The following is a 124,418-nucleotide window of genomic DNA, read 5'->3' on the forward strand; positions in this document are numbered from 1 at the left end:
CGGTGCCCGTCTCGGTGGCGGGACGGGGATCGGGATCGTCTGTGCATCGCATGGTCTCCCGAGGCCCCCAAGTGGATAGGGCTGGAAGCGGTGGATCGCAACTGGGTTTGCGATGCGGATTCTTGCGATGCTACCCAAGTCTGGTAAGGAGTGCGGGAGAACTCTTCCTGACTATGCCCAGGGCTTCGAGTATCGAGCGGGGGTCTGGTCCCATGTTGGCGCGGAGGCGTAATGGGTTCTAATGGCGGCATATCGGTAAGCGAGGTTTGCCGCGTGGGCATCGCCGCCCTCCCCCGTTCGTCCTCGTCGGTTGTCGAGGTCGAACGGTGTGGGGGAGGGGGAGGGGGCGGACCGCCCCTTTGGGTCGGTACCGGGAGGTCACCCTGTATGGCAGCGATGAGCCCGGGTCCGATGGTCTGCATGAGCTCAACGAATTGAGCTTCTAGCACGGACCGTAGCGAAGCCGATAGGGAGGGATCCGCACCGAAAGGGGGTCCTCCTGCACGGACATCGCGCTCCTTCGAGGTCGAGTGCTTCTGCTTAGCAGCTTTCGGCACTTTGATGACCATTGGTGGCACTGTGGAAGGAAGAGGTACCTGAACCGAGGAGACCGGGGCAGGCACCGACGTCGAGCTCGTGGATGGTGTCGGGGCGAGCGATGCCGGTTTCACCACACTCGATGCAGGGGTGGTCGATGCCGGTTTCGCCCGAACCGGGGAGGTATCAGATGAAGTGGAGGCTGTGGGATCCTTAGCTGCGTCCATCTTGAACATCGATTCCCACAATAGGCAACGCCGCTTGAAAGAGCGTGCCGTAAGGGTAGAGCAAGGCCCGCACGATTTCGGGATGTGGTCAGGGCCCAAACACTGCAAACAGCGCCAGTGAGGGTCCGTGAGTGAAATCGCGCGTTGGCACTTGCTGCACTTTTTAAACCCGGTGGTTGGCCGGGACATAGGCCGGAAAATCTCCGCCGCGAGGTCGAAGCCAGTGGGCCTGAGCCACGTGGCCGGCCCGTTCGACCCGCCGGAGGAAATAATCTTCTTTTTTTTTTTTTTTTTTACGAAAATAAAAGAACTGTTAACTGTAATTAAAAGAAAGGCGAAAACGCGGACAAGGAAGGCAAATTTAACTGAATTCAGCTAGCGCATGATGAAGTTGAACTTCTCAGCTCCGCGGAAAAGAAAGAACTGAGGAGACACGCCCGGATCTCCGGGTAGGAAGGCACCGGCGCATGCGCGGTGCGGGCATCTAGAAACTTTAAGTTTCTACAAGCAACACGTGCTTGTGAGACGTCCGTACCGGGGCTCTGTCTGATGACATCACCCACTAGTGAGAATACCTGCCTGCTTGTCCTGGGATAATATAATGGATGCCTTAGCATTTAGGTAATCTTTAGCATGCGCTAAATCGATTAGCCCGCCTTAATAAAAGGACCTCTTAGTTTAATAAGCGGATTATAAATATTTAAAATAAATAAAATAAAATATTACTACTACCGCTTATCATTTCTACAGTGCTGCCAGACATATGCAATGCTGTGCAATAAACATGTAAGAGACAATCCCTGCTCAATAGAGCTGATCATCTAATCAAAACAGACAAATGAGACAAATACGGGTTAGGGAGTTCCCCATAGACATTGGGGATAATAAAACAGACATTGGAAAGAGTTAAGAGCAGAAAACATATAGCCCCTTATTTTGTATGACACACAGTACATGTAAGTATTCCTGGGGATGGAGAATAAGCAAAGCGGAAGCAGGATCAGCATATATTTTATTTAAGTTCAATAGTCTTATTAATTTCTAAAGAAAAGAAACAGTACATTTAACCTCCAGCATACTCAATAACCGATAAGACACCCCCCCCCCACCACAACCCTAAATTTTCCAGCACATACCCACTAATACCAGGTTCCCATATCTCTTGATACATCCCATAAGATCTAGTCCTCTTAGCAGCCACCCTCTTGTATTTGGCTGGCATTGAGCAAACCAAGTTCTTCTAAATGTGGACATTAATTGACTTCCTGTCTTTCCAGGTCAGGAGGATAATTTTAATAGCTAAAGCATCAAAATGCCTAGTCATTTCTTTTTTCTCACATCATTCAGGCACTCAAACACTTGTGAGCAATATATAATAATCTTGTAATACAATCTCTCCTTAAGGGCCAGGAGGTCTGTTATTCTAGATCACACTTGTGCCCAGTACTCACTTATGAAAGAAGTATAACATGTGTGAATGTGCCTACTTCAGACTGACATGTCCAGCAAAGTTTTGATTGTCATGCATTTATCCTATGCACTCTGGCAGGAGTTCAAATCACCTTATGTATAATTGTTGAATAGCTGCTGATGACAGGACTCAGCTCAGCACACTCCATAAATTGTACCATTGCTGCTTAAAATCATTAGCATTAATATCCTAATTCCACTTATGCTCCAGGAGCTGCAGATCCTTTCTGCTTCTTCAAATGTCTCCAATGATAAAACCTAGAGGCAACATGACCCTGTCCCTGCAGTGTTTAAGCCAACATTTAAATGTCTGGCTATGAGATGGTCTACTCCTGGGTACAGGGGAACCTCTTAAGACAATGTCCTAGCTTTGCCATGAGATCATTAAAAGATAAGTGCTTCCCTAGGTTAAAATATCTTTAACTTAAATAATCTTATGCCTCACCCAGATAATTCATTGCATAGGATTAAATATAAGTTTACACATAACAATTATACCATACAAGAAAAATCCACTCACATATAATCTATTTTCTTATCTGTCTGATGCAAGATGGTTTACATAGCCCTCAAGGTAGGATTGATCTTAAAACAGCAAACAAAATGAAGTGTTGATGCCACTGTACAAGTCATTGGTGAGGTCCCATTTGGAGTATTGTGTTCAGTTTTGGAGTCTCTCTATCTCACTAAGGATGTGAAAAGATTTCAAGTGGTTCAGAGAAAAGCAACAAAAATGATATGAAGTTTGTACCAAAAGATGTATGAGAAGAGACTTGATGATCTGAAGGTGTATACCATAGAGCAGTATTCTTCAATGCAAAGCACGGGGACCAGTGGAAGCCCTTGGAGACTTCTGGGGTGGCCGTCATCATCCTGGCTTTTTTTTTCCTGCTATTCTCTGCCTCTCTAACCAAGTTCATGACAGAAAGGTGGTTGGGAGGAAGAGCTACATGCTTGAAGGACATGGCATTTCTCAATAGGTAAAGCAAATGCATTTGGAAATGTCTTCAGTTGGGCTGGTTGGGTGGATGTAATTGACACACATGGTCAGCAGTGTCATAATCTCACATGGGAAGATATGTGGCGGCCCTCCTTCAGCTTATTGAAGTTCGACAGGAGAGATGCCCATTCTCTCCTGCCGTGTCTTCAACACTAATAACCCCTCACACCCCACTCTCTTCTCACCAAGCGACACACACCCCAATCTCCCTCCCCCCTGGCAGCGGGAGAGATGCCCAATCTCTCCTGCTACCAACCAACACCCCCCCCCCCCAACATCCCCCTCCTGGCATCAGGAGAGATGCCCACGCTCTCCCACCGCCAACCAACACTCCCCCCACCCCTCGGTAGCGGGAGAGATGCCCATGTTCTCCTGCCGCAAAGCAACACCCCCCTCCCACGGCAGCAGAAGAGATGCCCAATCTCTCCCACCACCACACAACTCCCTCCCTCCCGTGCCTCCGACGACTCTCGCCTTCTCCCCCTTAACTTACTTAGATGGCTGGCTGGAGGGATGCCTATTCCCTCCAGCCAGCTGGCCTGCCTCTTCAAAATGGCGGGCCCTCCCCTCCCTGGTGCATCCTGGGATGCATCGAGGAGGGGCCTGAGGCTCTGATTGGCCCAGGTTGTTTAAAGTCCCTCCTATGGGTGGAGGGGAAGGCCCACCATTTTGAAGAGGCAGGCCAGATGGCTGGAGGGAGTAGATATCCATCCCGCCAACCATCTAAGTAAGGTAAGGGGGACAGGACTTTAAAGATATGACTTGAAATATCTGGGAAGAAATAACTGTAACTTCCACCTTGATAATGCAGCTGGCTTTAGAGTTAGATAGAGGTTGGCACAATAACTTGTTTTTCAAAAGTTTATGATATTTTTTTCTTGGATTGTAAGGTGAGCATGATCTGAAAATTTGTTGTGAAACAGAAGAAAAGGAAACCGATTTTGTGACCTAGATTCTTGCAGTTGTGGCTTCTTTTATTTTATTATTTTTCAAGAAGTTAGATATATTTTTTTTTAAATGAAACTTCACAGTTGTCCATTTTTATCTCCAATAAATTTATTCTATATTTTTTCTGAATGCTCTGTTGGATGTAGATTCTCATTCACCCTAAAGTTATATGATGACTATTTGACATAACATCCAGTCCTCCTTTTGCTTATATGCTGTGGCTTTGTTTTTCCTCCAGACAAACGCAGATTCCCCTCTCATTCCTCCCCACCCCCCACACACATTGTGTGGGCTGGCTCAAGCAGGTCTGTTTGTGTTTCTTGATTTATGTTTCGTTTGGGTTGTGGTTTTTTTTTTCTGTTTATTATATTTTGTATGAGGAATTTTATATAAATCTTATTGTATTTCCTTAAAGCAGTTATTTGGTTGTAATAAGTTGAAAAGTTAATGAAATATTATTGTCATTATTACCAACTACTGTCATTCTTGTAAGCACACAATGGCAAATTCAAATCTATCATTGACAACGGAGGGTAGTAAATTTATCTTTATACGTAGATAGATGCAAACAACGTAATGACAATCAACGATTCCCTCATTTCATTATGACATCGAGTACTATATATTTGGTAAGAGCAAAAGTAATTAATATATGATAAGGCTAATCCATGAAGACTAATTGAGCAGCATTGTTTTCCCATCCAGGTCATCTGTATCTTGTTACATGGTCTTGCATTACAGCACGTGGAATCAGGTTCCGGTGAGACAAAGGTCAAAGTGGCCCCATTTTTTTTTTTTTTTCAGAATATAGGATATTCAGACAGTCAACAACTAATTAGAAAAGTTATATTACAGATAGGCGACCTACAGAAGTACAGTAAGTCTATTAGAGTACAAACAGTTTGTCTCCACTGATTATTTGGTATCTTTTCACCACAAATCAGAGAATGAAAGAGCAAACTTTTGATTATTATTATTTTTTTTTTTTGAATTTGCACTTTGTAGGAATGACTAGTTCTTCTCAATTCCTTTTCACTGAATTCTGTTTTGCTTCCATATTAACCTAGCACTTTTGAAGTATCCTGTATCAGTTCTGCTAAACAGAGAGCCAATGATTTACTGCCAGATTCTTTCAGCTCCTGCAAGTCCCCTGATTTTCTTTCATGTCTAGTAGCAGAGGTCAATATTGGGAGGAAATGTATGCTTTCACTTTGTTTCACATTTGCTGCTGTCATTCCAGGTCTTCCCTAGTCCCTGCAGAGTGGCAGGATGCCTTGGCACTCATAGCCTTATATGCTAATTGATTTTAAGGAACCCATCCAGGTCTGCGCAGTTTATCAGATCACCCACTATGTTTGCTGTTCACTGTCAAAGGTAATTCAATTAGAACAGCAGAAGTGTGACTAACTATCCACTGTTAAATGTTTTTACCAGCTGCCTTTCAGCAGCCTCTCCATTCTCTTGAGTTTGTGAGATAATCTCCGAATAATGCATCGGAAGGTTTAACTCATGTCACGAATGTGAATGCTTGACTATTTTTGGCAGCCATGGAACAAGTACTAAAGTGAAAATAATAGCATACTATATACACATTTTTTTGGCTTTTGCAAAAGTCGGGAAAGCCGAAACAATTTCTGTCTAGGTAGAATTAAACTGATAGGTAAGGTATTCTAAACAGTATCTGCATATGTCTGGACACAATTTTCAAAAAGTAAGCTGAATTTTAAATGGTACCTCAAATACTATTTGAGGGGGAGAAGAGGAGCCTTCCCAGGAGCAAGAAGCCAGCGGTGAGGAAACCGAAAAAAAGACCGTAGCGACCGGAGTGAAAAAGAGTCTGATGAACCGCTATTACATAGTAACATAGTAGATGACAGCAGATAAAGACCTGAATGGTCCATCCAGTCTGCCTAACCTGATTCAATTTAAATTTTTTAATTTTTTCTTCTTAGCTATTTCTGGGCAAGAGTCCAAAGCTTTACCTGGTACTGTGCTTGGGTTCCAACTGCCGAAATCTCTGTTAAGACTTACTTCAGCCCATCTACACCCTCCCAGCTATTGAAGCCCTCCCCTGCCCATCCTCCACCAAACGGCCATACACAGACACAGACCACGCAAGTCTGCCCAGTACTGGCCTTAATTAGGCCTATTAGGAAAGCATTTTTTGTTTATCTTGTTATTTTTTTCTTGGCCGTTCACTCAACCCCTCACCCCTCCCCCCCCAAAGATCGAAATAAAAACGTACATACTTGTCTCCAGAACATCAGCACCTAGTATGGAAAAGCCTAGTAGAGCTGCACACAGATCTCTTAAATAGCCTGCTGGGGAGGGCTAGTGAACCATAGAGAGGAGGACTCAGGCCCATAAACTATTCTTGTGGGTAAAACATGTGTGACCCCCAAAACCCTACTGTACTGCCATATAGGTAGCACCTGCAGCAATAAGGGCTACTGGGGTTGTAGACAGGCGGGTATAGTGGGTTTTGGGATGTTTTGTGGGGCTCACCATAACCTATAAGGGAGTTCTGGTGAGATGTTTATTTGGCACCCTTTTTGTGAAGTTCACAGCAGTACCCTGTAAAGTACCCCACTGCTCTGTTGCTATGTCTAGGTGGCCAGTCCTTTACAATGCTGGCCCCCTCCCACGTCCAAATGGTCTTGTTCTGGGCGTTTGGGACTTGGATGAAATTTTGGTCAAGAATGTGGTATAAAGATAGATGTCCTGGCAGTCTGGACGTACAGCTAGACAATTCTCGCAAAAAAAAATTATTTTAGATGTATTTTTCGAGAATGGAGTTTCCCACTGCCGACTTTGGGTGTCTAGCACCTTATGTCTGATTATGCCCCTCCTCATGATTTGATGAGCTGAGAAGTATTCATGATGCATTGCAGTTCTGGTAGTTAAATATCGTTGTGGTATTTTATGTCATACAGCATTAGGGGTCTACATATTGTGACTTAATGCCCTAACATTGCTTGATGAGTCATTCCCCCCCCCCTAAATGTGTTTTGGCTGATATGTTGCAGAAGATATTTAAAAGGGATGAAGGGATGTCATGGATAAAAACCACTAAAGACAATGGTTTGGCCTATAGATGGAGAACTGGGTTTACCTTCTATTCTGCCTCGTGCCAATTTTACTAGGTAGATTCCTAGCATAAACCTTCTGCTGTGCCTTTCTGCGTTCTCTGACACAGCTGTCTCTTTCCTAAGATTGCTTACACATTGATGGAAGATTAAAATAACCTTTCAGCTGAAACTAAAATCAGGCAGAAAATGAATTTGGGGCCTGCATCTTATGGGCCATATCCTATAAAGAGATGAACGTACATTCTAGTGTGCAGATTCAAAAATGGGACATAGTCATGGGAGGGGCATGGGGGCATTCCACCAATTTGCATTCAATTTTATAGAATACGCCTGATCTGCACCTAAGTTAGGCATGGGGAATTACACCAGATTTCAGTTGGTGTAAATCCTCACACCTAAAATGCTGCCTCCGATCCCAGTGCTAAGCATATTCTGATTCTACTAACCTTGCAATCAGTTTATGTTCTCTGTGATTAGTATCTGCCTGCTTTGCATATTTCTTGGTGCCTTAGGTTTGTATTCCACTATTGCTAGTGTTAATTTACTCTTTAAGGCAGGGGTGTCCAACCTGCGGCCCAGTGAAGTATTTTGTGCGGCCCCGGTTGAGGGCAATGCAGTGTTTTCCTCTGCTGCCCCTAGGTGTTTACCGTCTTGCCGGCTCCCTCCTCTGTCTTGCTGCAGCGTTTGCACATTTTTTTCAGCCAATGTGGCCCAGGGAAGCCAAAAGGTTGGACACCCCTGCTTTAAGGTGTGGAGTTATTTTTGGATATTTTCTTCCCTCCATGGTTTAGAGAGGAAATTATTTCTACATCTCTGAGCCCCCAATTGCCAGTTACTCCAGGATAGAGAATGACACGGTGACCCATTCCCGCGGGTGACCACAGTAAAACTACAGGAACGGGTAAAATGTATATCTGTTCACAGCCAGCATGCGGACAAACCTTTTCACCGCTCCGTGGAGTGGTAAATAGCTTTGTTCCCACGGGAAACCCAACCCACCACAGCTCCCCGATATCCCACCATCGCAGCTCTGGCACCTCCAGCCCAGCCACCCCTCCCTCATATGTACGGTGCCTCCAGTCCACCTACCCCCCCCCCCCCACACACACACAGCCCTCCCTGGCTCATGGGTCCAGATGGCTTCCCTTCCTTCCTCCCTGCCGCTGGCACAAACCTTGCAGAGCGAGCCATCAAACACAGGCTTGCTCGACGATACTCGTAGCCTTCCCTCTACCAGGCTCTTCCGTATGATACAACTTCCTTTTTTCATAAAGAAAGGAAGTTGCATCATAAGTAGGAGCCAGGAAGAAGGAAGGTCATGAGCATGTTGAGCAAGCCTGTGTTTGATGGCTCTCTCTGCAAGATTTGTGCCAACGGCAGGTAGGGAGGGAAGTCATTTGTACCTGCCGGACCCACAAGCTAGTGCTGCCTGATTCATCTCACGGTCTCACTTTAAACACTAATTATGGCCTGAAGAGGATCGCTGGTACACTTTCCCTTTGCTGTGATCCCGCCCCTCCTCTGACCTAACGTCCTGCTTTGGTCTGGGGCAGACCGTGGCAGAGGGAAAGTGCACCGGCGATCCTCTGCAGGCCGTAATTAGTTTTTAAAGTGAGACCGGGAGAACATGGGGACTCCGGATGATGGTGGAGAGAAGGGGGGGGCATGCCTGCCTTTGGGGGGGCCCCCTGGTGTAGCTATTAGAAGTAAACTGAGGGAGGGGAGTCCAAAGGGAGGGGCATATACTGGACTGAGAGGGGAGGGGAAGAAATAATGGGTCTGAAAACAGGAGAGGGAGAGAGATGGTGGACAATGGTATGGAGGGAGGGAAGAGAAAGGGAGAGAAGTTGGATCCATGGTGTAGTGTGCAGTGAGGGAGAGAGGAGTTACACAAAAATCTTGGTTTATGTTTGAATATAAATATATGGTAGATGTGATAACAGGAATGAACACTCTCTGCCTCTGACATGCCTCCTAAACAAAATAAAATTTGAAAAATTATTTAGAGTGCAGATTTCCAAGTTACTGCCAGATGCTTGAGTGTGTCTTGCAACGCACACCGACAAATCCGCACATGACAATTGCGCCCCATGAAATGCACATGCCAATCTGAATCTGCCATAAGTGGATCTCTGGAAGGTCCTGATTTACTCAGACTCCTCAGGCCCTGTTCTAGAAAATCTATAGTTCCATCTGGAGGCTGCACCTTCAAAAATATATAAAAAGGATGGAGTTGGTCCAGAGGAAGACTACTAAAATGGTGTGTGGTCTTCGTGATAAGGTATATGGGAACAGACTTAAAGATCTCAATCTGTATACTTTAGAGGAAAGGTGGAAGAGGGGAGATATGATAGAGACAATTAAATACCTACGTAAAATAAACGTGCATGAGTTGAGTCTCTTTCATTTGAAAGGAAACTTTGCAATGGGAGGGCATAGGATGAAGTTAAGAGGTGATAGACTCCGGAATAATCTGAGGAAATACTTTTTTTACGGAAAGGGTGGTAGATGCGTGGAATAGTCTCCCAGAAGAGGTGGTGGAAACAGAGACTGTGTCTGAATTCAAGAGGGCATGGGATAGGCACGTGGGATCTCTCAGAGAGAGAAAGAGACAATGGTTACTGTGGATAGGCAGACCAGATGGGCCAGTTGGCTTTTATCTACCGTCATGTTTCTATCTATTAAACAAATAAAGTTGGTTGGCATTCAGCTTTATTAACTGCAGGGTGGAATGTTGTGGAATGCATTACCATTGGAGATAAAGAATGCTACCAGTTTACTTCAGTTCAGGAAATTAGTTAGAACTTTTCTTTTCCAGAAATGTTTTATGATTGAGTAGGAATTATTTAAGTGAATCTTTTTTTTTATTGTGACTGAATTATAAAGAATATTATTGTCTGTTATAGTTTATGAAATAATTTGGTTTTATGTCTTTTTGTAGTTTGTGACATTGTTTTAATTATGGATGTTGGATTGTTACTCGCCCAACATTTGTTGGATGCTTGCGAGTATACATTTTTAAATAGTCTCATTTTTTTAATGCGGTTTTAGCGCACGCACCTGATTAGCACGTGCTAGCTGAAAAACTATCGCCTGCTCAAGAGGAAGTGGTAGCAGCTAGTATGCGCATATTAGTACGCGCTATTCTGGGCGTTAAGGCCCTAACGCGCCTTCGTAAAAGGAGCCCTAAGTGTAGAGTAAGTTTACCAGACTGTTTCAGCTTCATGTCGTATCTGACAGAGAAAAAGGAAAGCTGACTATTCAGGCTTGCCCATGTTGAGAAAATAAAAGACAATTATTTTGGCAGTAATTTTATATATTAGATAAATGTAAATGATATAGGCCCCCTTTTACTAAGCCATGGGAACGAGTGCCACATGGCAAATGCTCCAACACCCATTCAACCCCTATGGGTATTGGAGCATTTAAAGCATTGGTCTATGCTATTGGGCTTAGTAAAAGAGGGGGATAGTTAAGAAAAAATCATAAGCAGTCTTTGAAAACTAGTGCAGCTATCTTGCAATAAATTGGCATAAAGTTTCTTATAACCCAAATAGACACTGAATCAAGAGTAATGCTTACAGACACTAAACAAAATGGTGACATGCAGGAAAAAGTAGTTTTGGCATAATAGCAAATAATAGCGAACAACGATTGGCATATCTGAAGCCCTAAAAGAAATAAAAGAAATGTTTTATGCATTGGTCAGTTTAGATAGACAGTTTATATGGAATTAGACTGATGTGAAGGAGGTGACTTAAACATTTACGGAAAAAGTAGTTTGGCATAAAGCACATGGGCTTGCATTTCTATATAGCAGAAATACCAGGTCTCCAGCTGTCTTTTGCAGAGATATTTTACATTAAACGCCACAACCATTAAACAGCTTAGAGGTGAATAGGCCTCTGTAGGTGGCTTTCGACATCTGACTTCTACCAGAGATCCTACTGTCCACCACTGAATTTGCCTCTTTTCTTCTGCTGTTAATAAATGACAGCACCTGCGGTAACAAGTCCCTAGAAATCTGGGAAACTATTATCACTCCCCTCTGGAAACTCCAGCCTTCAGCAGATGATAAAGAGATGAAGCCCAGGAGGGGGCTTTAAAACACATTATGAATGCCAAAAATGTGGAAGAAAAAGTTGAAGGTTTATCAGCTTCCAGGTCACATCATTTAGTCATGCTGTTCTGAAACAGACTGTAACTAATTTACAGCACTTTGGGTAAAAGACTGTTTTATTTTGGTTGGATTTATTTTGTTCCTGTTTACATATGGAATTCCAAATCTAAATCATAATGAGATAACATAGGGATCCTTTTACTAAGCCGCATTAGGGCTTTAACCCGCGGAATAGCGCAAGCTATATTGCCGCGCACGCTAGACCTTAACATCAGCATTGAGCTGGCGTTAGCTCTAGCTGCGTAGCGTGGGTTTAGCATGCGCTAAAAACACTAACGCAGCTTAGTAAAAGGAGCCCATAGTCGTCGAAGGTGAAGTTCTATATTGATTTTCCTGAACCACGTTGAAGATACCCATTAAAATGAAAAATGGTATATCCAAAAATAAATTGAGTTCCACAACCAATATCTAATCCACCCATTTCATGTTGAAACACATCCTATTTCAGTTTCAAACCTAAATAAAATTAAATATGTTCAGCAAAATTAATATAAATAAAATGATCAAATAATATCTAAATTAAACCTTAAGCTTATATACCGCATCTTCTCTATAAGGATAGAGCTCGACCCGGTTTACCAGAATTTAAGAAAGGAAAATATAATAAGAATTAGTGGTTATATAGAGAGCAGCGGAAATTACAGTGGAAATCAAGTATCAAAAACAAAAAGGAAACGGCAGAGATGATGTACTGAAGTCAGGAATTTTATTGAGTCATGAAATGTTGTTTTCCAAATAATGGTGCTTTTATACAAACACCGGGACCCAACACGGTCCGTGTTTCAAAGAAACACTGCTTCCTCAGGGGTCCTAGCTGCAAAACGCACTAGGTGTGAGTAGAACCAATTGGAAATAAAAACCATAAAACAAGTTGTTCTCCAAAGAGTGGCAAAAATAGCTCCCGTAGGAAACACCGGTCAGTGTGATATTGCATTTGTATGAAATTTGAACTACAGGTGGATATTTACACAAGAATGCAATTTTCATAAAAAGCAGACACACTGACTAAAACTTGGAAAAAATGGACTTAATCATTTATACCTGACTGAACATAAAGGGTGAGCTAAAGCTACAGGACCTTTTATTAAAAGTGCAGTAAAATCTGAGTTTAATACTTTTTAATGTGGGAATTTAGGCCAGATTGTACAACAGCCACCCAAAGTTAGACAGCGGTAGCCACCCTACAGTCACCCAACTTAATTGCCTTTAATCAACGTGATAATTGATTGTGTCATTTAAAAGCAATTAAACTGTCATAAAAAAAGATGTCACCTACACAAATGGCGCTGGAACCATGACTGCAGAGGCACCTACAGGCGCCTAAGAGTAAAACGCTAGGAATCAGTAGGTGCCTCTGTAGCTATAATTCTCGGCACAGACAGGCTTCAGACACGTAGGTCTTGAAAATCCTTGGCCGCGATTCTATAAACAATGCCATCAAGTCACTGACATGCGATTAGGGTTATCAAACGTCTGGATTTCCCTGGATATATCCTTCTTTTCAGAAACAAAAAATATACAGACTACTCTGTACTCGAGCTTTCTGATTCAGGGAGGGAAAAAAAATTCAATTTGATTCGATTTTGCCAATTGAATCACATTTGATATCCCATAGCTTTAAAATTAGCTAGAAAAATTCATCTCATCTTGTCCTCTGCCCCCTCATCAGCTGCGTGCTTTTCCCATCCTAGCAGGTTCATTTTACAGCCCCTTCACCCACCCCACCCCGGTGCTGTTAAGTGTAAACAAAACAAAAAAAGAGACTTCTCTCTCTGTTAGCGCACGTGAGCTAGGACCTATCTAACACCAGCCCTGGCAGGATATACATTTCAAATCTGACATATTGTAATCACAAAATAGAAAATACAATTATTTTCTACCTTTTATTCTCCAGTTATTTTATTATTCAAATCATGATGACCCAAGCTCTGGTTTCTGCTTTTCTTCTGTTAACTTGCTTGCCAGGAACTCCTGCCCATTTGAAATTTTCTTCTTTCTTTGTGCTCCCAATCCATCTCTGTGCCTTCCCTCCCTTCCACTCCTCCCCATGTGGCCAGCACCCCCTCTCTCTTCCCTTCCCTCCAGCCCCCCTTCCACCCCCTATGGTCAGTACCCCCTCTCTTCCCTTTCCTCCAGCCTCCCTCCACCCCACCATCCTCACCCCCCTCCATGTGGCCAGTCCCTCTCTCTTCCCTATAGACACAAATACCAACCCCACCACATGTAGCCAGCACTCTCCCACTCTATACTGTTTCCTCCAGCATCCCACCCCATGTGGCCAGCATCCTCTCTTTCCTTCACACTAGCTCCAGCCTCGGTCAGTCAAAACCTCACCCCCACGCCATGGGTCCAGCATCCTCCCTCCCTTCTGGGCCTTCCCTCCGGCTCCCCCCTCTGCCCTGCTCCCCAGGTCTATCAGCAGCAGCAGACCCTCCTCTGCATGGGACTGAGTCCGACAACAGCAATGGCAGTGCACCCTCTGCAAGTCCGACAGTGAAAGCAGCACATACTTTCAAGTTCACTTCTCAGCCCTCGCTGCCACTCTGCCTAGACCTGCTCTTGGGCTTTCTCTCTGCCCGAGTCCTTCCTTCTGTAACTTCCTGTTCCATAAGAAGTTACATTAGAAGGAAGGGCTCTAGTAAAGAGAAAGACTATGAGCAGATCTAAATGGGCAAGTCTGGTTTAGAACCCCCCCCCCCCAAATCGATTCAAATTGATTCAGACAAACTGAATCGGTGAATCGATCTGAATCATAAATAAGGCTGTAATGCGCTCTAGTGACAAACTTAGGGCTCCTTTTACGAAGGTGAGCTAGCGGTTTTAGCGCATGCACTGGATTAGTGCGCGCTAGCCAAATAACTACCGCCTGCTCAAGAGGAGGCGGTAGCGGCTAGCGCATGCTATTCTGCGCGTTAAGGCCTAACGCGCCTTCGTAAAAGGAGCCCTTAGTAGACACAGAATGAAAATGACAAAGCTTCCAAGTCTATTCTGATTTCACCGTCAGTGAGGATGTCAGAATATTGAAAATGAACATGCATGAAATACTGAAGACCCCAGTCAATACAAATTTATTTCAAAGCACATAAAATATGGATATCCTGAAAGCTGACTGGATTACTAAAAGGGGTTGAAGAAGTCCTGGATTATGTTGTACCATATTTTTATTTATTTAAAAATTTAAATACCGCCTATACTGTAAGCGGTTTCCATAAAATAAAACATCAATAACTTAAATTTACAAACTATTCACTCTTAATGAGAAAATAAACTTCACTCCCTCTCTACAAACAGCCTATTCACAGCATAAAAAGACCCTACAAGGAATCTATTCATAGCATAGATCAGTGTCTTGCATACTTTTCAGCCGGTGGCACGCTAAACCCAGTGCCCTGGCTGGAAGGCACCCGGAAATGCATGGGATGTCTGTCATCACGTCGACATCCATGCAGGCGCAGAGGCCCTCTAGCCGTGACCCTGAAATTGTCTTTTTGGTGGGGGATCCTGGAGGGAGGTGCAGAGAAAGGAGACACCAGCGAGGAGTTGTCAGCGCCAGCTGACTGCCTCCAGGATGTGCCTCTCACCACGAGTGGCACATTCTAGAAGCAGTCAGCTGGTACCTCTCTTCCTTACCGGCATCTCATTGGGACACACCTGGAATCTGCTGCAGTACACTAGTGTGCCGTGGCACAGTTTGCGATACACTGGCATAGATGATCAAAAACTGTTTACTTGTAGACTGCAATGACTAATACAAAAAATATTTATTTCACGAACACCAAACATTGATCTGTCTACAATTCCACTAGTAAATATTTAGCAGTATCTTCCAAACAGCAGTAAGAAACACTTAAATACATGCACTAAGACCCTAATTATATAAATGACGTCTAACCTAATTTTCTTAATTGGCGCATTAATTAAAAACACCATTCAAAAACAATTAAAACATTTATTAGCTGGTAGGCACTTAACACTATGAGGTAGGCATTTGCTCTGGGGCGCCTACCAGGAAGTAGGTGTGATTAGGGGTGGATTCTGGCCAGATTCAGTAGATTAAACTTTCATAATTTATATTCCGCATATCCTACAATTCTATGCAGATGACAAATTATTCAGGTACTCGAGCATTTTTCCCTAACTGTCCCGGTGGGCTCCCACTCTATCTAATGTACCTGGGGTAATGGGGATTAAGTGACTTACCCAGGGTCACAAGAAGTATTGCGGGATTCAAACCCACAACCTCAAGGTGCCAAGGCTGTAGCTCTAACCACTGCACTCAAGCCACAAAAACTGTGGCCTTAATGGGAGTGCACCTAAAGTTTCAATGCCTCTCCGTGCAATTCTATAAATGACGCTCAGCAGATTGACAATTGTGCTAAATGTTTCACTGGTCTTCAAAGTAATAAATTATTTTTCTTTTGAATTGTGTATAGGCTCTCTTCTTTACTTGAGGATTTGTAAGTGGCAATTTGGTATATTTTTTTATTACTTGTGACACTAATTGCAAATTAGAAATATAAAATAAAAGTCACAAATGACCAGCTGGAGAAAGGCTTTTCTTGGCCTGGCTGGCAGAGTCCTCAATGAACTTCTTGCATAAGAGCTGTATGACTAGATGTCAAAAGAAACGTGTAGTTGACAACTGACAGACCTGAAGAAAATATTTTGTCCAACTCTGTCTTGCCAAAGTATTGGAAAGCAGCAATACCTGTCATCCTCATACATTCCTACAAAAGCAAAACCTCTCTCCAATTACTTATGTATTGCTTTCAAGACGAGTGCTCTACACCAGTTATGTTTTTTAGAAGAAAATTCTGTAAATTTTTTTTTCTTCAGCTGAACAATTCCAATTAAATGGGTCAGGGCAACTGTTTTGCTCATCAAGATGCAGCCAAAAGCGATGGAGGATAAGACCCTCTGATGTTCTCTGCCAAAAAGCTAGAATTCTAAGTACAGCAATTAAGTACAGGTAATCGAAAATTGGTTTTAACCCTCTTAGCTTGGCACAACGTTAAAATTCGGACACTGCAAAATATGTTTAACTTGTTAACTACCTCAAAATAGCTGGGTTGAAATATCCTATTGTATATACCTTAGGCCAGGGGTGTCCAATGTCAGTCCTCGAGGGCCGCAATCCAGTCGGGTTTTCAGGATTTCCCCAATGAATATGCATGAGATCTATTAGCATACAATGAAAGCAGTGCATGCAAATAGATCTCATGAATATTCATTGGGGAAATCTTGAAAACCCAACTGGATTGCGGCCCTCGAGGACCGACATTGGACACCCCTGCCTTAGGCTATCAAACTTAGGTAAATGAAAAAGTATTTAAAACAGACTTTCAAAAAATGTTTCCTTAATACAAGCAACTTAAAAATGGCTGATTTGTGTGTAAAGTTACTGCAGAAGGGGGCATTTATTTGAACAAGCTCTGTTCTGTCATCACTGAGACTTTTAATAATTTTAAGTTTGCACAGCAAGTGAAAATATCGAAATATACAATGTTCCATATTAAGATAAATCCTACATATAAAGAAAAATTAGGGATAAAGAGTCAGGAATGAAAAACTAGTATATTTATTTCAAGCAGTACCAAGTAAGTTCTGAGTGCTCTTAGTTTTAAATACAATTTGAGGCAACTACTCCATATACTCACTCTTCAGGTAAGGTTCCTTTTCTAAGATTTAGCACAGAAATTCATCCCATAGCATTCAATTTTAGTATCAGAGATATTGAAACTTGCTTTGCTACAACAGTCATTTTATTCAGAGCAAAAAAACATTCATAGTCTGTGGCTGGCTTTGAATCATACCATACTAAAAAAATGTCTCAGAACTGTATTCTGTTTTCAATACAAGGATTATTTTCACTCTCTCTTTTAAAAATCAGTGGAACGCTCACAAGATCTTAGTCACAAGGAAAAACAAAATTGTAACTTGGAGCTCCCTTTACTAATTTTTTTTCTCTCACCAGTCTAAGAAGAGTGATAATTCCCAACTGAAAAAAAGAGGTTACCAATGTAGTTTACCTCTGTCCCCCCTCCTTTCCTAATGCATAGCGTGGATTTTCGCATCTGCAGCGGCGACAACTGTTCTGATGCTCATAGAATTCCTATGAGCGTCGGAGCAATTACCACCGCTGCCGGTGCTAAAACCCGCACTACGTGTGAGTAAAGGAGAGGGTGTATTTGTAATGAGAGAATTTGTAAGACAAATGCTGATGCAGAAAAGCCTTCATTGATTTGAGAAAAACTGCTTTAAAGAAACACAAGCTTGGAATAAAGTAAACTTTCTTATGTTTACAGAAGTTCAAATGGAGCCAAGTTATGGGTTAATATACTGTAGATGAAGGTTACAGAAAGACAGCAGTGTTGTACAGTGCTAGATGTGCTGTTTCTCGTTCAATATAGGGTAAGAAAATGGGTAACCGAGAGCGAGGCAAGCAAAGTCCCAAGGCTATAGTTTGTTTATGCTTTGTGCATCACAAAGATGAAAGTAGGATAATGCTGGAACGCAGCCTTACAAATGCCAGCAAAACCTGCTGAAATAATTCCCAGGATTTGCGCAGAGATGGATAAACATGATCTTCGTGAAATGAATTCTCAATATTAGCAAAGAAAATATCAAACCAGCAAATGTAATAGGGAAAAATAGCAGCATGTCTAAGAAGAAAAAGCTGTCCAGCATAAGGGCTTAGACTAAATTTGCTTTCCTCCATAGATATAAAATAGAAAAAGATTTTAGCAAATCATCTCATTGTGTTCTGTCTTCAAAATGTTCTCCTAACACTTACTGCAAGCAGTCTTTTGCTCCATTAACACACATAATTCTATGACTGCATGTCTTGTGCAGTCTGGATGGACCGTTCAGGTCTTTATCTGCCGTCATTTACTATGCTTTGTTTGGGCATGGAAATGCATCAAAAAGTGCCACTAACATGCATAAGCACTCTAAAAGCTATTTGGGAGGAGGGGCAACTATTCGGAGGGACGAAAGTCAGTCAGGTTTTCAGGATTTTCCCAATATGTATGAAATCTATCTGCATACAATGGAGGCAGTACTTGCAAATAGATCTCATGCATGGTTTGCAGCCCAGAAAGGACTGACGTTGTCCATCTCTGCATTACCGTATATGGGCACTCCCAAGTGGCACAGTGCACCATTGCAAAGGATGGGGGGGGGGGGAAAGAATATATATAAGCAGAGTATAGGGCTGGCAGGGCATGTATCCCACTTACATGCACAACCTATAGAATACTGAAGGTCCTGCATGCTGTTTCCACATTTAGACATGTCCACTTACATACCTGGGTTCCCATTAGTATCCTATACTTGTAATGAAATTCGCACATCCAAATGTCATTATAGAATAGGTTTTTTCTATTTTGCATCAAGGCACCTACATCCAAGCACCCCTTTATAAAATAGCCCTCTTATTTCATTAGTTATCTAGCATTAAGAGCAGTTTTAAGAAAGGTTTGGAAAATTTCTGGAGGAAAAGTCTAGAGTCTATCATTGAGAAAGACATGGGAGGAGCCACTGCTTGCCCTGGATCGGTAACATGGAATGTTGCTTCTCCTTGGGTTTTGGCCAAGTACTAGGAACCTGGATTGGCCACCATAAGAACGGGCTACTGGGCTTCATGAACCATTGGTCTGACCCAGTAAGGCTATTCTTATGGAATATAAGTATTATTATAATGCATTGTAAGATTCAGTTTATGACCCGAAAGCTGTTTCTGGATGAACCAGGAATCTTGATTTTGCCTCCTAGAAGCGTTTGGCAAACAAAAAGAAAGAATGATTACAATGGAGATTTCAATATTCCCATCATCTAATACGAAATGCTTCCTGCATTTCCTTTTTACCATTTTAGTTAAGTTCTGGGACATTATTATGAAGAATGTAGAATTAAAATATACATAAACAACTGGAGTTTAAGAGATTTGTTTTATTGTGTGCATTAAAGCACCACTTAGCTGATCCAATCATGGCAAGGTTACATGAAGTCATGTGAATATCCTCCAAACTATCCCCCTCTTCTACAAAGCTGCGCTAGCGTTTTTAGCGCCGGCTGCCACGGTAACAGCTCCGAAGCTCATAGAATTCCTATGAGCATCTGAGCTGTTGCTGCCTCGACCTGCATTAAAAACATTAGCGCAGCTTTGTAAAGGAGGGGGGTATATCAACATAGTTCCCCAAAATGTTAAACCTGTAGACTTAAATAAAAGAACCCTTCATGATTAAAACTGATATAATATTTAGACACCTAAAGACATCAATATAGTGTTTTCATTAAATTGAGATGCTCTGAACATTGACATCCTCTTTAGGCATGTCAAGTAGGTCCAATGAAAAGATTTCTGGAAAAATAAATTCCAAAATATCAACTTGAAACTTACTGTACAGAATTATAAGAAAACTCAGTGAATGACGATTCCTAAGAGCTCTTCCATATATTTAGAAAGTATAGCAAGCCAAAATGAAGACTCTTATATTACAAATATTAAGCACTGAGGCACAACAGGGTTTCTTGTTTTTAGCAAGTCCCATATATATATGTACAAGAAGACAGAACACATTGCTGAAACATATGCAGCAATCCGTTGTATTTATTTTCTTTGTTATACTTGATCCCGGAGGCGTGCAAGTCTCTGAGAGAGATCATCCTGCAGAAATAAGCATCACATTGTAAAAGCAGTTACAGAAAAAAGGAAAGGTATAGCAGCTTCTTTTAACTCGGTATGAAAACAACATAGCAAGAAAATCAGCAGAGAGCCAGCTGGAGCTGAGGAAGATTGGAGCCCCAAGCACTGTACAACAGTGACACCTAGTGGTCAGAATGTAGGCCTATAACTGCAAGATTCTAGAGAACCTGGGGGCACTGCCCCAGCAAAGGATTATTGCAGAGTATAAACCACCCCGCTCCCCCTCCATGGGAGTGAAGGATGAAGGTGCAAGATATCAGATTTTTTTCCAGCTGGAAGTTCAAAGTAGGAGGTATGAACTGCAGTGTCAAGAAAAAAAAAAAGAAAAAAAAGAATCCCAATATCTACCTGTTCTGTCGAAGCAACACTTGCACCAATAGAGCCAGTCTGACCTTGTGGCAATTCCATGTTCAAATCAAGACTAAAAAGACAAATGTATTTCATTATTAAAGCACTTTCAAACAGTAAACAATAAAATATTGCTAAAATCAAGCAATTTTAAAACAACATAATTACACAAGTTTTTGGGTTGTTTTTTTTTAACATTCATGCTATAAAGTATGCTATAAACCCCCTATCACCCCCCCCAACATGCTTTGAACAGAATATCTTCACATACCAAGGAGCCCATAATAAAAAAAACATAGACATCCAAAAAGCATCCTAAATCAGCACTTGGACGTCCTAATTGCCAGGATGTCTGAGTGTCGACAATCAAAATCGTTTTTCTGTATGTCTAGCAAGGTGTTTCAGCCTCTGTACGTTCAGAGCACGAGACAGGTGTGGTGGAGGCGTGTTAAGGGTGAGATCTGGGCAGTCTCAAGGGTGGGGTTAGACTTAGACATCTTGCAGCAATAATCAAACCTTTTGCAAGACATCCTGAACGGAACTTATACGTTCTGAACTAGACCTCTTTTAGAAGGGTCTAAGTGCCATAAAGGTGCCCAAACTGACCATCGCATGCATCAAGGAAAGACACCTCCACACTCCCCCAGTGCTCACTGAACCCATTCCAGCACACAAAAATGAGAACAAAAAGGTATACCTGTCTCTAAAACAGCAGCATCTGGTATGGGGAAGCCTAGTAGAGCTACACACAAGTGGCTTAAGTAGCTTGGTGGATGGGATAGTGAACCAGAGAGAGGAGGACCCAGGTCCATAAGCCACTCTAACCACTACATTTATGGTGGAAAATGTGAGGCCCCCCTAAAACCCTACTCTACTGCCATATAAATGCCACCTGCAGTCATAAGAGCTATTGGGGTTGTAGACAGATGAGTATAGTGGGTTTTCGGGATATTTTGGTGGGCTCACCATCTATATATATATATAAAATCGGATGTATGTATGTATGTATGTGCCGCGATCACGCAAAAACGGCTTGACCGATTTGAACGAAACTTGGTATGCAGATCCCTCACTACCCGGGATGATATGTTCTGGGGGTCTCGCGGCCCACCTGCACACGTGGGCGGAGCTACAAACAGATAATCGGATTTCACCCATTCATGTCAATGGAAAAAATGTAAAAACTGCCTCCGCAAAACCGGCTTGCCCGATTTGAACGAAACTTGGTATGCGGATCCCTCACTACCTGGGATGATATGTTCTGGGGGTCTCACGGCCCACCTGCACATGTGGGCGGAGCTACAAACATAAAATCAGATTTCACCCATTCATGTCAATGGAAAAAATGTAAAACAGCTGCCAACGCAAAAACGGCTTGCCCGATTTGAACGAAACTTGGTATGCGGATCCCTCACTACCCGGGATGATATGTTCTGGGGGTCTCGCGGCCCAACTGCACACGTGGGCGGAGCTACAAACATAACTTCAGATTTCACCCATTCAAGTCAATGGGAAAAATGTAAAAAGCTGTGGGACCGATTTGAACTAAACTTGGTATGCTGATCCCTCACTACCGGGAGTGATATGTTCTGGGGGTCTCGCGGCCCACCTGCACACATGGGCGGAGCTACAAACAGAAAATCAGATTTCACCCATTCATGTCAATGGAAAAAATGTAAAAAACTGCCATTCTCACAGCAATTCCAACTACCTGGGGTGATATGTTCTGGGGGTCTCGCGGCCCTCCTGCACACGTGGGCGGAGCTACAAACAGAAAATCGGATTTCACCCATTCATTTCAATGGAAAAAATGTAAAACGCTGTGGGACCGATTTGAACGAAAATTGGTATGCAGATCCCTCACTACCGGGGGTGCTATGTTCTGGGGGTCTTGCGGCCCACATGCACACGTGGGCGGAGCTACAAACAGAAAATCAGATTTCACCCATTCAAGTCAATGGAAAAAATGTAAAAAGCTGTGGGACCGATTTGAACGAAAATTGGTATGCTGATCCCTCACTACCGGGAGTGATATGTTCTGGGGGTCTCGCGGCCCACCTGCACACGTGGGCGGAGCTACAAACAGAAAATCAGATTTCACCCATTCAAGTCAATGGAAAAAATGTAAGAAGCTGTGGGACCGATTTGAATGAAATTTGGTATGCAGATCCCTCACTACCTGGGGTGATATGTTCTGGGGGTCTCGCGGCCCACCTGCACACGTGGGCGGAGCTACAAACAGAAAATCAGATTTCACCCATTCAGGTCAATGGAAAAAATGTAAGAAGCTGTGGGACCGATTTGAACGAAACTTGGTATGCAGATCCCTCACTACCTGGGGTGATATGTTCTGGGGGTCTCGCGGCCCACCTGCACACGTGGGAAGGGTGGGTTCACCCAAGAATGTATATGTTCTTGCTCCTGGAGGTGAAACTAAAAATGTTGTTTATAATCAATTTTTGTGTTAGTTGAATTGTATTCATTTTGTCAAATATTTCACATTATACTTTGAATATTTTACTTTTTATAAAGCTGTAACAAAATTATTTCATTCACCACTATAAAGTATTTTTATTTAAATCCATTTACAGTGTTATTGCTATAATTAAATACCCGTGCAACGCCGGGGCATCAGCTAGTAATCTATAAAGGGAGTTGTGGTGAGATGTTTATCTGGCACCCTTTTTGTGAAGTTCACAGCAGTGCCCTCTAAGGTGCCCCACTGCTGCGTTGCCATGTCTGGATGGCCAGTCCATTACAAGACTGGTCTTTCCCATGTCCAAATGGTCTTGTTCTGGGCATTTGGGACTTGAACAAATTTTTTTTCCCAAAAATGTGGTATAAAGATAGACTTTCTGATGGTCTTGGCATCCCAATGGCTTGGACGTCCAGATAGATAATTTTCAAAAAATAAAAAATGTTTTGCCCAGGACTTAAAATCTGCTTTGAAAGTGCAAAGAAGTGACAGCCTTTACAGTGTGACATTACAAGGTTAACTTATTCAAATCTATAGGGAAAACACTAAATATTTTTCCTAGGATTTTCCTGGGTTGTGTTAATAGTTGAAGATTTCTGCTAATATGCTCTTGATTTATGGACTTGTTGACAGTTTGCTTGAGTCTGGAGAGTTTCGTTTGCTCATTTGTTTGCTTTGGATTTAGTTGTGTGGAGGCAAGTTGGTAATCCTGAATTGCGGTGGTAATTTTAGGGTCCTGTTTGTATGATAAAACCAACAAGAGAAAGCAGCAGATTGGTAAACCAATCAAAAAAAGTAGGGCCAGATAAATGGTCTTCCAAAAAAAAGGGGATAGAGGGCTAAAACAACAATTTTTTAAAATACAAGATTAAGAGAGCTCTCAATGTGCACCAAAAAGCTCTGACTCAATATGGGGCTTTGTTTCGGCACTCAGAAACCTACATCAAGAGTCAATCTTATGGTACATGGATTCATAAAATTATTAAATTAGAGCACACAATCTTGGAAACACAAACAGGCAAAAACTTTTATGGCAACCAAAAATCCCTCTTGCCCCGCCGACTCCCCGACTCCATCGGGGCAAGAGGGAGCCCAAGCCCTCCTGGCCCAGCCGATCCTGCCCCCCCCCCGACTCATTCGGGCCAGGATGGAGCCCAAGCCCTCCTGGCCCAGCCAATCCTCTACCCCCACCCCCCACTACATTACAGGCAGGAGGGATCCCAGGCCCTCCTGCCCTTGACGAACCCCCCTCCCCCCAATGTCCGCCCCCCCCAGAACCCCCGATCGGCCCCCCTCCTAGCCGACCCGCAACCCCCCGGCCGACCCCACGACCCCCCCACCCCACCCCCCTTCCCCGAACCTTTAGGTAAGTTGGCCGGACAGACGGGTGCCAAACCCGTCCGTCCGGCAGGCAGTCCTCCGACGAATGGGGCCGGATTGGCCCAGCCTAACCAAAGCCCCGCCTACTGGTGGGGCCTAAGGCGCCTGGGCCAATCATCTCATCTCATCCTCACTGCCTCTTTACAACATTGATCCTCTATCTTCGCACATGTCCCTCTGCTCTTTAGACTGGCCCACAACCAAGCTTCTTCTCAGTTTCCCTTCCCCTTTCACTGTTATGACTCCCTTACTTCCCTTTCTGCTGATATTAACCATCCCCAATCTTTCCCTTCTCCCTGAGCCACTGAACACCTTAACAATTCACCCTTCACTCTTAAAACCCACTGCCTCTCCCTTCCTCTTATCCTCTACCCTCTTCTCCGTTCTAAAGATCCTACACTTTCTCCCTCTCATTTGGTCATCCCCTCTCTCCTTGCGTGCACATCACCCACGTCGCAGCAGCAAGTGCCCCCTCACCTCACTTAGCCTCACCCATACCTTCCTCCTCCTTCTCTTGCTTTCCGCTGGGGACATCAACCCCAATCCTGGTCCTCCCAACAAACTCCCACCCTACACTTACGGTCCACCTTACTCCTAGAGGGCAACCCGCAATACCACCAACCTTATTTCTATTCCTCTCCTCCCTGCCCGTCTCTTGTGCTTTATGGAATGCCCGCTCCATTCCCAACAAGCTTGCCTACATTCATGATCTCTTCATCTCTCAATGTTTCCACTTACTTGCACTAACAAGAACCTGGATCCGCCCTGATGACTGTACCTCAGCTGCTGCCCTGTGTCATGGAGGCTACCTTTTCTCCTACACATCTCGCCTGGTTAATCAAGGAGGAGGCTTGGGGCTACTACTCTTGCCCTCTTGGAGATTTCAACCTCGTTTCCCACCACCATCTCAATGCTATTCCTCCTTTGAAGTCCATTCCATCCGTCCTTTTGCTCCCCTACCACTCCAAATAGCAGTCATCTTCCTCGAGCCCTCATCCCATTCTCTCATCCTCAGTGACTTCAATATTCATGTTGATGACCCCTCCGACTCCTTCACCTCTAAGTTCCTTGCTCTAACATCCTCATACAATCTCCTGCTGTTCTCCACCACCCCTAAACACCAGAAAGGACACTGCCTAGACCAGGGGTCTCAAAGTCCCTCCTTGAGGGCCAGTCAGGTTTTCAGGATTTCCCCAATGAATATGCATGAGATCTATGTGCATGCACTGCTTCCCATGCATATTCATTGGGGAAATCCTGAAAACCCGACTGGATTGCAGCCCTCAAGGAGGGACTTTGAGATCCCTGGCCTAGACCTAATTCTATCCTCCAACTGCTCTACCACCAAATTTTGCAATATCACTCTTCCCCTCTCTGACCATCACCTGTTAACATTCACTATTCATCACTCTACACCCCAGATCTGGCCAAGCGCCACCAACACATTCAGTTTATATTCGAGTATATCATAATCCAAAAGTTATTCATCATGAAATAAGGATTAGTTTTTAATTATGCAGCATGAGGCTGTATATTCATGCAATGTTTAAATTTTTTTGGTAAATGAATTCCATTAATAAATTCATAATGTCACAAGCATGATTTAAATCAAGTTTGACTAGCGATTTAACTTGTGATTTAAAATCAATTTGATTTAAATCAAATCTACTCTGCCAAAAAATATATATAAGATTTCTCATAACCAACTTCCATTTTCCTTTTCCTTATGGACAGTTGCGCCACAATTTCATTGCCAGTAGAACTATTCAAGATAAGGTATCTTATTTTCCACCCTTCATTTTTTCCAGCAGCCCCACCTCCCTACACAATGACATTTCTGCCCCTTATTTTGATGCATTTTGTTTATACTCACCCTGCTTCATCTGCCATTTCTTGTAACAAATTATCCACTTGATTCTAGAACAGAAAAGTTATGAACTTATAATTCAACATCTTTCTTTCTATACTCTATTGTTTTCCCGTTACATAAATCAGAACTTTTACTGGCACAACCTAAGAATTCAAACAAACAAACATGCAAGGTGCATGATCTTCAGGACCACATAACTTTTTAAAAAACTATCAACTTCTAAAATAACATGTGATTTGTAATGTGATAGAAAAAGTGGTTAATGGTAACACTACCAGTCTAAGGATGTTTTGGTCTCGTTAATTTGTAAGCAAAGCCAGTGTTTTAATATGATTGAGTTCAGGGAAGAAATTTGGGAGGAGGCCCACAAGCAAGTCTTATCTTCTTCCGCTTCATATAGGTTTGGGACCCCCTGCATCATGGGGACCAAAATCAATTGCCCTGTTTGCACTCCCCTAACACCAGCCCTGTCTATAAGGAGACACTCCACTCTCCAATGCCTGTTCTTTAAGTTTCTATTTATAAATAAGCCCCATATTTAAATGGTCTTCAAGCCCTAATTAGGCCTTTCATATTGCAGAAGCAAGCAGGGGCCTACTCTTGATCAAGACCATTGCCTCTCACCTAGCTTTACTGTGTTGCAAGAATTTCCGACTTCCTCAGACACTTGGCCTCCTTATTCACTAGAGGTAGTGGGAAAGAGGTAAAGCTGACTGGCACAGCCAGGTGAACCAACTCATGTATTTAAACCATTACTGTAGGTCTAATAAAAACAATAATGTCAACCTACTTAACACATACTTTAAATACCATGGTGTCGCTCTTATTTCAGCTTGTCAGGCACCACAACAGTGAATGGTTTACTGTATTTTTATATTACCAGAAATACAACCTTACTACTACAATAGCAACTTAATCATGTAAGCAAAATGATTCCTAAAGCCTTCAGGAGGTACAAAAATCTCCCATGCAGCAGCAACACTCTGACAACAGTTGCTGTACCTACTTTCTGGTCCTTATAACAAACTACCTGGAGTGAATAACTGAAAAGAATCCTAGGTTGGAAGCTAGTCACTGTTCTTTTCCTATCCAGCAAAGTGCACCCAGTGTAGGGGTGTGATGCTTTATCACTGGGGTAAAAACTCTAGTAACGATATAAATTTGTCTTCATGGGCCAGAAAATGACGAGAAAGGATGAAGGGATCCAAGATGGCATCATGCCATCCTAGTTCACCCTAGTTTTTATTGTTTCCAATTATGGTTCTGCATACATGAAAAGTCAGGGAACCTCCTCTAGAAATCTTCATACATGGATCCTACCCAGCAGAAGAAAATTGTGTGAGCGTGTCGCATGGGGAGGAGGGGGAGGGGAAGGATGGTTCTGATCAGAATATCTGGAATGGTGTCAGAGGTCCACTATAAGAAGCTAAGGTGGGAGGAGGCAACAAAGTGTGTGCTAACATGCTTAGTGCCCTTTGAGGAATTCCCCCCTAAGTGGCCCACATGCTTCGTGCCCTTTGAGGAATTCCCCCCCTAGGTGGCCCACATGCTTCGTGCCCTTTGAGGAATTCCCCCCCTAGGTGGCCCACATGCTTCGTGCCCTTTGAGGAATTCCCCCCCTAAGTGGCCCACATGCTTCGTGCCCTTTGAGGAATTCCCCCCCTAAGTGGCCCACATGCTTCGTGCCCTTTGAGGAATTCCCCCTCTAAGTGGCCCACATGCTTCGTGCCCTTTGAGGAATTCCCCCCCTAAGTGGCCCACATGCTTCATGCCCTTTGAGGAATTCCCCCCCTAAGTGGCCCACATGCTTCGTGCCCTTTGAGGAATTCCCCCCTAAGTGGCCCATATGCTTCGTGCCCTTTGAGGAATTCCCCCCCTAAGTGGCCCACATGCTTCGTGCCTTTTGAGGAATTCCCCCCCTAAATGGCCCACATGCTTCGTGCCCTTTGAGGAATTCCCCCCCTAAGTGGCCCATGCTTAGTGCCCTTTGAGGAATTCCCTCCCTAAGTGGCCCACATGCTTCGTGCCCTTTGAGGAATTCCCCCCTATGTAGCCCACACGCTTCGTGCCCTTTGAGGAATTCCCCCCCTAAGTGGCCCACATGCTTCGTGCCCTTTGAGGAATTCCCCCCTATGTAGCCCACATGCTTCGTGCCCTTTGAGGAATTCCCCCCTATGTAGCCCACATGTTTCGTGCCCTTTGAGGAATTACACCCTTAAGTGGCCCACATGCTTCGTGCCCTTTGAGGAATTCCCCCCCTATGTAGCCCACATGCTTCGTGCCCTTTGAGGAATTCCCCCCTAAGTGGCCCACATGCTTCGTGCCCTTTGAGGAATTCCCCCCTTAAGTGGCCCACATGCTTCGTGCCCTTTGAGGAATTCCCCCCTTAAGTGGCCCACATGCTTCGTGCCCTTTGAGGAATTCCCCCCTCAAGTGGCCCACATGCTTCGTGCCCTTTGAGGAATTCCCCCCTTAAGTGGCCCACATGCTTCGTGCCCTTTGAGGAATTCCCCCCCTAGGTGGCCCACATGCTTCGTGCCCTTTGAGGAATTCCCCCCTAAGTGGCCCACATGCTGAACATATACAGCTTGGATTATTTTTCCTGATTAAAAAACGTTGCTCATTTTTTATATCAGAAGTTTTACTGGACACTGCAATGTTATTGTTTAAGGAAAGATGGACCTCATTCTTACTTGTGGTGTTGTTAATGTAGTAGTGTTGCTCATTGTGTCTTCCATCTGCTGTGTTTGAACATCTAACGTTTCAAACTGTTGTTCAAATTTATCCATCAAGGCAGATATCTGTAAAGAGAGAAATATGATTAAGATATATCCATGCAAACCTTCAATGTTTTGCTCTTATAGATCATAAAACTTTTCTAATTTCTATTCACCTTTTCCAGATTCATGCTCTTCAATGTTGCATCCATGGATTTTACTACTCCTGCCATAGATTTGGTCACCTAAAATCATTAAGAACACAAATTACATCTTAATGTTATAAAAGGAATAATGTTCTTTCTTTCACTTACATTACCTAACAGTCTGTAACAGCAATAAAGGTAAGACAATCAAGAAAACCTTGAACAGATTACATAAAGACTGGATACTAAACATTTAGTCAGAGATAAGCAAAGGGTAAAGTTGCTGACATATGTCCCTTTGAAGTTGCTAATAAAGACAATTATTAAAAAAAAAAAAAGAATTGTCATACTGGAACAGACTGAAGGTCCATCAAGCCTAGTATCCTGTTTCCAACAGCATCCAACTCAAGACCCAAGTAGTAAAGCAGATTTTATGCCTCTTATCCTAGGAATAAGCAGTGGATTTCCCCAAGTCATCTCAGTAATGGCCTTTGGATTTCTCTTTTAGGAAATTATCCAAGCCTTTTTTAAACTCTGCTAAGCTAACTGATTTCACCACATTCTCCGGCAACAAATTTGAGAGTTAAATTACACGTTGTGTGAAGAAATATTTTCTCTGGAACTGGTGAGCGCCAACTCTCAGCAAAGAAGACTCTTATTTTTGGAGATATTCATGGGCAAGTATATTCTTTTCCAAAGACAGTACATTAGTCTTGGTAACAATGGTTTCTCAATAATATTTTTTTCTCCACATTAATACTAATTTTCATTTTGTGTTCATAATGTACTCTAGCTTTCACAGATTAGTTACTGAAAGGAAGCAAGTTACAATTTTATGAAAAATAAATCAACCAACCAACCAACACATGCAGTGTAAAAGTTAAATTCCGTAGCTATTTGGTACCTGTAGACCCTGCAAGTTCGTTCTCAAAAAGGGAAAGTGCTCAAAAAGCTGCCCTTAAAAGCCAATGGGAAAAGCTATTAATCACGAGCCAAACCATGTGAATACGAAGGACTGTAAATACAGGCTAGTGGCCAAGCAATGCAGAGACGGGTTGAGCATAGGTATTAACTTGCGCAGAAACAAGGCTGCACACTGCATTAGGATTAAAGTAGAGAAGAAAACCATGACTTTTGACATGCAATCTGAAACATTATCACCAGTTCAAGGGTAGCATTGAGGATTGCAGGAGTACATAAAATGCTTGTTTTGGTGGATCTAAAAACCAGTTTTGCCTTTTTTTTCAGTGACTTGCAGGTGCTTGTTCCACTTTAAGAGATGGAAAGTAATGGTTCATATCTGAAAATCTAAACAAAACAAAAAAAGTGTCCTTGCACATCCTTGTCTGTTCTGCTCTGCATTAATATGGGAAGATTAAGTTCTTATCTCTTTCCAGTATAAGAAACATGAGGCATCCGTCCCCCCGAGAAGATCTTGTGGATCATCCAAAAAGCCCAAGTCCTCATCAGGCGAAACCTTGTCAGTAAAAAAAAAATTCTCATCCCAAGAAACCTGCGGACACTTGGACAAAGACAGGGGGGACTGGACAGGGGCAGACGGCGAGGGAGGCTGAACGGAGGCAGACATCGAAGGTAAAGACCCCCCTGAAGAACCAGAGACCCCTGGGGAAGAAGCAGGACCCCCAGACACCTGCAAGTAAGTCTTGTACATGATAAAACAAAATCAGGGGCAAAGCCCCCCGGCAGCAAAAAAGAATCCACTACAGGTGCAGAAGAAAACCCAGAACCTGTTCCTGTCTCTCTAAAACAGGAGGGAAGTCACCTGAGGCTACAGGCAAAATGGCAGAGCTTCCTGCCATAACTGACGAAAAGCCCAGCAAAAAAATCTCTCCCAAGGTCTGTAGTGACAAAGAGGCCTGAATGGACCTAGCCACTGAAGTAGAACTGCAGGCAGCAGCCACTGTTGCAGTAAGGGAATCCCTAGAACTATTGGAGGTAAGGGAAACCTTATCTTCCTGACTGTCGGCAGCTGGGGAAATCCCTGCATGGGCAGGAGAAGCTTGGGCTTCCCCACTGCCTACAGCCAACAAGCAGTGCACGTGTGAAGGGAAATCCTACTTGCCGGCACCCGAAGCCGACGAGGATTTCCCGTCACAGCGGCTGGTCCACTTCGTGCACATGCCGGCCACATCCACCGCTTGGCGCACACACTTTTTCTACTTCTTTAAAATGCTCATTGCGAACCACTAAGGAGACAAAACAAAACCCCAAGTTAATAATAAAAAGCAATAAATATCAATTAAAGCTAATTTAAAGCTTCCTTCCAGATCGGATGCCTCAGGACTTTTTTCTTTTTTTCACAAAGTAAAAATTTTAATGGACAAAAGAGCAGACCCCACAAGTTCTCAAAGTTGCAGTCTTTGCCTGAACTGTGGCAAGGCATACAGCTGAAGCACCTCTAAGGGAAAAAAAATATAGGGAAGTGGGGGAAGGGACTCGACCACTCGAGTGTGGCACACCCGAGGTCAGACGGACCCCCAAAAGGGTCCCTCAAGCTCTGTCCAGCAAAAGACTGCAAAAAAGGGACAATAAAAAGGCCACTAATCAGATCCAACAGACCCTAACTGACAAGAGGAAAGACTACACAGGCTTACTACCTCCACCTGTTGGAGATTGAGAACAGACTGATTGTACACAGCTCACTTGTACTACTGCCAAAAGTCAATGTGTTCTCAGTCCCCACCTGCTGGCAGAAGAGCGTAAACCCATCCATTCTGTACCGGTCTGGAGTGATGATAAAGAATAAAGCCTTTGCTAATTATGAGTATTGTCTATTAGCAAGGCAGAACAGCTTACCTTGCCCATTGTTACAGCAGTCTGAACTCGTGCTGCAACAGCATCCACTCTGGCACTCATTCGCAAAAAATTGAGTGACTGGTTTTTCTGTCGGATAGCATTTTCTGCATGTATTCTTGCTACTTCCGTGTTGCCTTTCTGAATTGCCTGTAACAGAGTAGAGAAATAATATTCTGTATAGTGCTATGCTGATTGAAGACAGAAAGTGAAGACACATACTATTACTTATCACTTATATAGCACTGAAAGGCGTATGCCATGTAATACATTTTGACATTTATAAACAGTCCCTGCTTGGAAGAGCTTACAATCTAACTTGGACAGACAAACATGACAAATAGGGTTGCATGTATCTGCCTTTTTTCCCATGCATCATCTTGTTCACAAAGCTCTATAAAAATGATGAAAATTCATCAAAAAGCTGAAGTGGCAAACTAGCCTTGTCTACCAGTATTTTTTCATGTGCTTCCATGCAATAATATTAACAATATGGTTGGCTATAGAAATAAATAGTGCTGGAGAAGGCAGTAGATCACAATTATAATGAGTATACAAAACGATGCAATTAATTATATTTTATTAAGGAAAGCAGATTTACAACAGCATAGTAAATGACGACAGATAAAAGACCTGTACGGTCCCATCCAATCTGTCCAACAAGATAAAAATAAAAATCTTATACTACAAGTTTATTTTACTAACCTTCTTAATTTTGGCTTTCTCCGTCTTCTCTTCTTTGTCACATTTTTTTGAGTTTCTGTTAAGTTCCTTTGCTGCAAACTTCAAGTTAAACAGGTGTTCTGCAACATGCGTTAAGGAAATTAGGACTTCTGCGACACTTAAAATACATATATAGTAAGATGCACACAAGTCTTCCTCATTCAATGGGTCCAAATTAAACCTCACTCACAAAAGAAAACTATATTTTTACCCATATTCATATTTGGTCATACCTTTCCAACAGTGGCTCAAGATAAGTTACGTACAAACAGGTTGAAAAGATGACGGCGAAAGCTAGAAGGATGCTAGAATGAATAGGGAGAGGTATAGCCAGAAGGAAAAAGGAGGTATTGATGCCCCTATATAAGATTCTGGCGAGACCTCATTTAGAATATTGTGTACAATTCTGGAAGCCGCACCTTTAAAAAGATATCAAAAGGATGGAGTCGGTCCAGAGGAAGGCTACCAAAATGGTGCGTGGTCTTTGTCATAAGGCGTATGGGGACAGACTTAAAGATCTCAATCTGTATACTTTGGAAGAAAGGCGTGAGAGGAGAAATATGATAGAGACATTTAAATACCTACATGGCGTAAATGTGCATGAGTTGAGTCTCTTTCAATTGAAAGGAAGTTTTGGAATGAGAGGGCATAGGATGAAGTTAAGAGGTGATAGGCTCAGGATTAATCCTAAGGAAATACTTTTTTTTTACAGAAAGGGTGGTAGATGTGTAGAACAGTCTTCCAGAAGTGGTGGTGGAGACTGTGTCTGAATTCAAGAGAGCTTGGGCTAGGCACATGGGATCTCTTGGAGAGAGAAAGAGATAGTGCTTACTGCAGATGGGCAGACTGGATGGGCCAATTGGCCTTTATCTACCATCATGTTTCTATTCTAGTATTTCCCTGTCCCTGAGGCAACAAAATATTAGGTTCTTACCTTTGCTAATCTTCTTTCTTGTAAATCCACACTCTATTCCTGGACTAGTGGGTTATTTTCCTATGGTCACCAGACACCTTGTCAGGTCTTGAGCCCCTCCCCTCTTACCTCAGGACTTCCCTATGCCTGATGCAGACTGGAACTCATTTTCAGCGACAACCAGCGGTAACAGGAGGCTCTTAACCTCCATAAAGGGAGTACGTCTCAAACAAATGGTAACGGAGCCCACTAGGGCCCAGGCGATCCTCGACCTGGTACTCACCAATGGGGAAAGCGTCTCAGAGGTCTCAGTAGGAGATACGCTAGCCTCCAGCGACCACAACATAGTATGGTTCAACCTTAGGAAAGGCTTCCCTAGATCAAACACGAAAACAAAGGTACTCAATTTCCGGGCACAGACTTCGCACGCATGGGAAATTTCGTCCATCGGACGCTGCAGGACCAAGCGGAGACCGATGATGTAGAAGTTAAGTGGTTAACACTGAAATCAACCATACATAAAATCAGTAAATAAACGACAAAGAAACAATAAACCCCAATGGTTCACCGCAGAGATCTCGCACCTCATTAAGGAGAAGAAAAAAGTGTTTCTCTCCTACAAGCGCACGGAGAAAAGAGAGGCAAAGATAGAATATAGGACCAGGTCTACAGCGGTCAAAATGGCAGTTAGGGAGGCAAAACTTCGAGTGGAAGAAATTCTGGCAAAAAACATTAAAAAGGGGGACAAATCCTTCTTCAAGTATATTAGTGACAGAAAAAGGAACACAGGCGGGATAGTACGCCTTAGAAGACCGGACGGAAGTTACGTGGAAGCAGATTCCGATAAAGCCGAACTAGTGAATGAATACTTCTGCTCAGTCTTTACCTGTGAGGCACCGGGACACGGTCCGCAGTTGAAGGCAACACAAAGCACAGAAGACCCGTTTCAGAATTTTGAGTTCACACCAGGTGAAGTTTACAGTGAACTGGCAAGACTCAAGGTGAACAAAGCCATGGGACCAGACAATTTGCACCCAAGAGTGCTCAGAGAATTGAGCGATGTCCTGGCGAAACCGTTGGCTGGATTGGAAATTAGCTAATGTCATTCCTCTGCATAAGAAGGGTTGCAGGGCAGAGGCTGCGAATTATAGACCGGTGAGTCTCACATCAATAGTGTGCAAACTCATGGAAACACTAATTAAAAGCAAATTGGACACGATCTTGAATGAAGGGAATCTTCGGGATCCCAGTCAGCATGGATTCACCAAGGGTAGGTCCTGCCAATCCAATCTCATCAGCTTCTTTGACTGGGTAACAAGAAAGTTGGACTTGGGAGAGTCTTTGGACGTCGTGTACCTGGACTTCAGTAAAGCTTTTGACAGTGTCCCACACCGCAGGCTGCTAAGCAAGATGGAATCGATGGGGTTAGGAGAGACAGGTCGAAGCCTCAGCGAACACATCAGAAAACAGAGGACATCCAGATGAGAAGCTAAGGAACCTCTCAGAGGATTGTGGCCTAGAAAGGAAAGACCAGCAAGCTCTACCCTGAGAGAAGCCTCAGCAAGACCTCTCTCCAGGCCGTCCTGGAGGAACTCTAGAATTCAGTAAACCAACGGAACAGACGTATCCTTGAGTTTCCGGATACACCACGCCTGATAACATCTCCAAGCTTTTGCTTAGGCCACCACCGTAGACTTCTTCTTGCTATGAAGAAGAGTGGCAATCATGGCTGAAGAATAGCCAACTAAGGCCTTGCGCTCAATAGCCAAGCCAGAAGACCAAAGCGGTCTGAATCTTGAAGCACAATTGAGCCCTGCATGAAGAGATGAGGATGACAAGGAAGTCTCGAGTTCCTGGTTGAGCTGCTGCTGCACCAGGTTGGCATACCACTGGCTCCTTGGCCAGTCGGGTGTGACGAGAATCACCAGACCAGTTGGTTGCTATTCTTCTCAACAGCCAGCCTATCATTTTCCATGGAGAGAAGACATACAGAAGGCCCTCCCTCGGTCAGGGTTGAACCAGAGCATCAAGGCCTTTGCTGCCGGCCTTGGGACAGTGGCTGAAAAACCGGTCCACTTTCTTGTTGGTTGCCAATGCCACGTGGTTGAACGTGGGACATCCCCAGCATACCACAAGGCAGTCGAATGCCCTGTGGGACAGAGACCATTCTCAGGGGTCCAGTCTGATGACTGAGAAAAATTCCAATTTAGAAAAATCCAACATGGCTGCCATGCAATTTTCAAAAGAAAATAGCTCAGGAAAAGCACAGGAGCCCCCCAAAAAGTGCCAATTTTAGGGGTGGGGAGGACTAGGGCTAACTCCAAAAATGCCCCAAAACCACTTTTAAGGCCCCCCCAAAAAAAAATCTCTGTGACAAACTGTCAGCTTTGTACTCACTGTGCATGAGGTGCTGTGTATTGCTGCAATGAAAGCTGAAACGGCTAATAGGGAGATCCTCTGCAAACATGAAAACTGGTCTTCTGCCTGCCCTACCGGCCTGATATCAATGGCCGGAGACCTCCGTTATCATCGGACTCCTGCGCAGATGCGATCTGGCTGAGGGACGCATTCGGCTCCGATCCCGGGCATACCTCCACGGAGCCACAAAGCCTACACTCAGACCCAATAGCAGATGAATCTGGGGTGGACCTGCTCCCAAGGGAATGGTCCATGAGCCCCGAACTGACATGCAGGCTATCCAGAGGGTACACCGACCAGCAGCCAATCCCTGGAAATAGACTTTACACAAAGCCTATGATCTCCCGCAGCCAGAGATGTCCCCTCCACAGCACAAAGGCAGAATTTGTGAAGAAAACTACTGAAGTTAAAGAAAAATATACTAGAGCAGAAAAGACAAACTCCTATAGTCTGGCTTGTAGGAAAAAAACTGCATTCCTGGAGGGGCTCAAGACTCTGTCTGGCTGTCTGGCGAACACAGGAAAATAACCCTCTTAGTACAGCAAAAGAGTGGGATTCTACAAGAATGGAGGATTACGTTGAGTTGCTCAAGGTCATAAGGATAGTCAGTGGGATTTGAACGCTAGTCTCTCTGACTCCCAAAATCCTGCTCTAACCACTAGGCTACTCCTCCATTCTAATCAGATGGCCAGTAACAATTTATATAGAGCACTTAAAAAGACAATTCTTTTTTTTTTTTAATTCTTTATTTAAATTTTCAAATAAACAACAATTGTGCTTAACGGGCAATATACGATATTAATACATCCAATATTAGTAGTCATGATATTTCAAAAACTTGATACAAAATAAATCCATTTTCATTATTGGTTCAATATATTTAACAAAAAGAAGTAAACCATACTTTTTATTCAAACATAGTCCTCAATAAGGGAGGAAGGAGACTAAGAAAGAGAAATTCTTCCAGGAAAGATCACAACTTAAAGTTTTACAGGAAATTAAGTGAAAACCGATGGTTTAATAAAAATAGACTTGAGTTATACCGAAAATCACTGTGGTGCAAATGAAACACCTTTTCCCTCTAAAAAGAAACGTAACTGCTGAGAATCATAGAAAATGTATCTATTGTTTTGATATACAACAAAACATTTACAAGGGAATCTTAACTGAAAAGAAGCTCCTAATGATACAACTTTATCCCTGTATGTAAGAAATTCTTTCCTTCTAATCTGGGTCCATTTTGAAACATCCGGATATATATATATTCTTTCTCCCAAAAAAGAAACTTGTTTTAAACCATAATACAATTTCAAAATCATTTCTTTATCCTGATAAAATACCAGGGATACTATCAGTGTAGCTCGTCCGGACAATTCGAGATTTGATGATTCCAAAAAAGTTGTTAAATCTTGTCAGTAGTTGTATCAGACTCTTTTATTGTCCTTTTTAAATAGTAAATCTTCTGCAAAGATGGAATATTCATTTCCGTAATTTTCAATATGGAAACCAGGAAATCCTTAAATAATTCCCTAGGAGTTTTAAGTTTAGACATAGGAAAATTTAAAATCCTCAAATTTAAACTCCTATTTTGATTTTCCAAGTTTTCAATTTTGCGAAGAAGAAAAGCTTTGTCCTTTGCATTCTGGTTATTTAAAGATTTAATCTCAGTTATAGATTTTTCAATATCTCCTACTTGTTTTGCTTGATCACAAGAAACAATTTCCAATTTATTAACTTTAGTAGAAACTTCAGCCATCAAGGAAATAAATCCAATACATACAGTTTGTAGATTTTCAATTGCTCCCCACAGTGAGTCCAGTGTAACCACCGCCGGTTTCACAAGCGGCTTGAGCTGAGGTAACCCAGGTTCCCACGCTCCTTCCCGGGTTTCACCTCCCCCACTCTCACCACCGCTTGCCTGCAGTGTTCCTCCTCCCTCTCCAGGTCTTTTCTCCGAGTTTGTCTGCAACAGGGTCATCTCCTGAGTCGGCTGCTGCTGAAGTCCCTCAACAGGAAGTAACAGCTCCGTTGCACTGCTCGGGGGAGGAGGAGGATCAGGTCCCAAGGGGCTCAGCGACGCATCGCCGTCCATGCTGAGCTGCTCCTGGAGCTCAGCTGCGGATCCGCCCAACACCATCGGCACTGTGAATGATGTTATTGCAGTTTGACGCGGTGTCGAAGTCGCGGCCAAGGAATGAGGGATATCCCTCTGCCGTCCCCTCCTCTTAGGCATCCAAAAACTGTTGGGGAAATCGTTACCGAAGGTAAAGTTTACTGCCAGAGCGGGAGCTTGGACTCACGCGTCCACTCCCGTCGCCATCTTGTCTCCCTCTCTTAAAAAGACAATTCAACATGAACTGGATTCATAGCTTATTTAAATTGTGCTTATTTATGAAGATAATCCGACTTGTTAATTGACCATTAGCATTAGTTTAAGCAGACTATAAGGGGCAAATTCTATAAACGGCATCCCGATTGTAAGTGGCGGTAGGCATCCTACTGCTGTCTAATCAGCCAATTGGGACACACATTTTTTTTAAAAAAAACCTCCCAAGGCAGGCCACCTACATTGGAGGCGCCTCCAGGAGCCTAAGGAGGCGCGCAAGACCACCTAAGGCTAAGAATGGTTTGGCCCGGAAGTAGCCTAAGATGGATCTAGGTGGCCTTATGCATCTCCCTAGTCCAGCAGGAGACGCCTACACTGTAAGTAGACACGGCCACTGAGCTTATCACAGCAAGGGATCTCCTTGCCATGATAAGTTTAGCAGCTGCGATCGTCCATCACCCCTGAATGATTGTGGCAGGATGGATGCCCAGTCCCTCCTCCCCCTAATGGTCACTGCAATTTGGTAGATAAAATCGAATCCAGTAAGCACTGCAAAGGAGCTTGCCGGATTCGTTTTTAATCTACCAAATTGCATTCTTTTATCCAGTTGTATACCACATGGCTCCCTATAATGTGGTTTTAATACCTTTAGGACCCTGAGGAAAGAGTGTTTTTCCATATTCTTTGGATACAAACTGCTTACTTATTGATTCATCTCTGTATAGAAGAATAACCAAAATTACAACTGCATGATGGTAGGGTCATATTAGGAGCCATCACCCAGGAAAAAAGATCTACATGTTATTGTGGACAACATGCAGAAATCATCTGCTCAGTGTGGGCAGTGGCCAAAATACAAACAGACTACTCAAGCTAAAGCTTCTCACTGACTGTTCTATTTTTAACCCCTCTGCGCCGATGTAAACACAGACATGCAATCAAATCTCACGCGTCACAGTTTCGATAACAAACATGTCCTTTCGCTTAGCAGCTTCCTTTCTACTGTACTCTTGACACATGGCTTTAAATTAGATCAAAATGAATACAGGGTAAAATAAATATATATATATCAATTGATACATTTATCCTACTGAAAACTCTCTAGAGAACCATGTGAACGTAACCTAGAACGACTGCGCCAGTCACTGTAATGACAGAGAACACATACAGAGTTGCTCCTTATCCAAACCCCATCACCGAAAAAAGAGATTTATCCTCTAATCTAGAAGAACTGCCGATATAAGAAATTCGACCCTGCGGCAAGTTATTTAGTAATGTCGCCCGATCTATACAGCCCCAGTGTTAAACTCATGCAAATGGGCGAGAGAGAGAACCAAGTGGATAAGAAAGATTTGGCGACAGCCGGTTTCGCAGTAGACAAGAACATTTACCAGCCTGCTTCACACTGATACCATGGGGGGGGGGGGGGAGCAGTTGTGTATAGACATTATCCTACATACTCCAGCCGTTCCCCCAAGGAGGAAAGGGAGAGGGGGCAGCACAGGCTACCGAGCCTCTCTTATCCTCAAGCTAAGGATACTCTCCATATTCGACATGGTTCCCCTCGCTCTTCCTTGTCTCGCACCTCTGTAGCCGACGACAAGTAGCTGCGGACACTAGCCGCGACCGTCCTGCTTCTGTTTTGGGAAAACCCCACTTCCTGCTTCGGCGGCTGCGCCCGCTGACGTCACCATCACGCGCTGCCGCGAAAGAACCCAAGCCTGCGTGCGCGTCACAAATGATGGCGGGAAGGAGGGCTCGAGAATACTGCGCTCAGTCCCCCCAAGCGTGCGCTTGTGAAGGCAGAAATGCAACATAAGTCGGCCAAATTGTAGTGGACCCGCGATACCTGTACTATATCATTTCAGCGGTCGTACGGTGTAGGATTAGTTAATTGTGAAAAATGCAACAATTATATATAAATATCATTTCTCGACAGCACCTTGGCGGGAAGCCGGCCAGCGAGACTCGTCATCTCTTCTCTGGCATTGGTCAATTTTGTGGGAAAGAGGCGGGGCCTAGGCAAGAGGGGTGGTCGAGAGTGTGCCAGCGTATGAGCGCCTGCAACTTCTTCCGCCTCCGGTATGGGAGTGGGCGGAGCTGCCTCTGAGAAGCACGAGAGGAAGGAGGGAAGCGCGCAAATTGAAACGAGGGGGCGGGAGTAAAATCACAAGTCGAATGATAATTTAAACAAAGAGCTAAAATAATAATGTTAATATAAGATAACTAACAAAGAAGATGAGATAGAGGGGTGCGCAACGACAGGGTCCTGGTAAAGGGCCGTGGTTTGTGAGTGTGGCTCTGCCGAGGTGAGTAGAAGAGAGGTTTTTGGAAGATGGGGATGTAAGGGGCTGGTTTTGGTTTTCTCTTATTGAAATTAGTTGAGCTGGAGTAGAAAAGTGGCTAGTCGCACATAAGGTGGAGTAGTCGTTGCAGAACTTCTTTGTGAGCAAAGCGTTGCTTTATTTAGAAGCCTGTTATTTTATATAAAGCATTATATATATTATATATTTTTATATAATGCAGTTCTGACCCGTGGCTTTGTCTTCAGAAGTTGTGTAAGTGTAGCCCCGTTATCTCCAGATTGTTGATTTGTTAGAGGAGCATTGTTCTGAATAGCAATTAGACGCCTCTTTTCTATATAAGGTGGCTAACAACTGAAATAAAATATCCTGGGATGTTTTACTAAATTATGATATATAGTAACATTAACGATGTCTGACATTCCCCCCTACTAAAGGCATAAAATATAACTAAAACCCATTAAAGGTATATATGTAAATCAATTTTCTTGTAACTCTGAGTATAGGTCTGAAAATACTGGTACATAAAAAAAATCTACTGACTAAAGCTATTGAAGGATATTGTGCATGATTCAACTTGTTGAAAATAATGACTTTTTTTGTTTGCATTGTTAAATTTGTGCAGTTGACTTTATGAAACATGGCTATACCATTTGTGGAAGACTGGGATCTAGTACAGACCCTGGGTGAGGGGGCCTATGGAGAGTGAGTATATGGCATACCAACTTATATTTTATGTTGAATGTTTATATGCTGAGTGTTATTCCTGAAATTTTGTCTGGCAGATTGTAGAGGGAAAGATTTGTCTACATCTGTGTATATATGATGTAATGTAAATAGTAGTTATGGTATATGACTACTGCTTTGCTCCTGTATTAAGCAGGATCCAGCTTCAAGGTACTGCCTACCTTCTGGTGTAAGGAGTTTCACAATTTATATTTGTTTGCCGTTCAGATTCTCTTATGATTCCATGCTTTGATCTTACATTACATTGGTGTCTTCTATCCCGCATCAATACCTTTCAGTTCTAGGCAGTTACAAAAGAATTGGCCTGGGCTTTCCAAGGGAGATTACAAGGTTAATGGTTGGAAAATGCATTAGAATTTGGGGAGTCAGGAAGGTTTAATTAGATCTTTTAAGGCTTCTTTTACTAGTCTGTCATAAGCAGTAGTGAATGATTACCACAGCTTAAAAGGGTTTAGCTAGGGATGCACCGAGTTATCCAGTGGTAACTTTACGATGTGCACACGCAAACCATGATTTAAAAAGTCATTTTAATTTTTTTGTGTAGAGGGTGTGTGGGGGCAGAATGGGCGTTTCTGCACTAATCAGCACATGAGCATTTACTGCTTACAAAAAAAGGTGTTGGTATTTGCTCGCACATTAATTTTTGTTAATGGCCGCTTGCTAGTTTACCACTATTTTTCTGGGATGCCAGAATTTACTCTTAAGTTTGTGCTCAAATGCAATAATTGCTGACTATACTCTAAATATACCCTTTAGCGGTTCATTTAGACATTTTGGGCTAGATGCACTAAAGTCAGCGATCATCGCTAAACTGTTTTCACAGCTTTAGCAACGATCGCTATTACTGATCCTATGCACAAAACGGCCCACTGCTTGTTTTTTCCCTCGATTGCCCATTTTCCGATCCGGCCAAGCAAAATTTCCAAGTGATTGATGCACTAACATCGCTTGGATATTCCAAATGAGGTTTTAGTAATTGTAAAAACTGATTTGTCTAGACCTGTCAGTAGCTGTGTTACCGACAGGTCTGTCTGGGGTTTGGGGTTTTTTTTTTTCATTATTTTGTATGTTACACATGCAAAATATCTGTCTCATAAAAAAAATGAAAAAAGTCCCCCACCATTGATGACGGCCCTCCTCAAGAAACCCCCTCCCCCCATCCCCGAACCCAAAACAAATGGCAGGAATGATGCCCAATATCTCTTGCCACGCAGAACACCCCGGAGTCACTACTGCCTCCTCCGCCCCTCCCCCCCAAAAAAAAATGGCAGGAGAGATGCCTACTCCCTCTTGCCACTAGACACCCTCCCTCCCCCCCAATACCTTTTTAAAACATTGAAAGTAGGAAGCCCGCACTCAGGCTCCTGCTTCAGGCCCGCCTGTCTAAATGCCTTCCCAGTGCATTATGCGATGCACGGGGAGGAGGCCAAAGGCCCTGATTGGTTCAGACATTTGTAAGGCCCCTCCCAGCAATTGATCATTTGTGTTTGCATGCAAACTTGATATTGCATCGATCGCTGCTTGGGAATCAGCCATAGAATTGGCCAATAACAATCAAGTCGGTATCTTTAGTGCATCTAGCCATTTGAGAACTTTGGCTGAGTCCTGATGCAAGCGGTGTATGCTGACACACGACTTGTGTTTGGGGGGCAGTAAAGACTAGATCCTGTTCATTTAGGCCCTTTTGTTTGACTGTGCGCTAGTGGCAAAATTAGCACATGGTCATTCATTTGAAAAATGGAAAATCAGCCCATTTTCCAGCTGCTCTAAAAGTGGCCTTAGCACATGGGAAAGACCCACATAAGGGTGTGCAAAGACCACTTTATCCCACAGCTTAGTTAAAGGAGCCTTTAATGAAAAACCTAGTCTTATGTGAGGCATTGTCTACACTATATTTTTACATAACATAAGAATAGCCTTACTGGGTCAGACCAATGGTCCATCTAGCCCAGTAGCCCGTCCTCACGGTGGCCAATCCAGGTCACCAGTACCTTATGTAAGAATTCAATTGTTTAATTCATAGGACTCTACAGAAGAAAATTGTTCCCAATTTAGTTTAGTTTAATATAGTTTATTCAGCTTTATTTTGAACCACATCGAGCCCTAATTTCTAGTGAAGATGTGGTATATAAGACTAAAGAGTGGCTTATTTGAGTGTGGTGTTGTAACTTGGAAAAGGCAGTCTACAAGTCCTAATCCCTTCCCTTTCCCTTCATACCATGGGCTGGCGAGGTGCATTCTACTGTGGTTTAGTAAAAGGAACCCTAGATTAGATGACATTATACTTTCATATCTTAAATTGCTGACACTAACTTAATAGACCAATATTACTTATTTGGCCATGGAGAAACATTGTCGAAACATTATCTATTTTCTCTTCACATAACAGCTATCTTGGAAATTGTAGTCATGTGGCTAATTTTGCTGACAATTGGCATCAATGGAACCATTGCCATTTTCCACATAAGCAGTTAAGCAATGAGAAGACTATCTGATGGTACCCCAGGACCAGGGAAGTAGTATTGGACTAACAGGTAGTGCACTGGTCAGTGGCTTCCTTGTACCTGGAGCCTGGGTCGGGGAATCCCTGGATCAGACAGTCTCTGGTGTTATAACTAGAGAATGACATGGATACTGTTAACCACGGCTAATCCGCAGGAACGGGAGAAAAAAAATCAGCCCTTTGCCACAAGTATGGGAGCAAGGCTTTACACTGCCCCCGTGGAGTGGTAATTGGCCTTGTCCCCGCAATGGATCTGCCACGAGTTACCTGCCCTTGCGAGTCTAGCATCCCTCCTCCCTCACTTCTGATTGCAGGTCAAAACCGGCAAAAAAATCAAACATACTTGTGACTCCCCTGGGTTGGCCCCATTGCGCCTCCTGGGGCAGGCCTACCAGCTTCTTAGAAGCTTTGTGGAAGAAGAGGCAATATCGCACGCAGGGTTGCTCCAGGACCACCTTTCCAGCCGAGTCCCTCCTTTCGATGTAACTTCTGGGAAAACCGTAAGTTACTTCAGAAGGACGGACTCGGCTGGAAGAAGGTCAAAAGTCATCAGTTAAAGCAGAAGTTAAAATATAATTCAACATTTACTTCAAAGTTAAATGCTAATTACAGCTATGCTTTTGTTATAACTAGAGAATGACATGGGGCAGGCAGACTCCTGAAGCCTGGACTTTTGAAAGGAGATCATATCTACATACAAAGAAATGTCTTCAAATTAAGATTCTTGTATAGAGATAAATCTTGAGAGAGAGATACTGAAAATATTTGCAGTTCCTCATGTATAAAAAACACAGGGTCTCAGAGACAGAGACTTACACACATTTTCATCTTTGGTAGAAAGGAACACAAGCTCCCCCTATCAATTTTTTTTTTTAAGCTTAAACACCTGATTCAGACATCTAAATTAGGAAGTCTCAAACCTGTCCTAGGGACCCCAACATCCTGACTGGTTTTTTTGGTCATCCACAAATAATATATGCAAGTGATTACATTTTTGCATGTACCAAACCTTCAAACTGTGGGATACACACATATTTACCTCGGTTTAAAATAGCTTGCAATATCCAGTCTTCTAATTCCCTTTGGAGTGGTAAAGTAGCCTTATGGTTGGAGTGATGGGCTGAGAACCAGACAAATTGCATATTCAGATTCTGCCAATGCTGCTTGTGATTTTTGGCATGTCACTTTAACTCTCCCCCTTAAAAAAGTTTTGCTCTTGATTGTTCTAAGGTATTGCTAGAAATGCTTCTAATGCTGTTGTCTTTCTCACTGTGTTGTCATTAAGCAGTCTTGAATATTCTTTTTATTCTGTGACAGGTGAACACTAGATAGAGGGCTCTGAAGAGAAACATGAGTCTTGGACCTAGAATTGAGTTTGAGTAGCACTTAGAAAATTTATTTTCTTTTTTTTTTTAACCTGACAGAGTTCAGCTGGCTGTAAACCGGCACACAGAAGAAGCTGTTGCAGTAAAAATTGTAGACATGACACGTGCTGCAGAATGTCCCGAGAACATTAAAAAGGAGATCTGCATCAATAAAATGCTGAGCCATGCCAACATCGTTAAGTTCTATGGACATCGACGGGAAGGCAATATCCAGTACCTCTTTCTGGAATACTGCAGCGGCGGCGAACTCTTTGATCGAATAGGTATGGCACAAGGAAACGTTCTTTTAATTGAGTTCCCCCTGTAAGGGGAAGCTGGATTTTTCAAGTAGAAGACTGTAAATGGTAAATTTAACTGAGCTCCTTAATGACTTTCCAAACGTGATGGGTGAGGAATGTGTCAGACATTGCATGTCTAGATTTCAGTAAGACTTTTGGCGTTGGGAGTGGAGGAGTAGTCTTGTAGTTTGGAGCAGAGAATGAGGGAAGCCATGGTTTTAATCTCACTTCAACTAATGCTTTAGAACTTGGGCAAGTCCATTCAATGACTACATTTCCAAAACATTTAGTGCAGTTTACAAAAGAATTAAAAACGGGAACAAATACATTCCCAAAAGGTACAATAAAAGAACACACATTTCAAAATAACATAAATTCTTTAATCAAAAATTTAGCAAATTCCTAAGATGTAAGAAAATTCTGTATGTATATTAGAAAGTAATGAATTTCAATACTTCACTATCTAAAAAAAAAAAAAAAAAAAAGAACTGGTAAAATATTTTTGACATTGAGCTTTACACATTGTCAGAAAATGTAATAACAAGGCATTATTTGTACAAAAACTTCTTGCAGAAAGAAGAGACCTACACATACAACTTAGGCTTTAAATGCCATTCAAATTTTTAAAAAGCAATTCACCCATATAGGTAGCCAATGATGTATAATCAAATATGGGATAGCCTTTTCTGCATTATGAGCATTAAAAATTAACTGCCATGTGCTCAAGAACCAATACACATGTAAGAGATTGCTTTGAACATCCAATGTATAAAATATTACAATAATCTAGGGTTGATTTAATATAGTGGTCTGAATTAATAGAGTAAGACGTTCAAAAGAAAGTTACTTTCTCAGGTACAGTCCCTCTGCAGATTGCAGTCCCTCTGCTTACCAGTTACACCTGAATTTGTTACTTGCCTTGTGCTCAGTTTTGAAAAAGAAAATAAATTTTAAATCCAAATCCTAGATGACTGATGGGAACAACTGGCCACAATTCTTTTTTTCCTTGGCATTCACCTGTGAGTTGTATTCCCTTTCTACTAGCAGCAGATGGAGGTAGAAAAGCCTGACTTTTTTCCCCAGTGGCCACAATTCCCTTTTCCTTGTAATCAACAGCAGATGAATCCAGAGACTAGTGGGATTACGTCCATCAACCAGCAGGTGGAGATAGAGAGAACTGAGTTGTGCACAGCCTCCTGGCCAACCAGTATTCTCTATCTCCAGCAGGCTGATGGATGTGTTCCTCACAGCTCCTGGCTTCTGCTTGTGGATTTTGATCCAGGCCTGGATATTTCAAAGTGAGGGGTGTCTGGCTGAGTGGTGCCAGTTTTAGGGGTTATACCTGGGCCCCTCAAGGTCTCTGCCTCACCCTCTTCTGGGATACACCTGCTCATCGCATGTCCCTTTCCCTATCTGCTGTTGTGCTTTATTTTGCATTATTTTCCTTTCCCACATTAAAAAAAAAAGTTATGAGGCATACCGACTTTCAACAGCGGTTTACATCCTTAAGAGCTTAAGCTCCCTTAATTCTAACAGCATGTGTACCTGCTCCTTGGGTTTCCCTTCCTTATTGATTGCGGGCGAGTGTTTATTTTCTCTCTTGCGCGGTGTCAGGTTTTCGGTGCGGTTAGTGTTTTGGGCGCCTGAAGGAGCTGACAAGGACTCGGCTGAGCATTTGGCCTAGCTCCGTTGTAATTCGGGCGGGAAGCTAGGCTGTCTTCGCTCCTCTATAGAGGGCTCTGACTGGAGAGTTATGTGGGCTTTTCCTGCACGGATGAGCTAAGGCTGTACCAATATCAATGCCCCCTACCATCATAACACCACCTCATCCCTCATATATATAGGGATGAGGTGGTGTTATTATAGTAGGAGGCATTGATATTGGTAGTTGCTAACAGTACATTTCTTCCATCTTAGAGCCTGACGTAGGCATGCCGGAACATGAAGCACAGACATTCTTCCACCAACTTATTGCAGGTGTGGTAAGTGTTTATCACCTTTTGGTTTCAAATTTCTGACTTGTCAATTTTCACAATAATAAAGTCAATGTAACTTCATTCGTCTATACATGTTCTTATTTTTAAAGGAATATCTCCACAGCATTGGAATAACACACAGGGACATTAAACCTGAGAATCTCCTCCTAGATGAGAGAGGTATGTGCGAATAGTGACTGTTTGAAGCTCATATCTTCAGGCTGATGTGATGGACCTCTTACTTTTGATTAGTGTTTTAATTAGCTCTTCTGGGTGGTAAGGTTCCTTTTTGTCTGTTTCAGACCAGTGGTATTTGCCCTTCTGTCAGCAGGTAGAGACAAACCTGCTCTATATATGCTGGTGCAGTCGGAATACCAGTCAGTATTTTGTCTTGAGTCCAGGCAGTTATAGCGGACACATCCCATTCTATGTAGTATTCATTTTGGTATATCCTACTGATCTGGCTGTACCTGATAATTGTGTTGTAACTCCATGAGTCCAGGTTCCCACCAAAGCATGTTGTTTAGACTTCAAAATCCTGGCTTGTTTCTCATCATATATTGCAGCTCTTCCTTTCCATTTAGTTTTCTTATTTCGTACACTCCCTCAACTTCCACTTGGAACCATCTTTGGGTAAATTTTAAGTTATACTTAAATTTTTACTGTGGAGAAGTAGCTTAAAGGTTAATGCAGTGGGCTGAGTTCTTTTTCACTGCAGATCCTTGTGATGCTGGGTAAGTCACTTAACCTTCCATTGCCTCAGGTATAGAACTTAGATTGTGAGCCTACTAGGGACAGAAAAAAGTATTTGCATATAATACATGTAAGCCACTTTGGTTGTACCAAAGTATAGGCAGTATAGGCAGTCCCCAAGTTACAGATGCCCAGCTTAAGAATGATTCATATTTAAGAACGCGGTTGTGGCTTCATTTGATTTCACTGAGCAGTATTTCCAGTGGCAGAGATTCCTACACTTCTCCTGTAGCAGATTCAGGAATGATGCATGACCATATTAAGAACAGTGTGTGATTGGGCATGCTGTACCTTAGAGGGAGCACTGGTAGGGCTGCCAATTGTGGAGCGGTGCCGGACCAGGCAGGAACGCAAACAGCACACGCCTGCCTTCTGCGCCGCTCTGCCTGAACTGAAGAAGAGCCGTCTGGCGAGGGAGACAGGCAGGAGTGCAGAAAGGGGTCTTTAAAAAAAGGTACCGGGGGGGTGCCACTGCTGCTTATGGGGGAGTGGTTGTGCTTGTGCTGCCTATGGAGAGTGTGTGCCTGTGCTGTCTACGGGGGGGGGGGGGGTTGTGCCTCTGCTGCCTATGAGGGGGTGCCTGTGGTGCCTACGGGGGGTGCCTATGCTGCCTATGGATTTTTCGCTCTATAAGACCCTGTCCCTGTCCCGACCTACCACTAGACCACCAGAAGGGGTACAGGACAGGGTGGTGGGAATTTTTTTTTCCTGGGTTTTCTTCCTCTACAGGACGGATGCGTCTTATGGTCCGGTGTATCTTATAGAGCAAAAAATATGGTAAATTAGTTTTTAAAGTGGAGGGATTATTTGTTTACTCTGTGGCAGCTTTGTGATGCTAAGATGTTGTAATAGTTCCTTTGGTATTATGAAACAATTTAATAAAAAGAATATTTCTGTAAAGCTACTTTAAATGCATAGAAGGAAAGTTTGATATGCAGGGCCAGAGGCAGGGAATTCCAAGCCATAGGTGCATCACAAAACAAGAGTAATAGTAGAAGACAGATCGGAACATCTTTCTTAAGTCATTTAATGTGACGTTATAAGAATTGTGTATTGAATCCAAAACCTTATTGATAACCAGTGCTGTTTTATTAGTAAGGGGGGGGGGACATGGTCATACTTGCATTGGAAAGAAGCCCTAACAGCAATGTTCTGAACAGTTTGCAAATGCTTGAAGAAATACTGGGAAAGTCCAGCAAAATGGCATTACAGAAATCGAGCCATGATGCTATACATTACAGCTTTCAAGGAAATCTGCCAAATGTAGTGGAATTGTCTAAATGCCCCCGCCCCCCAAAAAAAACACACAACTTTTTTTTTTTTTTTGTTAACCAAGGTTTTAAAATTTGGCCTTGGAAAGACAAATTTTAGTTGATCAGTAAGCCTAGGTATTTAATTTGATTGACCAAGGTCAAAGGCTCTCCATCCAGGGACAGAACCTCCAGTGAAGGAGATAGTTGCTATTTGGCTTATAAATTGTCCATCATAAAGCGATTCAGAACCAGGCAATTAGTGAAAAGCCATTATTGTGTGGTTAAGCTACAGGAAGGATGCTTTGACAATAGCAATAGTGATTGACTTCCTGGCTGCATCAGCATTTATAAGAAAGCCAAGCAAATCTGTGCTGGCAGAGAAAAGTCTAAATTTGTGAAAAAAGATAAGTTTTCAAGTATTTCCTAAACAAAAGATAGTGGCCACAAGATCTCGAGGAAGCAAGAAGATGATTCTATTAGTAGTCGTATTGAAGGCAAAAGTTGCCTAATTGATTTGAGGTTTTTAAACATCAGACAACTATAATAAATAAAGATTACAAGTATTATATCTCTTAGTAGAACCTTCTAATAGAGTCACTAAATTCAACAGATACAAAGGGGCTTATCCATATTAAGTCTTGAAAAGAGTAATGCAGATTTTAAAATGTATGTGAGCCATGACAAGAAGCCAATGTAAATTTTTTTTTAAATCTTTATTGATTTTTTTTAAACTCTGATAGTGTAATACAAATGAAAAATCATACAAACTGCATGAAAACACACTATTAATTATACAAATATTACATTAAACAATAATTTTTCCCCTTCTTATCTTGATTATTAAAATAATAATACATATGATATGGTTTCAATATTATAATGAAATAATTTAACTCCTTAAAATACATTCCCCCCCCCACCATCCCTGGATGTGCAAGGACTCTAATGGAAATAGAAAGAAGAAACATAACCCTAATTATAATGCAATAAGTCAATGGACTCCATACATCATTAAAGGACTTATTACTTCCCCAACGTTCCGCCATCATCCTTTCTTATACGTCAGGGATGTCCAATGTCGGTCCTCGAGGGCCGCAGTCCAGTTGGGTTTTCAGGATTTCCCCAATGAATATGCATGAGATCTATTAGCATACAATGAAAGCAGTGCATGTAAATAGACCTCATGTATATTCATTGGGGAAATCCTGAAAACCCGACTGGACTGCGGCCCTCGAGGACCGACATTGGACACCTCTGTTATACGTAGTACACACAGTTACCCACCAGAAAGTAAAATTAATCCTATCATGGTTTTTCCAAGTATGAGTAATCAGTTGAACCCCTATTCCTGTCAAGATCAGGAAAAGGTGACTTTTATATTTATCTAAAGTGGGTTTAACATGAAGTAGCGTACTACATATTATCGTCTCATATGACAAGGGGATAGATGATTCAAGAGCGAGATTGATTTGTCCCCAAATTGACTTCCAGAAACCAAGTATCAATGGACAAAAATATAACAGATGATCCAAAGTCCCTATATTAATATGACAATGCCAGCATCTATTAGATTTAGAATTGTCTATTTTTTGTGAACGAACTGGGGTCCAAAAAATCCTATGTAATAAAAATAACCATGTTTGTCTCATAGATGCTGATGCTGTACATTTCAATCTCCAAGTCCAACATCGTGGCCAATGAGATACAGAAATATACTGTTTATAAAGGGACTTTGCATCATCTGTTATATTTTTGTCCATTGATACTTGGTTTCTGGAAGTCAATTTGGGGACAAATCAATCTCGCTCTTGAATCATCTATCCCCTTGTCATATGAGGTGATAATTTGTGGTACGCTACTTCATGTTAAACCCACTTTAGATAAATATAAAAGTCGTCTTTTCATGATCTTGACAGGGGTTCAACTGATTACTCATAATTGGAAAAACCACAATAGGATTAATTTTACTTTTTGGTGGGTAACTGTGTGTACTACGTATAAGTAAGAAAGGATGATGGTGGAACGTTGGGGAAATAAGTCCTTTAATGGAAATAGAAAGAAGAAACATAACCCTAATTATAATGCAATAAAATTAGTCAATGGACTCCATACATCATTAGAGTCCTTGCACATCCAGGGAGGGTGGAGGGGTGGTGGGGGGAATGTATTTTAAGGAGTTAAATTATTTCATTATAATATTGAAACCATATCATATGTATTATTATTTTAATAATCAAGATAAGAAGGGGAGAAAATGATTGTTTAATGTAATATTTGTATAATTAATAGTGTGTTTTCATGCAGTTTGTATGATTTTTTTTCATTTGTATTACACTATCAAAGTTTAAAAATCAATAAAGATTTTTTTTAAAAAAGAACTGGTCACAGCCATTCAGCGAGTGGCCCAGCACTTGTCAGGAGCGCAAAAAACTCACTCCTGCCCAGTACACTGCTTGGCAGCAGGAACTCCCACCAGCCATTCAGAGGGGCTTAGCATTGGACCGTCAGGGATTCAAAAAGGTATGCGGGGGGGGGGGGAGGTTGGAGGAAGGTAAAAAAAATTGTCAGTCGGCCAGGACAGGAGGGTTCCCTCCTGTCCCGGCCCACCAGGTCATATGGCAGGCCCGCGGAGGTCTGCAACAAGTCCATTAGTGGGGGGGGGGGGAATTGCTGACCCTAATATAAGACAAGACCCCCATTTTTGAGCCATTTTTTTTAGTCCCAAAATCTCATCTTATATTCGAGTATATACGGTAGTTAGCCTAGGCATACCTTTGACATAGAGCATTATGTTATTCCTGAATTAGTGGTCATGGAGTGAGGTTTTTGACTGCCTCAGATTTGGCTTTAGTGGTGAATTAGGAACCAAAACTTAACAATTGTCTTCAGTTGTTTTAGCTTTGAAATAGATGCTGAGTGCTAGAGGCATATCAGACCCTTATAAGGGAAAAAGAGGCTTTGAGTTGTATTTTCTCTCCTCCTCTACCACTCATCCTAAGGTGCTTTTAAGTAGGGATGAAGTAAAGCTATGGGTGCTCTGGAAAAAAGATTGGCTCTGACTCCTGAGTCCATCATCTGGACTGGTCTGGTAGGATTGAAGAGGAAATAATAAATATTTGTTTTTAACATATATTCTGCCTGGCTATACTTTCTAATATCTTATGTAGATTTATCTTAAGCAATGCAGTATGATGCAACCTCCTTTCATATAAAAATATTTCAAAATCCTTTACAATAACCTGCAACATATACATTATGAGCAAAAGACAATAACATACAGTACACTCATGTGCCAATTGTATGTTTTTGACATATGGATTGTGATTGGGGACTGTAATCTTGGTTGATATTTAGAAGAGGAAGAGATTACCAGAGAAGCCTCAACTTCTCTGGTAATCTCTTCCTCTTCTAAATATCAACCAAGATTACAGTCTCCTTAAATGTAAAGCTCCTGGAAATGTCCAGCTTTCCCAATTGTTATCCTATTTGTAATATTGCCTAGAAATGTCCACTTATCTTATTTGTTATCGAATTCGCAATTTCTCCTGGAAATATCCAGCTTTCTTATCTCACTTGTAACAAAAAATTGTAACTATCCTGGAAATGTCCAGTTAGCTCTTTTGTAATCCGCCTAGAACTGCAAGGTACAGGCGGAATAGAAGTCACTAATGTAATGTAATGATTGGGAAATAAAATACTAAAGGCAGTATATCTAGGATTACTCGCAGCTCTTTCTTGAAGAATATTTTTTTATGGTCTTGACTAATGACTGGTGTGAAATTGCCATGTAATTGAAATAAGCAACATCTTTAGAAATGCATTATATTTATTATCTGTTGATTTATTTAATTTTGCATTAGCTTTAAAGATCTCCATGCGATATAAAACCTTTTTTTCTTTAACTTGTAATCCTTTGAATAAGGACAAAAGGTGTAATCGCTTATCTATTAGAGACAGACGCTTCGAAACCCATCATCACCGATGCCTAAAAAAATAAGAAAATGTGAATTGTTAGGGTCAGTTTATGACGCTATAAAGCACAGCTTGAGAACGAGGGTTGGACCACTGTGTGTGTGCATGCATATGTGTTATTACATATCAAATAGTTGATCCAATGAAATAATTGGACTCTAACGTTCAAGTTTTGTGGAATTCTTCAGTATATTCAAATTCTGATTTTCAACCCAGTAATAAGTAGAAACATGTAGCAACGGAGCATGCAGTGATATTGTCTCTCTTTTCTAATTGTTTAAGATGTCCTGAAAATTTCTGACTTTGGCTTAGCGACAGTGTATCGGCACCATGGACGTGAGAGGCAATTGAATAAAATGTGCGGGACACTTCCATATGTTGCACCAGAACTACTAAAGAGGAAAGAATTCAAAGCAGAGCCAGTGGACATCTGGTCTTGTGGAATAGTACTCGCAGCTATGCTGGCAGGAGGTGGGAGTCTTGCCCGTTTTGTCATAGTTTTCAACGGTATCTTCTGTGCTGGAGAAAGTCACCATTTTTAACAAATCCATATAAATTTTATTAAAATAAATTTATGCTTAAGAACATGTAATGGTTTTTTCAGCTTTAGATAATGATTTAAAACTTAGGGAAATCTGAAAGTATCTAGTATCCAGCTTAAATATTGATAGGCTAACTAAGGTTCAACTGGCCTTTTCAGGATTCCCATCTGTTAGTCTTGTTCTCTGTCTATACCCGTTTGGCCACCTTAAAATCATCACATGATCACACCCAAATCCTGCTCTTCTGTCATGCACGAAAGTACTTCACCCCCTATCTGTGCTGTGATGTGACTGAGAGATCATAAGCTCATGCAAATCACACAACTTGATATGCTTCACTTCATTCATCTCTTAACGGATTACACTTTTGCACACAGCATGACAGGAATGAATCTCAGCCATGGACAGGATATGTTGGATAATTGGAATCTCTCAGAATTATCCCTTTTTGAAAACTTGCTGCTGTCTCCTTTCAACAGAGCTACCTTGGGATAAGCCTAACGAGAGCTGCCAGGAATACTGTGACTGGAAAGAGAGAAAGTTTTTCCTCACGCCCTGGAAGAAGATTGATTCCTTGCCCTTGGGTAACTGGAGGAGATGACATGATTGGATTGCGCAGTGGAGTGCTCACTAATTGTTGCAGAAATTATGTTCTCAGTTTGTGGAAAAAGCATACCCCCCTTTTTGTGTGTGTGTGTTCAACAGGCTTAATACAAACTAGCCCTCATTTTACCAGGTCTAATGGAAAATAATTAAACTAAACTTCAATTAGTGCAATGCCTTCATCAGCACAGATAAGTTCCAGAGGGGTAGGGTAGTGACCAGTGCATCACACGCTGAAAAAGACATTAAGGTGCATGATCAGTAAAGAGCAAGATGTAAGAGCCTTGTTAGTCAGTTTGCTAGTCTTAATCTGATATTTGACTACTGTAAGAAACTGGTGTTTCATTTAAAAGCAGACTAGATAATATATTGGTAAAATTTTGCAACCTATACTTACATATAGGTTGTAAAATTTTTTTGCCATTTATAAGGTCAAAAGATGAGGGGGATAACCTAGACATGAGTTTACCAGCCTTGTCTACCTGCCCACATTTACCCAGCACCTTCTCTTCCCCCCACCCCCTAATGAATTTCCTCTCAGGCAGAGGGTGCAACCCGGCAGTGTGCATGAGCTTGTACAAGAATGTGCATGCCAACACAAAGAAAAGTGCTAAGAAAAGGTTGGAATACTGTAAGCATAGCTACCCCCCCCTTTCTCCATGTTGTCACTTATATCTGCTACCAGTGGGACTGGGGAGGGGATCCTGGAATTGGTGTGGGTGAGTAGGGAATGGAAGGGACAAGGCAACCTATATATGAGCCATCACATGAGAATAGAAATTAAAGGGGAAAGTAGAGATGAAACTAATACTTGGGGGTGACCTATAGTCTAAAATGCACCATAATTTTAGATAACCGACAGGTTTCTTTTCTTTCTTTTCATTTTCTTATAGCTCTACTCACTAAAATGTTGACAGAAAATCCTGCTGCTCGGATCACGATTGTAGACATCAAAAAAGACCGATGGTACATAAAAGCTTTCAAAAAAGGTATATGGCTTCCTAAGCAGCTTTGCATTTACAACAGAATGCTGTTGGCTCCATGTAAGAAGTAGGGAATGATACGGGGGCAAAATTTGTCCTTATCCCCGTGGTTAACTGGGCACCCATCCCCATCATCCTTTAATAAGGAGAGAGGGAGGAATCAGTGTATGAATGGGCACAGCCACCGATCCTCAAGCCTTACATTGAAGAATACTGGTATAGAAGGACAAATTCTATCCTCGTGCCATTTTCTATTCAGAAGGAAATAGGTTGGGCTAGTCTTTAGCAGCTCGCATGTGGGGATTTATCCCGCTCTGAAGGGTCTGGACTGCTGTTCTTCTCCCTACTTTGAGGAACAGGAGAGGGGAAATCAAAAGTACAGTGAATAAACACAGCAAAAAAAAAAAAAAAGCACATTGCATCCCAAGATAGGAGTGAAAAAGTACACTTTATTGAAGGACATGACACGGTTCATGTTTTGGCAGTACACCTGCCTCAGGGGTCTGCAGTGCTGATAATTCAGGAAAAAAACCCTTTTCTGCTCAATCAAAATTGGTTAAGCGAATTCAACACACTGGTTATAATGCCATATTGAATAATTAGAAATAAAATAATAATAAAAAAAAAAAATTAATGCCATATTGAAATTGCTTACCACTAGATTCTGTATAGGTTGCACAAAATTGGGTGTGCAAATCTGGGCGTGGATCAGTGATCTGCTTGCAAACTAATTAGCTGATTAGCTACTGATAATCAAAAACTCCTAATTACTGCTGAGTGCTAATTCATGGGTTTTCCCTATGCCAGTGTCCCGCAAACTTTCTTGAGCCACAGCACACTAAAGCTAGAGGCTGCGGCTCGAGGCACCCGGAAGTGCGCAGATGTCACCTTGATGACATCATGTGCATGTGCGCGCGACTTCATCACTTCGATGGCTGCGCATGCACCAAGGCCCTACAAAAGGGCCCTGAGATGCCAATGGGGGGTGCTAGCAGGAAAGAGGGCTGGAGAGGAGAGGTGCTAGCGCCTGCTGATTACCTATAGGACGTGCCTTTTGCCACAAGAGGCAAATCCTGTGGACAGTCAGCTGGTGCCAGAGCCTCTCCTCCTCCTCTGTGTGCCCTGGCACACCTGAAATCTCAGGAGGCACACTAGTGTGCCGCAGCACATAGTTCGAGATATACTGCCCTATTCTATGCATTTAAATTTCATAGTGTGCACTGGCAAAGACATAAGAACATAAGAATTTGCCTCCGCTGGGTCAGACCAGAGGTCCATCGCGCCCAGCGGTCAGCTCCCGCGGCGGCCCATCAGGTCCATGACCTGTAAAGTGATCTTTTGTCTAGAACCCGTTCTTCCCTAATCCTTTATCCTTCAAACCCCTTTTCTTTTTATCTATACCCTTTCTTTCTACTTTATCTGTAACCTTCAATCCCCTTATCCTTCAGGAATTTATCCAGTCCCTCTTTGAAACCCCATAATGTAGTCTGACCTATTACACCCTCCGTTCCATTCCAGGTATCCACCAACCACTGTGTGAAGAAGAATTTCCTAGCATTGGTTCTAAACCTGTCCCCTTTCAATTTCTCCGGATGTCTTCTTGTTCTTGTAGTTCCCAGTACGCTAAAGAACCTGTCCCTCTCTATGCCTCTCATAATCTTGTATGTCTCTATCAGGTCTCCTCTGAGTCTCCGTTTCTCCAGGGAGAAGAGCCCAAGTTTCTCTAACCTCTCAGCGTATGAAAGATTTTCCATACCCTTTATCATTCGTGTGGCTCTTCTCTGGACCCTCTCAAGTATCGCCATATCCTTCTTAAGGTATGGTGACCAATATTGGACACAGTACTCCAGATGGGGGTGCACCATCGCCCGATACAGCGGCAGGATAACTTCCTTTGTTCTGGATGTAATACCCTTCTTGATAATACCCAACATTCTGTTTGCTTTCTTAGAGGCCGCTGCGCATTGTGCCGTTGGTTTCATTGTTGTATCCACCAACACTCCCAAGTCCTTTTCAAGGTTGCTTTCCCCCAGTACCAACCCCCCCATTGTGTAGCGAAACATCAGGTTCTTTTTCCCTGTATGCATATAAGAACATAAGAATTTGCATGGGTTGGGGTCATTCATAAAAATTAGGCATTATGGTATGAACTTTTACACTAGCCTTTGGCAGACATAAATACTCACATTGAAAGATAGGCGCAAAGGCCCTGATTCTGTAAACAGCACCTAACTGCTAGATGCCGTTGAGTGGAATTGCATATCAATCATTTAGGCGCCGATTTATAGAACCGCGCCTAGTGGTGCTTAAGAGGTCTTAGGTACACTGCCATTTAGGCCAGGATTTTCTTGGCCTAAATGAGTGCACTTAAATCAAACCACACCCAAAATCCACCTCTAACTATGCCTACTTGCCAGTAGGTGTATCGGTGTTGATGCTTACCTCAACACACTGCACTCGGTAATATTTCAGCCAGATAAAAGGAAGTGTGCATGAATGCACACTCATTATTGTTTAGATCTCTCTCTCTCCTTAACACTCGTGTAGATCTCTATCCCATTATCACTTGGGGTGCACAGTCAAGTTGACTACCTTCTATCTAGCCGAAATGTAAATATTTCCTTTTTAACATTCAATGGGTGTGCACTCATTTAGGCTTCCTTCTATGTGGCTGAGGTTTGATCTCTCTCTCCCCCCCCTCTTTTACCATTCATATAAGCCACCCATCTGGCTCACATGTAGATCTCTATCTTCCCTTACCATTCAGTGAGTGCAGGGTTTGCTCTATCTGGATGACGTAGATCTCTTGTTCATTGAGTGCACACTCAGGCTTCTTTCTGTCTGGCTGACATGTAGATCTCTCTCTTGCTCATTGAGTGCACACTCGCGTAGGCTTGTTTCTTTCTGGCTGACATGTAGATCTCTCTCTTGCTCATTGAGTGCACACTCGCATAGGCTTGTTTCTGTCTGGCTGACATGTAGATCTCTCTTACAGGGTCACCCTTGGAGATGTTTAAAAACAGATTCTATTATGTTTGAATATGTGGGTGTGTAAGCATGAAATATGGTGCATAAATTGTTGCATCCTGTTGACGGGCAGTGAGCCTCTTCTATAGAAAATTTAAATATAAAGTTAGCATTAGTGTGCCTAAGTTTAGTTGCGGTCATTTATGCCAAGTCTGTGTCTGGCATAACATGTCAGTGCCTAATTGCAACATTTAATGCATAATTTACAGAGTTCTGTAAGCTAAGTATGGAAATGTCAGCCCATTCCCCTCCTCTGTGAACGCCCCTTGACAATTATGTGCTAATCAGTTTTAGTGCGCAATTATAGAATAGTGGTTTAGGCACATACTGCCATTTGACGCGTTTTGATTTATTTATTTGATATACCACTTTGCACAGGAAAATATGAAGTGGTTTACAATATAAACAATATATACTACAAAAAAAAAGTTTACAATAGTTATTTATGAGAATGGCAGTTTTCTGTAAATTTAAGTGCATAAATAGCGCATTGAGGGGTCCTTTTACTAAGGCGTGCTAACAGCTAGCGCGCCTTAGTAAAAGGACCCCAGAGTGAGGTGAGTGGGGCACATGCTGTAGTGTTGATGGACAAGCACTGCTATTCAGTACTTTTAACTACAGTGGAACAAAATCTTTCCTCCATTCCAAGCTCTTTTTGGCATTTATTTTTTTCCAAATATTGATATTTGTCAGTGTCCCAGATCCCTCTTTTCAAGTCTGCTTATTCAGAATTCATATTTTTATGAAAACAAAATGGTTCACTGTAACAGAAAAGAACTTTCTTCCTTCTGAAAAGGTGACAAATTGGAGCTGTATTTCAAATTGAAAGTGTGCCCTCTGCTGGCCAAATAAAGTAAATAATTTTATTTCATTTTAAATTGGTGCTTATTTTTTTGTTTCTAGAGATTTAATTTTGGGTTTGATTTAAATTTGGAGTGGCAGTATCATAGTTAAGTCATTCTGCATTACTATTTTTAACAAATTAAATAATGTGTATGTCTCATCATGTATATATTAACCATTCTTTCAACTTTAATGCCAGTTCCACCTTTATAACTTTTTTATTTATGAAGGTCCTAGTTCTTTTTACTCTGTGTGTAAAAAAATTAAATAAATATGGGTTTTGGGTTTTTTGTTAGAGAATTTGTCTACTGCAAGCCTTTTGGGAGCATGTTTATAGTTATATTTAACATGCTGAACTCTAAACTATATAGAAAATACCTCTTAAATTTAGTTCTCCTTATATATATGTGCAGGAGTCAACTTTATCACCTTAGTCGTGTAGTATGTTTGTTAAAATTTAATATACTGCTTTTATCAAAGTCATTTACAATAAATATGCATATACTAAAAGCAGCATTAAGAATTCTGTTCATATAATATCAAAGCCTAAAAGCATTCACCCAAGGATCAACCACATCAAAACAGATATTACACTTTTCGTTCATCACTTTTTATTATAATTGTGTCCTACAGAACAACTAATGTACTTTATTATGATCCCCTAAATACATATGAAATGCTTTTCTAAAAAAAAAAAAAAAGGTCTTCAACAGTACTTTGAACATTTCTAATTTGTAAATACAAAAACAAACGGGCAGTATTTTTGAGAAATCTTTCTTACGCAGATGGTATATCAAGAGATTGATGATTGTTCTCCATTCTGTAGGTGTAAAGAGATCTCGAGTCTCCTCTGGGGGTACCTCGGAGTCCTCCAGCGCCTTTTCCAAACATAACCGATCAGACATGGACATGTCACCAATGGCCAGCATTCACAGGTCAGAACACCTTCAAGTCCCTGGAGAGATTACAAATCATTCCATCCTGTGCATTGCATAGAATTTTCAATTGCAGCTCTTCCTTTAATACTGTGTTTTTAATTTTTTTTTTTTAGTTCTCTCTTCTTTAGGCATTTATATTAGGGGTTTGGAATATGGGGATGGTAATCACAGTATACAAGTTTTTATGCTTTGGTAATGTAGATTCAATTGTGGAAAATCTGTGTTGCTGATTTTAACTTTTTATATATATATATTTTTTTTCTTTTTTTCCCTCCCCCCTCTCCCCTCCCCCTAATCATTTAATCATTATAACGCTAGTGAGGATCAGGTCCGGTTTTCTAGTACACAGCCAGAGCCCCGCACTTCTTCTGTTTCGCTATGGGACTCTAATCACTCTTCCATCGATAAGCTTGTGCAAGGGATCAGTTTCTCCCAACCGACATGCCCAGACCACATGCTGCTCAACAGCCAGTTCCTGGCTACTCCAGGATCATCGCAGGTAATCTGGAAACCCATCAAACAGTAATTTATCAAGTCATTGAGGCTCCAGTGTTGGATTCCGTTTTCCAGTGTACTAATTGCAGCTGTTTATACCTGGAGTATTCTAGAAAGATTATATGAAATGTTATCACTAAACTTGAATCTTTTGTGAGCCCCAGTTTGTGGAAAGGTGAAAATGAGCAGTTGTGCTTAATCTTTTTTTTGTTTGTTTTTTATTCTAAATCCACAAGTAGTACTTTATTGGATGCCAGTCTTTTTTATGTTAAACAAAAATTGGAACAGTTATAAGATGTGAAATCTTCTAAAAGTAAAAGGGGAATGCAAGTTGTGTAAGGCTAATGAGAGATGTAAGCTTTCAGAACTACCTAGAATCCCTTCTGTTGCATGAAAAAAAAGACCTAATAGCTCTCAAATCTTGCCACTTTAAATATATTTATTTTTAAAATTTATATAGTGTCTAAATCTAGACAATTTCCATATAAAACATACATAACAAAATCAACATTACAAAAAGCTGAGTCTTCATGACACATCGTGCCCACTTCCATCTATTACCTGTAGAAATAGAAATCATTCCTTACAAGAAAGCAGATACAAATAGCTGTGTTTTCAGTAGTTTTTTTAAAAAAATTCAGTCTGTCAGCACATAGGTGTAATATCAATGTATTGCACATTTTAACACTTGCCACACAAAAAGTAACTGCTCTAGTGTTAACATATTGCACTTTAGTCAGTGTTTTCAAGTAACATGGCATATTCTGAACGCAGTATAACATCAGCTATTGCTTAATTACCTTAGATAGGCATGGGTCAATACGCAGCATTATTTAACCACACTGAACTGAAGCATGTCACTGAATATCTACTCTGACTACCATGGCACTTGCCAGCTAGTGCCAGGGAAGTCTGAGGGGACACCAGAAAATTATCTGGGCACCCGGATAATTTATTCAGGTAAGTAGAACTGCATAAATAAGTTCTAACATCCAAATAGTTATCCATACACAGCAGCCATACCTAGATAACTTTTGCCAACCATGGAAGTCCCAGATATTCAGGGTTGGTCCAATTTGGTTCAGGCTGCAGTGGTTAGCACCTTAAGACAAAACACAACACTGATCATTACTTGTTGAATATTACCTCCTCAATTTCTGTCCAAATTGTTGTGCTGGTATTCTTTCAGCAAATGCTATGCTTTTAATGGGAATAGTAAACCGACTTACGTATCGATAGTATTAAAAATATATATTTTAGGGAGTGTTTAACATTGGATTTTGTGTGTGTTAACTAATTACATTTTGAGGTTCTTATATTACACTGCAGTTACCACGGGGTAGCTGCATGTTTAACATGGCAACAACCATTGCGGAGTCTACCTGGTCTTCCATGGTCAGACTCTGGTCCAGTGTTACTCCCAATACCTTCATAGTGAGTTGAATGGGATGACTAAGGTTATTGATGCACAGTGATGCTTTAGTGTCAAGTGAGTGTGGCGATGCTATAAAAAATTTTGTTTTCTCTGGGTTTAGCTTTAGTCTGAACTCAGTCATCCATTGCTCCATCCGATTTAGTACCTCTGTTGCTTTTGGGGGTGACTTCTGAGATAGAGGTATTGAATGGGATAATTATTGTGAAGTCATCAGCGTAGCTAAATAGTTTTATCCCCAGCTGGGATAGTTGCACACCCAATGAGGACATATAAACATTGAAGAGCAGAGGGGATAATACTACTACTACTAATAATAATACTCGAAAGGGTCCAGAGAAGAGCAATTAAAATGGTTAAGGGGCTGGAGAAGTTGCCGTACAGTGAGAGATTAGAGAAACTGGGCCTCTTCTCCCTTGAAAAGAGGAGACTGAGAGGGGACATGATCGAAACATTCAAGATAATGAAGAGAATAGACCTTAGTAGATAAAGACAGGTTGTTCACCCTCTCCAAGGTAGAGAGAACGAGAGGGCACGCTCTAAAATTAAAAGGGGATAGATTCCGTACAAACATAAGGAAGTTCTTCTTCACCCAGAGAGTGATAGAAATCTGGAACCCTCTTCCAGCGGCTGTTATAGGGGAAAACGCTCTCCAGGGATTCAAGACAAATTTAGACAAGTTCCTGCTGAACCAGAACGTACGCAGGTAAGGCTAGACTCAATTAGGGCACTGGTGTTTGACCTAAGGGCCACCACATGGCAGACTGCTGGGCTCGATGGACCACTGGTCTGACCCAGCAGCAACAATTCTTATGTTCTTATTTCATCTCCCCCATTTTGCAATTTTTTTATTTTTTTTTTAATTACTGTATGGGACTTGAGTCCTGAAAAATTCTGCATGTCTGTATCATTACATATCATCCACTTGTGTGGCCCATTTATTCTGCAGTAATACCTATTACAGCTTTGTAACTGTTTTCCTGACTATATGCTATTTCGAGGATTACCGTATATACTCATAAGAACATAAGAATTGCCACTGCTGAGTCAGACCAGTGGTCCATCATGCCCAATAGTCTGCTCACGCAGCGGACCTCTAGTCCAAAACCAGCACCCTAACTGAGGCTAGCCCCACCAGCGCACGTTCCTGTTCAGCAGAAACTTATCTAACTTTGTCTTGAATCCTTGGAGGGTGTTTTCCTCTATAACAGCCTCTGGAAGAGCGTTCCAGCTTTCTATCCCCTTTCAACTTTAGAGAGTGCCCTCTTGTTCTCCCTACCTTGGAGAGGGTGAACAACCGGATCGCCCTTGTCTATCTGTCTGTTTACTCCTTCAAAGAAGTGCAGCAAGTTCGTAAACAGACATATAGACAAGGGCGATCCGGTCGACATTGTATATCTGGATTTTCAGAAGGCGTTAGACAAGGTTCCGCATGAACGACTACTTCGGAAAATTGCAAGCCATGGAATTGAGGGTGAAATACTCACGTGGATTAAAAACTGGCTGGAGCATAGGAAACAGAGAGTAGGGGTAAATGGACAATATTTGGACTGGAAGAGCGTCACTAGTGGGGTGCCGCAGGGCTCGGTGCTTGGACCCGTGCTCTTTAACATCTTTATAAATGATCTGGACATAGGTACGACGAGCGAGGTGATAAAATTTGCGGATGATACGAAGTTATTCAGAGTAGTAAAGACGCAGGGGGATTGCGAAGATCTGCAAAGTGACATAATCAAGCTCAAGGAATGGGCATCGAATATAAGCAGAGATTTTGGGACCAAAAAAAGGCCCAAAAATGGGGTCTCTGCTTATATTCGGGTCAGCGCTCACCCTCCTATACCTGTTGTAGGCCTCCACCAGGCTGGAGGGCCAGCGGTGGGCCTGGACAGGAGGGGTCCCTCCTGCATCCAGTCACCACTGACTCTAAAAAGTTTTACTTCTCTCTCATTTCCCCTGCATACCTTTCAATTCCCTGGTGGTCCAGTGGTGAACCAAGCAGGAGCAATCTTCTTGCGCTCCTGCCTCATGAGAACTCGCGGCAGTTATTCAGCTAGCAGCTCTTCACTGAGCAGGAACACAGGACGATCCTCTTGCTCGGTTCACCACTGGACCACTAGGGAATTGAAAGGTATGCGGGGGAGGCAGAGGTGAGGTAAAAACTGTCACAGTTGGTTGAATAGGAGGTGGGAGGGATCCCTCGTGTCCCAGCGTACCGCTGGCCATCAGGTCTTACGGCAGGCCCGGTGGAGGACTGCAAGGCATAGGGAAGGAGTGAGAGGGGACAGGGGAGGGAGGGAGGGGAACAGGGTGCAGAGCCGGGCAGGAAGGGGAGAGGGGCTGGGTGCAGAGCCTGACAGGGGAGGGAGGAGGACTGGATGTAGAGCCAGGCAGGGCACTTGAATATTAATCCTCTGACTTATGTTCGAGTCAACTCTTTTTCCTCCTTTTTGGGAGGAAAAGGACTACCTCAGCTTATAGTCGGGTTGGCTTATATTCGAGTATATACATTATATTTCCTTATCTCATGTTCCTTATCTCTTGTTTCTTGGAGCCATTTTACTGATCAGTCTGTTGTTTACAGAATCACTGGCAGCGTTTGGGGAAGAGACTGACCCGTTTCTTTACCAAGCTGGATGCTAACCATGTCTACAACAGCCTAAAGGATGCATGTGAAAAAATGGGATACCTATGGAAGAGGAGCTGTGAAAATCAGGTATAGTACACAGTGCAAACGTTTAGGCACCCCTGATCAAATAGTATATTTCCGTGAATCTCTACATGAACAGAAGGTGATACAACCTGTGCATGGTACAAAGATAATTTTTTTACAAGTTTTAATGTGTAAATTATATACAATTTTTAGAGATTTGTAAGCTCTTTTGATCAGGGACTCTCTCTTCTATGTTTTGATGTACTGTGCTTCATATGTCTAGTAGTGCTATAGAAATAAGTAGTAGTAGATTAGGTGAGTGTGGCCAGTATATGAGGCTGCTTGTTTGGACAGATGCTGAAATGTTATTAGAAATCAGGGAGGCTAACAAACTGGGTAACACAGTAATGGTGATTTCAACCACTCCAAGTGTCTCTGGAGAATGAATCGGTTCTCAATACCAATGTTTTCCTGTCCAACTCATATACAAAATCATAGGAGCTAGTTTAAAGGGGCTTGAGGTGTTGTTGCTGGGAATATATATTAATCCTAGGTACTGTGAAGTTTTTATGGATGGGGAAACCATAAACAGCTGGTATTGTTAAGGAAGGGTTTCTCAACCCTTTCCTGAAAGTGCTTCTTGTCAGTCAGGTTTTCAGGATTTGCATACAATAAATGCCAATGGTATTTATTTCTCATTCATATTCATTGTGGTAATCCTGAAAATCTAACTGGCTAGGTGTATCTCTAGGAGAAGGCTGAGAAGCACTGAGCTAAGGTCCTGAGTGAACATTTTAGGTATAATTTGTATTTCTATGGAGTAGAATATATGAAGGTGGTTTGAAAAGTTTGTTTTTTTTAAAAAAGCAACCAGTTATTAAGTTTAATGAGGCAGTAACTTGTTCATGGGGGTGATATAGGTGTTTGGATAATTTTGTTCCGTAAAGAAATGCATTATGTGTTTACTCGGGTTCCCTTTGTCTAATATTACTGTTTTTGTAAAGATCAAAAACCATTCCGTGCAATGTGACTTATTTTATGTACAGTTTTTTATATTTTCTTTTCAGTTCAATAGAAATAATTTAACTTCCCAATTTTTTAAAATATAATTTGGCATAATTTTCAAAAATTGATTGTTTTTGCACCTCCCCTCCCCACACCACCTCCTAGTAATGCATTCCATGTCACCATAAGTCAGTCCAGTCTGCCAGCCCAAACCAACTGCTTCTCAGTTCTTATTATTCCAATCGAACCTCATATTTTATCTCGGGACCTCGGTTTAGTATTAACTCACTTAAAGAATACTTACTTTGAGCCATTAGTCATCTGAGCTGAAGCGCCTAACCTTGAAGGTCTTATTTTTGGTGGCAGGCATTATTTTCACACAGTCAGTGAGCCCCTGGAATTTGTGATGCATCCACTCTGTACAAATATTTTGACAGTTTGGTGATTGTGGACACATCCTATATCTCTAACTGGCTTTCTCCAAGGAGAGTAGGTTGTACAGTCTTCCCAGAACCTATGTGCCTCCCCTTAGACTTAGGGCTCCTTTTACGAAGCCGCATTAACGGTTTAACGCGGGTAATAGCGTGTGCTAAACTGCCAGCCGCACTAGACACTAACGCCAGCATTGAGCTGGTGTTAGTTCTAGCCACATAGCGCGGGTTTAGCGCGCACTAAAAAGTTGCGCTAATGCGGCTTCGTAAAAGGAGCCCTTAGTTTCATTCAAATGTAGCTTTGTACCAGGGTGGATAAAAATCTTTTTTTTTTTTTTTAATTGGATTTTTTTTAGTGAGGGAAAATCTATATAAAGACAGTTTTCTATTTAAGATACATTATAGTCCAAAAGTTATTCATCATGAAATAAGGACTAGTTTTTAATTATGTAGCATGAGGCTATATATTCATGCAATGTTTAAATAATTTGGTAAATGAATTTCATTAATCCATTCATAATGTCACGAGCAATTATTCTATCTAGAAAATATCACAGATGCTTTTCTCAAAATTGTTAATTTGTGTCTGCAGAGATAACATAATTCTTCAGAGTAAAAATCTTTCTGTAGAAAACTATGATTTAAATCAAACCCACCCTGCGTTATACCAAACTGTGAAGGAGCTCTGTGGGCATGCTGTGATGTTGCAAGTGCTGCCCATGCCTGATTAAGTTCGCATAAAGATCTCTGACATGAATTTGATCAGATGCTGTCACCTGTGTGTGAGAACACCTGTTAGAGATAACTAACTCTGCTCTCTGTAGTCGGTACAAGTATTACATTTTTCATTCTTTAAATTCCCCCTTCCATAGCAAAGCAGCAGATGAATCCAGAGACTAGTGGGTATAGCTCACATCGACCAGCAGGTGGAGATAGAGAACTGATTAACAGTTGGCCTTAAAGCCTGGTGTTCCTTCTGTTGATTCAGTTTTGCTCTATCTCCCAGCAGGGGTGGAGCTACCTTTCTAGCTCATGGTCTCTGGCTGCTGCCGGATAGAGTGGATTGGTGTTCCGTTGGAATTCCTCTGTTGAGACTAGTTCTCTTCAGTAGGTTGGGGGTGCCTGGCTGATTGGTGCCGGCTTTGGTAGGTACACCTGGGCCCTCCCAGGTCCCTGCTCCACCCTCCCCTCCGTTGGATAGAAGGGTTCCTTTCCAGGTTGCAGGATATTGGCTGGCTTCTTCATTCCAGTATAAAAAAAAAAAAATAAATAAAAAAAATGGAGCCTTCCTGCTAGTACTGAGCTGGGCAGTGGTTAACTCGGCTTCCAGTACATTTACCAACGATTCCCTGGCTTCGGGGGTGAGAGGCTGACCAGTTGGGTGAGTAATTTTACTTACTCGTTTGTGGTGGTGCCTCGTAGCGTTCCCGGGTGCCGGGCGTCTTGGGGGGCGGAGTCGGCGTTCGGCGCCGTTCGCCGCGTGTGTGAAAAAAAAAAAAAAGAAAAGCGTCGGAGCTTTGGTTGGGCCGAGGGGGGATGGCTGCAGAGGCTGGTCAGCAGTGTTCGCGCTGTGGGAAGCGCCGAACACTGTCGGGTCTTTGCTCTGCCGGGTGCTTGGAAGCACCGGCAGACGATCCGTTTTTGACGGCTTGTGAGGCGGCCATTGCCCGGGTGCGGGACGCTCGCTCGTTGTCCCCGCCGCCCGAAGTCGATGCAGACTTACTGCAGGGCCCTGCCACGGAGGACAGGTGTGAGGCGGCGGGGGGGGGAAGAGTCGAGACCGCCGGAGGCCGGCGTGGGCCCGCTCCTTGGCTCGAAGCAAGGCGGGGTAGTGCCCCTTAACTGGGGATCATTTTCACCCGAATTTGTAATGTTGCTGCATCAGGCTTTTAAATTACAGACCTCGCAGCCTGCCCAGCCGCTGCTGGGGGCCGGGCGGTCCCTTGCGGTACCCTCTACCTCTGCGGGGGGGGGAGGGGACGGATATCGGACCCACTGTGGGGGCTGCAGGGTCCCCGGGGCGGTCGCAGGGGGCAAAGAAGCGCAGACTGGTGTCTGTGGAGGCTGAAGATATTTTGCAGAGGTCGCCTTTCTCACTTCCTGAGTCGTTAGAGGAAGGTGAGCGATTGGATTGGGACGCGGAGAGTCTCCCGGGTAGGGAGGTGGATGATCCTTCCGCTCTCCGTTTGTTCCATAGAGAGGAGCTTTCTTCCTTTATTTCAAAGGCTTTGCAGAGTTTGAACATTACTCAGGAAGATGCTAAGGTGTCCGGTAACCCCTTGATGGCAGGTACACGTAGGCCGCCTAAGTCCTTTCCGGTCCATGAAGCCATGCAGGAGCTGATCTCGGCGCAATGGGAGGCGCCGGAGGCCAGTTTGAGGGTGGCAAAAGCCATGAGGCTCTTGTATCCGGTTGACCCGACCGAACTGGAAAAGTTTAGGTTACCTAGGGTGGACGCCTTTGTGGCGGCGGTGACTAAAAGAACTACCTTGCCGGTAGAAGGGGGCGTGACACTAAAGGATGCGCAGGATAGAAAGATTGAAGCATCCCTAAAGATGTCCTTTGAAGTGGCTGCAGTTACCTTACAGGCCGCAATCTGCAGTTCTTACGCGGCGCGTGCATGTCTGCAGTGGTCACAAGGGATGACCGATAATTTGCTGGAGTCTGGGGGTTCTGTCCCTTCGGAGCTGGCGGATTTGGAGGCCGGCTTAGCTTATTTGGCAGACTCCTTATATGATATTATTCGGGCGTCTGCGAAACAGATGTCTCTGTCTGTGGTTTCACGCAGATCCTTGTGGCTCCGTCATTGGGCGGCCGATGCAGCGTCCAAGCTTCGGCTGGTGAGACTCCCTTTTTAAAGGGGGTTTATTGTTTGGGGATGATTTGGATAAACTGGTGAAGGATTTTGGGGATACCAAAACTCAGCGTTTACCGGAGGACAGGTCTAGGCCCCCGGTAAGGTCCTCTTCGTCTAGACCACGTTTCTGGGATGTTAGGCGTGCCAGGGCTGGTAAACCTTTTTCCAGGTCCGTATCTGGCCCATTCTCTGCTTCGAGACCTCGGTTTCAGCAGAGGAGTTCCTTTCATACAACGAAACCCTCTTCAGGACAGTCTACACGTTCCCCAGCCAGTCGCACTCCACAATGACGGGGGCTTGGCTCCCTCCGCCCTGCCCTTAGGGGGTCGGCTTTCGGCAATCAGGGCGGAGTGGGCCGCAGTCACGTCCGATCAGTGGGTGTTGGACATTGTTCACGAAGGGTACAAATTAGAATTCGCCTCTCCCGTCGTAGATTCTTTCTTGGTGTCCCCGTGCAATGGGGCGGCCAAGGGAGCCGAGGTCCGCAGGACTCTTCAGGTGCTGCTCGATCTGGGGGCGGTGGTTCCGGTGCCCCCGGAAGAGGTAGGCAGCGGTATATATTCCCTTTACTTCATTGTACCAAAGAAGGGGGGGTCCTTCAGACCGGTGCTGGATCTCAAAGGGGTCAACAGATTCCTCAGTGTGCGCCATTTCCGTATGGAAACAGTACGCTCGGTTATTGCGGCGGTAAGACCGGGAGAGTTCCTCACGTCCCTCGATCTCAAGGAGGCGTACCTCCATTTTCCGATATGGCCTCCGCATCAGCGGTATCTGCGGTTTGCGATTCTGGGCCAACATTATCAGTTTCGGGCAATGCCCTTTTGCCTGGCGACGGCTCCCCGCACGTTTTCCAAAGTCATGGTGGTGGTAGCCGCTTTTCTACGCAAGGAAGGGATTCGGGAGGGCGTAGAGAAAGGGTTAGCATATAACTCTTTACAGGTTCAGGTAGCGGCCATTGCCTGTTACAGGGGCCGGGTGGCTCGCTCGGCTCTCGCGTCGCAGCCGGACGTGGTCCGTTTCCTCAAGGGGGTTCACCATATCCGCCCGCCAGTAAAGCGAATTTGTCCAACTTGGAACCTTAAGCTCGTCCTTGGGAAGTTGCAGGGGGCACCTTTTGGAGCCCCTGTCAGCGGCCGCTTTGAAAGATGTCACACTGAAAACAGTTTTTTTGGTGGCGATGGCGTCAGCAAGGCGAGTATCGGAACTGCAGGCGCTTTCTTGCAGAGAACCCTTTTTACGTTTTTCGGAAACTGGGGTGTCGGTGCGTACGGTGCCGTCCTTCCTGCCTAAGGTTATTTCTTCCTTTCATGTGAACCGGAGTTTGTTCCTTCCATCCTTCCGGAAGGAGGATTAGGGGAAACGATTTTTGACTTTACGGCTACTGGATGTACGCCGTATGCTTCTCCATTCTTTAGCACTCTCCAGACCAGTAGAGGTTAACTTTACGAATGGGTATATATCTAATCATGACCAGCAGGTGGAGACTGAAAACAAAACTTTGGGACAGTATATCCTAGCCCCTCCTCTCTATTTCCCTCAGTCTTCTTTCAGTCTCCAGCAGGTGTTGAGTGATCTGTACCCATCTCCCTTGGTAGGGCTGTTGGAATTTGTTTAAGGGGTTTATTGTCCCTGTTTTTAGCCGGACGGAGCTTGGACGGACTCTGTTTGGGGGTTCGTCCGACCTCGGGGGTGTCAAACCCGGCGGGTCACGAGCGGGGTCCCTCCCCCCACTTCCTCCACCTCCCCACATTTTTTTAGAGGAGCCTCAGCAATAAGCCTTGCCCCCTAAATCAAGCAAGACTATTGCTTTGAGAGCCTGTGGAGTCTGTTCTGTAAAAAAAAAAAAAAAAAAAAAAAAAAATCCTGAGGTAGTGCTGGTCTGGAGGGTTGTATCCCTTTAAGAAAACTGTATTTTACTGTATTTTTTCAACTAACCGGCACTTTTTTTACAGCTAGGTCGCGTATGGAGCAATGAGCACTTCTAAAGGGAAAAAGTGCTCATTGTGCTCCAGACGCGAGGCACTCGCGGCCGGCCTGTGCAAGCGGTGTTCAGGCCGGTGCGGTGGAGGAGCTCCGTCGGCAGCGGCTGCAGGCGCCCAGAGCTCCCCGCCGATGGTGCCTCGCGAGTCGGCAGGGAACGGTGGAGAAGCCCGGTCTTCTCCGTCCGCCCACGGAGGGATTCCCCGAGCCGCCGACGGTCGGGTTTTTGAGGATTCCCTCTCAGCTGATATTTTGACAGCTGATGCCGGCTTGCCTGTTTTAGCGGCTGAGACTTTTCAGGTCTCTCAGCCGCTGCAGGCTGTGGAGGGAGCTGTTTTGGCGGGAAAGACGCCATCTTCTCTGTCTGGCCCCTCCATTTTGTCTTCCACCTCAGGTGACCTTCCCCCTGTTTTGACTATGCAGGGGCAAGGTTCTGCTGGGTCCCCTGCTGTGGCAGGGAGTCCCTTGGGACCCTCGGGGGGGTTTTCTCCTGAATTTTTCTTTTCTTTATGCAGAGCCTATTTTCAGGCGGCTGGGGGTCCCGGTTGCGCCCAGGGGGTCTCGGGGGGTGGTTTTTCCTCCGCGCTTCCTGCGGCTTTGCCGCTTTCGTCTGGCGTGACGTCCCCTCCGCCGCCTCCCTTGTCCAAGCGTCCGCGGGTGTCGTGGGATGAGAATTTGTGGTCGGAGGAACGGGTCGGTCTGGAGGAGGACCTGGACCCTTCTGAGGAATTCCAGGACTCTCTGGAGGGGACGGAAGCTGGCGGCGGGTTGTCGGATTTCCCGTTCTCCAGTGACGAGGCGTCTGTGGTGCGTCTTTTTCAGAAAGATGAGCTGCCTGACCTTATTCAGCAGGTTTCTTCGGCCTTGCGTTTTGAGGACGCGCCGCCGGAGACTCCGCGTGTGGGGGACCCCCTGTTGCGGGGGATCCGTACCGTTTCCCGCTCTTTTCCTATGCATCAGGATATTCGGGATATTATCCTGGAGCAGTGGAAAACGCCGGAGACGCCGTTTCGGCTGGCGCGCAGCATGGCTCGCCTGTATCCCATTCCTGAAGGGGATCGGGCTACGTTAGCTTCGCCGGTCGTGGATGCGGTGGTCTCGGCAATTTCCAAGCGGCATACCGTGCCTGTTGAGGGCGGTTCTGCCTTGCGAGATCCTGAGGAGCGCAAATTGGAGGGCCTCCTTAAGCAAAATTTTCAGGTCTCTGGTTTTGGGGTCCAGGCGGCTATTTGTGGGGGACTGGTCGCTCGCGCCGTGTTTCGGTGGGCGGAGCGGGTCTTGGATCGAGAGTCTGACGACTGGTCTCTGGTGGATCAGGAGGTTGCGAAGATTGAGATGGCGGCCTCATTCCTCTCAGATGCTCTCTATGACTTGGTGCGGATCTCGGCTAAGTCTATGGCTTTTGGCGTGGCCGCAAGGCGTGTGTTGTGGCTGCGCGCTTGGGCGGCGGATGCTGCGTCCAAAGCTAAGCTTACTAAATTTCCCTTTCGGGGGTCGTTTTTGTTTGGAGAGGACTTGGATAAGTTGATTCAGACTCTGTCGGACTCGAAAGTTCCCCGTCTGCCGGAGGACCGTGCCCGCCCGGCGTCTCGGGGGGGTGCGGCCCGGGGGCGTTTGCGGGATTTTCGCAAGTATCGCCCTGGGCGTGGGGCTGCTTCTTTCCAGTCTCCGGGATTTTCCCGGGGTCGGTTCTTCCAGCGTATGCAGCCCTTTCGGGGGGCCCGTCGGGGGGCAGGGAATCCCTCCGCCGGTTCCCCCGCTTCCCGTCCTGCACAATGACGCCTTGCCGGCGCCCCCTTTGGTTCCGGTGGGGGCCCGGCTGTGCGATTTTTTCCCCAAATGGGCCGAGATCACGTCCGATCAGTGGGTCCTGGAGGTGGTGCGGGACGGTTATGCCCTGGAGTTCGCCCGCTCTCTACCGGATTTTTTCCTCGCTTCTCCATGTCAGACTCCGGGGAAGACGCAGGCTTTTCGCCAGACCCTTCAGCGCTTGCTAGATCTCAGGGCAGTGGTTCCGGTGCCCCCTCCGGAGTGGGGCACGGGCAGGTACTCCATTTACTTTGTGGTGCCCAAGAAGGAGGGGACCTTTCGGCCCATCCTCGATTTGAAAGGGGTCAACAGGGCTCTCAAGATTCCCTCTTTCCGTATGGAAACTCTGCGGTCGGTCATTCTGGCGGTTCAGCCGGGGGAGTTTCTCACTTCTCTCGATCTGACGGAGGCCTACTTGCATGTTCCCATTCGGGCCTCTCATCAGCGTTTCCTGCGCTTTGCGATCTTGGGTCGGCACTTTCAGTTCTGTGCGCTTCCCTTTGGGCTGGCCACGGCTCCTCGGACGTTCACCAAGGTGATGGTGGTCGTCGCGGCAGCCTTGCGGTCGGAGGGCATCCTGGTACACCCCTACCTGGACGACTGGTTAATTCGGGCAAAGTCGTTGCAGGAAAGCTCCCGGGTTACTGCTCGGGTGGTGGAGTTTCTCAGGTCGCTGGGCTGGGTGGTCAACCTTTCCAAGAGTCGGTTGGTCCCGGCTCAGCGTCTGGAGTACCTAGGGGTGCTGTTCGACACCTCCTTGGGGAAGGTCTTCCTCCCAGAGGGCCGGGTGAGCAAATTGCAATCTCAGATTCGCCTGCTTTTGGCGTCCCGGTGTCCTCGGGCGCGAGATTTCCTCCAGGTCTTGGGGTCGATGGCGGCGTCCCTGGACGTGGTGAGGTGGGCGCGGGCCCACATGCGTCCTCTCCAGTATGCTCTGCTCCGGAGGTGGTCTCCCCAGAGGCACGGGATGGATGTTCCGGTTCCCCTGCGAGGCTTGGCGCGCTGCAGTCTGCGTTGGTGGCTCCAGACCCCTCACCTAGTTCAGGGGGTGGGTCTGGATCTCCCGCAGTGGACGGTGCTCCTGACGGATGCGAGTCTCCTGGGTTGGGGGGCTCAGTGTTTGGGTCACTCAGCTCAGGGCACCTGGTCCGCGGAGGAGGCCGCCTGGTCGATCAACGTGTTGGAGACCAGAGCGGTCCGTCTGGCGCTGTTGGCTTTCCACTCCCTGTTGCGGGGCAAGTCGGTCAGAGTGCTGTCGGACAATGCCACGGCGGTGGCTTATGTCAATCGTCAGGGGGGCACCAAGAGCACTCAGGTGGCGCAGGAGGCGGCTCTGCTCATGGTTTGGGCGGAATCCCATCTGCTGGACCTCTCGGCCTCTCACATAGCCGGAGTAGAAAATGTTCAGGCAGACTTCCTCAGTCGTCACTTCCTAGATCCAGGAGAGTGGTGTCTCGGCGCCGAGGCGTTTCAGTTGATAGTGCAGGCTTGGGGGCAGCCCCTGATGGACCTGATGGCCACGGGTGGCAACGCCAAAGTGCCCCGCTTCTTCAGTCGTCGCAGGGACGGTCTGGCCGAGGGTCTGGATGCTCTGGTCCAGCAGTGGCCAACGGAGGGGCTGTTGTATGTATTCCCTCCTTGGCCGCTGGTGGGCAGAGTGCTTCTTCGCATTGTTTACCATCCGGGTTTGGTGGTGCTGGTGGCGCCGGATTGGCCTCGCCGTCCGTGGTATGCGGATCTGGTGAGGCACCTGGTAGCGGATCCTCTTCCTCTGCCTCTCTCGGACGACCTGCTGATGCAGGGTCCCATTCCCATGTTCGACCCGTCTCCCTTCTGTCTTACGGCGTGGCTCTTGAAAGGGGTCGCCTTAGCAAGAAGGGATATTCAGACAAGGTGATCTCTACACTGTTGGGGTCCCGGAGGCTTTCTACCTCTCGGGCTTATGTGCGGGTTTGGCGTCTCTTTGAGGAATGGTGTCGGGCGCGGGGAGTGACCTCTTTTCGCGCTTCTCTGCCTAACATTCTGGAGTTCTTGCAGGATGGTCTGGATAGAGGCCTGGCTTGGTCTTCTCTCCGGGTTCATCTTGCGGCCCTGTCGGCTTTTCGAGGGTTGGTGTCAGGTCAGCGTTTATCGGCTCTTCCTGATGTGATTAGGTTTTTGCGGGCGGCCAAGTTGCTTAGGCCTCCCCTACGGCCCTCGGTTCCCTCTTGGGATCTTAATCTGGTTCTTTCTGTATTGGTGCGTCCGCCTTTCGAGCCGTTGGACGACTGTTCCTTGAAGGACCTTACTTTGAAGGCGGTCTTTTTGGTGGCCATTACTTCTGCTAGGCGTGTTTCTGAGCTGCAGGCTTTCTCTTGTAGGACTCCCTTCTTGGAGTTTTCTAGGGAGCGGGTCGTCTTGCGGCCTGTTCCTTCCTTTCTGCCTAAGGTTGTTTCTCCTTTTCATGTCAATCAATCGGTGGTTCTCCCGGTCTTGGGTGGTCGGGAGGGCTCTTCTGAGCAACGGCAGCTGCGCAAGTTGGATGTCGGTCGGGTCCTTCGCTCTTATGTGCAGCGGACCCAGGAATTCCGGAAGTCCGATCGTCTCTTTGTCCTCCTGGCGGGTCCTCGTCGGGGAGCTGGCGCTTCTAAGGCTACTATTGCGCGCTGGATCAAGGAGACGATTGCTTCCGCTTATCTTCTGAAACAGCAGCCTGTTCCGGAGTTTCTCAAGGCTCATTCCACTCGGGGTCAGGCGGCTTCTTGGGCTGAGTCGTCGCTCGTGCCTCCTGTGGATATTTGTAAGGCTGCGGTTTGGTCCTCCTTGCATTCCTTTGTTCGTCATTATCGGGTTGATGTGCAGGCGCGTCGGGACGCGGTGTTCGGTGAGCGTGTACTGGTATCGGCCCTTCGGGGGTCCCGCCCGTGAGAGGGACTGCTTTGGTACGTCCCATTCGTAAAGTTAACCTCTACTGGTCTGGAGAGTGCTAAAGAAGGAGAAATTAGGTTCTTACCTGCTAATTTACTTTCTTTTAGCTTCTCCAGACCAGTAGAGGTCCCCACCCTGTCTGTTGTTGTTGTTGTTGTTGGGGCTGTTGCGCGGGCAGTTTTTGGTTTTTTGCTGCGGGTTCTAGTATTTTTCTAGGGCCGGGGAGAATTGAAGAACAGCGGCTGTGGCTCGGCTGGCTTAGCTGGCGAGCTGTGGGGACATTCTTCCTTCGGGAATTTCTCCTCTGCATTTTCCAACAGCATTTTGGGTTTGTTATTTGTTACTCCTTTCGGAGTATTGTTTTTTCTCTCTGTTGTTTTCCAGTTCTTGGTTCTGCTTGGCTATTCGGCAGACTGAGGGAAATAGAGAGGAGGGGCTAGGATATACTGTCCCAAAGTTTTGTTTTCAGTCTCCACCTGCTGGTCATGATTAGATATATACCCATTCGTAAAGTTAACCTCTACTGGTCTGGAGAAGCTAAAAGAAAGTAAATTAGCAGGTAAGAACCTAATTTCTCCTTATTTGGGGGTGACGAATGATTTTCGTCGGTCGGACCATCTCTTTGTCGCGTTCGCGGGTAAAAACAAAGGGATGGCGGCGTCTAAAGCGTCCATTGCGCGTTGGGTCAAGGACACTATTGCTTCGGCGTATGTGTTGTCAGGGAAGAAGGTACCGGAGCACCTTCATGCTCATTCCACTCGGGCTTTGGCTACATCTTGGGCGGAGTCCGGGGGGATGTCTTTGGAGGAGATTTGCCGGGCGGTCACTTGGTCGTCGGGAAATACTTTTTCAAAGCATTATCGGTTAGATGTAGCGGCCCGTTCAGAGGCGAGTTTTGGCGCTGCAGTGCTGACAGAGACGGCATTGGCGTCCCACCCAGTTTGAGTTTGCTTTGCTACATCCCACTAGTCTCTGGATTCATCTGCTGCTTTGCTATGGAAGGTAAAATTATGGTCATACCTGTTAATTTTCTTTCCTTTAGAAGCAGCAGATGAATCCAGAGCCCCTCCCCAAGTGCACGGTCTGTGTGTAGGGTGTTTAGTTGATTGGTTTAGTTGGGGCTATGGTTGGTAAGTGTATTATTTCATTGCTGGAAAAAAAAAATAAAAAATAATAATAAGAAGAAGAGAAAGACACATTTTCTACTGGAATGGAGTTTTGTGGCTGCTCATTCTCCTTTCGGGATGCTTGGGCAAAGTGCATAACTGAATCAACAGAAGGAACACCAGGCTTTAAGGCCAACTGTTAATCAGTTCTCTATCTCCACCTGCTGGTCGATGTGAGCTATACCCACTAGTCTCTGGATTCATCTGCTGCTTCTAAAGGAAAGAAAATTAACAGGTATGACCATAATTTTACCATAGTAAACATGACAGAATCCAAGGTACAAAAATAATACAATGACTTCAGACGCTGTCCAATTTTTCATCCATAAATAACTACACTTTTTTCTTCAGATCACAGTATCCATGACTGACAGAAGAAACAATAAGCTGATTTTCAAAGTGAACCTGCTGGAGATGAATGACAAGATTCTAGTGGATTTTCGGCTCTCAAAGGTAAGCGCAGTATTCTCATCCCTGTTTATGTGTAAAGTGCAGCAGGACATAGTTTTTTTCTGATACAACTTGCAGTTCTAAAAGGCCTTCCTGAAAAGAGAGGTTTTCAGGGCAGCCTTGCATTTGGAAAAGGAGACTTTGAGATGAAGGGGCAGCAAACCATTCCATAGTAAGGATGCAGTGCAATAGAAGGCATATTGTGTAAAATCAAGTCTTGCTTTGTGCACTGATGGAATATGCAGTCAAAACAGTGATTGCAAAAGCTTGGATGGGGCATATGGTTTTGAGACATGATGATGAGAGAGAAAGGAATGCCAGTATGAGATAGTGAGGATTTTATGCTGGATACAATAGAAAACTGGAAGCCAGGAAGAGAGGAATGGCATGATGAAATTTGCTAGCATGAGAAAAGATCCTAATAGCAGTATTCTGTACTGATAGTAAACATCAGAAAAGTGTTTGAGTAAGACCAGAATAGGTTATGTTGCAGTAATCGAAACAAAATAGCATATGGTGTCACCTGAGAGGATTTGTGTAAGAAAAACCTCACAGAATGAGACTTCTGTAAGGAGAGAGAACAGGATTTAACAACTGCTTCAACTTGAGGAGCCCTTGCCAGCTCCTGGTCAAGAACAGCCTTACTGGGTCAGACCAATGGTCCATCAAGCCCAGTAGCCCGTTCTCAGAGTGGCCAATTCAGGACCCTAGTACCTGGCCAAAACCCAAAGAGTAGCAACATTCCATGCTACCGATCCAGGGCAAGCAGAGGCTTCCCCCATGTCTTAATAATAGACTATGGATTTTTCCTCCAGGAATTTGTCCAAACCTTTCTTAAAACCAGTTACGCTATCCGCTTTTACCCCAACCTCTGGCAATCCGTTCCAGAGTTTAACTATTCACTGAGTGAAAAAAATTTCCTCCTATTGGTTTTAAAAGTATTTCCCTGCAGTTTCATCAAGTGTCCCCTAGTCTTTGTAATTTTTGACGTCGTGAAACATCAATCCACTTGTACCCGTTCTACTCCACTCAGGATTTTGTAGACTTCAATCATATCTCCCCTCAGCCATCTCTTTTCCAAACTGAATAGCCCTAACCTTTTTAGTCTTTCCTCATACAAGAGGAATTCCATCCCTTTTATCATCTTGGTCGCTCTTCTATAAACCTTTACTAGGGCCGCTATATCTTTCTTGAGATAAGGAGACCAGAATTGAACGCAATATTCCAGATGAGGTCGTACCATGGAGCGATAAAGAGGCATTATAATATCTTCAGTCTTGTTAACCATCTCTTCTATTATTAATTCCTTGCATCATGTTTACTTTTTTTGGCCGCCACCACCGCTGCTGCACATTGGGTGGAAGGTTTCATCGTATTGTCAACAACGATACCCAGATCCCTTTCTTGGGCGCTAACCCCAAGGTGTGGGCCCTAGCATCTGGTAACTGTGATTCAGGTTATTCTTCCCAATATGCAACACTTTGCATTTGTCTACATTAAATTTCATCTGCCACTTAGATGCACCCAGTCTTCCAATTTCCTAAGGTCTACCTGCAATTTTTCTCAATCCACATGCGTTTTAACAATTTTGAACAGTTTAGTGTCATCTGAAAATTTAATCACCTCACTTGTCCCAATTTCCAGATAATTTATAAATAAGTTAAATAGCACCGGTCCCGGTACAGACCCCTGTGGCACTCTTCTCCATAGAGAAAAATGACTCTGTTTTCTATCCGATAACCAATTCCTAATCCACAACTGAACTTTGCCTCCTATTCCATGACTTTAATTTTCTTAGGAGCCTCTCAAGAGGAACTTTGTCAAAAGCTTTCTGAAAATCTAGATACACTATATCAGGGATCTCAAAGTCCCTCCTTGAGGGTCGCAATCCAATCAGGTTTTCAGGATTTCCCCAATGAATATGCATTGAAAACAGTGCATGCACATAGATCTCATGCATATTCATTGGGGAAATCCTGAAAACCCGACTGGATTGCGGCCCTCAAGGAGGGACTTTGAGACCCCTGTACTATATCAACCGGCTCGCCATTATCCACATGTGTATTCACACCTTCAACGAAGTCAAGCAAATTGGTGAGGCAAGATCTCCCTTGGCTGAACCCAAGAATTATTCCCAGATACTTAAATTTTATGTTACATCTTTTAAGAGGTGAACCTCGAAGTAGAGGGATGAGAGGTAGGCTAGTTTTACAACCTCCTCTGGAGGGAGGGAGCTGTAGTCAAGGGCAACACTTCATGGACAGATTCAGAGCATATCATTGTATAGTACTACCAAATAAGTCTCTGCTTTTTGCATTCTAGAAGCAGGCAAACATAGCAAAGCACGTTTTCTAAATTGAAAGGTGTAAATAATGAAGTGACTTTGGGATCTAGGCTGAGACTAGTATTCAACATTTTAAAGATATGGAAAAGGGAGTTTTGATAAAATAGTCAAAGTAGTAAAAACACAAGTAGTTGGTGAAAAACTTTAGAAGGACTGTGCCAGATTCGAGAAGTTGGTGTTGAAATTTCAGGTGACATTTTTATTGTAGACAACTGTAACATGATACACCTAGGGAATACTATCCTAACTATTATTATACAGCAGTGGGGTTTGTATTAGGAATCACCACCAAGAAAAAAGATCTTATAGTCATTGTTGACGTATGTTGAAATCCCCAGTTTGTATTTAGCAGCAGTCAAAAATCAAATAGGATTTTAGCAATTTATTCTGAAAGAACTGGAGGGAAAAAAGGAGAATATTATAAACCATTAATATGGATCCATATTACATATATCTCTTGAATATTGTGTGCAGTTTAATGTCGAAAAGATATGTGGACTATCAACTAATAGTGCCAAGCTGAGGGATTACTGGGGTTCTCGTACCCATAGAACGTAGATTCTCAAGTGAATAGTAGCTTCATTTGGACTAAAGATACATCGTACATATAAATAAGTAATCTATAAAATATATAATAGAATTTGAAAAAGAGAATCTGTGATATTGGTATGCGCTAAAGATACATCAGCCAGAAAACTGTAAATTAACTTTAAAACAGTTAATATAGGGTTGTCTTTCAGATGCAACACATAACATAAGAACAGCTAGTGTTCCTCTAATTCCCGTTTATTTCCCCTAGTCTTATAGCTAGCCCTTCTTCAGCTTGTTTGTTTCTGTTATACAGGGTGATGGGTTGGAATTCAAAAGGCATTTCCTGAAGATTAAAGGACAACTTCAAGACATAGTCAGTTGCCAGAAGACGTCTGTTCCCACGGCGTGATGTGAAGTTGCTTCTGTGTTGATGGTATCTTCCTCAGACACAAACTTTGACCTGCGGATGCTGCTGTGACTGTTCACTTCATTACTCACTTTTCAGATTGTGTCACCACCCACAACTTTGAACATGGGCCAGTTTCAGCGGTAACACTGTTAAAAGAAAATCTTCACGAGGGTGTGTCCTTAGATAAATTTGGGATCTGTAGGTCTTCCTAGCAACTACTTGAACCAATGATCATGAAATTGAGTTTGCTGGCAGATTTCTTCCCTGCAGGCGAGACTGGAAGCTGCTAGCACTTGGAGCAGTTATTTTGAGCTCCATAATGTCAACCTCTTTTCTAATAATGATCTGTGTTCTCTGTAGAGAAACGTGAACAGTTCTTTGACTATACCCACTGGTCATGTACTATCTTGTCCTCACAAAGTGAATTTGCTAGTCTAAATAAACCAATATTTTCAGATAGATTAGCATTCTCATCATAGGGCTGAACAAATTAGCTTGCCACTGTTACAATAGCACATACTTACATAGGGATGAAAGACTGAAGCACGATGCTCCTGTTTGCAATGCCTGTTTTTATTTTTTTGTTTTAGTGGACCTGGGGAATGCTATTGCAACTCTCCAATAATCTTTACATTTATTTGTCAAGTCGTAACTTGGCTGCAAGTGGGCTCTGCAGCAGCAGAGTCTGGAAGACTGAGCCATTGGGCTGACCTGAAAAGCAACCCTTTCTTAGAGTGAAAAAGGTATTGCTGCCTGAGATCATTCCAACACTGCCTCGCCAAGAATGAGAGAAATTTCCTTGAAGAGAGCATTTACAACAAAGATCAAGAAAGTTGTAGAGAAAATGCCAGACATCTGATTTAGAGGGTCTGTGACCCCACTCCAGGAGGATCACCGACAGGTTAGCTTTTCAAGAGATCCCTAAAGAATATGCATGAAAGAAATTTGCATACAATGGCAGTAGAAGACATGCAAATCTTTTCATATGCATACTCTGAAAACCTGACCCATTGGCAGCCCTTGAGAGCAAATACCGAGGGCTAACTGAGTATGGGCTAACTGAGTAAGAATTCCTTTCCGCACATGAAAAACTTTCCGGGCTTTTTCAGTTTTTCTAGACCTGCACAATATGGGTCTTTATATACTTGTTTGAAAAGAGTTTTTTTTATTCCATATTGGTGAATAAGGGAAAAGAGATGTTGTAACTTCTTTTTTTGCTCTACCTCAAGTATATGACTTCCAATGGTGTGTCTCAATTTTGCTTTCAATACTGATATGGTATGCAAGATATGTCTGTAAAGTCCTACTGTGCAGTGGGTCCTTTTCTAAGAAGGCACAATGTCTGAACAGTAATAAACAGAGCCCTGCTGTTAAATAGTCAAGTTCAAGGTCTGACAGTGCCACACCAACCCTTCATTTTGGCCACTGTTTTTATAAACACCTGTGTAAATTGTAAGATGCTTTTCATTATTTAAAGGTCTTCTCCAGGGCTAGTACTAGGTCATCCTCCACATGAATCACCTGCATTTTGTGCACTCTTTTAGAAAAAGATCCACAGTCTATGTGCAGAAACCAACAAGGTACCATATTAACAACCCTTTTTGCAGAAGGGTAAAGCTGCCTTCCCTTTGTGTGCCTCATTTCATAACTGATATTTCTGCTCTGAATTGTTGGGGCTTTTGCTTCTAAGTCTTGCTTAATCTCTGCCATTAGCTCACGATAAAGTATATAGCACCTTAGATTTTAGGATTTTCACATAGTGCCTTTCAGCAGGTCGCTGTAATCCCTGCCTACTGTTTAAGAAATAGGAAGGGGTTTTCATACTGTAATATGTGAACTAACTGTTTTATAGACTTTCTAAATGTTTTCTACTTTGGTCAAGTTATTTTTCCACCTTGGGATTAAGTTGCACTTTCAAGTTAGTCTCAATCAAACAAATTCTCTTTCTGTTTTTGAATTGTATCTCTTTTGCAGTCTCCCATCTAGCTGTGCCCTCTGTATAGTCTTCTCTGCTGCTGTAGTTCTTATAGATCACCATTAAAAATGTTGCCTTACCCCAAGTTTCAGCAATATTAGGAGCCAGCAGTTGATCTCTCTGTCCCCCCCCCCCCAATTGTCTCCACTAAAAGGGGGGGGGGATTTAGTAAATTGAGCCTGTAATGTATTCCTACAGGTCACTGGCTGAAATACAGTCTCTCCCACCCCCAAAATAACCTAATTAGGGGAAAATCTAACTTTTAAAGCATGCTGGAGGGAAATAAAACCACATGACAAAAATATTAACCTGAAGCTATTGCGCTGTATTTCACTTGATGCACCTCTTATCATGATATTTGAAAAATACTTTTGTGTGGTGCTCATAAGCATTAGAGACCAGCCTGGATCACAAAGATCCCACATGACATGCTGCTTAAAATTCACATAGAATCTCATAAGCATTAGAGGTCAGCAATGGATCACAGAGAGTCCATGTGAATTTTAAGCAGCATATCATGTGGGATCTTTGTGATCCATGCTGGTCTGTAATACTTATGAACACCCTATAAAAATCCGTCTTCTATCTCATAAGTGTCTCATCAAGTGAAATACAGCGCAATCGCTGTAGGCTAATTTTTGTTTGTCATGAAATAATCAGCAGCCCCTATACCACCCTATTATCACCCAGTCTCACATACTATTCCTTCTTCAACATCCAGTTTCACCTTCCCCTCCCCCACAATACCATGTCATCACCCAATCTCTCTTTAAGCCTATTCCTCACTACCAGTTGCCCTCCCTTATCCCACCATCTTTAGTTGTCACTTATATCAGTTGGAGAGAGAAGTGGGAAGTGTAATATCAAGGCTGTCTCTGGGCTCCTGATGGGTTGGAGTTGAGAGAAAAACTTTTTACTGGTATGTGTGATGATTAGAAATTGTTTTGCTGTCTTTTTGATCGCTGTGTTTGGAATGAGAAAAATACGTAGTCATCATCACTGTGTTGCTCCATTCGGCAGTCTTTCTCCAATCTGGTGATGGTATCGACACCTCTAGTATTTCCAGTATCTTATCATTTAAAATATGTTGCTGGACTTTAAAGTATGTCAGCCAGTTGGGGCTTTTCATTGTTGCATTTGACTGGTGGGTTCAGTTCTTGCTGAAATGATTGGTATTGCTAGAGAGAAAAGAGACTATTGCTATGAATGTAATGGGTAAAAGACTTATTTTTTTGCCAGACTTGACAGTTTCTGATGACTAAAAATAATATCTATGAGAATAATGTGGAACCACCTAGAGGGCATATTACTTGGAATGTCCTCATCTGTTTGAGAAATCATTCCTATTAAATATTGTTTGGATTGTTTTCTATTGTTTGTTTTTGGTTTTCTTTAACATTAGGTATGTGCATTTCATTTGTTTTAGCTTAATTTTCAACCAGGGGTGTTATTTCATAGTTAGTTAATCTAAATTGGTGAAATAAATATATTCCATTTACGTTTGTCTCTTTTGCAGGACTTTTTTTTTAATAGCAAAAGACATTACATGAAATATCTGGTTGTGTCATTTAATAGGAAAAACTTCATAGTGTGCTCTCTTGTTCTCAAATTTCATTTACACTGAAAAATGTTTTAACAGTGCATCTATTGATACAAAATAGAATTTAATTTAATTGGTGTCTTGAATCCTTTGGGAGATTTACTGGTATATAAAGCGGTTTACAAAACTAATAAATTGACTTAAGCAATGGCCAAAAATCTAATCAGGTACTTTGAATTTTCCTCCCTGTGTCAATGGGCTCACGATCTAACTATAGTACCTATGAAAGAAATGTTTAAAGAGAAGAAAGAGGAAAAAGATAATACAATAAATTTCAATACTATAGGTGAACAAAAAAGGCACAACAGAAGGAAAAACTTCAATATCAACGAACCCCAAAGAAAGATCCTAAAAATAAAAACAGGAAAAAAATAAATTGTTTTGTGTGTTTAGTTTTACTATCTGACATAAACCTACTCTCATACCTTACTCACAGTAGGGAGACAATAAACCATATCACGTAGCTTAAAAACAAAACACTCCAGCAATACTCCGCCCCCCCCCAAAAAAAAAAAAAAACCAACTAAAAACAAACAAAAAAAGTTAATAAAGTTCAGTGTACAATTATTGAAAAAGCCTTTCACAATGATTGAGAAACACAGATTGTAAGATTGAGGGTTTTGATATCAATCTTATATCTATTCTCATCACCTTCTAATTGCTCCCTCCATGGTACCATCCCTACTAAAGGATTCTGGGGAACCCCAGACTCGGATTACATCGCCACCTAGGGCTTAGGATAGGGTAGATGCGAGTGGATGAAGTATATATTTGTATTCCACTTTGTATGGCTGATTAACTCTATGCCCCTGAGTAGTTTTGGTGGGGGATAATTTGTGATGTGTATATGAACTGGCAGTGGGCTGTAGGGGAGGCCCAGTGTCCTCCCCCTTGAACTCCCATTTTTATATAATAACAAGTTAAGTTGTTACGCTTGGCAGAATTCTGCGGAACATTCCTCACCCCTGAAGGATGTGCAGAATTCAGCGCAGGCTTGGATTGCAACAGCTGTGCTCAGTCTTTTCTCCCCTCCAGTGCTAAAGTGCAGCCAGAAGAGGAGGAAGTGAATCAGTGCATATCGGGTCACTTCCTTCTATGCCAGCTTAGCCCCAACTTTTTTTGTGAACTGCAATTAACATAAACAGTTGTGTCTAAGTTAGCACAGGAGCAGGAAGTGACCTATTGTGCAACAGACGACAAAGCAAAGGAACAAAGCCCCACAATAAATAAGCAAGCAATAAAGGAGGGGGGATGCAACTTGTACACATCAACCAGAGATAAAAATTAATCAACATTTATTGAAAAGTTTGTAAAAAGTCTTTTTTAAGTATAGATTATTGATTTCAAACAGTGATGAAAACCTGACACAGTCCGTGTTTCAGCATTAAAGCCTGCCTCAGGGGTTCCATTTTCTGCCTTACTTTCCAAGCCACGCCGGAGGAATCACCAGTCTTATTACAGTCCAGTTGTTCCTGAGGAAGGGGGTGTGCACCCCCGAAACGGAGTCCCGTTGGACGGATGATGTCACACATCGGCTGGCTGTTCTACAGTCTAAAGAAGCTAAGTACTTCCATTCATTGACTGGCTTGGTTCTGATTTGGACAGATTTGGACACTTTCCTTCCTTGTTTGGCCCCCCTGGCAAGGAGTAGAGACAAGAATTTCTTAACCTCATAGTGTGTTTTTTTGATTTCTAGAATCTTTTTTCACACGTAGCACTTTTTGGGGGTGCACTTGATTTATTCTCACTCACAGGAAGAACCCGGGGATGTTTCACAGTTTACACTCTTTCTGAGTGTCAGCCGGTGACAGCCTTTCCCTTAGTGGGCGGCTGTGTTACTGAGGGTTCTCCTGTTTCACACCATGTGTAATTTGCTGATTAATTTAGATTGAGGTTTCTTCTTGTCTCTCCCCCTTGTCAGTTGGTTTTCTTGGGGTTGGGGAGGTTTTGCAGCAGTTATATATTTTTCCTCCCTATACATTTTTGGGTTCTATTTTGTGTTCAGGGGTTCAAAAGACATCCGGTAGATGGCAGTGTATTGTTTTATGGATGACTTGCTTCTTTTGGTTATTTGCACCCAGTACCAAAAGCATAAAAACCGTACAGCAGGGCTGCCCAATTCCAGTCCTCGAGATCTACTGGCAGGCCAGGTTTTCAGGATATCCACAATGAATATGCATGAGAGAGATTTTCCGGCACTGCCTTCTTGGTATGCAAATCTCTCTCATGCATATTTATTGTGGATAGCCTGAAAACTTGGCCTATCAGTAAATCTTGAGGCCTGGAATTGGGCAGCCCTGCCCTACAGGAATGAAAAGTCACAACAAAACTCTTTGTGAGAGCATCTGAAAATGATTCTAATTTTCAAGCACTTTTTAAAGCTTTACTAGTGACCTGATTACCGAAAAGTTGAATGGGTTCCCTGAAGCCAGACCAAAATGTGGCACGTCAGAACCTTTAAGCAGATAAGTGCATTTTTGCATTACTAGTTTTCTGAGTATTTTGAACATTGAAGATGATGACTGTTCATAATATCAAAAATAGTGATTATTTGTGGAAGTATATGCTATGATTGGGTGGTGAGGCTATATTTATGGTCTTGCTCCCCTTTTTTTTGCCTCCAGGTCTCTGAGCATATATTTTTCCACACTGAAAAATTGGACGTGATGAGTATTTAAAACTTCTTTCTTATAACATCATTTATTATAAGGGAGTCTCATATATAGTTTTGTCTATTGCAATTTGTTCTCCATTTATTTCAAGAATGCTTTCTCCTTTTGTTTTTTTGACTGGGTGTAGATTGGGAGCAAAATAAAGGGGTGAGTGTGCCATTGGGGGGCAGAGTAAAAGGGTGAATATGCTATGGAGGTGGGAGCAACAACCTGAAGGCTTGTCATGGGGATGAAGAAGGGAGGAAAGAAACGGTGATAACTGGGGAGGTAAGGAGAAAGTTTGAAAAGACCTCAGGGACAGATAGGAATATGGGTCATATTGGGATTTAGAGGGATATAGAATAACGCTGAGTGAGAGGCATAACAGCGATTGAGATAAGTAAAATAATTGTCAATTTTCTCTAAGTAAAGGAGAAGTGCATCTTAAATGTTTTTTTGCTTGCTTGGGATAGTATTTTGAACAAGTTTTGGTAAAGAAATAAAGAAGCTTGTATATTAAGAAGATATTTAACTGAGAAAAAAGATAAAAACTAAAAAATTTTGAAAAAATGTGAATAAAGCATTCAAGTTTTTGTAGCCGATGACTGGAGCTTGGAGCAGTATAAACTACGCGGATCATCTCAGTCTATGATAAGACTGTGTGTAGGCTCCTTTTCTGAGGCCTTTTCCTGAATTAGGAGAAGAAAGTATAGTAAGATGCACTGATCTGATTAAGTGAATCTACTATAAGGGGTGTTATATTGTATATTTTGATAAACACTTTCAAAAGGGAGTATGGTAAAGTCCACTAAAGTAAATCAAACAAACACAGCATAGACCAAATCACTTCAACATGAAGAAAAAAGCCTCAGAAAAGGCCCTCCCACCTCACCAAAATGGCTTAAAGAGGCAGTCGAGCGGTCACCTCACTGGCAAAAAACCTTCAATTTATGTTCATGTCTTATGCTGTGCTGTATAATTCCAATGAACAAAAAAAGATAGAGGAATAAAATCCACTTATCCTGCTGATCGGTTCATTGGCATTATACAGCACAGCATAAGACATGAACATAAATTGAAGGTTTTTTGCCAGTGAGGTGACCGCTCGACTGCCTCTTTAAGCCGTTTTGGTGAGGTGGGAGGGCCTTTTCTGAGGCTTTTTCCTTCATGTTGAAGTGATTTGGTCAATGCTGTGTTTGTTTGATTTACTTTAGTGGACTTTACCATACTCCCTTTTGAAAGTGTTTATCCTATTACACATTGAGTTTTCATAGTATCTGGGTTTTTCCGGATATTGTATATTTTGATCACTTGGGTTGAGATTTTTCTTTAGTTGGGATTTAGAGGGAGACAGAATGACAGTTGGAGTGAGAGAGTGAACTGAGGAGACTGGAGCCTGAGAAAGGAGGAAGTTTCAAGCCTTATGAAGGAATTCTGTACAAAACACTACAAATAAACTTTGCAGAATGTTTAAATATTGTTCAGAATTCTTCCAGGTATAATTTGTGTGTGCCACTCTGTGAGTGGGAGATGGGTTTGAGTGAGGGAAGTGTGCAGGTGGGTGTTCATAAAGATCATCTCCCTTCTTAGTTCTCCATCTTTTCCCCCTCCATTTCTCTTTACCATCATTGTGGCCTTCTCTTCTTCCCACCTAGCCTTTCTGAGTCAAGAGTTGTTCAGGCCTCATTTTATTTGCAGAGATCCATTCCTACAGTGTCGATCTACTGGTAGCATTCGGAAGTCTTAATCTGTTTGCGGTGCAATATATTACCTCCTTTTGTAGAACGGGTTGCCCTTTGTAACCAATGGATTTGCATGTAACTTTGAGTTCAGTGTTCTACCTGGCTGTGCATGCAAAGAACAGCACAGAGTTGACAGCCACACAAAAGAACTAGGGTAGGATAAATCAAACATAAAAGCTCGCATTTTCCTGTCTGCTAGTCAGATTGGTATTTAAGCAATCTCTTCTCAAGTTTGGTATTTTGGGAGCAACAAGGGCGGCTGCCTTATACAGGATAGGATGGAGTATTAGCAATCCAAGGATCAAGCTATTAGTAAACAGCAGCAGGGACCAGGAAACCAATGAAGAATTTGATGGAAAAAGCTCCTTCTCATGTTTCAAAGAGCAACAGAGGTTATGGGCTCCATAACTGGACAAAACAACAAAAAAGATTGTGGGACAGAAGATCAGATGTTCCGATTGTCTTTGTTATTTGGATGCTTATTAATCTTAGAAACAATCCACACAGTCACAAGTGACCCACAGGATACAAACCAAATAATGTATACAATAAAAATGGGCTGTGTTTCGGCAAAATAAAAATGCCTTCCTCAAGGGTCTTATAGGGTTCTTGGCTGTCAAATATAAAACATAAAAGTCACAAAAAATACAAGTAGTTAGACCACAATCAAGCAGCTCAGCTTACAAGACTACAATGGTGTGTATACACCCTTTGTGGTTTGCTTTTATGATTTTTTTTTTTTTTTAAGTATTTTGGATGCTTATTAAACTACACACTGGTACATCTTTTGTTGTTTTGCTGCTTCATTTCCTTTGTGGAACCTTTTGGTGTCATTTGGATTTTGTTGTCTTGTGTCCATAACTGGACACCATACTCCAAATGAGATTTTGTCATCCTAGGACTGGCTAATGTCTTTCTGCATAATTTAATTACATTGACATAAGAAACACTGAGATTGCTTTCATACTTGGCACTCATCGGTACCTTACTTGTGCCCCCTTTTCCCTCTAGCCTTCTCCATTGTATATTGCTCTTTTGGATTTCTGCACCCTAAATGCATGATTCTCACTTTGCTTTGAAGCACAATTGCTAATTAGTCAACCACTCGTCAAGTGTACTTAGATCATGCCTCATTTTGTCTATTATCTTAGATATCCATTGTGTCCCAGATCACACTGTAACATCTTAAAAAGGCATAAACTTCCCACTAGTCCCTCTGCCTAAATCCATCGAACACAACTATGCCAAGAATAAATTGCTGAATCCCTCAACCATTATCAAATCTAGTCAATCATCTTGGGGCCTGCTTCTATGCTTTTCAGTTTATTTATGAGATTCCTGTGCAATATAATGTCAACAAATTTGCAAAAACTGAAGTATATGTCATCCACTGCAAGCCTCTGATCTCAGAAACTAATCGGATTTACATTGGTAATATCATGGTGAATTCAGTAGGTTGCAGATTATAAATTAAGGTTGCTAGCCACCGCTCCAACAGAAAGCCATCCTGTAGTTTACAGACACCTCTGGTATTAACACCTTTATGAAAGGGACTGACATTTCGTTCTTTTCTAATCTTGTGCAATTACTCCATTCTGCACAGATTGATTACAGGTCCATGAACAAATCTGTCAAATTATGTGAGCTCTTGGTCCTGGAATTTATTCCAATAGTGGAAGAGTGAACATAAGAATAGCCATACTGGATCAGACCAATAGTCCATCTAGCCCAGTATCCTGTTTCCACAGTGGTCAATCCAGGTCAGAAGTACCTGGCAAAACCGCCAAATAGTAGCGACAGTCCATGCTACCAATCCCAGGCTTCCCCCATGTGTGTCTCAATGGCAGACTATGGACTTTTCCTTCTAAAGACAAGCCAGCAGGTACAGATATGTGTGCATGCACCCATTAACACTAGAACCTAAATAGAATTTTTCTTTTCTTACAAGTCCTTAATTCTTATCCCAGCAGAAACAATGCAGATAACTTTCTAGGAAAACTCCTCCCATAACAATATGCTTGTATACCTCAGCTACCTCTCAGTTCTGTGCGGTTTACAGAGTACAGATACTGGATGTTCACAGTGAATTACAATCCATTAGTTAAAAAAAATTACCAAACAGTTGATTCACAGGTGTTGATAAGTTTATAGGTGTCCTTGTTTTCTCATGAGCTATGTTTTATTACATCTTGATTTACTTTCACTCCCATTCATAATTTACTGTGTTCTAGTGAATAATCCTAATCTATAAATTCACAGTGAGGTACTGTCAACAATAAAGAACTTATTAAAAACAGTACAAAGCTCTTTCACAAAACTATCATTCTGTGGTTTTCCAATGGTGCAGCGAAACATCACTTGTACGCCAACCATTGTGCAGATCCGGGGTATGTGTGATGGCATCATGCCACCTGATGGCACCGGGTTTGTAAAACTCTGTAAAAAGCATTCACACAGTGCTTCTGTGGTGACTTTTGTGAGACAACTCCAGAGGCAGTACACAGTTCTGAAGGCTTTACAGTAGGTGGGAGGCAGACTGTCAGTTCTCTACTGCAAATACCTTATAAACATTTTTCCTAAACTGGTTGAAAGTTGGTGCATTGGGCTGTATTAGATACTTTGCAGCTGTGTTTATACTTGGGTATATGGCTTTGCTTTATTACTTTAAGACTTCGCTATTTTTCAGCATAAGATATATTGCAGCTGTACTCCTCTGAATGTTCATTAGGAGCTCATTAGCCACCAGCTTTTCATCTAGTTTGTGTCCAGGTCCATAAGGCTTCTGTATCATCTAAGGCTTTTTAAGAGTTTTACAGAAAAAAAATACACATACTGTACCTGTATTGGACACATAGTAATGGACACAAAATTAGCACAGGATTGAAGCTTTTGTGAGCAGTAGCATCTATCGGGCATATTGTACATTTGAATGCCTTTGATATATTTGCTAATTAGATGTTTATGATAAATTATCCAAAATGGAAGTAACATTTTACACCCCAAATGCATGCCTACATGGTTTATGCAAAATAATTCAATTGACTATTTCAAAACTCCAGCCTGGCCCCCTGCAACTTCCTGAATAGCTGCCGTCAGTTCTCGTGGGACTTGCGAAATTGGAGGAGGCAGCCATCCAGCGAGGGAGAGTCAGGAGTGAGCCAGGATTTTAAAAAGGCACCGGTAAGATAAACCATGACTAATACCATGGGGCGGCTTATCTAATGGTTTTAAAACATAAATCAGCATTTGCTGCGGCCTATAGCAGTGGTTCCCAACCCTGTCCTAGAGGACCACTAGGCCAGTTGGTTTTTCAGGATAGCCCTAATGAATATGCATGAAAGAGATCTGCATATAATGGAGGTGCCAAGCATGTAAATCTGCTCCATGCATATTCATTAGGCTATCCTGAAAACCCGACTGGCCTGGTAGTCCTCCAGGACAGGGTTGGGAATCACTGGCCTATAGAATGGGGCAGCCTAACTTTAGGGAAATACAGGGGCAGTATATCAAAATATAAATAAACTTGAAACTCTCTGAAGGGTTTCCTTGGTAGAATTTTTTAGAAGCAAACTTATCTGATCCGTTCTGCTCTGTAATAACCCTGTTCAGCAAATGTCTTTATCAACCTCTTTCCAAAAACCTATTTGTCAACATTCCTTATCTGAATATAACCTCCTTAATCCTACAAGATAGTTTATTGGGAAATTTCCTTCACTGACAGTATATGTTGGCTTTAAGCATGTAAATTATTTTTGTTCTGATCTGTCAGTTTCTGATAAACACTAGGCTCAATCAGTAGCAATGTTCTTAATGAGGATGTCAAGAAAGGAATTTGTTTCTCAAATTAGTTCATCAGAAAAATAAGATCATCATCTTTCTTACTGAATGTATTTAAAACCTTTATTTTCTCCTGTACTAAAATACTGGCAGTGTAGCTCTTCCATCACAGGGTGTTACTTACAAACTGATGATTAATCATATGTTGTTTCTCAACTTCAGCTGATGGATTAGCCACAGCTGGAGCCATTCCTTTTATCTGGTTATGCCATTAGATTTCTTTCTTTCTTTTCATTTGTCTCTGCTATTTTAGCTAGCTGTCATATAATTGGTTAATATTCTAGCCTCTGCTATGGCTAGAGGTTGTGGCACATCAAACAAGAGATTCTACCTCCTCAAGGTAGAACAGGAAAAGACAAAAGAGGCAACCTGTGGTGCTCAATCTCCTTTATTCACAAGGAAGACCTGATACGTATGTGTTTCGGCCCTGAGGGGTTACAATGCTGGAAGACCGTACCTTAAAAATATATATATAAACAGGATGGAGACAGGCCAGAAGAAGGCTACTAAAATGGTCTGTGGTCTTCAACATATAGCATATGGGGACAGACTTAAAGGTCTCAATATGTATACTTTGGAGGGCAGGCAGAAGAGAGGAGATATAATAGAGACATTTAAAATCTACGTGGCATAAATGTGTATGAGGCGAGTCTCTTGCATTTAAAAGAAAGCTCGGGAATGAGAAGGCATAGGATAGAATAAAAGAACATAAGAACAGTTCATCTAAATATAAACTTGTTAAGAGAAGGACATGCAAAATCCTGACACGGGATGAACATTGTTCAGTGTTGGCTAAGAATGCCCAGTTCTTCTCTGCTAAACACAATTCCCCTTTGAACGTGTAAAATGGGTGCTAAGCACTGATAAATTATGGGATTCTGGACGGAGAGCTGTTCTCCGTCTTCGTCAACATATCCCGCTCGAATGTGAGAATTACTATGTTCAGGGTTAAGTCACACATTCTTATCTATTCAAATTTCAAAGCAACTTTTATTATTTACACCACTAACCATTAAATTAGCTAGGAAACCCTCGGGTTGTCAGAGGAATAAATAAATTCTTTCTTTTACAACTTAAGCTAGGAAATGCTTTCAGCTCCTCCCACCCCTGTTTAAGGCACCGCCTCAAAGTCACAGAGGTTCCAGAAACTAAAACAGCCCTGCTCAGTACTGCGCAGTGCACATTTCAAGCAGGGATAGGATAAAGAAAAGTACTGAGAAGTAAAGTCACTATGACAATTGATAAAAGGCACATTTCAAATAGGGACAATATTATTCTGTGTTTCTTTATTCTTGAGTACTCAGAAATGAAAATCAATAGGTAATCTCCAAAACGTAGTCAAAAAAAAGAAAGCAGGACCACATGATTCACTGTGGGCCAAAGACTGCAGTTTTAGAGCCCTAGAAAACAAATTAGACATTAATAATGGGGAAAAAGTGACAGCAATCTCACGGACCTGTAAAAATAAAGGGTTTATCTTACAACATGCAACAAACTAGAAACCACTCAAACGTACTGGAAGTCAGTTTCCTATTTACCACCGAGCAGGTTCATCACATACAGGTCCTTTCATTCACTCAGCATTCATTTCATTTTGTTTTCTTTTGGTGAATACACAAATTAATTCTTTTCATCAATAAACGCTCTCTTTATTCCTTTATGTACAAAAACATTGGTTCAAATCTGTTTACTCCCAATTTATACCCTTAAATTCCCTAATTCACTCATTGGTACCGGGACATAGCCTGGAAAGGTCTAGTGTATTTAGAAACGCTCCCTTTTATGTAGAAGAGAGGCTTTGAAAGATCGCTTCGAGAACATAAATTTTGTGGGCGTTCAGTAGAGTTTTACTGGCATAAAGGCCACCCTCAAAAATATGCTTGAACACAAAGTGTGAACCAGCCTTTAACAGGTTGGAAGTTTCAGGAGGAAAATATAGGTTAAAAAGAAAAAAGTCAGGCATCAGTTCCCATATACTCTCAATATATGTTCATCAAGGTGCATGCTGACTGGAAATGTATATAAACAGTTAAAAGTGACAGATCAGATTAAAGTTTGGTTACCAGGGAAAGCTTTGTAAGTGACTGTATTCACATGGTACCAATGGTGATGATTCATTTAAAAAAAAAAAGCACAATGCAATTTCAATAACTTTCAATCGCTTTGAAAAAGCAACATTTTCTATCTTTTTTTTTTTTTGCACAGTAAACCACAAAAGAACAGAAGATAAGCTCAGTTCCCCCAAACCGAGCGAGAACAGTATAAAAATAACAAAGAATTCATGGGTAGAAATACTAACATTGAAAAGTCCCAACAACAACACCAAGATGCACAAATTCACATAAATTCCTACAAGTAGCTGCTAATACCATATGACAAACAAAACAAGGACGGCAAACATAAACGGCCAGCCAAAGGGAACACACAGAAATCCTCCCCACTATAGCAGTTTCCAGGAAGACAATTGGCCCATTGGAAACAAAGAAAGCTGTCAATTCTAGCTGTGCAGAAACATGGATCCAGCCCTGCTCTGCCCGTAAAGTAGTGCAAGGGCAACATGAGAAAAACAAGCAAAAGAACTGACTATATTCGTACAACCCTAACACTAACACTAACACAAACTAGAGCTTGAACACTACAAAGATGCGGGCCCCCTCTTATACTAAAATCCCAACCTAGCTAAGTAATATAAATAAAGTAAGTACGAACATTCACAACTGTTCACCACGGAAGTCGCAAACTACAACCACCAGTCTGCTGGCTACAGAACACCAGTCATTAATCAGTTCGCTGGCTATGGAATGCCAGTCAATAGTTCCTGACTGAGTAAGATAATGAAAGAAATATTTAGAGTACACAGCTGGCTGCTATCCACCAGTCAAAAAGCTGGCTCTTGCTCAGGTTCATTGGCTCTCCTCACCAGTCACGGCTGGGTCTGCCACAATACAGAGAAGTAAAGTCAAAATAGATATTTACAAGTGCTTCTGGAGTCACGCCTATCAGCTGTAGGCCGGAATCCCACCAGCCTGCTCCCGGGAAACCAATAGTACAAACCTCCACTGGAGTCACACCAGTCAGATCAGGTCAGACCCTCTGCTGATGTCACACCAATCGGATCAGGGCAGACAAAGGTTGGGGGCCACCAAATGAGAAGGGGGCTGCTAACCTTCTCATAATACTGACCTCACAACAACTCAATTGCTGTATATAATATAGGTTTATTAGCAATAGACAAAAAATCAGCTTTCATGAAAACAACAGCAGATTGAGCCAATGGATAAAATACAAAGTGGCCTGCTCTGATATGTATCCATCCTGAAGCTTAGACCAGCCAGTATACCACTTATATACTTTTAGTTTAGTAGCCTAGCCTGGTTACAGATTACATACTCACTTTCTATTGGGCTGACACATTTATCATATCTACTAATTGTATAGTCTGCATTTTTATCTCGGAACCATATTGAAGCATGATGTCATCTAGTGTCAAAACTGACCCCCCTGTCTATTTCCCCAACAATACATTCTTAATACCAAGTTCAATAATTTCTGAGAGTAGGCCCCTTCCCCTCCTGAGCTTCATTGTCCTTCATTAGTAGTTTAGATAACTTTTGGTAGGACATCTTATCCTGCAATAATGGTGCCTGGGCTTATCTTCTTGTTCTTGTTTTGGGTTCGTCGTCTTCTGGAAAGTCCTAAAATATCCAAGGTTGCTACCATCAGCAGATAACCAATGTTGTAATAGTTAGTAGATGCTTGCCAGCTTTTTGGGGCAAAGATGAATCTTTTACAGAGCATATTGTTTCTTTCTGACAAGGAAAGATATAATTGTTCAGAAACTAGAATTCAATAACACAATGTCTTCAAAATATAACTTTTGGGGTCTCATAGAGGTCTTCACCTACATTTTCATGAAGGACTTACACCTGATTCTTCTTCAGTGGTATGCTCAGGTGTAATCTAAGGAAATATTTTTTTACATAAAGGGTGGTAGATGTGTAGAATAGACTCCTGGTAGAGATGGTGGGAGACAAAGACTGTGTCTGAAGTCAAGAAAACATGAGACAGGAATTTGAGATTTCTTAGGGAGAGGAGGAGATAGTAGATACTGTGGCTGGGCAGACTGGATGAATCATTTGGCCTTTTTTGTTTCTAGGGGGCTATACCTTTCAGACCTCCATCACATTCTTCTTCAAAAAGTGATTTCTTAATAAATAAATTGATTTACTTTTCTCTCCCAGGAAGAAGCTTTGATCTTAATGTAACTTAAGTTTTATTTACATCAGATATTTTTAAGTGAAAAGCAAACATGTTTTTCAGCAGAAGTTGCTGTTTCATGTCATAGTAGTGACATCTTGTGGACAATATGGAAAGTGCAGACATAGATTTCCTATGGATTCGTTTCACTGGGAATTTCTATGTAAAACTGTAAACAATTTGAGCATATTGAATACCATACTGTAGACCCCCTGAGCCCAGCCCATGTGTGTCAGTGAAAACCCTCTCAAATCCTTTGATGGATGGATGGACCACTACTGTATAAACTGTACTGTAGCTTATGCTACAGTAGTAGATTCACTGACAGGTTTTATTAATATAAAATAAAAATTGCCACAGGCATATTCATCTGGGAACACTGATATTGAATAAGGTATAATTCATATTTGTAACAAATTGTCTGTACAGAGAGAGAGATGTTCTAACAGATGCCCATAGGAGGATGAATTTACCTGTGGATTTAGGCAACAATAAAACCCATTTCAAAGTATAAAACAGTATAACTCAGGACACAAATGTTGTTACAATATAGCCTATATGAAAAGGTAGATTTTGGAACCCAATTTTCATATGATGCCTTAACTGAACTATGTTGTAATAATTTATTCTCCCTATGCAAAAAAATATTTCTGAGAGGGAGAGTTTTGTTTTTGGTCTTAATCAAACACCTGTCATTTTATATAACCAAACTACATTATCATATACCAGCACACGCCTTGCGCTCGAGCCAAGAATACCTATTAGAAATACCCTCTTTCAGAGACATCAAATACAAAAGTGTTAGGATAAGAATGTTCTCAGTTAGCGCACCTTAGTAAAAGAGGGGGTAACTCTGTATTGTAACACCTTTACAGATGCTCATGTAAACTGCTCTGAATTGACTCTCGTCATTAGTAGCGGTATAGAAGCTTTCAATAAACAATAGTGTAATTTTAATTCCTTGTACAAAGGACTATAGATCTTTCTAAGATGTATCATTATAGGTACTTTTCATGTACAGTAATAGTCATGCATGATCATTAATCTATATATATAAAATCGGAGGTATGTATGTGTGTATGTATGTGTGTGTGTGTGTGTGTATGTGCCGCGATCACGCAAAAACGGCTTGACCGATTTGAACGAAACTTGGTATGCAGATCCCTCACTACCTGGGGTGATATGTTCTGGGAGTCTCGCGGCCCACCTGCACACGTGGGCGGAGCTACAAACAGAAAATCAGATTTCACCCATTCATGTCAATGGAAAAAATGTAAAAAGCTGCCATTCTCACAGTAATTCAAACACAGCTTGACCGATTTGAACGAACCTTGGCATGCAGATCCCTCACTACCTGGGGTGATATGTTCTGGGGGTCTCGTGGCCCACCTGCACACGTGGGCGGAGCTACAAACAGAAAATCTGATTTCACCCATTCATGTCAATGGAAAAAATGTAAACAGCTGCCATTCTCACAGTAAATCAAAAACAGCTTGACCGATTTGAACGAAACTTGGTATGCAGATCCCTCACTACCTGGGGTGATATGTTCTGGGGGTCTCTTCACCCAAGAATTTATATGTTCTTGCTCCTGGAGGTGAAACTAAAAATGTTGTTTATAATCAAGTTTTGTGTTAGTTGTATTGTATTCATTTTGTCAAATATTTCACATTATAATTTGAATATTGTACTTTTTATAAAGCTGTAAAAAAATAATTTCATTCACCACTATAAAGTATCTTTATTTGAATCCATTTACAGTGTTATTGCTATAATTAAATACCCGTGCAACACCGGGGCATCAGCTAGTTCATTTATAAAATGTATATCTTGCTTTCAATTAAGGGCCCCTTTTCGCAGTATCACCCTAGCCCAATCAATTCCAATGGGCTTTGGTGCATTTATCAAGGCTTTGTAATAGGGGCCCTAAATAGATAACAAAAAGCATACATAAAATCTGCAGGGCACTAAAATCAAGCAGCAAATCATAAACATCAATGCAGATAATTTCACTGACTTGCTTTTGTTATAAGCAAGAGCTTTTACTTAGTTATTTACTGCCTTTTTGAAGGCATTCATTCAAGGCAGTGTACAGCAAAGTCAAACGTAAGCAACTGACCAGTGTATTGTAAACTGTATGCCTCGTGAGATTCCAGGTATGCTGCCAGATGCTGGGGAGGATGCACATTCTGTAGGCAGTCTGTCGGATTCTCTCTGCGCCTTGTTTCTTTTTTAGCATCCTTCCTCCCCCCCCCCCCCCCCCCACACACACACACATTGGTTTCTCAGGGCCCCATCTGGAGGGCCTCCACGTATGCGTGGATGTTGACATGATATTATGCACGTGCGTGACATCATCGCATTGACGTTCACGTACCTCTGGATACCCTCCAGCTGCCACCCTCAATTTAGTGTGCTGTTGGCTCGCAAAGTTTGCGAGACACTGCAATAGACAATTACAAAAGTAAAAAAAAAAAGATTAAAATAACAATACACAATAAAACAATTTAAAAGACAGCATAGAGCAGTGTTCTTCAATGCAAAGCCTGGGGGCCAGTTGTGGTCCTTGGAAAACTTCTGAGGCAGCCCTCATCTTTCTGGCTGTTTTTCTGCTACTCTTCCTCTCTAACCAAGTTTATGACAGAAAGGGAGATGTGGATGAAAGGAAGAGCTACATGCTTGAAGGACATGGCCTTTCTCAATAGGTGAAGAAAATTTATTTGGAAATGTCCAATAGTTCGATGTTGGGCTGGTGGAATGGATGTCATTGACACACATGGTCAGCAGTGTAGTGACCTGACATGGGAAGACAGGTGGTGGCCCTCCTTCAGCTCAAAGTGACCCTGACTTAAAAATTAATGAAGACCACTGGCATAGAGTGTCATGCCAACCACCTTCTACTGGTGAGAAACACATGTGTCTGTTGGGGCTATTCGCATGGCAACTATTTTTGGCTTATTTCCAATTCATTTGGCCTTTTTTTGCCCTGATTTTCTGCCTTTTGTGTCACACATTGTTTTGTTAGAAGTTTTCATAAAACAGACAGCTTATCTGAATTACCACAACCAGGCAAATGAGAATCCAGACACCATTCATGCACCCCCCCAATCAGAGGCGTCAAATGCAAGAAAAGTATGATGGCCTACTAGACACGCAGGCAGCGAAACTAGACCGCCAAATATCCAATCTACTGACCATAACACCAGACTACAAAACTTTCAGAAAAGAATTAAAAACCCTGCTATTCATAAAATCCATCAAAACAAAACACCGTAGAAAGCACTTCAGTCCCCCGAAGTAACCTCTTATGTACGGTAATCCACCTTGAACCACAAGGTAATGGCGGAATAAAAATCACTAATGTAATTAAAATTTTTAAATCTGTCCTAATCAACGTCTTCCAAGTGAATTTGTAGATTAACATACACTATCCAGAAGATTCACCTACCTTCAGATAACCTTCCCCCAAATTACCCACCTTAACACCTTCCAATTAAACAAATACCATAAATAGATTGTAACTTACCCTCTCTAACTGCATTCCATATGTATTTTTCATACAGTTCTTCACTGTCAGTTTAATTTCCATCCTATAAGTTCACATAGAATTTTTCTTTTTACAACCATCTTTATTTTCTCTTCTTTATTAATTTCCAGGTACTTTAGTTAGATTGTGAGCCTTCGGGACAGTAAGGGAATTTTTTATTATGAAACTCTTTTTTATTGGTAAATAGAATAACAACTCACAACCACAGAATACAGAAAAGGATTGTAACAGTTACAAGAAAAGTCAAAGGAGGTCACCTCCCCCCCAAAGAGGACTGGACTCTGATGTCCTCTCAGGGAACAAAGAAACCCAAACACCCCCCCACAAACCCATACCCCCCCCTTCCCCCCAAACCCCTCCACCCCCCAGCCCCAACAGAAAGAATCCCAGGTCAGACAGGTGGAGCAGAGTACAATTGCAACCCATTTACAATTCGACTACGACTTCTTGGCGGCAAACTGTCCAAGTATGGAAGCCAAGTACGAATAAAGTCACTACTCTTTCGGCGAGAGGAACAAGCCAGCCGGGCCTCCCAACACATCAGCTCATGTAGTTTGTTCCTCCAATACCAGAAGGAGGGAGGAACATCGGCCAGCCAATGGTTCAAGATACACTTCTTCCCTAAAATATAACATTTACTCAAGAACAACTTTTCAGCGGAAGAAAAAGCAGAAAATGCAGGGAAGTAAGCAAACAACATGTGGAAAATAGAAAGAGGAACAGGAACCTGAAGGAGATCCTGCAGGAAGGAGGCCAGAGCCCCCCAGAAACCCTGTATACTCTGGAATTTTTTAAGTACCTTCTTACTTCTCATTTATAATCTTAATGTATATTTTCTTCAAACCGCTTAGAACCTAAAGGATATAGCGGTATATAAGAAATACATTACATTACATTACATTACTATGTTTTCTTGAAGGCCCACTAATGAACCAAGGGTGCAGTGCACCTCCCTAGTATCTTATCATGTCATGATTAAAATAAAATAATCTAAATCAGGGTTGTCAAAGTGCAATCCTGAAAGGCTGCAAAGCAATCAGCTTTTGGGATACTTGTATTGAATATGCATGAGATTTAGTTGCATATACTGACTCCTTTATATGCGCATGTATCTCCGGCATTTTCACTAGGGACATTCTGAAAACTGGGCTGTAGCCTTCCAGGATGGCAAGTTGGATCACAACCCCACCCCCGATCTAGAATATGTTTGTGTTAATATTGCACCTTGGTCTTTACTCCCAGTTCTTGAGGACTGTGGCATAGTAAGAGGGATGCAGGGGGGCGTGACACCCCTCTTCATCCCTGCCCCTCCTGTTTCTCTCCTTGTCGTGCACGTGCGCCCCTTGCTTTCTCCTGTACCTGTTTTACTTCCCAGGCGCAAGGTTGCTGCCCGTGTCGGTGCTCTCTCTGATGTCACTTCCGGGACCTGCGCCTAGAAAGTGACATCAAAGGGCGAACTGACACTGACATGGGCACGCATGCTGCTCACACTGGAGAAGTTAAAAAGGTACAAAGAAAGGGAATGGAGCGTGCATGCTGCAGGAGGGGGGGAAGAGGGGTGCCACCGCCCCGGGCATCGCTTAGCCTTATTACGCCACTGCATGAGGGTCACAAAGGGCAGATTTTGAAAATATTCCTAATGAATATTCATGGAGATATTTGTATGCCTACTACCTCTATGGTATGCAAAGCTCTCTCATAAATATTTAGCATACTGGAGAAGCCCATTTTCAAATGCAAAGCAGTGAGGCCAGTTGTGAGCATCTTCTGTAGCAGACTTATTTTGAATCTTGATCTATAATTAGGTCCATAACAGTTCGCTTTTTTTAGAAGCAACCTCCCCAGCCTAATTGTACCTCCCTTTCCCATTTTCCTTTTTTATTTTTATCTCGATGTATTTATTAATCTCTCCTTTCTATCCTTTCCTAATGTATCATGTATGTCCATGCGTAAATGTTTCCCCTTTTTTAGTTTAGATAAGTTTTTATTTACTTTTTAAATTTTATATTACATTTTATTGTAAACTGTTTAGATACCTGTATGATAAACGATATATCAAATATAAAGAAACTTGAAACACATACAGGAATGTAAACATTTTTATTTTGAAAGCTGTCCGATTAGTCCATATTCTAATTAGAGACCTCTGTTTTTGCCTAGATATTAGGAATCATTAAAATTCAGCTCTGGACTGTGATCACAGAAATAGTTGGACGAGGCCTCGTATATGTTTATGGATCATAAGCCAAGAGTTTAGACAACCAAAATTGGATATAACAAATATATATCACTTAAGCATACTTAATAAGGAGGAGAAACTTACCCCCTCTTCTACAAAGCCATGCGGCAACAGCCCTGAAGCCCTTTAAATCTCTATGGGCTGCTAGCGTGGCTTTGCAGAAGAGGGGATTAGTGGTTAGAGCAGTAGACTGAAGATTGGGGTTCAAATATGGCTTCTTTCATCAACATTCCCTCTGATCTTGAGCAAGTCCCTTTAGATAGAATATAAGAATAGTCTTGCTGGGTCAAACCAATGGTCCATCAAGTCCAGTAGCCCGTTCTCACAGTGGCCAATCCAGGTTCCTAGTACCTGGCCAAAACCCAAGGAGTAGCAACATTCCATGCTACCGATCCAGGGCAAGCAGTGGCTTCCCCCATGCCTGTCTCAGGTACAACTTAGATTGTACCCCTGGGCAGTCAAATTATTTCTGTACCTGATTGTAACTTACCTTGAGCTTAAATTTGAACAGGGCGAGTAATTAATTTAAATCAGAACACATACACCCTCATTCTGTGTGAGCACCTAAATATAGGCCATCAGTTCATATTCTGAGTAGCAGCAGGATAGGAGCTTCACGGTGCCTGTTGACTCCGGTTCTCTATAAGAGTGAATTTTTAACATTCTGGACCCCTTAAGAAGGAGTGTTTTTCGAAACACGGACCATGTCGGGTCCCATCTCTTCACATATGAGAACCACCATTTGGATCACCACATTGTATTGATTCCAATAAAGATCCTGCGCTCTGTACATCGTTTGCAGTCTCTTCCTTTGTTTTCGGCACCATTTACATTCACAGATTATAGAATGCTAGGACTCACCTGATTGGCTGATACAGATTTGCATATAAATATTAGTTGATGTTAGACAGTACTGTATGCAAATGCAAGAGGTGTTCCTATGGGCAGGGCATGGGCATCTCCCATAATTACAAGCACATTCTATAGAATGGTGTCATTTATGTATTAACATGCCACATTTAGGCATACACGTTTATGCACGCCAGTGGCATAACGAGGGTGAGTGATGCCTGGGGCGGTGGTGCCCCCCTTCCCCATACCTTTTTAATTTTCTAGGCGCAAGCAACATTATGAACTTGCTGCCCACATCTTGGCTATCCCTCTGACGTCACTTCCTGGGCCCAGGGCCCAGAAGAGACATCAGAGAGAGGCGACACTGACAAGGGCAGCGAGTTTGTAATGCTCACGCAGGGAAAATTAAAGAGGTACAAGGGAAGAGAAGGAGCGCATGCGGGTAGCAAGAGGGCTCGGGAAGGGGGGGCAGAGAGGAGTTTGGGTTTTGGCTAGCCCTAAATGAGTGAGAACGCTTTAAAATAGCTCCTTTCAAACCCTTGATAAAGCTCTTATGTGGCGAAATGGGTCCCGTTGGTCTGGCTAGTAATTCTGCATATTAATGATACGTTAAAAACTTACTATGATATTGCTTTATTAAAATTTTGTTTATTGAGTGAATTAGCAACAGTAAGATTTTGGCAACACATCAAGGAGGAGGTGGTGATAAGGGTCAATGATTAAGATGCTAACCCTTCTAGCTTTTTGAGACTCTTTACCCTCCTTTCCTACGTATTACACTCTGAAGTGGGGTGATATGTATATGTGGAAGATTCCGTTTAATCTCACGTCATCATCTTCTTTATTCTGTTAGTGATTCACTGTGTTAACGCCACTACCAAGACCGTGCCCAGGGCGGACCAACCCCCCACCCTCCCATTACTACACCACTGATTCCTGCCATAAACATAGTGCAAGTGGGCAGGCCTAAATGTTGCCATGTGAATGCTGAACTATAATGGAATCTGTGCGCCTAGATCTTGGTATAGAATTCACATTTAGTACCCACCGTTTTGGCACAATTTATAGAATTGCCCCTTTGTGTTTTTAGGTGGATGCCACTTTTGGTTCATAAAAAATTAATTTTATGTTAAAATAATACAGCGTTATTTAGTAGATCACCAAAAACAAACAAACCTTGAAAGGGAGTCAGTTATTTTTTACACACAGAGATAGGTTTGGACCATGGCATCATTCATAATTCTTTTTGAGAGATTGGATTTGTCTAACTTCACCTCTTATTTGAAACACCACTATTTTGACGAGTGACAATGCAAACATTCAGAAGGGATAATACACTTGTGGAGCAACTAAGCAGAAGTGTGAAATTAGAATGCAAATAAAGCCATGCTGGTTGCCCTGTGTCAGGCCCAAGGCCTCATTTTAGTGTTGAAAGTAATAGCTTTTGACTCCTTTATCTCAGGACCACTAATTAGCTACTGACGGTTATTATATTATGCCTGTCACCTCTTAACGTTTTAGGTGATTAAAGATATAGAGCTATTTTTTCCAGCAGATCATTATTTGAGGGCCCCCGCCCCTCGTGGTGCAGAAGGTGAAACTAACATAGCAAAGGGCTGCGTTTTCTTATCTTTAGCCCCTGGCCCGGCAGAGGGAAAACACTATGCCACTGTGGGTACACCATCAAAAGTGCGCCAGATATTGGCACGCCGACAATCCTGCGGCGACATTTGCATGCAGGACAAATGCATGCCACCACTTTGAGGCCTTCCCATTTGCGCTGTGAGTGGGGTGGTGGGTGGGGGTCCCCATGCTCCCATTGGGAGGGGAATCCCCCCCAGTACACAGAAAACTCCCATTGTCCTTCCCATTTTCGCTCTTCAGGAGTTTTCAGTGTAGTGGGGGGGGGGAAGTGGAGGATTCCCACACCCCCAACGGGAGCGCAAATACTTGGGCCCCCCCCCCACACACAGCGCAAATTGGAAGGCCAGAAAGGCATCACGCATCTGTCCTGCGTGCAAATATTGCCACGGGTTTGATGGCGCGCCAATGTCTGGTGCACTTTTGATGGATCACCGCCACTGTGAGCTACTGTAGGACTGGGTCATGCCAGCATGCTATAAGAGAAAACATAACAAAGGTCTGTGGCTTCTTTCTTAAATTGCACCTTGACCATTATTCTTTTTAACTTTCACTGCAATGGTTTCCAAACCTGGTTCTGGAGGCACTCCAGCCACTCAGGCTTTCAAGATATTCACAGTAAATATTCATCAGAGAGATTTGCATCCATTGCCTCCACTGTGTTCAAATCTCTCTCATGGATATACATCAGTGGTCTCAAATTCATGGCCCGGGGGTCACATGTGGCCCGCCAGGTACTATTTTGAGGCCCTCGGTATGTCTATCATAATTACAGAAGTAAAATACAAAAGTTTCTTGATCATATGTCTCTAGCTATAAGTTACAGTATTATTATTAAGACTTAGCCAAAAGGAAAGATTTATACACTACTAGCTGATGCCCCGGCGTTGCACGGGTATTTAATTATAGCAATAACACTGTAAATGGATTCAAATAAAGATACTTTATAGTGGTGAATGAAATTATTTTTTTACAGCTTTATAAAAAGTACAATATTCAAATTATAATGTGAAATATTTGACAAAATGAATACAAAACAACTAACACAAAACTTGATTATAAACAACATTTTTAGTTTCACCTCCAGGAGCAAGAACATATAAATTCTTGGGTGAAGAGACCCCCAGAACATATCACCCCAGGTAGTGAGGTATCTGCATACCAAGTTTCGTTCAAATCGGTCAAGCCGTTTTTGATTTACTGTGAGAATGGCAGCTGTTTACATTTTTTCCATTGACATGAATGGGTGAAATATGATGTTCTGTTTGTAGCTCCGCCCACGTGTGCAGGTGGGCCGCGAGACCCCCAGAACATATCACCCCAGGTAGTGAGGGATCTGCATACCAAGGTTCGTTCAAATCGGTCAAGCCGTTTTTTAATTACTGTGAGAATGGCAGATTTTTACATTTTTTCCATTGATATGAATGGGTGAAATCTGATGTTCTGTTTGTAGCTCCGCCCACGTATGCAGGTGGGCCGCGAGACCCCCAGAACATATCACCCCAGGTAGTGAGGGATCTGCATACCAAGTTTCGTTCAAATCGGTCAAGCCGTTTTTGAATTACTGTGAGAATGGCAGCTTTTTACTTTTTTTCCATTGACATGAATGGGAGAAATCTGATGTTCTGTTTGTAGCTCCGCCCACGTGTGCAGGTGGGCTGCGAGACCCCCAGAACATATCACCCCAGGTAGTTTGAATTACTGTGAGAATGGCAGCATTTTACATTTTTTCCATTGACATGAATGGGTAAAATCTGATGTTCTATTTGTAGCTCCGCCCATGTGTGCAGGTGGGCCGCGAGACCCCCGGAACATATCACCCCAGGTAGTGAGGGATCTGCATACCAAGGTTCAAATCGGTCAAGCCGTTTTTGCGTGATCGCGGCACATACACACACACACACACATACCTCCGATTTTATATATATAGATAATGAGTTTTACCTCATGCAAAATTGTATTTCTTTAATAAGACGTTAACTATTTTTTTCTGAGGCCCTTCAAGTACCTACAAATCCAAAATGTGGCCCTGCCAAAGGTTTGAGTTTAAGACCACTGATATACATGGACCAGGTTTGGGAACCACTGTTTTATTGTGCTGGAAAAAAAAGAAGTGAAATGGCAGTAGCAGACATACCAGAACAGGGTAATAGGCAGAAGTTGATAAGAAGCTTATTAAGGCCAATGCATCACAACACTTTAGTTCTTCTAGGTATATATCAAGATCTTCAAGATCCCACAAGACAGGCCACTCCAGCCAGTGTATCACAAGTGGACACAGAAGCTGCTGAAATGCATGCTCTTTATATCCATCAAGAAGTAGCCTTGATGCTAGAGAAGCTCAAAACAGGAGAGGAAAAGAAGACAGCCGCCATGTTGCTACAGTGCTGCAGCTATGTGGGGAGGGGTGAGCTGCTCCTAGATGCTAGGGAGTACATGGGTGGGGGGGAAATGAATTGGATGTTGCTATGGAAGTGTTATGGTAGCAAAGAGAAGCAGCTGGCACTGAGGCATAAATCAAGGCCCTTGAAGCAGCCACAAAGCAAGATGGCTGGGAGAGCCACGTTACCTCTGAAGATCCTTCTCAGTGAAACAAAGACTATGAGTTGACTCATGCCTCAGCACATACTAGCACACAAGAACAATCTGATCTGGAGGAATCTTCAGATGCTGAAGAAATGCATCCTTTCTTCATCAGTGGCTATTTAGCTTGAGAGAAACAAATCTAATATGCAGCATGACACGGTTGCCAAATGCCACTACAGTGATCCACACGCGTGCATACAGACACACTACACTGGCTCATGCTCCAGGTATGAATATCAGGGAAGGCACTTCATTTCGGCCACAGGTTACAGCACAGGCAGCAGAATGCCTTTTTTGTTTGGGGGGGAGGGGGGCCCAAAAGGCTCTGCCCTAACCCCAGCGGGATCCTGTGGCACAAACTCTCTCTCCAGCTCTTGACTCCCCCACTCTACCTTCCCCAGTCGCTGTATAATTTAAATCTTTCTGCAGCTGCCACTATGCAGCGTCAACGAGCAGGCCTGCCCCAGACTTAAAATTACAGCGGCTGGGAGGAGGTGGGTGGGGGAGTAAAGCCATAAATGCCTCTAATGACTGTCAGTTTTGGGGGAGGCTATGGCCCCTGTGGCCTTCCCCGTTCTGACGCCTTTGGATTACAGTGATCTACAAGGATTGGACATAGGAAAGAATAAGGCAATTACTCTCAGCATCAGCCAAACGCCCTTTGCTCAAGCAGGAAGTACCTGAAGAACCACACCCTACACCAAAATAAGCAAACACCCAGTTAAAGGACTGATCTCTTTACAGTCACATATGCCTTCTGCTATTCACCCTGAGTCTTCAGATAGGGAAGATCTTAGCAAGATCTAATAATTGTGGGGCTTACTCAGCTCAATGACCATCCTGAGAGCTACAGGGGATAGAAAACTGACTTTCAAGGATTACATATCAGAAATGAAGCTCAGTCCAAAGGAAGAGATGAATCTGATGAAGAAATGGAAAGCAAATCGGATGAACATGTCGAGATTAAAATATGTACACCTAAATAAACCCTCTAAAGGATTAAATAAGATGTGGGAAACACTCAAACAGCACTTTGACAGCCCAAAAGCTATTCAGAAATCACCTGATGGAAAAAGGCTTTCCAAAAATTTCAAGCAAAGATAACCACATATTACAAGAGTTAGGAGACTTTCTTCAAGAACTGGAAGCAATCAAAACTGAGCTGAACCACCTAGGCCTCTGCTACTTAGACACATCTTGAGGCATAATAGAGATGATCATTACAAGGCATAAAGTATAAAGAAGACAATCTAGTGAAATAACCTCCCTTGAAGTCTCAACAAAGTTTATTTGAAACTTAATAAAGTGGACAACAATCTTAGTATCCTAAGGCAAACAAGACAAGTCACATCATGCTCTACACCTGACAAGGTAAAATCTACTCCTCCAGAAGCCTTAGCCCCTGAGTCAAGCCACACTGGGGAATAGGAGGCAGAGCTAGTGCCAGTACCTGATGTTGCTCCAAAATGTGCATAGGTATATGGAGAAGGCTGCAGCCGGAGGGCCTGCAACAAGAGATGTTTAACCAAAGTGTATCCTAAAGAGCAACCTGAGAAAGCCATCATGATATATTGTATGTCATCATAGATGAGCAAAGTAGCAAGTCTCTGACAAGATCAGAATTATTTGACTTGTTTTGACATCCATGAAAATTTATCTGCTGCATCCTTAAAACCTGTGCAGGAGTTGTGAAAGTAATGGGTAGAAGAGCAAGTATATAGTAAGAGGTGGAGTAGTGGTGCTGTATGTGAAAAATAATATTGGAGCAGCTGAAATGCAGGGAACCTAAGGAAAAGAAGAAACTATATGGATTGTCTTGGAAATAAAAGCTGGAACCTGTATCCACACAAGTGTTATCTACAACAGATCTCTGGCACAAATGGAGAAGCTGGACAAGGATCTTATCGAAGCTTGGAATAAAAGGAGAGGCACCTTTGCTGAAAGATATCGGTTTGCCTGATGTAGATTGGAACGCCCCCATCGCTGAGAGGTTGTGGATGTCTCTTAAAGTGCTTTACTCAGACAAATGGTGACAGAACCCACAAGGTTAGGGGCAACACAGATCTAGTGTTCATAGATAGAGGAAGTATTTATAGCATCCAAGTGGGTGTCCACCTAGGCAATAGTGATCATAACAAATACTTCTCTTCGGTATTCATAGAATAAAATCCAGTTAAAGGACTACAGTCAACTGCCAAGGGTATATCTAGGAATGGAGTGGATATTGCACCATTCACAGAGAGAGCATTTATAAACAACTTGGAAAATCTGAAAGGGGGATAAATATATGGGTTATCATAAATAACATAGAACACTGTCTGATTATAAATAATACGTCATATTTTTATAAAAGAGGGAAAAGACCTCAAACAACCCTTGGGATCCAATCAATAGGACTCCAATTTAGGGTTAGGGTATCATCACAGGTCAAAACATCTGTTGTAATTTTTTTTATTAATTTGATCTTTTTTTAAATATATTTGTTTTTGAATACTTTGTGTTCATCAATAATTTTAATATCTAGTATCAGTTTCTCTCAAATTTTCAATAAAGAGCAGGCAACCATCAGCGATCTGGCATTATAATGGAACTATAGTTCTATTATAATGCCAGATCACTGATGGTTGCCTGCCCTTTATTGAAAATTTGAGAGAAATTGATACTAAATATTAAAATTATTGATGAACACAAAGTATTCAAAAACAAATATATTTAAAAAAAATCAAATTAATTACAAAAATTACAACAGATGTTTTGACCTGTGATGATACCCTAACCCTAAATTGGAGTCCTTCTATTGATTGGATCTCAAGGGTTGTTTGAAGTCTTTTCCCTCTGTTTTATAAAAATATGACGTTTTATTTATAATCAGACAGTGTTCTATGTTATTTATGATACTCTAAGAATTTTTGACCTTGAACACTGATTAAGGGTCTCCACCAATCTTGCTCGGATAAATATATGGGACCATTCTAGAATCCAATGGGTTGCAAAATCCAAAGCAACATGGCTTTATCAAAAGAAAGTCCTGTCAAATGAATTTAATTTTTATGACTGGGTGAACAAAGAACTGGATAAAGGACATGCACTGGATGTAATCTACTTGGATTTCAGCAAAGCCTTTGATACAGTTCCTCAAAAAAGGTTCATGAATAATCTGAGAGGGCTGAACTTACGACCCAAAGTAGTGAACTGGATTGGAAACTGGTTGACCGACAGGTGACATAACATAAGAACATAAGAATTGCCATTGCTGGGTCAGACCAGTGGTCCATCGTGCCCAACAGTCCGATCCTGCGGCGGCCCCTAGGTCAAAGACCAGTGCCCTGAGACCAGCCCTACCTGCGTACATTCCGGGTCAGCAGGAACTTGTATAACTTTGTCATTAATCCCTGGAGGGTGTTTTCCCCTATAATAGCTTCCGGAAGAGCATTCCAGTTTTCCACCACTCTCTGGGTGAAGAACTTCCTTACGTTTGTATGGAATCTATCCCCTTTTAACTTTAGAGGTGCCCTCTCGTTCTCCCTACCTACAGAGGGTGGAGATAAATGGAATTCATTTTGAGGAAAGGAAGGTGAGTAGTGGAGTGCCTCAGGGATCAGTACTGGGGCTGATTCTATTTAATATATATTTGTTTAACAGATTTTTATTCCACATTATCACTACTAATTCTAAGCAGAGCACAGCTCATCATATATGTAATTTAAACCATTACAACCAGTACCCACACTCAATGGTCAAGTGAGAGACATTGCTGAAGGGTTAGAAGTAAAAGTTTACCTTTTATGGGATGACATAAAGTTAGCCAATAGAGTGGATACCCCAGACAGATTAGAAACCATAAGAAGAGATCTCCAAAAATTAGAAGTTCAAAGGTCTGGCAGTTAAAATTTAATGCAAAAAAGTGCAGAATGATGCACTTGGGGTGCAGAAATTCAAAGGAGATGTACCAGATAGAAGGAGAGAGATTGGTTAAGCACAACTTAGGAGATGAACCTTGGGGTGATGGTGTCTGAGGAACTCAAGATGTTAAAATAATGCAACAAATAGATCTTAGGGTGCATGGAGAGAGGTATAACCTACAGAAGGAAAATGTTAATGCCCCTGTAGAAGTCATTGGTGAGGTCCCACTTAGAGTATTGTGTTCTGTTTGGAAGGCTGTATCTTGCTAAGGTTGTGAAAAGACTTGAAGCAGTTCAGAGAAAAGTGATAAAAATGGTGAGGGATTTTTGCCACAAGACATATGAGGAGAGCCTTGAGGATCTGGAGATGTATACCCTGAAGGAAAGGAGAAATAGGGGTGATATGATAAACAAACCTTGTCCAGAGATGGGAAGTTATAGCTTTCCCCTGATTGGTAACTTTGAATAACTTGATTCCAGAATCCTTACAACAGCTCCACATTCATCATATTTAGACCTTTGCTCCAAAATGCGTTTATTTATTAATTCAGGCAATGTACATTTGATATACTGACATTAGGAAACATTGCTATCAAAAAGTATCAGAATACAAGGGCACAATCCTATATAAATGGAAACAAACATTAAAGCTAAGACAAAGACTAGACGAGTCATTCAAGGCTGTGGAAGAATACATGACAATAATTCAAAACCCATAACGATGAACAATTTCTGAGAAATATAAGAAATGAAACCTGGCACTGACTACCTCAGTGAACCCATCTGAATAAACTAGAAACTAGGAAAAGCGTTATGAAGTTACCAAGTTTTGTCACCCTGCTTGAATTTACAAGAACTTTTCATATAACATCAATGGGAAGAAATTTTCATATGGATGAGCAAGAAACTTACCCTCCCCCCCCCCTTTTTTTTTAACTAAGCTGTGGTAGATGTTTGTACCGTGGCCCAGAGCACTAAATGCTCTGACTCTCATTGAATTCCTAAGAGCCTCGGAGCAGTGTCGGAGCATTTAGCACCCCGTGCCACAGTAGAAACCTTTGCCATGGCCTAAGCAGCTTTTGAGAATAACACACGGACGTCATATATAGAATCGCGTCTGTCCTAATGGACAGATGCCTAATCCTGCCTAACCCCATCTAACCACTCTGATTCTCGCATCCATGTCACAGAGATTTAGGAAATCTCCCTGCCGCGATCAGCTGAGCAGCAGCAGCAAGGAACCCCTGAACTCCACCACAAGTCGGCTGGAAAGAGGGATGCCCACTCCCTCCTGCCAACAACCTCCCAACATCCCTGGGCAGATCCCTAAGGCCCCCTTCCAACATCCCCATGGGAGGTACCTTAGGAATCTGCCCAATTTGAGTCTTATACCACTCCCAGTGCATCAGGCCTATGACTCCAATTGGCCCAGACACCTAAAGCCCCTCCTAAGGAAGGGGCCTTAAGGGCCTGGGCCAATTAGGGCCTTAGGCCCTTCCCCGGTGGATCCCAGGAAGGGGATGGTCTATCATTATGAAGAGGCGGGCCTGTCAGGTGGAGGGATTAGGCAACCCTCTGGCCGTCCTTCCTGTTAAAGGTATGGGGAGTCTGGGTGGGCTTTCAGGATGGGGGTTTGGGGGGTGCTGACAGGCCGGAGTAGGCATCCCTCCTGCCGGAGATTGTTTAGGGGTTTGCAGCAGGAGGGATTGGACATCCCTCCAGCTGGGAATGTTGGGGGGGGGGTGTCCGTCAGGAGGAAGTGGACATCCCTCCTGCTGGGGATGTTGTGGGAGGGTACCAGCAGGAGGGAGAAGGCATCCCTCCTGCCATGGAGGGGGGGTTCGGGGATGGCAGGGCAGGGAGTGGGCATCCCTCTTGCCGGCTGACTTGCAGTGGGGGTCCCTGCCACGGCCACTGAGCTGATCGCAGCAGGGAGATTTCCTTGCCAAGATGTTTAGCAGTCGCATCTATTTGAAATGTAGGCCAGGATTTCAAAGGCCTACATTTCAGATGCCTATGGTGGCACTAGGGAAATGCCTAGGATCGCTTAAGCTCACCTAAGGCCACTTCTTGACGAAACCATGCCCACACCCAGCCTTGGGCAAGTTTAAGCATTCCTACACATCTCCCTCAACTGAGATAGATTCCAACAGTGTAGGCGGCCTGCCTTGGGTCTTGGTTTTTTTACGTGCATCCCTATTGGCTGGTTAGAAAGCGGTAGGACGTCTACTGCTGCCTACAATCAGGACGCCATTTATAGAATTTGGCCCACAGTGTCTTTATACTTACCCCCCCCCCCCACACACACACACACACTTTTACAAAACCACAGAACCGGTTTTTAGTGCAGGTCAGCACACTGAATGCTTTGCGCTGCTCCTGACACTCATAGAGTTCGTCAGTGCCTGAGTGCTGATTTGCTCAGGTACTGACAGGAAAATAAGGCTAAAGCAGTTCAGACCTGCCATCCCCAAAAATGCCAATGATTCACACCTGCTAAGCCCCCTCCCCCTGCCGCGTCCAAAAACAAACCCTGATGTTCTAGTGGCTCCCCTGCCAGTACCAATCCTCCCCCTCTGTAACCCCCGACACCACCCCACATCCCTGTGCCTTTTTTCCAAATTGGCAGGAGAGATGTCCACTCACTCCTGCCTGAAAGACTTGCCCACCCCCACCCTGCCAGCCCAGGACCTTCCCCTTTCCATAACCCCATACCTTTTAGTTGAAAATCCAGCAGGAGGAATACTCACTCCCTACTGCCAGCAGGCTTGCCTCTTCAAAATGGCTTAGGACCCTCCCAGTGCATCCCAGGATGCACCGGGAAGGAGGTCCACTTTTTTTTTTTTAATTGTAAGCCCTCCAAAAACAGAAAATACTTACTGTACCTAAATATATGACACCTGAAAGCCTGAAGACTATTGAACTGGTATAAAGTACATTCAGGTACACTATATATTTTTCTGTTCTGGAGGGCTCATTATTACAAAAACAAAGAGTTAAAGTGAGAGTTGAACCTGGAGCCCTTGGTTTACAGGCCACTGCGCTAACCACTATACCGACTCTTTGCTTTGTATGGGTGTCTGTGGAGCTATTTTCTAAGAATGGCACTATAAGGACATCCATATCCCTTGTTTTTGCCTGTTCAAAATTTGGAAGTTTCGGTTTGTAAAATGGATGTTCATGCGGGGCGTTTCCAGTGCATGGAAGTCCATATTACGTATTTTTGAACAGACTGTATCCTGTTTGAAAATATATGTGAGAGGGGCCTCCACGTGGGACAATGGGATGTTCTGACTTGGTGTGACCTGCTTCTCACATACCATCTCTTGTTATGTACTGTTTTCTAGAAACTTACATAGATAATTAGATAATGGATAAAGCAGGCCATTTTGTGTATGTTCAATCTGTTTGACCTTTCCATTTCCTGATAACTACCCCCTTCATCCCGCCCTCTCCTTTTATTTCTGGAACAAATCTCTCTCTCATATTATGTTAACACAGCAGCAGCAGCTAATATTGTTGGTGTTTTTCTTGAAACTTAATCCATTAGGGACTGCAGAGGCAGCTGATCCACAGAGAAATGGAAATCCGAAAATCAGAGGGTTTACAGCTTTATGAAAAGCTTATTAGTTCACTACGATGATTATATGTTGTTTTTATTCATTTTTTCCGCTATACCTGTAATTCTGTGAAATTGAAGACTGGGTTAAATAAAAAGGAAAGCTATAAATGTTTTTATAGCATCTGGTGTTTACCTGCAGGTTGGTAGGAAATTGATTTTTAAATCTTTAAGTGAAGGACAGAGTAATGCAACAGTTCGTAATGATTAGCTTGATGTGTGTAGAGGAAAACATACAATTTATTGCAGATTCTAGGACATTAAAAACTGTACAGTTTTTCCTTTGTCAAATCTGACATTTATTTATAATACCATTACCAATGTAATGAATAGATTAATCATGATGGTGAAAACAGCAGCACCCTGTGAGGCAATGAGGAATTTCACATGCTTAGGGCTACAGGCCACAGAGCCATTTTGGAACTCAGGATTTTCATAAAGGATCCATGTTTAATTGTGCCCCATTTCCACAAGACCTTCATATATGGAAGAGCCATCTGACAAAGACTTCCCAAACCTGGTTCTGGAGGTACCCCAGCTAGTGAGGTTTTCAGGAGTTAGTGCATGCAAATCCCTGTCATGAATATTCATTATGGATATCCTGAAAACCTTCCTGGCCAGGGTGCCTCCAGGACCAAGCTTGGGAATCACCGGGCTAGCCTATAAAAGGCACATTGGCAAGCACACCAGTCCTTCAGTGTACTGATCTCCTCCCATGGTTTTCAATATCACCTCAACGCCACTGACTCCCAGATCTACCTCTCCACACCAGATATTTCTACAGGAATCCAGAGCTGAGTCTGTCTGCCTGCCCGACCTTGCCGCTTAGATGTCCCACCAATATGGCTCAGATCGAGCTCCTTATCTTTACACCTAAACCCATATCCTCCTTCCCCCATTCTCTATTTCTTTAGACAACACTCTCCTCCTCCCTGTCTTGTCAGCTCGCAACCTTGGGGTCATCTTTGACTCCTCTCTGTACTTCTCTGTAGAGAATGACACGGTGACAAAATTCATCACTGCACACTACCGCGGGAAATAATCCCATGTCATTTTCTAGTGTCTATTTCAACCTCAGTCCTTCTACACCAGCATTCTTCAAAACAAAGCTTGTGGGTCAGTGGTTGTGGCCATTCTTACTCTGATTCTTCCCTCTCTCCTTAAAGAATGACATGAAGATGGTTTCCCACGGTTATTTGCAGGGACGGGAACGGTGATGAATTTTGTCACCGTGTCATTCTCTACTTCTCTGTTCAGATACAACAAACTGTCACTTCTTCCTCTATAATATTACCAAAATCCGACTTCTCCTTTCTGAGCACACTACCAAACCCCTTAAGCGCACTCTCATCACCTTTCACTTAGATTACTGCAACTTTCCTCTTTCAAGTCTTCCGCTCAGCCATCTCTCCCCTTCAATCCTTTCAAAATTCTTCTGCATGGCTTATATTCTGCCATACTCACATTTCCCCTCTCCTTGTCACTTCATTGGCTCCCCATCCAGTTCTGAATATAGTCCAAACTCCCTCAATTTCTCTGCCATTTGTAAGTTTGGTTTTTCCCATTGTTTTTATCTCTACATTTGTACACCTCTGATTACAGTCCTTGACTAGAAGAGACTTTTTAGATGATTTTTATATTAATGTAATAAAAATTTTTGCGTACTTAAATTAATGATCAGTCCTCATCTTAAAGTGGGTCATTTCACAGACCACTCATGCTAGCACTGTGTCTTCATATCCATCAATTTGGTGCTACAGTATAGCATGAACAGTATTGGGGGATATTGGGAAGAGCTCATGGCCCTTGCACATAGTCCCATTCCCCTGTGGCCTAATGCTTCTCAATAGGAATGCAAGTAGGCAGCTAGGAAAGCAAGCAAGTGCAGCAACTGAGAGACAACTGTTTATACTATACCCAGTGGGGGCTTTTAATAATAATAATAATAATAACTTTATTTTATACTAGTATTTTAGCCCATTACATTAACGGGTGCTAGCTGTCTGTCTTTCTTCCCCCACCCCCCACTTCCCTGTGCAGCAGCCACAGCAGCAGCATTCCCTCCCCCCATACCACTTCCCTGTGCAGCAGTAGCATTTCCCTTACCCCCTTCCCTTCCCACGGTCCCGTCCTCACACACACAAAGTATCCTGTGCAGCAGCAGCATTTCCCAGCCTTCCCTATGCAGAAGCAGCATTTCCCCCCCCCCACACACACACCCACTTCCCTGTGCAGCAGCAGCATTTCCCGGCCTTCCCTGTGCAGAAGCAGCATTTCCTCACCACACACACACTTCCCTGTGCAGCATCAGCATTTCCCCCCCCACACACACACTTGCCTGTGAAGCAGCAGTATTTCCCGGCCTTCCCTGTGCAGCATTGGCATTTTCCGACGTCCCCTTCCCAGCCGCCGCGTTGAAATTAATAGAAAAGCGCTGCACTGCGCTACCGCTGGCTTCGGCATCTTCTATCCAGTGGCCAACCCTAGCAGAAAAAGGAAGTAGTCAGAGAGGGCGGGCCACAGTGGACAGAAGACGGCAAGGCCAGCGTTAGCGCGGTGCAGCGCTTTTCTCTTAATTTAAAGGCGGGTGAGCCGGCCAGAAGGAGGAGGCTTTGGCGGTGGTGGTTTGGGCAGTGAGTGAGGGCGGGAGGGGGCAGTCGGCGGCTGTGCTGTTTCTCTGAGTTGTCTGGCCGCTGCATCCACACTCCTACTTGCCACGGACCTACTGATCACAGATCAGAGATCACGGAAGCACGCAGGTAAGTGCGCATGCGCGGCTAGGGTTTTATTATATAAAAGGATACCACTATACCACAAATAGTTCAAAGCAGTTTACAGAGGAAGAGACTGTATACAAACAGCGATATAACAGAAAGCTTTTCAAAGTTACATTAGTATGTTAAGATACATTAGTATGTTAAGATTGGTCAAATTTATCTGGAAGTGGTCTAACAGTACATCAAGGCAGGAGTGGGGTCAGAGAAATTTATCAAAGAGATAAGTTTTGATTGACTTCTGAGTAGTGGCACTAACAGACAGGGGGCGCTCTGGCATGCTGTACTGGAATGGATAGTGTGCAGAATACATGCAAGATACCTACTTTTCATAGGATTCTGGGTAAATCTAGTTAGTCATGCATATGTGACAGACAGTGCCACGCCCAATTAGGAGTTTATGAAAAGTTTGGTACAAAGATATAAAAATTTGAATATGGATTGCAACCAAGGCCAGAAAAACTAGAGATTAATAGTAAGAAACTAGAGATTAATATTAAGAATAAGTACAATAAGATTCTCTTTATGTACTTTGCTGGATTAAGCAAGACCATAAGGGAAATTACTAACACATTTATGGAGGTATTAATCTATTTCTATCTCTCTCTATTCAGTATTCTTTGTGCCCTCCTTTGTCTAAAATACTGCAGTTTTGCTGCTTAAAAGCCTGGTTTCTGGTGTTCTTTGTCTGGATTGCCCTACTCAGGGGGATAGGAGAAACCTCATGACTTGAGTGATGTTCCTGGCATTCCATTGCTGGGCCTAAAGTTCTTAAATATGCTCTAAAGAAGTTCTGATGACTGAAATATGACGTGTGGCGTGTGAGTGATTGTATGGGATCCCAGTGTGATTGGATATATATGTTTAAATATAAAATTGGTTTTGCAAACTGAATTTTTATATATTTTAAACTTTGAGAAATCCTGAGAGATAACATCTGCAGTTTGATCTATCTGACCTTTAAGCTAGCCTACCATAGAAACTCTCTTAAATCTGTAGATGTGAAGGGAGGGCTCCTTTAAGCCCACATTAGGAATTTCATTAAGGGGGGCTTAAACACAGAAAAAGCCCAGCCCGACTGCATTTGAGTTCTTGACACAGAGAATTGTTTTGATTTAAACTTTTAGAGAATACGGGGAGAGGGAGTTTTCTTTGGGTATATTATAATGTTTTATGCATATTCAGAAATTGCTGTGAACAAATATATAATTTGTAAAACTTTTCTTTAAGCCTGGTACCTATAAAAGCTAAAAGGAATTTTTTTGTTCAAATACATAAGGCCAGCCTCTGCTGGCTGATTGGTAGATGGGAGTGATGTAATATGGGTCACTGCGAAAGGACATAAATGAATGAACCAAAATAGGTTCTCTAAGACCATATTTTTTCAGGAAAGGTGCATTTTTCACGCCTGACTGTATGTGGCTCCATTGTACAAATGCCTTTTGAAACAAGATTTCTGTTAATTTTTAATAAACAATATTTGATTGGAAATATTTGTACAATTATCATTATTCAAGGGCATCTAAGGGCAGAGGTTAGAATTACTCCTGAAAGTTTGATTTAAAAAAAAAGTGCATTTGAGATAAAATTGGTTAAACATTTGTTCCATTTGCCTGCTTGGAAAGATAATGTTGACTGCATGCTAGAAGAGAACGGGGAGAAAACGACAAAGAAAAGGGAGCAAAAAACTAGAAAGTGTGAGAACCGTGGAAGAGAAAAAAAAGAAAGAGGAGCTGATGCAGAAAGCATGTGTCAGGACTGCGGTAAAGCTCAGTGTGAGATTACCTAATACACGTGTAAAAGGAAAACATTACTTCCGGAAACGATAAGTGAATGAAATGCTATAGAAATGTTAAATAGTAGTAGTAGAAATTTGAAAGGGGGAAGATGGTAGAGGAAGGAAGACAGAGATGAGGTCTTTGTACAGTAGGCCAGGATATCCTTTAATACAGTGCTTCTCAACCTTCTCATAGCACACCTAACCCATCAGGTTTTCAGGGTGCCTAAAATGAATATGCATGAGATAGATTTGTATGCACTTTCTCCATTGTATGCAAATCGATCTCATGCATATTCATTGTGGATATCATGAAAATCCAACTGCCTGTGTGAGGTGTGCCTTGAGGACAGGGTTGAGAAGCACTGTTGTAGAACAGCAGCCTACTCCTGATATTCCTATTCTTACTCCTGATGCAGTATGAAATTTTAATGTAGGGAAAATCAGTACAACCTCTGTGCTAAAGGATAATGCAGTAGGCATGCAACATGCATGCAAATTGCTGAATAAGAAATTGCTTCCAAGATGAACAGAAAACTGCTAAGATCTAACATACAGCATGCAGCACTTCACCTCAGAGCACCCTGGTCCCTGATGGCTCAAGAGGAGACTTGGACCCATACCCCTAACCCCAATAGTTTGATGATCACAAATTATCTCTGCATCCCAAGAAATGTGCGGCACTGTGATATCAAATGCAAATTTCCCTCCTTTCATGCTAAAGTTTCAGCACTATCCCTTCTTTGTCAAGGGTGCAATTACCTCTCTGGGAGAGATATGGGACTCGAGAGGGACAATTCTATAATGGGCGTTAGAAGTTCAGAGCCAAAAATCTGTGCTAAAATAGAATTCTATAGATCCAAGATGGCGTTATAGCATGAGGTTGCACCAGTAGTCACTCCTGCATAGGGTTACCAGATGTCCGGGAAAACCTGAACATGTCCTCTTTTTAGAGGATTCTCTGGGGTCCCGTATGGACTTTCTAAAACCCGGCAGTTTGGGTTTTGGAAAGTCCCAATGAGCTCCAGCCGCATTTGGAGGACATCTTAGCATGCGCAGATGATGTCACACACATCTGCGCATGCTCCAGGCCCTCCAGACGCAGCCGGAGCTTGTCAGGGAAGAAGAGAGGAGGTTTGTGGGGGCAGGGCTGGAAGCTGAACTGGAATGGGCTAGGGCAGAAGGCGGAACAGGGTAGGATGGGCTAGGGCAGAAGGCAGAACAGGGTGGGACCATGTGTCCAGATTTTTGCGGCCTAAAAACTGGTAACCCTACTCCTAAAAACTGGTAATCCTGCTGAGTGTCAATTCCTTATCATTTTTTACAATGGAGAAAAGGAAGGGGAAGCTGAGAAAATTACCTCCTGTTCCCACCTCCACTCCAGCAATGAAGTAGGTGACACTCAAGCATTTTGAAATGCCTGCTATGCCTCTATTGACTTCTTCTTCAGCCAGAGCTGACACATGGGTATCGGCCAGAAGTGTGGAAGGGGCCTTGTTGAGCCCCGTAGAGCGATCAGTTCCCCCGCAACCAGGAAGTAGAGCTGTTGCAGACCTGTGTTCAACAGAAGTCACCCAGAGAGAAGTAAAAGCTGAGCAACGGAGGGAAGTGCCTACATTGCCTTCAGTGTTTCCCTTGGGAGAAGAATTATCTTTACAAGCAGCAACTAAGATCTTACCACAGGAAATTGTGAGTAGCTTGACCAGAGTGGGAAATAAACTTACTTCCCACAGTGAGAGTCAGGTTATTGAAAAACCTACTGTTGTGACATTGGAGTCATTTTGGGGATATTATGCAAGTATTCATACTTTCTTGCAGTCTATAACTTTGGACAATACTTAGGATATTAAAATGATTTCAGAATCGGTCCAATGTAGACATCTGCTCAGCAGTTCTCTAAGCTAGATGTTGATATTAAGATTCAGACACTGAAAAGTTTAGAAGGAACATCTCTGAAGGACAAGGTCTATAAGCATCAGTGTTTGGAATATGTGGAGAATCAAATTAGAAGACATAATCTGAGACTGTTTAACTTTCCTAAGTATCCAATTATTTCTCCAATTAATATGGTGAAAAAGTATTTAGTCAAGGTTCTAAGGATGCCAGGAGACTCTTTAGCCCCTATTACAAGGGCCTACTATATCATCCCTGGAAGTAATTAGACAAAAAACTACAAAGTGATGGACTGGCCACTCAGACATGGCAACAGAGTAGTGAGGCACCTTAAAGGGCACTGCTGTGAACTTCACAAAAAAGGCTGCCACATAAATATCTCACCACAACTCCCTTGCGGGTCATGGTAAGCTCCCCAAAACCAATATACCCTCCTGTCTACCACACCAATAGCCCTTATGACTGCAGGTGCCACCTAAATGGCGGTAGAATGTTGTCATTAGAGTGGCTTATGGGCCTGGGTCCTCCTCTCTATGGTTCACTAGCCCACCCCCCAGACTACTTAAGCCATCTCTGTGCAGCTCTACTAGGCTTTCCTATGCCAGGTGTTGATGTTCCTTAGGCGGGTATGTACATTTTTATTATGATTTTTATGGTGGTGTGAGGGGTTCAGTGATCACTGGGGGAGTGTGCGTGGGTCTGTACTTTGTCCCTGCAGTGGTTATCTGGTCACTTTGGATACCTTCTGGGCACTTGTTTTTAGACTGCCCAAATCACAACGTATAAGTTTTGTCCAGGCAGCCTCATTAAACTTTTGATTATCCCTGCAGTACGACTAAGTCTAGGCCAGCCCACATTCTGCCCACAGCCTGCCCTAACCACTCCTCCAAAAACACCCCTTTGAGCTCTGGACACACAGCGGGATTAAGAGGCTTAAAAAGTCTCTGGATACATCTAAAACCCCGATTCGATTATTAGCATTTGGATGACCTGTCTTTTAGGTCGTCCAAGTACCGACTTGGGGGGGGGGGGGGGGTTTGGACATATTTTCATTTTGATTATGAACCCCATAATATACAGATTCAATCATCAATTTCACAGCAAATTCTGATCTCAACTATATCTTGGGTAAATACAAAGATAATGCTTTCTGCAAGTATAATGGTACCTGTCAATACAAATCTGGTGAATTAACATCAATATCTTATCACTAATAAAACCCTAAGCGCGCATGTGCACTCCTACCTGCGTGATCCGTGCTCTGTAGCTCTGTGGCTTCACCTGTGCACTTGAAGGAGTCAGCAATGGTTTCTTCTGCGCATGCGGAGGCACCTTAAGCAGGGACGCACGAAGGCGACTCCCCCCTCTTGCCCTCACTCTAACACAGCACGGCCCGCGGTCTGGCCGGCTCCCTTACAGTCCCTTGCCAAAGTTATTTTTAAGTTCAAAACCACCGCCCCGGCTCCTCTCACGAGCCGCACCTGCATCGGAAGCCTCTGACGTCATGTCAGAGAGAAGGTTTCCGATGCAGGCGCAGATTGTGAGAGGAGCTGCAGTGGCAGCTTTAAACTCAAAAATAACTTTGGCAAGGGACTGTAAGGGAGCCGGTCACAAACAAACAGAAATGCTGCTGCACAGGGAAGTTGGGGGGGGGAGGGAGGGAATGCTGCTGCATAGGGAAGTGGGGTGGGGGGAGGAAAATGCTGCTGCTGCACAGGGAAATGGAGGGGGGAATGCTGCTGCTGCACAGGGAAGGGGGGAGGGAAATGCTGCTGGTGAGAAAAGGGAGCTGGGGCTGGAAGCTGAAAGGGAAAAGATGGGAGAAGGGGGCTCGGGGGGTGGGAGGGTAAAAATGGGTTTGCAGCTGGGGCTGAAAATAGGGGACATGTGAGGGAAGGAGGCTTTACTAGCACCCGTTAATGTAATGGGTTTAAACACTAGTATATATTATATTGCACTCAACATTTTACTGGCAACCAATGAAGTTGCATTACAACTGGTGCAATATGCATAATTTGATTCCCTCATTTTGTTCTTATATTGTTTGTAGTGATTTCTGTTTTTATTTGGATTTGTATTGCATTGTACTGGATTTTTCATATGCATATATGTAACCTCCCCAAGCACTGTAGATGAGTTGCATAAAAATGTAATAAATATAAGAACATAAAATAGGCTTTCCAGGGTCAGAGCAGAGATACATTGCAGGGGTGTGGTTTAAAAAAGTGTTTTGTTTAGCTTCCTGTTTCATTTATAGTTTGTTTAATTTTGTTTTCATATATTTTCATTTTTTTACATTTTGTTTTTATCTATATTTGTCTCAAGGTTTAGGATGACTTCCCTATGAGGAAAGGCTAAAATGGCTAGGGTTCTTCAGCTTGGAGAAGAGATGGCTCAGGGGAAATATGATAGAGGTCTATAAAACAATGAATGGAGTGGAAAGAGTAGATGTGAATCACTTGTTCACTCTTTCCAAAAATACTAGGACTAGGGGACATGCGATAAAGCTACTAAGTAGTAGATTTAAAACAAAGCAGAGATAATACTTCTTCACACAGTATGTAATTAAACTCTGGAACTTGTTGCTGGAAAATGTGGTGAAATCAGTTAGCTCAGCAGGGTTGTAAAAAGGCTTGGTTTAATTTCCTAAAAGAGAAGTCCATAG

The 124,418-nt window shown here is 42.9% G+C and overlaps 2 protein-coding genes across 3 annotated transcripts; one reads left to right on the top strand and one right to left on the bottom strand.

The window, feature by feature from the left end:
- Positions 1 to 17,013: 17,013 nt before the first annotated feature.
- CHMP1B (charged multivesicular body protein 1B) lies at positions 17,014 to 39,987 on the bottom strand. The gene is made up of 8 exons (XM_033945748.1): positions 39,830 to 39,987; positions 32,615 to 32,712; positions 31,913 to 32,059; positions 29,126 to 29,194; positions 28,926 to 29,033; positions 26,236 to 26,279; positions 20,507 to 20,579; positions 17,014 to 20,119 (listed from the first exon to the last, which is right to left on the bottom strand). Exons 1-8 carry the CDS (start codon positions 39,843 to 39,845, stop codon positions 20,075 to 20,077), a joined length of 600 nt encoding a protein of 199 aa, XP_033801639.1. The 5' UTR covers positions 39,846 to 39,987; the 3' UTR covers positions 17,014 to 20,074.
- Positions 39,988 to 40,363: 376 nt separating this feature from the next.
- CHEK1 (checkpoint kinase 1) lies at positions 40,364 to 84,203 on the top strand. Of its 2 annotated transcripts, none has more exons than XM_033945745.1 (13): positions 40,364 to 40,598; positions 41,218 to 41,297; positions 45,267 to 45,490; positions 47,423 to 47,487; positions 47,592 to 47,661; positions 53,742 to 53,930; positions 54,481 to 54,585; positions 55,498 to 55,593; positions 60,284 to 60,392; positions 60,714 to 60,894; positions 64,904 to 65,035; positions 77,479 to 77,580; positions 80,766 to 84,203. In XM_033945745.1, exons 2-13 carry the CDS (start codon positions 41,233 to 41,235, stop codon positions 80,859 to 80,861), a joined length of 1,434 nt encoding a protein of 477 aa, XP_033801636.1. In that variant the 5' UTR covers positions 40,364 to 40,598; positions 41,218 to 41,232; the 3' UTR covers positions 80,862 to 84,203. The 2 variants fall into 2 exon arrangements, with proteins under 2 accessions (XP_033801636.1, XP_033801638.1); XM_033945747.1 differs by lacking the exon at positions 40,364 to 40,598 and adding an exon at positions 40,730 to 40,847.
- Positions 84,204 to 124,418: the final 40,215 nt, after the last annotated feature.

Source organism: Geotrypetes seraphini, chromosome 5 (assembly GCF_902459505.1).
Source record: "Geotrypetes seraphini chromosome 5, aGeoSer1.1, whole genome shotgun sequence".
NCBI classification, from domain to species: domain Eukaryota; kingdom Metazoa; phylum Chordata; class Amphibia; order Gymnophiona; family Dermophiidae; genus Geotrypetes; species Geotrypetes seraphini.

Bases quoted from the DNA above. Each gene is read 5' to 3' on its own strand.
- CHMP1B (XM_033945748.1), bottom strand. The intron at 20,580-26,235 runs GTGAGTATAAAC...TTGTCTTTTTAG, and splicing joins GAAATGGCAGATGAAGCAGG to TCTTGATTTGAACATGGAAT. The intron at 20,120-20,506 runs GTAGATATTGGG...TTATTTCTGCAG, and splicing joins GTGTTGCTTCGACAGAACAG to GATGATCTCTCTCAGAGACT.
- CHEK1 (XM_033945745.1), top strand. From the start codon at position 41,233: ATGGCTATACCATTTGTGGAAGACTGGGATCTAGTACAGACCCTGGGT. The intron at 47,662-53,741 runs GTATGTGCGAAT...TAATTGTTTAAG, and splicing joins TCTCCTCCTAGATGAGAGAG to ATGTCCTGAAAATTTCTGAC. The intron at 65,036-77,478 runs GTATAGTACACA...TTTTTTCTTCAG, and splicing joins AGAGGAGCTGTGAAAATCAG to ATCACAGTATCCATGACTGA.